Source organism: Manis pentadactyla, chromosome 4, assembly GCF_030020395.1.
Source record: "Manis pentadactyla isolate mManPen7 chromosome 4, mManPen7.hap1, whole genome shotgun sequence".
Classification (NCBI taxonomy): domain Eukaryota; kingdom Metazoa; phylum Chordata; class Mammalia; order Pholidota; family Manidae; genus Manis; species Manis pentadactyla.
The window spans coordinates 109,822,075-109,927,330 of record NC_080022.1 but is presented as its reverse complement, the minus strand read 5'-3'; the positions used below and the strand labels follow the sequence as shown (position 1 = coordinate 109,927,330).

The window sequence follows — 105,256 nt, the reverse complement described above, 5'->3', positions numbered from 1 at the left end:
TATCTGCCGGCTTTGGTGCATTTGCATATCCTCAGGGGTGGAGAGAAGTTCATCTACATATCTACAGGTAATTTTACCTGGGCAACGGAGGGTGTGTCTGAACCTGAGAGTTTAAAGGGAGGGGCTTGCTTGCTTGCTTGCTTGCTCGCTTGCTTCTTCAGGAGCAGGGGAGAGAGATAGCCCTGGACTTCAGTTTGTAAGCAATAAACAGGTTTTAAACTTTATTTCTCCCTTTACTGATTTCAGTTTTTAGAGGTATTTTGCCCCAGGATTAACTCTCCCCAGACTTTCAACCAGTTACAAAATTTTCTTTTAATGAAGTTGGAAAGATCTGACAAAGAAATGAGGTTCTGACAAGAAATGATTGGAGTAAACCTTAGCCTAGAGTTTATAATGATCTCAGGGAGGAAGGATTGAACCAAATATATACATACATATATATCTCCAGTCCAAACATCATACAGGTCTAAAGACAACAGATATTCTCAAACAAATGAAAGAATTCAGGAAATACAAAACCTTTTTGAATAACCTACTTGACACTAAAAAATGCAACTACTGATACAATGATTTCACAATTAAAATCTCAGAAATGATGGAACTGTACAACACCAAGGGTGAACCCTAATGTAAACTACGGACTTTAGTTAATAATAATGAATTAATATTGGCACAGCAATTGTAACAAGTGTACCACACCAATGCAAGATGTTAATAACAAGGGAAACAGTTGGGGTGGAGGAGAAAGACTGTATGGAAACTCTGTACTTTCTGTTCAATTTTCCTTTAAACCTAGTACTGCTCTAAGAAATAAAACCTAATAATTTTTTAAGAAAATTTCTTGAGAAAAAGACCATATTTGCTGGGTATTTTTTTGTCCCTCCAGATCCAGTCTCACCATTATAGACACTATTATATGCCCCAGAAATTTCACCTTTTGAACTGCACAAAAGGGCTCATTTGTCTACTGGCTTTGTGTTCGCTACAGCCTAGGGAATGCACTGATTGGAGATGGGAGAGTGGGAAGAATATGAGATCAGGGTAATTATTCACTGCAGGCTGGCAGTGATTGTGTTCTCCATCACTCCAAAATGCCACACCTATTGTTTCCTGGAACTCTACTACAGCTACAGCCTTAGCTAAAACTATTACTCTTCCAGGTTCCAGGAGCAGTTCTCACTCCCTTGCCCAATCAGGCCTAGTAATTAGTCTACACTGTTGCTAGTGCTGGGATACTATACCATCCTTTCAGTAGTTACATTTCCCTCTTACAGCCCAGGAATCCTGAGCTGGGAGGCCCCCTTAATCTTCAGTAGGTTTAGTCTCCAAAGACCCCCAAGGAATTTGCCACAAAATCATCTGGGAGCTCACTGTATCTCTATTCAGCTCATTGGCAGAAGAATAATTACACATTTTTTTCCTTCCAAAATACCCTTAATAAATTTTCTTAATTGAATTATGGCAGGAGCCACGCTACTCAAGCTGTATAGCAAAGCTCAGGCTAGAGGAAGACCCCCACAAAGTAGGGGCCTTCGCAACTGGCTCCCCCTATTACCCACCTTGATTTTGCTATTCTCCATTATACTGATGCCAGGGTTCTTGTTTACGAAGCCTAAGAATGAGCTTCACAAACAGTCAAGGTAGGAGAGCAAGGTACAGGCTTTTATTTAGAGATCAAGTGAAAGGACAGAGCTCCCGGCTCATGCCTGGAGGGGACAAGAGAGTCCATAGTGGTGCATTGTCTTGCGGGTTTTATAGGCAGTTGAGGATTTTTTGAGAACATGAAAAAAACTTAGGGGTGTGGACTTGCATCACCTGCCCTGTCCTCAAGGTGGGCTGGGTCAAAGTCTGATTGTTAGGGCTGGCAGCAGAGTCATGGGTTATGCTGACACCCTTGCAGAACACTCAAACATTCCAGGCAAAGTTGCTCCAGGCTTTTTGACCTTTAACTGCTCTCACTGAAGATGTCTATATCTTTACCCTAGAGAATTAGTGTGACCTTGACTTTGCATAACGCTTAACAGAGTTTCAGTGGGGACTTCTTTGCCCATTGTTACATTGCTCTCACTGTAAATATTCCACCCTGCTTTCTGCCCCCCCACCCAGGCCCTCACCCTACTCTGACTACACCCATGGTCCCTGTCTCAATACTATTGGCTTTGCTTTTGCTTGCATTTTTGCCAAGGGCTAAGCTAACCTTTGATAAGCAGCACGGAAAGGAGGAGAACATAAATTTCCCAGGAGCTTTTCAGAACAGTGCTCCTGAAGAATGGAACATGCAGGGTCCAGATGGCAGTCTTGGCATGGAATACCAAAACCTGCAGCTAGTTAGTCAAACACTGACTACCCCATCTCCACCCAAGTGGGAATGCCCCCCTTTTTTATAATGCTAGTGAAATTAGTGATGAAGAGTTTTATAGGAAACTTAGAGAAATAGAGTTATGGGGGAATACTGAATGGAATAACCCTGTCTGACACTTAATCAATCTTCTCATGTTTTCTTCCATCTGCTACTTCTATAGCTTTTCTTCTTCCTTCCTAATTTCAGCCCTTTACTAGAATTCATGCCTCATATGTGAAATTACCAAATACCATAATTCTTCCAAGTGGTAAAGATACCTCAAGACAAGTGCTGGGCATAGAAGCCACAGGGCATAAATCTGCAAAGAAGTGAAAAGCTAACCTTTTCAAAGAATATTACTTCTCTCTCACTTACCAGCTTTACATCTCCCTGTATGGCCCCAGAAGACGGCTGGTTAGCCAGAGACGGGTAAGATTCCTCAAGGGAGAAACAACCTAAGACAGGCACAGTCACAGGGGAGCCATCAGGTGAGAAAATGGGGATCAACAGAGGTGAGGCTTAGAACCTCACCCCCCCCCAGTTTTGAGAGAAACCTTCTACACCCGTGGATGTTTTGTTGCCCTTGTCTAGCTCGGGTTAATACCTAGTCTATAGGCACAGACCTGATCATCTACACTTGCCTTCTTACAGCACTAAATCATGCTTTCTATCTTTACCTTGCATCTACCTATGATAGAATAAATATTGAGGGGATAAAATGTACCCATTGCATTAGAAATATAGATGGTGATACCTGCCTAGCTAGCTGTAGCAGTGAGTGACCTGTATTTCACCCTGAGCTGATAGACTCCATAGTCACTATTACATGCTTCACGCTTCTGCGGTCACATGCCTTACTTAGAAACTGTGTTGCATAGATACGAGAGACACAATAGAGCACATGTTGCTAGGAAAAGTTTAGGTCAAGGAACAGAAAAAAAATCACCTGTCTAACACTTGACTAACCATGTATAGATTAGAAAGAAATAGAAAGAAAAAGCTTGCCTATGCTTGTTAATAAAAAGAACAAATAAAAAATAATCATACCCTTGTGCAAAATGGTATAAATAAAGTTGTCATCGGCACTTTGTCGAGAGACCTCCTCCAACTGACTCTGCATCCTGTCTCTCCGTGTGCCGACTCCCTCCTGCACCTTCAGGCATCCCACCCCTTGGCTGGAGCTGGACTCTGGCAGAAGTACCATTGAGATACAGTCTTATATTGTTTTCAATTATACAACACAGTGGTTCAACAGTTACCCATATTATTAAATCCTCACCATCACTATAGTGCAATTACTATCTGTCAACACAGAAAGATGTTACAGAATCATTGCCTATATTCTCCATGCTGTACTACCATTCCTGTGACCAACATATTATGATTGAGAATTTTTGTGCCCCTGTAGGTAAAATTGTAATATTTCCAGAATACCTCACCTGGCTTTAGTACATCTGCATATCAATAAGCATTCAGAGGTGGAAAGAAGTATGGCTTTAGTTCATTTGCATCATTCCTCAGGGGTGGAGAGAAGTTCTTCTCCATATCAGTGGTTAATTACCTGGGCAAGGAGGGCTTATCTGTACCTGAGAGGTGAGGGGGAGGGCCGGTTTTGCTTCTGCAGGAGAGAGAAGGGCCTGGACTACAATTTGTGAGCAATAAATGGATTTTAAACTTTATTTCTCCCTTTGACTGATTTTGGTTTTTAGAGGTATTTTGACCTGGGATTTCCCCTCCCTGGACTCACAGCCCCTTCATCTCCCTCCCCCTCCCCACCCTCTCACCAGTGACTGAGTCTACTGGTGTTTTGTTCCACAAATAAGTGAAACTATATGGAAAAATACCCTTAATAAATTTATTACAGTCTTGTAGGGGAAACCATTTCTAAGCATGACATAAAACTGAAAATCCCTAAGGGAAAAAGATGTGCATTTAACTACTAAAAAATTTAGGAATTTTTGTAACAAACAAAGCAAAAATTCCTAAAATAATTTATAATGATTTACATAGACAAAAGAAAGAAGAGGTGAAGGTACAAACTTCCTGGGTCCATATCCCACACATCAAAAGGGATGACATTGAAACAAAGGTGTTGGCAACTGCAATGCAAATTGTGGGATCTCTTACTGAGGAGCCAATTCTAGACCGCAGCTAAGTGGTTTTATCGGCTGCAACTCTACCCGGGGAAGGAGTGGTGAGGTGAGCAGAAAGCCTCATATGTCATCGGAACCTGGAAGGCAATGAGAAACTGTCATAGCATGACAGCCTCCCAGGGGAGATGGGGAGGTGGGAGCGAATGGAGATGGCGTGCTGGCATCTCTTCACAAGCCTCTCATCAGCTCTTGTTCTGGGACATTGTGGGTAAAATTGTAATATTTCCAGAATATCTCGCCTGGCTTTAATATATATATGCATATCAATAGGCGCTCAAGGGTGGAGAGAAGTATGGCTTTAGGGTATTTGCATCATTTCTCAGGGGTGGAGAGTTCATCTCCGTATCAGTGGGTAATTTTACCTGGACAACAAAGGGCGTGTCTGAACCTGAGAAGTTAAAGGGAAGGGGCTGGCTTGCTTCTTCAGGAGCAGAGGAGAAAGACGGCCCTGAACTGCAGCAATAAACGGGTTTTAAACTTTATTTCTCCCTTTGACTAATTTCGGTTTTTGAAAATATTTTGCCCCGGGATTTCTTTTCCCGGACTTACAGACATCATGAGGCACTCTGCCTTGTGGTAAGATGCAAAATAGTTTCAGTTCAAGCCTTTGCCTGTGTGGTGTGTGTAAATACACCCAAGGTCACGTGGGTGCCACAGCACAGCCATTCCCTTATGAAATTCAAAAGACAACTAACGGGTAAAATACTTCAAACACTACAACATACAAAAAGATAACTCGGGGCTGCTACTTCGCTTATTTTATTTAGTATTTTTTAATCAAGTTTATATATGCATGCAGTTTAGAGTCACACTCTTAACAAAGCTTGTAATGGAAACCAACAGTCCTCTGACGCCCTCCCTGACTTTGTTTCCTAGAAGTAACTACATTTGCGGTGGAGCCGACTTGGATCAGGACGGCGCGGAAGCCTCGCTGGTCCGGGACTCAGAACGCCGGTGAGTTAGGGACCTCTGGTCTCAACTACCTGCCACGATGCTAGAATCACTGGTCCGGATTCTTTTTTGGTGAATTTGGGGCGAAAGTGAGACGATTCCAGGACACTTCTACCAAAGTTTAAAAACAACAGTGGCTGCCTAGGAATCTTGAGAAGCCCGTGAGTTTTGGTTGCTGACAGAGAGGATTCGATGAAAACAGATCCCAAAGGAAGAAAAGCCCGCCCAACGTGGGGCTCGAACCCACGACCCTGAGATTAAGAGTCTCATGCTCTACCGACTGAGCTAGCCGGGCACTCTTGCTCGCATGTTGCCTGTTTATTTTTTTCAAGGCACAGAATGCATAGTCTAGTCACACATTAATTAGATGTCAGGGTCTAGGATTTCGTGAATACGCAAAAGCCCTTTAACACAAAGGAAACCCGAGGCTTCCAGAGACTTGATAGGAGCTGCTCAGGGATAGGCAGGGTCGAGTCCTGAAACCTCTGTTCCCGCAATTTCCTTCTGGTCCGGGTCACTTTGAGAACCCGGTTTCTGGGACCCATACTTCTGAGGAGGAGAAAGATCGCAAGGAACTGGATGAGAGGCGCAAAACAGGCGTGGGGAAAAGGAGGGGCGCGGGAACTTGTGCTCCCGGGACTTTGGCAATGCGGTCTCTGCTTCCTTCCTCTCAGTCCGAAACCCTTTTCTCCTTAAGTGACCAAGGGTCTGAGGTGGGAGTGGGGCTGAGAGACTTCTGACTGGAAAAATAGATCCTATTTACTATTCATTTGCAGCACGGATTTGTTTTTAAATATCAAAATTTTGTGTGGCCCTAATACGTCCCACTGAGATTTAAATTTGGCCCGAAAAAAAAGACTATATTCATTACATGTAAACGTCTCACTGAGATTTAAATTTGAATGGGATTCAGAGCCTCAGGCGTGAGCGCTCGCACGAAATTTCACTCCACTCTTTTAAGCGCTCATTTTCCAAACTTACGAAAGAGGTGCTGAGTTCCGGAGTCATCAGCGAAGGCTTGCTCAGCTCTGCTCAGGTAAAGGCCAGGGGAGCCTTCCTCTGCAGCTTGGATTTGCAGCTCCGAGGTTCTCCATACAGCCCTGCAGCATCTTTGTAACGGCTGGTAACGGTCGCCTCGGTCGGCGAGCCGAGGAGTGAGCTGAGTGGAAACAATCATTCACCCAATTCGTTGACTGCACTTCTGCGACGCTGCCTGGAGCAAAGGCAGAATTATGCTTTCACCTCTAAAGAATTTTTAAAAGATAAAACTGGCTGGCCAGAACGCTACCGTAGGACCTGGATTCGTGCCGAAGTTGCTGCGACCACCACGCAGAAACACTCCTGTACGATCGTTGCGGGCCGTAAGCAGGGAAACGAGCTCTTCCTGGATTTTATGCCTTTTAAAACAGAAATGGCCACCGTGTGTTAAGTGGGTGGGGGACAGCATCACGCCCTCAGTACCCCATCTCAGCTGGGCTGTAGAGCTCCCAGGTCCCGACTTGGGGACTGAAAATGGCGGTTGAAGTCCGGGGACTGCGTCCGGCTTGCCCCTTTTCATGCCACGTCTCTCTCCCACAAATAATCGAGCCTCCAGGCTAGGAGCCCGGATTTTCCTATTTACATCTCCAGCGTGTATCCTGGAATTGAGGTTTCTGTCGCCGTAATGGTGAACCCTGAAGAGAAGCGGAGCTGACGAGCTGCCTTCACCCCTCTATTTTTCCTTGCTTTCCCTCACCTCTAGAAGTAACCTGGCGCGATCTCTTACGAACTGCGGGCGCTTGGTCTGACTTCCTTATTCTGACTCCTCAGTCAATCAGAGCCGCTTTTGAGAATTTAGAGAAGCGATTCCGACTAGCCTCTAATTCAGACATTTCCCTTAAAGACCCTCAAAAAGATAATTACCGCGAAGTGGTGCGAAGCCAGCTGCCAAAATCAGCAGCCGGGCTTGGCTCAGGAGCCAAAATACAAAGAAAGCACCCCAAGGTTTGCTTTAGTGGGAGAATCCCCGAAAATTCAATCTTAGAAAATAGGTGAGATCTTTACCCTTCTCCTACTTCTCTGAGCTTAGTTATCTACTGTAACTTTTAAGAGGTGGAAAAGTTATGCTTGCGTTGGCCGGGAATCGAACCCGGGTCAACTGCTTGGAAGGCAGCTATGCTCACCACTATACCACCAACGCACTCATATAAAACACCCTATTTTCTTATTAGTAATAGCTTATTAAGTTTTGTTTCCATAGTTTTTATTTGACTTTGAGATTAGTGTTATAAAAGACATTTTCAACACAAAGCCAAAGGAGGAAGAAGAGAAGCTCCTTAGGATTACTCCTATGGTTATACCGAAAACTCTCTGATAGTTTCTTATCCTTTAACAGGTTTAAGAAAAGCCAACTCTAGTATTTCTATCCTCGTTTGAAGGGGGCGTTTAGACATACACTGAGAGTTAAGGCTCTATAGTGATTTCTGTACACGTGTCGTTACACATTTGAAAGTGTTTCCTTAGGGCAAATGCACAAAGGTGAAGTTGCAATTGAAAGATAGGCACATTTTAAAGTTTTGGATATATATTGCCAAATTGCTATGTGGAGAGTATCACCAATTTTCACTATTTACTGAGTATTACCAAATTACAACAGTCAACTAGATATTTTCATCTCTTTGAAAGTGCAGGATAAAAATTTGGAGTCATTTTAAGTTGCATTTATTCTATCACTATTGAGATTGATAGCTTTTCATGAATTCACTAACAATGTATATTAGTTTTGAGACTTATTAAGTCATATGATTCGTCTGTTTTTCTTTTGAGTATTTATATTAAATTGATATTACTGATTTATACCAGTTAGTCATTTGTCTTTTAATAGTACTTACAGGGTTTTTAGATGGGTTGAAGTTTTCAGTTTTTACATAGTCTGTTTTATTCTCTATGATTTCTGTCTTTGCTTTTATCTTGGAAAAGTCTTTTCCACTCAATATTAAGATAATTATCCACTATTTTTTCTAGCTTTTTAACGGTTTCAATTCTTGCATTTAATTCTTCAATTCATTTATTTAATATATGGTATAAGGTAGTAATTCCACTTCTATGAATTTGTCCTAAGGAAATATGTAGGGATATACACAAAAATGTATCTACACAAATGTTCATCAAAGTGTAATTTGTAAAGCCAAAATTTTAGGGGTGAAAAACCCCGAAAATTCCAGAAATACGATTGATCACTTAGATGAAAGCCCACATGAATTTTTTTTTTTTAATTACATATACACTGTACATTGCTGGTGGGAGCGTAAATTGGCACAATTTCTATGGAGGGCATATTGGCAATATATGTCCACAAATGCACATACCTTTTAAACCAACATTTCAATTGCTGGGCATTTACACACGTGCAAAATGACATACGTACAAGATTATTTATGGCAGCATTGTTTATAATAGCAAAACATTAGAAATAATCTAAGTGTCCATCAATAGGAAGCTGGTTCAATTAATTATGGAATGTCAATACAATGGAATACTATGTGCCATAAGAAAGAATGAGGACGTTTTTCATGTCTAATCCCGAACAATATTAGGTGAAAAGGGCAAAATGGAGAACAGCATGTACAGATTGCAATCGTTTGTGTAAGGCAGAGAGTATGTCTGCATGTGCTTCAATTTGCATAAAATACTTATAGAATTATAATTAAGAAATTCAAAATTGGTTGCTTTATCAGATGGAAACTAGATGGCAGAGGTGAAATTAGGTTTATCAGTTATGTCCTTTTGCATATCCTAACCATGTAAATATCCTAAACCATATTACCTTTTCAAAAACGAAGTAATTAAATTGAAAGAAAATACGTTGCTGGTGAATATTTATTTCCACTGATAAGTGTTGGAAATATAACTTTAAAAAAAGGCTGGTAATAGAATGAGTAATAACTGAAAACTGGATGTTAGCAGTTATCACTGTATGATAGATTTGTGAGCAGTGTTTTTCTTTGTAGTTATTTCCTGTATTTCAGCTTGCGGATGCGGGAAGTGACTAGCAGATACAATGATAACCTAGAAAGGATTCTTCTGGTTAGGAAAAAAGCATTTCCCTGACCGGGAATCGAACCCGGGCCGCGGCGGTGAGAGCGCCGAATCCTAACCACTAGACCACCAGGGAAGGTACTGCTAAGCTCTTCTGATCGAGAACACATGATTTCAACTAAATGAGTGTCTCTGCTTACCCTTTCTGATGTGTATGTGTCTTTAACTGTCTAGGTTTAGAATTTCTTGAATACCGGACCTTCTCCCTACAAACAAACTATTCCTTCCTCGTATTTCTTTTTTCATATAGAAAACTCATGAGAGAATTCCCACTCCTAGCTCCAGCGCTGAGGGAGGATCATATACACACATGGTCACAGACCCCAAGATCAGACTCAAGTTTGGAGAAAAGAGCGCGAGACCGAGACTAGGAACTGTCTAGATTCACGTGGTTTCCTGAATTGTGCTTAGCAGGAAAGTGAAGGTTTCCAGCTGGGCTTTGCCCAAACTGACCAGAACTTTTCCTTAAGGCATAGGACGTCGTGTGAGTAACGCTAGGAGATCCTGGTTCAACTGCAGCTTTTTCTCATCTCGTGTGAATTTAGACCAAAGTCGGCTGACTAAAAGGAGTATTACAGACAAGCGAAAGTCTCTCAGCGGACTGGTTTGGTCAGCAGAATCTGAGCTTAACTCGCGGGCGAGAGACTAATAAACGGACAGGGTTTGGGTGCTTAAAGTTTTTTAAATATGGAGAAGGAAGAAACGGAGTGAGAAGAAAGAAAAGGAAAATGGGGGGTATGCCTAGAATGAAGGAATTTTTAAGCCATACCCACCAATGTATGCAGATTAACTTTACATGAGAGGGAGAAAAGCAAGTATAGCAAAATGTTAACAATGAATCTAAGTGAAGGGCGACTGAGTATTCATTATTTTACTCTTTAAACTTTTATGTAGAATTTAAATTTTTTTAAATGAAAAGTTGAGAACAAATGCTGACGAGGGTGCGGAGAAACGGGAACACTCCTACACTGCTGGTGGGAATGTAAACTAGTCCAACCATTGTGGAAAGCAGTATGGAGGTTCCTCAAAAAACTAAAAATAGAAATGCCATTTGACCCAGGAATTCCACTCCTAGGAATTTACCCTAAGAATGCAGGAGTCGGTTTGAAAAAGACATATGCACCCCTATGTTTATCGCAGCGCTATTTACAATAGCCAAGAAATGGAAGCAACCTAAGTGTCCATCAGTAGATGAATGGATGAAGAAGAGGTGGTACACATACACAATGAAATATTATTCAGCCATAAGAAGAAAACAAATCCCACCATTTGCAACAACATGGCTGGAGCTAGAGGATATTTTGCTCAGTGAAATAAGCCAGGTGGAGAAAGACAAGTACCAAATGATTTCACTCATCTGTGGAGCATAAGAACAAAGCAAAAACTGAAGGAACAAAATAGCAGCAGACTCACAGAACCCAAGAATGGACTAATAGTTACCAAAGGGAAAGGGATTGGGGAGGATGCATGGGAAGGGAGGCATAAGGAGGGGAAAAGGGGCATTAAGATGAGCATGTATAATGTAGAGTGCAGGGGACACAGACAAGGTAGTATAACACAGAGAAAACAAGTATTGATTCTGTGGCATCTTACTACACTGATGGACAGTGACTGTAATGGGGTATGTGGTGGGGACGTAATAATAGGGGGGGGATCTAGTAACCATAATGTTGTTCATGTAATTGTACATTAAGATAGCAAAATACAAAAAAAATATCCATCAATGAATGAATGGATAGACACCTGCATTATATATATATAAACATTATATATATATATAAATATTTGGACATAAAAAATGAAGTACTGATACATGCTACAACTTGAATCAATCTCCAAAATATTATGCTAAAAGAAAGAAGCCTAGTAATGGGGTATGTGGTGGGGACTTGATGATGGGGGAAGTCTAGTAACTATAATGTTGCTCATGTAGTTGTAGAATAATGATACCAAAATTTAAAAAACTAAAAAAAAAAAGAAAGAAAGAAACCAGACACAAAAGTTCACACAGTGTAGTATTCCATTTATATGAAATGTCCAGAATATACAAATCCATAGAGACAGAAAGCAGACTGGTTGTTGCCAGAGGTTGAGGAGTGACTGCTTAATGAGTACAGGCTTTCCTTTTGCGGTGATGAAAAATGCTCTGAAGCTAGAAAGTGGTGATGGCTGTACAACATGTTTACTATACCATTGAATTGTATACTTTAAATGGTTAAAATTATGAACTTTATGTTATGTGCATTTTACCACAATTTAAAAAACAGTGAAGGGGAAATCCTAGCAAGACTTCTTTTTTTTAGATATAGATATAGACAAAATTATTCCAAGAGTTACATGGAAAGGCAAAGGGACTAGAATAGTTGAAACAAATATTGACAAAAATAATCAAGCAGGCAGAATCAACTTACCCATTTTCAAGACTTATTATAAGGCTACAGTAGTCAAGATGGTGTGATATTGGCAGAAGGATAAAAACACAGGTCAATGAAATAGAATAGAGAACATAGCAGTAGGCCCACACAGATATGCCTAAATTACTGCTAAGGTGCAAAAGCAATTCAATGAAGGGACAATACCTCTTTCAATATACATTGCCAAAGAAACTGGACATCCATAGGCAAAAAACAGAAAAAAACCTCAACCTAAGTCTCATACCTTATACAAAAACTAACTCAAAGTGGATCACCAACTTAAATGTGAAGCATAAAGCTTTCAGGGAAAAAAAATAGGAGAAGCTCTCATCACTAGGGCTATACAAACATTTGATGCCAAAAGCAAGATCAATCAAAGATAAAATTGATAAACTAGACTTCATCAAAATTAAATACTAAATTTGCTCTGCAAAAGACCCTGTGTTACAAGGATGAAAAGGCAAGCTACTGATTGGGAGAAAATTTTTGCCAACCACATAACCCAACAAAGGACCATTATCTGGAATAGAACTCTCAAACCCAACAGTAAAAAAAAAATCCAAAGAGAAAATGGTCAAAAGACGTGAAGGGACATTTCACCAAAGAGGATACACAAATATAGAAGAGATAACAATAAGCACATGAAAAGATGTTCAACATTATTAGCCATTAGGGAAATACAAATTAAAACCACAATTAAATATCACTGTATACCTGTCAGAATGGCTAACATTTTTTTAAATGACATCATCAAAAGCTGGTGAGAATACAGAGAAACTGGATCACTCATACATTGTTTTGGGGAATGTAAAATGGCATAGCCACTCTGGAAAACAATTTAGCAGCTTAGTCAAAATAATAATATGTAATTTTCATGTGACCCAGCATTTGCACTCCTAGGTATTTATCTCAGAGAAAAAAAAAACTAATGTTCACACAAAAACCTGTACACAAGTGTTATCCAATAATAATAGCCAAAAAACAGAAACAAGGCAGTTGTCCTTCAACAAGTGAATGATTAAACAAACTCCAGTACAGCTATAGCATGGAATACAATTTAGCAATAAAAAAGAACAAACTACTGATACATATACAACTTGGATGAATCTCCAGAGAATTACATTGAGTGAAAAAAGCCAATCTATATGATTTACATATAGCGTTACAAACTATATGATTCTGTTTATATAACATTCTTAAAATGACAAAATTATACAAATGGAGAACAGATTAGGTTTTGCTAGATGTTAAGGTTAGGAGGGAGGTGGGAGGGAAGTGGCTGTGGCAACATGAAGGCACCTTGTGATAGACATGTTCTGTATCTTGACTGTACTAGTGTCAATATCTTGGTTGTAATATGTGTTTCCTAAGATGTTACCACAGGGAGAAACTGGGTAAGTTATACGGTATCTCTGTACTATTTCTTACAACTGCATGTAAAGCTATAATTATCTCAAAATAAAAAGGTTAATTTATGTTTAGCGGATGTAGAGTTTCAGTTTTGCAAGATGAAAAGAGTTCTAGAAATTGGTTGCATAACAACATGGATGTGCTTCACACTACTGAACTGTGCACTTAAAAGTGATTAAGGTAGTAAATATTACAGGGTATGTGGGGGGAACTTGGTAATATGGGTGGATGAAGTAACCACAATGTTGCTCAGGTGAAAACTTCATTGGATTGTATATAAATGGTTCCTTAATAAATAAATATATATATATCAGACTCAAAAAAGATAGAACATATTACATCATGTGTATTTTACCACAATTGAAAAAGTTTTAAAGAAATTTAAAAGCTTAACTTAAAAAAAACAAAGTGGAAAGATTTTACAAACCAACAGACACTAGAAATTGAGTGGGAAAAAATGTGATTAATTCCACCAGAGGGAGTGAAGAAACATTAGAAACACTGCAGCACACCAGTAGCAAAGCCAGCATTAGAACTTACGTACCTCCTCTCCAAATATTTAAGATGTTTTCTTATTTTGGGCTTTAAGATCCAAGCGAGCCCCTAATCCTTTTTTACATTCGATTTTCCCACATAATACCAGATGACATCAATCTCAAGTCTCCCCGTGGTTCATAACATTTCCTGTCTGCATGGACATTCCTGTCTTCACCATCCTTAGGCTAGTGGTTCACAACCATAGCCACACATGAAATCACACAGGGAGTATTGACAACAACAAAAATCCTGGTGGTTGGGTTCCACACAACCCCCCTCCAGAGATTCTGATTTCATAGGTCCTGGGTGTAGTCTGAGCACAGAATTTTTTTTAAAGCTCCCCAGATGATTATAACATGCAGCCAAAGGTAAGAGCTGCTGGTTTAGGCACTAGATAGTGCATCTTTCCATTAAGCACTACATTACAGTTGTCTTGAATTAGACTGTTATTTTTCATTTGTGTATATTTTATCTCCATGGCAAGACTGTAATGTCCTAGAAGGCCTTAATTCTATCATATATTTCTAGCAAATTGTAAGTGCTGGATCAACGCTTGAAGAATTTAACTAAGCCAACTTGCTGAGAAGTTTCCTGGCTTGGCGCCAGGATCCAAATTAATTTTGGTTATTTAATATAGTCCAAATATAGATAGAACAGGGGAAAGACAAAGTCTAATCTTTGGTGAGAATGGCAGACATTATTCCTGACAGAGCAGTGGCTAAAGTCCAGGCCTAAATAACTGAGAAATCTTTGCCTGGTTAGCAGCAAAAGTCTGGGGACAAAAAAACACAAGACATTAATCACTATTCGTATCTCATGGTAAGCCCTTCTACCAATCTGGTTTGTTTTATCCACAATGTTATAATAAGCATGCCAAGAACACTCCAGAAGATGGAAAACCGTATATGTGATACAGCCTAGAAATCAATCAGAAATGCCCAAAGTCCTTCTGGGTAACAACCTAGGTGGACATGTCTACTGTATAAATAACAATCCAGCAAGCAGACCCAAATGGGTAGTAATTCATAGACTGAAGTTCACCTTGTAGTATTCCACAGACTTTGGTAATTTGGAGTAATCTATATCCAAGGAGCCTAAATTTCCTGATACATTCAGGAGAGATCCTGCTGTATAACATAACAGCACGAATGTCTCCTGTGCCCACCCAATTTCCAAGTTCTGCTCAATTGAGGGGACAGGAGAAGTGCTAGAATTATAAAGACTGGGCAAGCACCACAAGAGACACCTTAGATCAAACACATAATCTGTTGGTTTTTCAATCCATTTTAATAATAAAACCCTTTTTTTCTTATGAAATCATACCCCAAATCCCAAAGTTTAAAAGAGCTCAAAGCAGAGCTGCTCTGGTTTGGACTGTGTGTAGGGAATCCCTACAGCTCTGGGAGCATGGGTTTGTAATCCAAATTCTGCAGGTAATGGGGCTGAGGTTTACCTTTGTGTGGCCCTGTCCTTGGGAGGTTCCAATGGAAGTCAATTACATGAATTAAAAGGAATCAAACACCTCTCTTATATGAGAGTGCTAGGAAGATCATGTCCTTGACCTCCACAAAAATAAACTGTTTCTAAAGCAAGGATGATCCATACAGTGAAAAGACTTCATCTCCTAAACCAGTTGTGGTCATAGTAGTGTAACCACCTGGGATTGAGAATGTCAACCTTCCCCAGAGCGCCTCTGGAAATATGTAGGGGAACTTTAAACAAAGAATTGTCCCTCCCATAATGTCAATAGGGCACCACTGAGAAACCCTGAAAGCAACAGAAGCCTGAAAGATTTGGGTAACTTTTTACTCAAGGTCCCAATGACATACCTCAACATGTTCTGCCACAAGTGAATCCTAATCTCTCTCTCATTACTTCCACTGCCTCTGCTCTACTCCTACCAGTTATTCACATTATCAAGAAAATAATCCTTTTTTCAGATGTTAGAAGATCTGTAGCTTCCATGGAGGCCAGGAGCTCCTGGTGGTCTATCCATAGTAAAGAGGTAGCTCCTTGGTGGTCTAGTGGCTAGGATTCAGGCCTTTCACAGTAAAAAGGAGCCATCTGCAGAGCAGCTGCATTACAATTTTATTATGGAAATTTTCAAATTCTTACAAAAAGAGATAGCATTATGAATACCTGTGTATGCAATACTCAGTTTCAAAAATCATCTAATATCCTGTAGGCGTTCATCAGCATTCAAATATCCCCACTTGTCTCTTCATTTTGTTGTTTCCTTGAAAACGGATCCAATAAAGCCCATGCTCTGCAACTGCTTGATGTCTCTTGAGTCCTCCTCTAATTTATAGGTTCTCTCTCCATCTTCTTTTTAAAAAAATATATTTGTTTGTGGAGTATTTTTTCCTGTAGAATATTCCCATAGTCTGATGTATTTCCTGTAAACTAGTAGTTAGCTCTATACTAGAGGTTGATCAGATTCAGACTGAAGAGCTTTTTTCGCAAAGTTACTTCATAGGCAGAATTGTATACTTCACCTAGGACCAGGAAAGGCATGGTGTTTGTCTTTCCTTTTGCGATGGATAACAGCCATTGTTGATCATTGCCTAGATATACTAATTCATTAGGGATTACAAAATGGTGATATTCTGATTATGCTATTCCATTTTCACTCCTGTGCTGAAAAGCCTCTATAAAGAGAAAGTTTCCCCTCATTTTAAGTTCCCACAGGAAAAAACAGGGTAAATGCTCATTCTTTCCGATTACTAGCAGTTTTCAAAATGAGTTGATCCCTTAGCATTCTCCAACAATGACCAATGATTTTATATATATATTTTTTAATTTTTATCTTTATTTTAATATCATTAATGTACAATTACTTGAACAACATTATGGTTACTAGACTCCCCCTATTATCAAGTACCCCCCACATACCCCATTACAGTCACTGTCCATCAGTGTAGTAAGATGCTGTAGAATCATTACTTGTCTTCTCTGTATATACTGCCTTTCCCGTGTCACCCCCCACCCCTGCCTACATTATGTGTGCTAATCGTGATGCCCCTTTTCCCCCCTTATCCCTCCCTTCCCACCCATCCTCCAAAGTCCCTTTCCCTTTGGTAACTGTTAGTCCATTCTTGGGTTCTGTGAGTCTGCTGCTGTTTTGTTCCTTCAGTTTTTGCTTTGTTCTTACACTCCACAGATGAGTGAAATCATTTGATACTTGTCTTTCTCTACCTGGCTTATTTCACTGAGCGTAATATCCTCTAGCTCCAGCCATGTTGTTGCAAATGGTAGGATTTGTTTTCTTCTTGTGGTTGAATAATATTCCATTGTGTATATGTACTACATCTTCTTTATCCATTCATCTACTGATGGACACTTAGGTTGCTTCCATTTCTTGGCTATTGTAAATAGTGCTGCAATAAACATAGGGGTGCATATGTCTTTTTCAAACTGACTCCTGCATTCTTAGGGTAAATTCCTAGGAGTGGAATTCCTGGGTCAAATGGTATATCTATTTTTAATTTTTTGAGGAACCTCCATACTGCTTTCCACAATGGTTGGACTAGTTTACATTCCCACCAGCAGTGTAGGAGGGTTCCCCTTTCTCCACATCCTCACCAACATTTGTTGTTGTGTCTTTTGGATGTTGGCCACCCTAACTGGTGTGAGGTGATATCTCATTGTGGTTTTAATTTGCATTTCTCTGATGATTAGGGATGTGGAGCATCTTTTCATGTGCCTGTTGGCCATCTGAATTTCTTCTTTGGAGAACTGTCTATTCAGCTCCTCTGCCCATTTTTTTAATTGGCTTATTTGCTATTTGTTTGTTGAGGTGCATAAGCTTTTTATATAATTTGGATGTCAACCCCTTATCAGATATATAATTTATGAATCCCATACTAATGAGTTTATATTTTTAAGTGTCATTGTGAACTCATATTGTGATATCAAATATGTTTAAATCCATTGCTGATAGCATCCATTTTGATAGGCAGATTGTCCACTTTGGCCAGTGGGAACTATTCTAGATGCTTCTGAGCCCTTTGATACAATCCTAAGAGTACTTTGAAAGCTTCCTTGCTTATCCTGTACAATTCCTATCTTGTTTCCCATACCTGAAATCAGCCATTTCTCCAAGGAGTTCCTTTTAGTGGGAAATGGTAATTAGATAGCTCAGTTTGGACACGAGGGGAGTTCATTGCTCCCAGGATATTGTCTCTAGGCCTTTTCAGGATAAAGCTAGGAAATGTTTTAGGATAGAATGTACTACAAACTCACAGTTATGCTTCCAGTTTAAATTTAGAATTACAGAGATTTTATCTTACTTCATCAATAATAAATTTGTACCTCTTTATTCTACACCAAAAATCCTGATTCATGAAGACACTAACATTATTACTCATTTGTTTTATCCCACAACAATTTCAGAATAACAATTAACACTACCACAACCATAACTACTTTAAAATACTTTTGTGCTTCTTTTTGTTATTGGAGTGTATATTCCACTTGAAATGTCATAATCAGATTATTGTATTTTAAAATTACATAGATAGTTTGGTTGGGGGCATTTTACATTTTTGTAATAAAATCCCTTGTGATATGGGCTCACGTGGTTGAGAAAAAAACTAAATTTGTCAGCTATATATGTATAATAAAGAGAAGATACTGCGTGGTTCTCTAGATTCTGAATTAAATGTAAAGGAATTAATGCAGATGCCTTGGTAACACTATTTGGAATCAGCCTTTGTGTTAAGTTCATTTGACAAGTACTAAGAGATGATGTTATGGATGCCCATGGCTGCAAAAATATGACAAGGCTAAGTTTCTTGGTTGCAGTATCTTAAAAGGTGGCAAGATTATGTTAATCCACAAAAGTACCTTTCTGAATCTCTTCTTCTCAGTTTCTCTCTCCAAGTCTTCCTCCCCTGTGGATTAGTAACTTTCAGAAAATTGTATCCCCTTTCCTTCTTCACCTCTTTGCCTTTGCTAGTCTCCTTCCCTAGCAACTCAGGAGTTTACACTTTTCTGTGAATTGGTGAGAGGGAGAGAAAAGGAATTGCTGTGTAAACTAAGGGAATGAAAATGGAGGAGGTAGGGGTATGGACAGCTGCAAGGATCTGGACTGGTAGACTGAAACAAGCCCTCATCCTAAACAACTGAGAGCTCAGATTTCTTCTCTGGACAGCTGGCTTTTTTAGTCCTTCTGAAATACTAAGCAAAGGTGGGGGAGGGACTGTGAACTCCCTCTACCATGGATTTATTTAAAGTCAGCTATCTCCTAGATATGCTCTATAGAAACTAAATGCAATATTCAATATAGCAGGGATGAGGGTGGTGGACGAAAGGTATACAATTTCTCACTCTAATTTTTAAAGGCCAGGAGCTCATTATTGAGAATGCTGGAGGACTGCCTGGAGTAGGCAGTGACAAGAGTCATATAAACTGGAATTGGATATCTGACTTGCCTGTCATATAACTGCCTGTCCCCCCTCCCACCAACTTGCGCCCTATACTTCATATTCTTTCTAATCCAACCTATCCTTCCCACTGCCTCCCACTCTGACACCCTACCCCCACCAACGTTCCTGGAATTTTGGACTTAGCTATTTTTAAAACAGTCAACTCAGTAGCCACCTCCCTCCCCCGCTCAGCTGTCCAGTACTCTGGCCAGCTAGCTATACACTTCCCCTCCCCCCCACACCAAACCTTCTCTGGTTCCTTGACCTCAGTGAGACTGCAGCCGGCCTGGGGACCTGGGGGAAACATGGAGAGAGAAACAGGAGATACCCTGGCTGGAGCTGACCCACAGAGTAGGCAGTCATGACTGGAGACTTGGATATCAGAGTAATGTTTGGCCTCTGGAAACAGTAAGTCAAAATGAAATTGCAATTCCTTTAATAAGGTTTTGGACTGAATTTAGATTTTCATAAAATTATGACACCTACTTGGATGTCACTGGTCCAAAAGCTAGAATCTCTTCTATACCAAGGTGCTCCAATCCCCATTTCTCCTTCTGTCTTATTTCTGGTCTCTGGCCATTTGAAGTTTAATCCTCCATCTCTCCTCTGGCAGTCTTAGCTCTCTTCTTACCTTGTTATCTCAAGACTTCTGGTGAAGTTTTAGGATTTTTCCACATCCCCAATTCTGTGCTTTTTTCACCAAGGTCAAACTTAGCCTCAGATGATTAGTCACTGATACCCTTCTATGTTGCCCCTACTTAGCAGTACCCTTCACACTGGGCTTCCAAGGGTGGGGGCTGCTCCTTGTTGTAAATTATTCCTCCCCGAAGTTCTAGCCCCAACATCCTCTTTTCCCTCCTGCATGACTCTTCCCCCATCATATCCTCACCCCAAGAGAGGGGAGTTCAGCAGGAGCCCTTCCCCAATCCCTGTCCTCATCAAAAGACTGAGAATTTCTAAATTTGCAAAAGAAGTATAATGGAATGAGTGGTTCTTTCATCAGATTTGGAAAAATACAAGAACTATTGCCTCAGAACAAACAAATATTGATTTGCATGCTTGGTTTGCCTACCATTATTCCATGAGAGAAAGGGATTATAATGCAGCTCTTTAGAGTAGAAGAAATAAATGGGTTCCCTTTTTGTTTGAATACTGATGTTTTAGAGAGGGGATAGGTGTTCCACCCTTATTCCTTCTTGCTGAAAATTCTTACACAAAGAAGGAAAAGATATGAATGACCCCAGGAGTATGTTCCCTTCCGATGGGGAGGGGCAAATAAGAGGTATGTTTCTGAAGTATTTTCAGATCCTTATGCTATTGGGGAGCCCACTGGGATAACTGGGATATGATCTAGCCACATGATTCCTTTTTTGACATTTCTATTTGGCAGCTCAGGATGGGGCAATATAGTGGACTCTGCCCCCCATAATCTGCTCAACCTTCTTCCCACCCCCACCTAGGGGTATTGCCTAAGGGACCTGAAAGTGGCCACAAGAGCAGGGCACAGAAGCTGAGAAGCCACATTTACTATTTGGGGAGCCCTGTGATCCCCAAACTCCATTGTGTTCATCCTTTTCATGATCTCTCCAGATTCTTTTCACATCATCCTGAACAATCAACTCTCTTTCTCCCCATGCCCAGCCAAATTTCTTTTTTCAGTCCCTTACAGGACGTCCAGTCAAAATTCACTAGGTAGGAGGGTCATCAGCTGGAAAGAACCGGAGCCTGGGGGGACCTGGCTGGATAGGTATGGGGGATCCAGGCCAGTCCCCTAGTCCCTGGCCCCCCCGTGGCACTCCCCCAACTCTAAGCACTCTCACTCTCCTGCTGCTCCTCTGTGGACATGGTAAGGAAGGGCTAGGGAAGGGTTTGGGGAATCTAGAGGGTAGGCTGTCATACAGGGGTGGGCATGTGAGCATGTGTGAGTGGGAACAGGTGGATGCTGAGGAGTCCTAGTCACTCACCCCACTCAAATTGGTGTATTTTATTTCCTGTTCACCTTGGGGAAGGGCACTGGGAAAACCTTTGATCGGCAGTGAGAAGATATCTAGGGGTATACACACCTATTTAGCAAGTCTGAGTGAGGACAGGACTAGGGAGCTGGGGGTTGGGAACGGAGGAAGGCCCTCAGTTGAAACAGCTGGAATCCCCTCTTGAAATCTGGGAGTTACGAACGTACTCCGATAGAGCGCGGATCTGGAGACCCTCTCACGATCCTCTCCCTTCGTCCTCAGCTCATTCTCAGTGCAAGATCCTCCGCTGCAATGCTGAGTATGTATCGTCCACCCTGAGCCTTAGAGGTGGGGGCTCACCAGGAGCGCTTCGAGGAGGTGCAGAAGGTGGCGGCCGGGTCGGAAGGGTGGGCTCGGGAGGTCTCTGCCGAGCCCTCCGCTCCTACGCGCTCTGCACTCGGCGCACCGCCCGCACCTGCCGCGGGGACCTTGCCTTCCATTCAGCGGTGCACGGCATTGAAGACCTGATGATTCAGCACAACTGCTCCCGCCAGGGGCCCACCGCCCCTCCCTTGCCCCGGGGCCCCGCCCTTCCGGGCGCAGGACCGGTTCGCTCCTCCGGTCCCGCAGCCCCGGACCCCTGTGACTATGAAGGCCGGTTTTCCCGGCTGCACGGTCGACCCCCGGGCTTCTTGCACTGCGCCTCCTTTGGGGACCCCCATGTGCGCAGCTTCCACCACCACTTTCACACGTGCCGTGTCCAAGGAGCTTGGCCCCTGCTGGATAATGACTTCCTCTTTGTCCAGGCCACCAGCTCCCCCGTGGCATCGGGAGCCAACGCCACCACCACCCGGAAGGTCAGGGACTGGGTTGTTCCTGCAGATCTTCTCAAGGTCGCCCCAGGATATCACTCCCTCCCTGTTCCCACTATTTCACAGCACTTTTTCCTATTCCTTTTTTTCCTCAATCACTCCCACATCTTGAATCACTCCCTCCTACCAAACACTGGCTCCTGTAAATCACTTTCCCTTGGTGGGAATTTTACTCAAATGCAGAAAAAATGAAGAGAAAGCTGAGGTGAGGAGAGCTGAGGAACCCTGGGTTGAGGACATACAGAGGGAAACTTTTCCTTCTGTGGGAGTTGCTGAGATGGAGACTAAAAGGAGAGAGGGGCTGAGCAGGTATGAGGCAATACTGGGACATAAAGAGCAGGGAATCGAGGGAGAAGACCAGATCAGACGTGTAGCTCTGCTGGGATCATGTCCCTGACTGTGTGTGAGGACTGACTGGGGGGAGACAGGAGGATGCTCTGGGTCCAAAATGAACTGTTTCCCCTTTTGCCCTCACAGCTCACCATTATATTTAAGAACATGCAGGAATGCATTGATCAGAAGGTGTACCAGGCTGAGGTGGACAATCTTCCTGCAGCCTTTGAAGATGGTTCTATCAATGGAGGTGACCGACCTGGGGGCTCAAGTTTGTCCGTTCGAACTGCTAACCCTGGGAGCCATGTGGAGATCCGAGCTGCCTATATTGGCACAACCATAATCATTCGACAGACAGCTGGGCAGCTCTCCTTCTCCATTAAGGTAGCAGATGATGTGGCCACGGCCTTCTCAGCTGAGCAGGACCTGCAGCTCTGTGTCGAGGGATGCCCCCCAAGTCAGCGACTCTCTCGCTCAGATCGCAGTCGCCGAGGAGCTATAACCATTGATACTGCCAGACAGCTGTGCAAGGAAGGACTGCCAGTTGAAGACGCCTACTTCCATTCCTGTGTCTTTGATGTTTTAATCTCTGGCGACCCCAACTTTACTGTGGCAGCTCAGGCAGCTCTGGAGGATGCCCGAGCCTTCCTGCCAGACTTAGAAAACCTGCATCTCTTCCCCTCAGATGCTGCGGTTCCTCTTTTCTCAGCGACCCTCCTAGCCTGGTTCCTTTCTGGGTTCATTGTTCTGTGGCTTTGCATTCTAGGCCAGCAAACCCATGACAGGTTCGGAAATGATTTGGGGATAAAGACTGATGGGGAAGAACATAAAGAATCACTGAAAGAAACAGCAGGGACTAGGAGACATAATGAAACAATGACATTTATCCAGTCAGATCAGGTTGCAGTCCAGGGTTGAAATTACCACAGAATAAGAATTCTGGGCAAGGTTTCTGCATTCTAGACCTCTGCAGGGGCTCTTCACCAATTTCCTCAGTACCGTTTATAGTAAGTGAATTGTTCCAGTTCATCTACTCCTGAGATCACCCAACAAACTTAGAGGTTATAACGGTCCTGATTATCAGTAGAAAACTTAAGGATTGAGACTTTTAAGAGGAACTGAAAGAAGAAGACATGATCAGTACCCATATGAAACTCAAAATCTAATTTCTCTTGGAAAGTAGAAAAAGGAAGAAATGATTAAGGAAAGGAATCTAGTTGAATATATGTATATAAGATGTGTTCTGCTTTCTTGGTTCAGAAATGAAATGAGAATCTCTGCCTTTGGAGAACGGCACAGACAGGAAAGAAAGTGTCATCCCCATCCCTAACTGATCTGTTATTAAAGCTATAAATTCTTCACATCCTCTTCTCTTGCAAATGTTGAATCTCTTTTACAGACGCTTGAAATACAGTAAGGACAATGTGTTCACTTCACTGAAAGAGAGCTCAGAAGTATCAAATATTGTTTCTGTCCTCAGGAAATGTACAGGTTAATAGAGAGATAAAACTGATTCACATGAAGGAGTGATGAATGTGTAATTATTCACTAAATTCTATGGTACTGTGAATTAGATGAGAAGATGGTAATGAAAAATAAAGAAAAAATAATAGGAGATAATAAAGGAGATGGGATGTGAAGTGATCTTTGAAGATCAGTTAGGATTTAAATTGTTAAGGACCTTCTAGGGCAATAAAAACCATTTGGAGTTACGCATAGATGTATGATTCAGTGAGGAAACCAGCAAAACTCAAATGAAGTAGACAGGAAGTAATGGGATAGGAGAGTAGGTGGGCAGAGGCCAAATTATGAAGTGCCTTGAAAGGGCCAAGATGTTTAAATTCAATTAATAACTAACATCTATTGAGCTTAAAATCTGTCAGGCAATGTTCTAAAATTTCTTAAATATGAATTAATTTAACCTTTACAAATCTGCATGGAAGGTAATATTCATTTCTTCATTTTTAAATAAGGCAACCTGTTAAGCAACCTGTCCACAGTCATATAGCTAATAAATAGTAGAATCAGAAACTGAACCCAGGCAGTTTGGTTTCAGAGTCTTAACACTACATTTATGTTGTCAAGGAAATAGCCATTAAAATTTTTGGTTGTGGAGGGGAAACTGTGGCAGCGGCTGCATCAAAAAAACTACTTTCTTTTTTTGTTGAATGAAGCCCAAACAGGACAGTTGGGGCAGGGGAAACCCAAAGTTAAAGGAATCTAGTTTGTGAGAATAGAAGTTGTTCTTGTCCAGGATGTTCTAAAGTAACAGTGCTGCTGTGAACAAATCTGTGAAGATGGTAACTTTTATATTCAGTACTGTTCCCCTGTTTCAGGTCTTAGTCTCCCTCTTTAGGTACTCCATTATCTGGGGCTTGCCCTCCCTGATCTAATTATGTATTCACCCTTATCTTCCACCTCTTTCTGTTTCATCCACCTGACCGTACTCCCCCTGAACACACACACACTGGCAAGTGGCTACTCGATAGGGTGTCCTAGCTGGTCTGCCATTTCAAATTTCTTTTCCAATTCTTCATCCCCTATTCTCTCCTCTCTCTCTCCCCTAAGGACCACAACCACTCTACCATTCCCTCAATGTAGTCTCTATACTTTCTCAAATAACCTTTAGCTAATCTAGAAAACAACTTGTTCTAATGGAAGAAAATGGGGGAAAAAATATCCAGAGCTGTCCCTTCACTTACAGATAACATAGGCATTTTACCTCAAAACATCTTTTTAAAAAACTCTTTATATTGGTCTCTTAGGTCAAAAGAGCAACTTTATCCCTCGGGTATGGGAATTTCAAATCAATTGAGAAGAATTTCATAGCTAACTGGTGAATGAAATTCTTTTATGGTACCTGTCATGTAGCACTACTTCCTTTGCCCAAATTTAAGTTTAGCCCTATAATCAGTGGAGTATTTAAAAATGGGTAGCTCAAAATAAGCACATGAAAAGATATTTCAACATCATTAGTCATTAGGGAAATACAAATCAAATTAAAGCCACAGTGAGAACACATACTACACAACCACCAGAATGGCTAAAATTATAAAGATTGACCAATTCAAGGGTTGGCAAGATGTGGTGCTCTCACATGCTGCTGGTGGGAATGTAAAATGGTACCACCACATTGTAAAAGTCTGGCAGTTTCTTTAAGAGTTAAGCATATGCTTACCATACAATCTAAACATTTCATTCCTAAGCTTTGACCCAAGAGAAATGATAACATGTGTCTGTATGAAACTTGTGTACAATTGTTCATAACAATTTTGTCTATATGAACCAAAAATTGGAAACTGGAAACAACCCAAATGTCCATGAACAAATGAATGGCTATACCAATTGTGGTAAATCTATACCAACAGAATACCACTCAGTAATAAAATAAACTGATACAACAGCATGATAAATCTCCAGATACTAATACAAGTGAAAAAAGCCAAACAAAATAAAGAGTACCTACTGTTTGCTTCCATTTATATAACATTTTAGAAAATGCAAATTAATATATAGTGACAGAAAAGGAGGTCAATGGTTGTTTGGGGATGGATGGAGATAGGAAGGGATGATTTACAAAAGGGCATAAGTAAACTTATAGGACTAACATGTTCATTAACTTAATTGTGGTAACAATTTCATGACAATACATGTCAAAACCCATGAACGGATACACTTGAAGTATGTATAGTCTATCATACATAAAGTATTTCCAACTGTAAGTCTGCAGAGAGGAAATCCCGGGGCAAAATACCTCTAAAAACCGAAATCAGTCAAAGGGAGAAATAAAGTTTAAAATTCATTTATTGCTTACAAAAGTGCAGTCCTGCCCATCTCTCTCTCCAGTACAAGTAGCAGCAAAACTGGCCCTCCCCCTCACCTCTCAGGTACAGATAAGCCCTCCTTGCCGGGGTAATTACCCATTGATAGGGAGATGAACTTCTCTCCACCCCTTAGGAATGATGCAAAGGCACTAAAGCCACACTTCTTTCCACCTATGAACGCCTATTGATATGCAGATATACTAAAGCCAGGCGAGATATTCTGGAAATGTTACAGTTTTATCAACAGGCCACCCCTCCAAGTCTCGCCTTACAATTTACTCGTCCCCCCTCTTCTGACCAATCTAGTAACATACATAGCAATAGCAATAAAATCTTGATAATCCTCAAACCAGAGGATTCAGCCTATGCAGATTAAGTAAATGTACTTTACAGCACAATCTATCACTAAGAACAAAATGTTTCTACACTTGTTTACTCATTCGTAACAACCATGCTATATTGCTCACAAAACTTTTACCAAACATTAGACAAAGTCAAGCCTCTCTTTAAGCATTTTTTTCTTGACAAGAGCAACACAATCGTGATAATTCTCAAGCCAGAGGATTCAGCTAGGTTCAAGGTCGCATTCAGATTAAGTCCAAAGCTCGTCCATTCCAGCCATCACGCAGCAGCTGCAGCCAGAGGGCGCTTCCAGGACACAAGAACTGTAGGAGAAAGCAACCGTGATTGTGGGGGTCCAATTCGCTGTTATTCCAGGAATACACAGGAGGCCAGCTTTCCATGTCTTTTCCCTTAAGTGCCAGAAGAGCCAGCCATCGCCGGTCATGTGCCAAAATGTCAAGGGCCACATCCATTTTATTCTTAATAGCTGCACCCATCCTTTCAACCCATGTCCAAAAAAGAGGGTGCCTTGATCACTCTCAATCACCGGCGACCAGCCATAGTCTGCAAAGAGACGCTCTAGGCCCCTCTTGGTGGTTTGCTGATCTGCACAACGTGCAGGGCACTCCTTCTGGGCTCGGCTGACTTCTTCAAAGGTCAAAGGCAAGCCCCACCGACAGGCTACAGCTCACATTGCCTTTTGCCCCACGTGCAACAAACGCTGACGTAACCATTTGGCCACATCAGAGGCAGGCTTTTCTTCTAGCCAGCACACCTGGGCCAATGCGTCTGCTTTACCATCCCCTGGGGATGCCAAAGGCAAATGGCCAGTCACATGAATACAGTAGGTGTCTGTGCCACACCACCCATGGCCTTTGGGTCCAGTCTCTCACCCACCCCGCGGATGGAATAGGTGGTTATTACCTTGGTCGGAGCTGTTCCTGTGATGGGTTCCCTAGCCAGCAAGGTGTGGTACACAGCAGCCAGTTGCTTCTCTATCAAGGTGACCCGGACCTCTGCTCCTTTCCATGGTTGTGGCCAGGCTCCGGCCGGCAGCAGGAGCAGCAGCAGTAGCAGAACAGTAGCCTTAGGCTCGGGCCACGGGCTGGGTCGGCGTGGCCAGCAGCTGTGGTGGTACCTCCACAACCACATGAGTGTAGACAGATGTCCCTCAGCGCGAGCGCCACTTCTCCCCATCATTTCTTGGGGCGGCCTTCCCAAAGGTCGCACCCATTATAACAGATTTCAGGTTCAGAGGAATCCTACCGACTGCGCCAGGTGTTTGTCCAGGAAGAGGAAATCCCGGAGCAAAATACCTCTAAAAACCGAAATCAGTCAAAGGGAGAAATCAAGTTTAAAATCCGTTTACTGCTTACAAAACTGCAATCCGGCCTACCTCTCCCTCCTGCTCAAGTAACAGCATAACTGGCCCTCGCCCTCACCTTTCAGGTACAGGTAAGCCCTCCTTGCCCAGGCAATTACCCATTGATATGGAGATGAACTTCTCTCCACACCTGAGAAATGATACAAATGCACTAAAGCCATACCACCTATGAACGCCTATTGATATGCAGATGTACTAAAGCCAGGTGAGATATTCTGGAAATGTTACAATTTTACCCACACCAACAAAGCTGTCATTTAAAAAAAAAATGAGTAGCCCAGCTTTCCCTCTTCCTTTGGTGGATCAGACAAAAGCTAAGAGTGACCATAGCATGAGAAGGAAAATTAGAACAGATTTTCCTTCTACAAAAACAAGAAGAAGAGGATAACTGGCAAGAAAAGACAATACTTAATGATTTTACATTCTCTCTTCTACACCTACCATGGGGACCATATTCTTTCCTCCAAATTGTTATTCTCAAGGTCAGACCATAGAAAAGGACATTTTCTAGTTTAAAAACATCAAACCCTTACCTCATAATTCCTCTATTCCACCAACAGTCAGCAGGTGGCGATGGTGACTAAAAGAATTACTCAGTGGTGGTTGGAGCACCAGAATAAAGAAAATTTTTTAGATTTTCAGATACATTGACCATTTGAGAGAAAATATTAATAACCATTTGACAGAACTGGCATTTCAGAAATAAATTGAAGGTAAGTACATAAACATATTTAAATAAGTTGTTTAAATAATCATAACTTCATAATAAACAAAGTGTTCAAAACAATCAAAATATACATGGTTCCATAATGGATATTATTTACACCATGATAATAATGTAAACACTGACTACTGACATAGCCAAAATTGTGATATTACTCTACTGGGAGGACGAGGTAAGAGGGATGGGAAGGTAGGGATACTGTTATGTCAGAGTTAAAATTTCAATTACTATAACAAAAAAGATAAGTCTATATTTCTAAATTAAGAAATAAAAGAAGAAATAAGTCATTTAGAAATATGAAGTAAGTACCAGATGAAAAGCTGAAAGAATATTGGAAGAGACTCTACTGAATGTCTCACCATAGGAGCCTAAGGACTGCTGTTTTTTGTGTTAAGCACTAAATATTATGTGTTTTCTTGACTAAATTATGTTACATTATTTTGATTTTTAAAAAAAGAGGGCATTTCCACCTTGGCCAGTCCTGAACTTTACCCCTTCACTTCTCACACCTGTGGCCACCTCAACCACTTCGCAAGTCCACGCAGCACCTCCCTATTTATTTCACCCTTCCTTGTATACTTCTTGGCAAGTTTCTTCCAACATTTCTTCTCAATGAAACAATTTCCACAGTACAGTAATTACAATTCTCAAAATCAGTGCCAGGAAATTGCACCAGCGCTAAGGAAAGGGAAGAAGGCAGAACATTAGAAAATAAAAGGCTTTCCTCAATTTTTCTACTTACTCCCAAACCAAATTATTCACCATCCTTCCAACAATTAAAAGGAAGAAACAAATTATGTATGTTTCCTGAGAAATTTGTATGTGAATGGAAAGTGAAAGAGAAATTGGGAAGGATAATTAGATTCTGCCTCCACTACAGAGCTAATGATTTTGGAATGATTGCTTGCTATTGGTTCAAAGAACCAATTTTAATGTGAAGGTTTTGTGTAATCAGCCTGTGATACAGAATTTTTACTCTACTCCTACCTCTGAGAAACTAAGTCAGATTTTTAAAAAATTAATCAGCCTCTTCATCCTGTCTTCCCATCCTACTTACTGCAGCCAAGACTTGAAAGGTCCCTTGCTAAAACTACAGCATCTAAAATAGAAAATGTTCTGCTATGTTTTTGTCTTTATGAAGGTCACTGCCTTGCATCTACCACAACCAAGTATACAGCCTCAGAGGAATAACATCAGTATTGGAGAAGAAACCCAAACCAGAACGGTGAGCAACAGGGTAGGCTATATCTGCTACACATTAGCTGATCAGACTAAAATAATCCTATGGATTGGATTTGACCCTTTTTAGAATTCTCAGAGCACGTATTTATGCCAGGCCACAAGACAACATGGCTCCTACCTTTGGGAAGCTTGGTTTAGTGAGAAGAAACAGACAGATAAACAAATAATTACAAGATAAGTGATTACTATTCATAATATCTAAGAGTATGTCCAATATGCTGTAGGAATGCCAAAAAGGTGGCAATTACATCAGCTTGTAGAAACCAGAAAAATCTTTACAAAGGAGATGACCTTTTTTTTAAGGAGCAGAAATGCACTAGTGTAAAGATCTTTGAGCCAGAAATCTGATGAGTTTTATCCTAAGCTGTGTGACTGTAGATCAAGCACTTGAGCTCTCTGAACCACAATAGTCTCTTCAGCAAAATATCTGACTGCCTAGTGAGAATCAAATGTTCATGCAATTGCTTTATAATGCACATGCATAGATAGCTCTGTATACACTATAAAATGGAAATCTAACCCTTACTATAATCCTTGATACAAAAAAAAGTATTATTTAATGTCTGAATAAAAAAACAAATGTTTTAATATGTAGTTTCTTCCTCTCAGTCAGGAAAATCATATTCCTTCCTCTATTCCTTCTTCTCAAGATCAAAGAACTATCTTCACCACTCAGGGTAGTGGGTTGGGTCAAGTTTCAGGTTTCAAGACAAGCTTCTGAGCATTTCAGACAATTCTTGGACTAAGGAGCTCAACAGTGCATAAATCTACCCACTGGTGGCAGGGCTGAGTCAACTGGATTACTGAATTGTGAAAGAAAAAATTTCTCAGAAAAGGGGAAGTTGGGCTTGAGCACACAATGTCCCATCTCTCTCATGCGTATAAACATCAAAACAGTCCAATTTTCATGTCACAGAAAAACAAACCATCACCTCTCACCGCCTTACCACCCTCGCTCTGATACATAATTGGGCCATAGGCTTTGATGAAGGACTGGTTTTATATGATACAGTATAGTAGAAGGAAATGGAGTTGAAGTTTAAAATCTAACACTGATAAGGAATAATACTAGGTTCTGATTAATGGTATATTCTATTCTAGAGACATACCCAAATCTATCAATTCAACTTACATTTAATAATATATTTACTCTATGAAATGTGCTCTGCTAGATGCTATGAAAAATACAAAAATAAAGGACATGAGTTCCTGCTCTCTAGGAATTCATTTTCCAGAAGAGAAAAGGAAACTTACATTTAAGTTCTATATGAGAAATATAAACAACATTTGTGCTACGGAGTATCCAAATGAGAATGAAATCTTATTTGGTTGCAAGAGGAAAGATTAGGGGATTGGGAAGCAAGAAAGCTTTCACAGAGGAAAAGTCATTTGGCTATCTACTTAAGAGTGGGTAGGATTTCAAAAAGCAGAAATGTGGAAGAAGGTCAGGCATTCCAGGTAGAGAGAAAAGCATAGCAAAGACATAAACGCAGAGAAGGATATATTAGGGGAACACTGAGTACTCAAGTTTGGCTGAGGTATAAGGTACATACATGAGGAAGTAGTGGGAAATGAGACAGAAAACTTTGATTGAGGCCAATTTGTGAAGGCTTTAAATACCAGGTTTGGAAGTATTTGAATTTGATTCGGTAAACAATGGGTTTTGGAGCATCAAAGGAACAGACAAGAACTCAATTTTGTTAGATTGATCTAGTTGTGGTCTACAGATTGCAGCAGAAAGATCAATTAAAAGCTATTAAAATCTAGGCAAAAGTAATACTCTAGGACATAAACCTAAGGGTGGTGGCGGTGGAACAATAAGTGAGAGAGTCTAGGAACACCAGAAAGATGGCCTCCACAGAATCTGGCAGTTGTTTGGATGTGAGAACACATCAAAGGCAATTCTTGGATTTTAAGCCTTGATAATTGGGTTGTAAGTCCAGGGAGAGGAAATCCCGGGGCAAAATACCTCTAAAAACCAAGATCAGTCAAAGGGATTAAATAAATTTAAAATCCATTTCTTGCTCACAAACTGCAGTCCCAGGCCAGCTCTCTTTTCCTGCTCCAGCAGAAGCAAAACCCTCCCTCTCAGGTACAGATAAGCCTTCCCTTGCCCAGGTAATTACCCATTGATATGAAGATGAACTTCTCTTCATCCCTGAAGAATGATGCAAATGTACTAAAGCCATACTTCTTTCCATCTCTGAATGCCTATGCAGATGTACTAAAGCCAGGTGAGATATTCTGGAAATATTACAATTTTACCCACATGGGTCTATTGAGAAAATCAATGGGGGAAGAACTGAATGTGAGTGCAGGGGGAAGATAATGAGTTCCATATTGGACAAATTGAATCTGAGATGTCTACTGGAACTTTGGAGTCAGGTTAGAGGTATAGTAAAGCTTTTACATGATTTATGTACAGATGGGCAAACTGAAAAGCTAAGGTTAAAGAAAGAAAAGGAGAGGGCCAAGGATAAGTCCTTGAGAAAAGCTTTCAGGGGTCAGAGAAAAAAGGAATTGATAGCAAAGGAGAAATGGATAAAGCCTAAAAGCCAAGATGAATGTTTAAATTTTAAAAAGATGGGTAGTTTTCAAATTATACAGGAATCAAAGGGAAGAAGTCCTAAAAAACCACTCTGGTTTCCTCAGGAAACCCTGAAGGAAACTGTTTTAGTGGCCCCAGAAGCCAGACTACATAGGGAAAAGCATAGTTAACAGAAAAAGTTGGTATAAGTTATTCTCTTAAGAAATTTGGTAGTAAAGGAAAGCAAAGAGATGGCATGGTAGCATGAGAAGGGAAATTAATTTTTAATATAATAAGGCAACTTTAAGAAATATCTTAAATGAACTCCAAATAAATTAATTCACCTCTTCCCATCTGTGGATAAAATAAGAGTCCCTGTGGCCAGGATTCTCACCTGACCCTGGCTGACTAGCTCATAGCACACCTGTGGGCAATATGTGGCTGTTGACTCTCTATAAAGAGCTCTGCCCAGTGCTCTGGGCATGACATGGTAGTACAGGCGCAAGGCTGCAGGAGAGCAGAGCAGAGGCTGGAGTGGTGGCAGCACTGAGGACAGAGGCACAGAGGACAGCTGTGCGGGATGACTGTGCAGAGAGGCCCAGAGGACAGCTGTGCAGACAGAGGGGCCCAGAGGCAGAGACCAGTTTGCTGTGTGCAGACTTGCTCTGAATGAATGGGATTCTAGTGACTGACCTGCCACCTGGAAATAAAGTTGGACAAATTGAATCTGAGATGTCTACTGGAACTTTGGAGTCAGGTTAGAGGTATAGTAAAGCTTTTACATGAATTATGTACAGATGGGCAAACTGAAAAGCTAAGGTTAAAGAAAGAAAAGGAGAAGGCCAAGGATAAGTCCTTGAGAAAAGCCTTCACCCCAAGAACATTTTACTGTCATTTCTTTGGTCACATTTAATCCATAGTGAACTTCCCGGGGCTGAAACCCACTGGTAAAACACCATCTTTCTCTGAAGTTGGGTAATTCCTAGATTTCCATTCTTTCCTAAAGTAGTAGAAAAACAGACCCCAATAAACATGAAATGTGGCCTTCCGATATCGTTAACAATTAAAACTAAACGTGAAAAAAAAAAAAAAGGAACCCTGACTGTGCATCCTAGAGACAAGAACTCTAAGTACTAAGAATACTGGGTTTGGAAAGTGGCTTCACCCATTACTAGCTGTTTGTTCTAGAGCTTAACTAAAATAAGAAAGCTTTTTTTTTTTAAAGACTGCTAGAGGCCCCTTTAACTCTAAAATTTTATGAGTCTTGCCCTGAATCTTTTACAGTGAAGATCAAACAAAACACAATGTGTTAAAAACACTGAGAGGCAGGACAACACATTAGAAAGAGTAACTACTTTAGATGAGACAGACCTAGGTTCACCATCTTGCTCTGTTTTTAAAACCTGTGACCTCAGGCAAATTACTTAACCCTCTGAGCCTGACTTAATCAATCCTGACTCACGGGGTTATTGTGAGAATTAAATGAAATAATTTAACCTTAAATCCTTCCTGGGACAAGATGACAGATGAACTTATAAAAAAAATATCATTAAGATAACTGTATAAAGGACTTGGTTTATTATAGGTGCTTGATAAATAACAAAAAAGTCACTTTGAACTCCAAGATGCTATACAGTTATTAATATACTCTTATTTATCTATGACTTGGAGGCATACACACAGTTGAGCAGTCTTGAATTCCACACTCCCTTTCAACCTTTATTTGCCTCTAAACATTCCATCGGGAAAATCAGAAAGGGTGATGGCTAAGGGTAAAGGAAAGTTTACAGAATGTGATTAAAAGGAGTTTGTTTCGCATTAGAACTATGAGTCTTTAGAGTTCTAAATGTTCATCAGGCCATAGGTTAAGGAAAGGGAACCCAACCAGCTCCTTGACTCTGACTGGAGTGCTTCCCTCCCTGGAACTTTGGCTTTATTCCACCACGCGCTGGTAAAGCAAACAACAATCACCCCTGAGTTTCCTTTGGGCACTGAGATTGGAGAGGGTGGGGAAGGAACAGGTAAAAATGATGTGACTTGCAAAATTCCTGAATTTAGCCCTACTTTGCTGTTCCTCCTGTACCTGTCCATTCCCCACCATACCACACCAGTGTTTGTACCCCGTTTTCAGGACAGGAATTTACAAGTTTTTCTTCCTTTGACTCAGGAACTGAGAAAGAAGAATCGGGAGAAACTTTTATGAGAATACCGGGTTATAAGGTGAAAGGTCATACAGTGTGTCCAGGAGGGCTCCATTTCAGAACATGCCTTGGCCACAGGCCGGGTAGGCAGCTACTTGCTCCCAAAGCTAAATACTCTTTTGGCACTTAAGGGAACCCAGGCATAACACAAAGCAAGTAAATGGTCTGTACTGGGTTCTGCAAAATGGGAAAGAAAGAAGAAGCAGGAGCCAAAGAGAGGAACTTAGAGCAAGAGAGAATTGTATTAATATTTTTAAAAACTTAAAAATTCAGTACTTCATAGATGTGCTCAAATAAATACCAGCATTCCCTTTTCTCTAAGATGTCCCAAATTAACACCACCTTGATCTGTTACTACTCACCCTCTCTTCTCTTCCCCTCAAAACTTACTCAGTTACATATCACAATTTAAGAATATTGATTGATGTTATTTCTTTGTAAACATTTTGATGTTTCATATTTATGTGGACTTTCAAGCCCATCAAACTGAAAGTTCTCCCAGAAATCACAATTTTGAATTTTAAAAATTACTTCAGTGACAGTCCCACTTCTCTGCTCCCAGTAATTCAGTCAATATTGTTAATGACTGAAAACAACTCAGGCCTTGTCTGTTAACTTTCTGGCACAGGGTACTGCCTCAAACCTATATACCCTAAGGGTCAACATGTTCCCCTTTTTGGTCCTGAGGGTTCGTGCTGTGTGTTTGCGCATGTGTAGTACGTGTGTGGTATGTGTAGCACGCACGTGTGCTTTCCAAAGGAGTCTTGATGCCTGATCCTCAACTTGCTTAATACTGGGATTGAGTTGTAACTTTGTTAGGCTTAGGTCTCATCCCAGTTAGGGTGTATGAGGAAGAAAGAACCTTAACAGCAATGAATAGCCTGCACTTTTGCTGAGAGAGATTTCTGTATAATGCTTATTTACTTACCCATCTCAGTCCTGGAGGGGATTATCTTCCGTTTTCAGCACAAGAAATGAGGTAATAATCTTATTATCCCAACACAGACATGGAGCAGCCCAGGAATCAAAGAAAAGGGGGAAGAATCCATGTATTTCTGCATACGAGTTTTTCTTATTGCATTTATGAAGAATTTCTCAGGAGTCAGCTCCTAAATTGTCTTGTGGCCAGGTTGGGAAAAACCCATCTGAAAGAGAGCCAAATGACAACACAGAATGAGTCAAGGTCTCTTTTAAGCATATTGTGTTCTAGTGACCCTTTTGTCTTTTCTTTCCTTTCTTACTGATTTCTAAATGGCTTAGGAAAACACTTTTAAAAGATAGGGAAATTGTTCCTTTAAACAGGAATAACGCCATCTCTCCGGACGGTTATAAAAAAAGAACTTTTTAAACTTGAGGGCTGTGATGAGTATGGGCAACCGATTTAGGGGTGTACCTTTGGTTTAGTGAGTCAAGAGAGAATGAAGACAAGAGTGAAAGTAATTCAGGAAGAAAGTGAAGAAAGTGATGCATCCTTTTTTCCCTCCCTTTCCTAGAAAAGCAGGGAGGGAGGGAGAAATAATCAGAGACTAAAGAACACACCTTACTGAAGAGGTAATGAGGTAACTTGGTAACATAAGCAAAGTGTTCCCCAACTTTGCACGTAGAAACTGAAGAGATGAGGGGATAAGCAACAGGATACGAACACGCCCTTACTTTTTCCGTTCCAGAGAACAGAACGGAGGGTAACAGGGGTGAGAAAAGCACAGGCACACCGCCCTGGAATCCCGAGGGGCTACATAAGGCAGGGAGAAGGCCAATTAGTCCCACATACCCGCTTTTCAATGAGAACTGGAGAGGTTTAAGTTTTGTGACAAGTTTTTTCCCTCACATACAACAGTTTTTTGTTTTTAAATAGAGATGAGCAAGAGAAGGGCAAAGGGGATCTTCCTGAACAGTAACGCCAGCATTCCTTGACCTCCATCCCAGTCCTTAAGTAGTCTCGGGTCTATGAGATTGTTTTTCACCCAATTTGACTTGTGAGCCGGGAATAAACGGTCGTTTCTAAATTAATTGCTGTGACTAAGGCTAGACACGGAATTCTGTCATAAGCACATTTTCCTTTTTACCTCAAAACACCGCACCCAGCCCAGAAGCAGCCTCACCCGCCCTCCGACAGACACCAGCCCTGGATGAATTTTAGGGCCAGAGAGACCCTCCCTTTTTTGGGCCCAAGGGAAGCCGCTACGCGGCCCCTGAAGCCCCCACAACCGCTGCAACCCCCGCAACCCCTCCTCCCCGCGAAGCAGCGGCGAACGACAACCATTTACCCCGCCAGGAGCACACCGTGTCCACGCGCCGCAGCAGCCTCGCTGATTGGTCGGACTCGAGGTAAACAAGGAGCAGGCAGCCAATGGGAGGACTGTGCACGAGGGCAGCACGAGCCTCCAGGCCGGCGCTCGCGTGGGCTCGCCTGCCCGGGCTACTATATAGAGCAGTTTCCGGCTCTCGGTTGAATCTATTCTTTCGTCTATTTCCTTGGTGTCCAGTTAGTTACCTGGCTGGCGTTGGGAGCTCTCCTCTAGCTATTGGAGGAAAGAAAGAAAAGGAAGAGCTCATTTTTCTTTTGAACTTTATTAGAATAACCAGCAGCTTACCTTTCTCATTTTTTATTTTTGACCTCTTTTCAAAAATTTAGTAGAGAGTTGAAGAAATCTTAATTTTTATTGCAAAGGGTCCTTGGATTTGGGGTTTTGGTATTTTTACCCCTCGCGTTTCTAAGCCTTAAACCAGTTCAGCCCCAGCATGGTGATGTTTAAGAAGATGAAGTCTTTTGAGGTGGTCTTTAACGACCCTGAAAAGGTGTATGGCGGTGGAGACAAAGTGGCTGGCCGGGTGATGGTGGAGGTGTGTGAAGTCACTCGAGTCAAAACTGTCAGGATCCTGGCGTGCGGAGTGGCCAAAGTTCTCTGGATACAGGGATCCCAGCAGTGCAAACAGACCTTGGAGTATCTGCGTTACGAAGACACGCTTCTTCTGGAAGACCACCCAACAGGTGAGTGGTCTGGTTTTTAACCTTCCAGAGGGTGGAAAAACTGATACGAGCAGAGAATTGAAACGAATAAATGGAGCCTGTATTAAATATTATAAGTTGCTCAGGTTGAGTGCTTTGAATTTTGTGTTGCTTCCTTATCCTTAAAAAAGTTTTATTTTACAATCTGCCCCCCAAAGAAAGGGATAATTTGTTATACTATTTTACCGTGCTGTGCTTTGAAGGTGATCCTGAGGGATGTTGCCTTTTTTACTTAAAGATTTTCAGTATGCCTAAATTAATTATTTTGCTTCCTGTTTGAGGTGACTACTTTTAACTGCCCTAGTTGAGCCTTTCAGCATTGCAGGACTTGCAAGTTTTTGCCCATTAATATACATCAGAATATATCATTTAAGAACATAAGGGATGAAAAAGGGGAGTACTGCAATTTGCACAGATGCATTTTAATATAACAAGAAACCTAATGTCTCCTCACTTTTCTCTCCCTTCAGGAGAAAATGAAATGGTGATCATGAGACCTGGAAACAAATATGAGTACAAATTTGGCTTTGAGCTTCCTCAGGGGTAGGTATCAGCTAGATGCATCTTTGGACTTTTTTCTGTCTGAAAACCTTCTCCGCCTTTGATCACTTAACTGTTCTTGGAAAGAGTGTTTTAATTGTTTCCTTTTTCTTGACACAGGCCTCTGGGAACATCCTTCAAGGGAAAATACGGGTGTGTAGACTACTGGGTAAAGGCTTTTCTTGATCGCCCAAGCCAGCCAACGCAAGAGACTAAGAAACATTTTGAAGTGATGGATTTAGTGGATGTCAATACCCCTGATTTAATGGTAAGGTTCTTTTTAAGATTGTGTTCTCCTAGGTCTCAGGGATAGTGTCTTGGTAGCAATATATTGATTGCCTTGAAGCAATATATTAAAGGAGTCAAGTCCTAAATTACCAAGGTGAGAGGGAAAGCTGCCTACCCTAGGTAAGGAGTGGAAAGGAAAGAGAAGCAGAGGAGTTCTAGACATTCTCAAAACACGTTTTTCTTTCCCCTTCTACGTAGGTACCTGTGTCTGCTAAAAAGGATCAGAAAGTTTCCTGCATGTTCATTCCTGATGGTCGGGTGTCTGTCTCTGCCCGAATTGACAGAAAAGGATTTTGTGAAGGTAAATTACTACCTAGTGCTTAATGATAGACTAATAAAACAGGAACTATGGGTTTGGGAGAGAGGACAGAGACAAGTCATTAACTGTACTGACCATCAGTTAATAACTTTTCATCTTTCTCATTGCTAGGTGATGAGATTTCCATCCATGCTGATTTTGAGAATACATGCTCACGCATCGTGGTCCCCAAAGCTGCCATTATAGCCCGCCACACTTACCTTGCCAATGGCCAAACCAAGGTGCTGACACAGAAGTTGTCATCAGTCAGAGGCAATCATATTATCTCAGGAACCTGTGCATCATGGCGTGGCAAGAGCCTCCGGGTACAGAAGATCAGGCCTTCTATCCTGGGCTGCAACATCCTTCGAGTTGAATACTTCTTACTGGTGAGTGGGTGGGGTTGGAGAAAGCGTTCCTGTCAAAACAACAGTGGTGGTTTCTCCAGACCTCTAGTCTAACAATCTTGTCGTCTTCCTTTCTAGATCTATGTTAGTGTCCCTGGCTCCAAGAAAGTCATTCTTGACTTGCCCCTGGTAATTGGCAGCAGGTCAGGTCTGAGCAGCCGGACATCCAGCATGGCCAGCAGAACCAGCTCTGAAGTGAGTTGGGTAGATCTAAACATCCCTGATACCCCAGAAGGTGAGCCAGACCTCTTGTATTTTCTTGCCCTTCTGGCCTACTTGAGTTTGTAAAATTGTGATGGTCAGGCATTTCTTGGCAAGGCTTCTTATCTCTCTGTATTTTATCTCTAGCTCCTCCTTGCTATATGGATATCATTCCTGAAGATCACCGATTGGAGAGCCCTACCACACCTCTGCTGGATGACACAGATGTTTCTCAAGACAGCCCTATTTTTATGTATGCTCCTGAATTCAAGTTCATGCCACCACCTACTTATACTGAGGTGAGAACTGTCATTTTACCATTAAACTTTGTTCTGTGGCTTTTGTAGGAAGTTGACTTGAAGTTGAAGGGATTGCTAAACTGGGTTGTTCTTTCAATTCTTACTCCAAAATGGTCTCTTCTTTCTTCCTCCCAGGTGGATCCCTGCATCCTCAACAACAATGTGCAGTGAGCACGTGGAAGCAAAGAAACAGTTGTACCTACCCACTTGTTTCTTTCTGCCTCTCTTCCTGGACTTTTACTTTTTCAGAGACTCAATAGTCTCTACAGTGGGGTATGGGTCCACCCCAGCCTCTTGACACCTCCTGTAGGAGGTATCAGCAAGGCAGTCTCTTGGGCCTTTAAAGAGTGCACACTCATCCTCACAGCCTTTGAGATGTGATATGGGGATGTTTGTTGGATGGGTTTAAAAACACTAGAAAAACTCAAGCCCATCCGATTTTCTCAGATCTTGAAAATTGAGGCATTTTCAGTAGTTCTGGGTAAGGGACAGAAATGGCCTCCTGGCATGGTCTTTCCCAAGGATTTTTGGATTGCTAACAACATTAGATCTTGAACTTCATGCCATGTGGAGCAGACCCAACTTAGCAAACCAGGAAAATGAAAAAATTCATGGCCAAAAATTTGGGAAAAAAACATTCTTAAAATCAGTGTTGCCCTTTGTACATTTACAAGAAAAACTCTACAGAGCTCTTCTTGAGAGAGCTTCCTATGTGAATTAAAGGGAAAAAGCTCTAAGGTTGTCTATGCTTAGAATATAATCTGGCTCACAGCAGTAGTAACTGCCGCGCCAAAAGTCTTAAAAGCCATTCTTAGAGCCTATTGCACTGTGTTCGCCTGTTGCAGACATTTTCATGTGGGAGAATGTTTCTCTTTTCATGTGACTACTTGGAATTGATTCTGAGGTGATATTCTTAGCACTTTAGTTCCTGTCAAATTTTGGGGGTTTCTTTTGTATCTCAAAAGTAAGCTAAAACTGATCTACTTTGCTTTAGGGATAAGCACAATGACAAAAAAAAGTGTTACTCATTACTTTTGAGACTGTTCCAGTGTACAGAATTCTGTAATTCTTACACTCTAATTATATGAGGAGGGTTGCTGCTATCAGCCTTGCCCACTGTGACTTCTCCACACTCCAGGAGGAACTCTAGATCAGGATGCCCCAACACTGAGATCTAGAGGGCAGGTCTTCATGAAAGTCCCGTGGGCTGTCTTCCTGCCCAATGTTAGGACATAGGATGTCAACAGCCCTCTCACTGCAGCCCCTATCACTTGGTCAGTCACTTTCAGCCTTAGCACTTTGTTCACTGTCCTGTGGCAGAGCACTGAGCCTCTACCCTTTTCTAAGAAGGTATGTTGGCTGAAGGTTGTTTCATTTTTTTGTTTTTTAATTGTGTATCTTTTTGTATTATAAAAAAACTATATTTTGTACCTAACCAGATATATTTTCACCCCATGTGGAGATACTCTTTGTAAAAAAGATAAAATAAAATAAAAAAATTTAAATGTAAAAACGTGTGAGATGGTGTTGAAGTTAGTAGAAAGTGTGCGTGAAAGAACTTTGGCTCTACTTCAGATTCACATTCTTGAAAACCCTGTAGAGAGAGAATATTCCCTATTGACCCTAACGAATATAGTCAGAGTAAAGGTGGGAATGGTGGAGAGGGAAGGAATGTGAGCTACATTTAGTGTTTTTTCCAGTTCACTAAATACCTACAGTGGGATCTTCTGGTGGTGTAAGTTGATTTTCTACATCGATAGTTAAATTATTAAATTGCTTCAGTTTAGGAGTGCATGAACCTTTTTTTAAATGAATACTTAACGTTGAAATACAGGGAAATAGGGTTTGAGCAGATATGGAAGGAATGGGTTACAGTTCCCTATTTTATAGTTTGGTTTCATCACAGAGTTTCTTCCCAGTGTTAACCTGGTTTATTTGCAATAAATAATTATTCATGACTTAAGCATTTAGTTAACAAGTGTTCTTTGAAGGCAGCTACCATTTTGTTACCTCTGCAATTCCTAGCACTTACTATCCAGGCACATAATACAACTCAGAAAATGCTGAATATTCAACCCCACCTTCTTCCATTAAGGCTTTGCCAGTTTCTAATTCCTTGTAGGGTAACAACAGATTGATAACAATTCCGCATCTAATCGAAATGGTTTTATTATTCCTAAAAGAGTGACTACCTTTCAGAGTGAAAAACCTTGAGATGGCAGAGGTTAACACTTTCTGGTTTCTGGCTTATTACAGCTTTGGCAGACTGATCAAGTGCTGGCTCTTGGGGGTTGGCTTTTCTGTGGACCTCCACATACTAATTCCAGTCTCCTGGAAAGTTCATAAAATCAATGTGAATTGAATAGAAAGTGAAATTTGAGAAGATTATTTTCCACCGCAATCTTTGTTGAATTGACAGTGGCTCTTTTGCTCTTTCCTGGCTTTTGTTTTTTTTCCTTTTTTTACCACGGTGTCAGTCTCTAGCTCTACTGCCATGGTGACTCTCACCTTCATTCTTACCTTTTCAGCTGCCTTTTCTTACCTGTTCTAGAATTTAATGGCTCCACCCTTTATCAAATAACAAGGAAACTAGGTCAAAGTTAATGGAAAAGTTTTTTCTGCAGCTTGTTTTCCAGGGACTGGAGGGGTGGAGCAAGGACAAGAGCTAGCCAGAGGGCAGGATAAAGGGGTGAAGAGATTATGGAGCAAAGAGTCTGATTTTTGTGTACACAGCCTGCTTACTGATACTTGATATGAGAAGGGGATAAAGGGGAGAGGGTAGATAACTTATACCCAAGATCTGTTTAGAGATTTGATCCTCAAAGGGCCCGAGCACATACATCCTTTTCTGATACCCTAATACCTCAAATCCAGCCCTGTCCAATAGGACTTTCTGTGATGGTGGAAGTGTTTTATATTTGTGCTAATACAGTAGCCATTAATCACATGTGGCTATAGAGCTCTGAAATGTGGCTACTGTGACTGGAGAACTGAATTTTTATTCATTAAACTAGCTCCAATGTACTAGTGACTACCGTATTGAAGAGTACAGCAAAATATGAGGAAGGAAGGAAGAACTATAGCTGTTCTCTCAGAGGAGGTTCATTCTCCCCTTGGAGCACAAAAGTCTCCACTCAAATTCCTTTTGCCTTCTACATGCAACTCTACCTCACCCCAGGACATTTTCGGCATGTAGGCTTGCTTAAGTACACTTCACTGGGTATGGGCCCAGCTGTTTCTCCACTTACGTGGGTGGATTCTAGATCTTCCCTCCCATGCTCTTCTCATATGCCCTTTAATTTTTTAAAAGTCGTAATCTTCATGTACAGCCATTAGAAGGGATCTAGTTCTTAGAATCATTTGTTAGATTCAATCAGGTATAAGAAGATCTGAGAGAAGAGAGAATATCTAAAAGAGGGAGAAGAGCAAGAGAAAGTGAAATTAACAAGAAAACGGCAGATACTTCCACAGCCAGGGTCATTGTCTGCCTTGATGCATCTGAACATACGGGAAACACAAGGGTGCTACTTCAGTTGAGGCATTGCGAGGGAAAAGTGTGGAGAAAAGAGCTGACCAAGCACCTGGTCAACAAAAAACAATCACTCCAGGCTGTAAAGGAATGATTTTGGTCTAGTTCTTTCAATAGCCTATAGACCCCCTTCCTAGAGTTCTCCAGGTGATGGAATGAATAAGGTGGATAAGGAAAATACTTTACTAACCTTCCAATGTCTGTAGCCCCTGTCACAAGCATCCTGACCTCAGCAGCCATTCTCTGTTCTGACCCCACATACACCTCCATTTCCTAAGCTGAAAAACTTCCTCTCAGAGTGGCTGCAGATCAAGGGCTCCAGGTCTTTGCCCAATAGGTGAGTCTATAGCCTATAAAAAATTCAGGAATCTGACATATCTGATAAGGGGTTGACATCCAAATTATATAAAGAGCTCACGCACCTCAACAAACAAAAAGCAAATAAGCCAATTAAAAAATGGGCAGAGGAGCTGAACAGACACTTCTCCAAAGAAGAAATTCAGGTGGCCAACAGGCACATGAAAAGATGCTCCACATCCCTAATCATCAGAGAAATGCAAATTAAAACCACAATGAGACATCACCTCACACCAGTTAGGATGGCCAACATCCAAAAGACAAACAACAACAAATGTTGGCAAGGATGTGGAGAAAGGGGAACCCTCCTACACTGCTGGTGGGAATGTAAACTAGTCCAGCCATTGTGGAAAGCAGTATGGAGGTTCCTCAAAAAACTAAAAATAGAAATACCATTTGACCCAGGAATTCCACTCCTAGGAATTTACCCTAAGAATGCAGCAGCCCAGTTTGAAAAAGACATATGCTCTCCTATGTTTATAGCAGCACTATTTACAATAGCCAAGAAATGGAAGCAACCTAAGTGTCCATCAGTAGATGAATGGATAAAGAAGATGTGGTACATACACACAATGGAGTATTATTCAGGCATAAGAAGAAAACAAATCCTACCATTTGCATCAACATGGATGGAGCTAGAGGGTATTATGCTCAATGAAATAAGCCAGGTAGAGAAAGACAACAATCAAATGATTTCACTCATCTGTGGAATATAAGAACAAAGGAAAAGCTGAAGGAACAGAACAGCAGCAAACCCACAGAACCCAAAAATGGACTAACAGTTACCAAGGGGAAAGGGACTGGGGAGGGTGGGTGGGAAGGGAGGGATAAGGGGGAAAATGGGGCATTATGATTAGCACACATAATGTAGTGGGGGGGACATGGGAAAGGCAGTATGTACAGAGAAGACAAGTTATGATTCTGCAGCATCTTACTATGCTGATGGACAGTGACTGTAATAGGGTATGTGGGGGGAACTTGATAATGGTGCCTAGTAACCATAATGTTGTTCAAGTAATTGTACATTAATGATATAAAAAAAAACATTCAGAAATCTGCCTTCCTATACTATTGAGGAGAAATAGTATAGTGTGGTAGTTAAGCACATGGGCCTTGGAGCCAGACTGTCTAAATTCAAATCCTACTTCCACCACTTAATGAACTATACAACCTTGGGCAACTTTTTAAAATCTCTGTGCTACAGTTTGTTCATCTGTAAAATGAGAGGGAGTAATAATACCTAGCTCAGAAAATTGTTATGAGGATTTATTGATTTTTTATTGAAGTGTAGTTGATACACAATATTACATGGATTTCAGGTGTACAACATATGATTCAACATAATAATTCAGCATATAATTATCTACATTACTCAATAGCATGATAAATATAGTTACCATCTGTCAACATACAAAGATATTACAATATTATTGACTACAGTCCCTATGCTGTACTTTCATCACCATGACTAATTTATTTTGTAATTGGAATTTTGTACCTCTTTATTTCCTCTATTTCACTCCTCCCACCCATGGCAACCACCAATGTCTTATGTGTATGTAAGTCTATTTCTGTTTTGTTTATTTTGGTTTTAGATTCCACAGTAACTGAAATTATTTGATATTTGTTTTTCTCTGCCTGGCTTAGTTCACTTAGTATAATACAATATGCTCTAGGTCCATCCATGTTGTCACAAACAGCAAGATTTCATTCTTTTTCATGGCCGAGTAGTATTCCACTGTGTATATGAACATCTTCTTTATCCATTCATCTATCAATGGACACTTAGGTTATTTCCATATCATGGCTATTGTAAACCTAATGTTGCAAAAAACAGAGGAGTGCATATATCTTTTTGAATTAGTGATATGGGTTTTTTAAAGGTAAATTCCTGGAAGTGGAATTAGTGGGTCATATATATAGTGGAATTAGTGGGTCATATGGTATTTCTATTTTAATTTTTTAAGTAATCAATTTACATTCCCACGGTCAGTATGTGAGGGTTCCCATTTCTCCACATTCTCGTCAACACTTGTTACTCATTTTTTGGAGAGTACCCATTCTAACTAGTGTGAGGTGACATCTCATCTAGGTTTTGATTTGCATTTCCCTGAAGACTAAGATGTGGAGCGTCTTTTCATTCACCTGTTGACCATCTGTATATCTTCTTTGAAAAATGTCTATTCAGACAGCCTTTGCCCAAAGTGTTGCTGCGTTTTCCTGCTTCAACAGTGCTTGGACGAACTGGCACTTGTCCTGCACCCCGCAGGCAGCTCAGAGCCAGCCCTGTGCCGCTTCCTCACCGTGCCCTCCAGCCATCCAAGACCCCCACTGCGGCTCCAGCGCTGCGCAGCCTTGGCCTCTCCTCAGCCACCCGCCAGGACGGCGGCGTCCCCCTTGCAGGTGCTCTTGAACTACCACCAGATCTCGGAGGCCGTGGTCAACTGCCAGGTCAACCTGGAGCACTATGCCCCCTATGTCTACCTGTCCGTGTTTTACTACTTTGACCACAATGATGTGGCTTTGAAGAACTTTGCCAAATATTTTCTTCAACAATCTCATGAGGAGAGGGAACGTGCTGAGAAACTGATGAAGCTGCAGAACCAGCCAGATGGTGGAACCTTCCTTCAGGATATCAAGAAACCAGACTGTGATGACTGGAAGAATGGGCTGAACACAATGGAGTGTGCATTACACTTGGAAAATAGCGTGAATCAGTCACTCCTGGAACTGCACAAACTGGCCGATGACAAAAATGACCCTCATTTGAGTGACTTCACTGAGGCTCATTACCTGAATGAGCAGGTGAAATTCATCAAAGACTTGGGTGACTATGCAGCCTACTTGCACAGATGGAGACTCTGGAACCTGGTATGGCAGAGTATCTCTTTGCTAAGCACACCCTGGAAGACAGTGATAACCAGAGCTAAGCCTTAGGATAGCTTCCCAGAGCCACGAGGGTGACTTCTCTGGCCTCTATCGTAGTGCACGCATGTTGGGGTTACTTTGACCTTTCCTACAAGTTGTACCAAAACATCTGCTTAAGTCCTTTCATTTGTACCATTCCTTCAAATAAAGAAATTTAGTGCCCGCCCCCCCAAAAAAGGGAAAGAAAAATGTCTATTCAAGTCTTCTGCCAATTTTTAAGAATCAGATTATTATTATTATTATTTGGTGTTGAGTTGTGTGAGTTCTTTATTTTTTATATCAACTTCTTGTCAGATATATCATTTGCAAATACATTCTCCCATCCAGTAGGTTGCCTTTTCGTTTTGTTGATGGTTTCCTTTGCTGTGCAGAAGCTCTTTAGTTTGATGTAGCCCAATTTTTTTTTTTTTTTGCTTTTGTTTCCCTTGCCTGGGGAGACATATCTAGAAAAAAAAATTACCAATGCTGATGTTCAAGAGTTTACTACTTATGATTTCTTCTAGGAGTTTTATAGTTTCAGGTCTTATACTTAGGTCTTTAATCTATTCAGAATTAATTTTGGGTTATGGTGTAAGACAGCAATCCAGTTTCATTCCTTTCTATGTATGTTGTGAGGACTTTTAAAAATATATGTGAAATGTTATAACAATAGCAAGTAAGTGCTTGTTATCTAAAATAAAAAAAGGAAGCATGCCTACACTTGACTGGTTCACTCCCAGACATGTCCCCAAAATTGTTCTTCCTCTCTGATTTCTTTCCTGTGTTAGTGGAACAAAACAGTCTGAGAAGAGGTCAATATACAGAAGCTGACTCAGCTTGGAGTTAATTGTGGTGGGGAAAGGTAGCCTACTATTGGCACTCTGATCCCCAGGCTAAGATGCACCCTCTGCATACCCCCAGATTTCATGGTATAGCCCTGGGAGCACTAGAGTTTTCTCTCATATTACCAGTGTGCCTCACAGGCCTCTGGATTAACTCTATCACCTTAAAATTAATTGAGTTTTCTTAATTTTTCAGTATACAACTCCAGGGGAAAGCTGCCTACCATTTGGAATGAAAAACTGAGGAACAGAGTGCTGGTTATACAGTGCGACAAAGAATTCTCAGACTGTTTTCAAAGGTATTGAATCTCTTTTGCTTTTTTCCCCCTGAGATAGACTAGACTGAGCAGCACAAAATCCAGTGGAGGCAAGCTCACTGTTGAGGCCCAGTTTAGCCTTGTTAGGCTATTCCTGTCCTGTCCTGAGCCTTCCCTTGGCTTAGCCTGCTGTATTCCATCTTAGGCCTGTTATGTAAGGAAAAAAAGAATGAACAGACTCTAAAGGTTGAGGTTTTTTTGACTACCAATTGATTGGTCATCTCTAGGTAATGGAGTGATGGGAAGAGGAGGAGTACAGGGAGAACTCAGGGACTTGATTGTGAATCTCACATGCCTTGAGTCCTGGGATGTCAAACAAGATCCATTCTCATTCCTTTTTGGGTGATGGAGCTGCTGACTACCTCTCCAAGTCAATTAAATGGTTGGTAAACAGGTTCTTGGAAATGTCTGATTAGGTGCCCAACTTGGATATTTTTAACCTTCTGGACACATGGACAGAGGAAGGATTTCAGTCGCTGGCAGGGGAGATGGTATTCAGGGGCGTGAGAACTGTGTTTCCCTTATATGGTTCTGCGGCTAAAGACCCTTCTCCCTCCATTTCACCTGTCTAAATTCTGACTTCCTCCTTCATCTGTCCAGACTCACAGCTAATCCTTCTTTTGTCATGTTATCTGATTTCTCTCCATTCCTGTTCTTTCATACTTGTCTCTTTCATACTTGTTTCCAACTCTGAGGAAACTTTGGTTTCCATTCCAGACCCCAAGATGTTTTTATCTCCATATCCCTCTAGATCAGGGAAAGCATAGCTGGGTAGTGACCACTGGTTCCTCTACTTCTCCTGGAGAAAAGTGTAGCTTGCCAGTGGTACCTAAAGGCTTCTCTTCAGTTCTGCCTCCCTAAGCTCTCCTGCAGGAGAGCTCAAGCTCTCCTGCAACTCATGCACCGTCCTGTCCCCAAGTATTGGGAACAGAATGTGAGACCTTGAAAGCCCATATCTGAGCCTTATACATCTTTGGAAAGTAGAAAAAATGTTGGTGGAGGTCAGAGGCAGCAAATGGGAGGCGCAAAGGCAGAATCAGCTTGCCAATGATTAAAAACCTGTATGGTTTCTTCCTAAAAATTTGAATTAGTTGCAAACATTTAAAAACTAGGTTTCACTAAAATTACTGTCCTGGCTTCTCTTAAACAGCAATTATATTTGGTAACACTGAGCACACATTCCTTCATGGCATCAACCTTTTGGAGCTAATGGGACCAAGCAGGCTCTTATTTGCCAACTCTCACTACTCTCTATTAAATTACACTCACCTGCTTCACTCCTTTATACCTGCCTGATTCTGTCAGGCATTCAAATTTGTCGTAGGTTGGTACCTCTGCTCTAAATAGAGCTTTTCATATTTCCTCTGAAGGACCCCTAAGATGAGGAAGAGCAAATCATTTTCTCCAGGGCTTCTGGAGCAGTCCAAAGTAGACTGTCACAAGTCAGAAATGTTTTTGAAATACCTACTTTATGTTTAAAAAGTACAAATTCTGATTTGTACTGCATAATCTATTTGTGTACTTTTAGTATAAATATAGTTTATTTTCTCCCACCAAATCATAAAAGTAAAATGGACACTTTGAAGGTGTTCTGTGTATATTCTCTGGCTCCAAATATTATTCACCACATCACCCATGAATAACCCTATTTAAGTAGCACAATGCTAAAGACATGAGGCAAAGAGAGACACTAAAAGACAGACATGGAGAGAGAGTCAAGAAGAGGAAAAGAATATGAAAGTAAGAATTAGCCTGAGTGATAAGCTCTTTTTTTGGTTCTAAGACCATCCTGACCTGGCCCGGTCCATCTCCTGAGAAGTTTGTAGCCATCTCTGATATCTGTGGACAGGTGTTACTGTGGTGGCTCGGGGTGAAGAGCAAGTCTCAAAACAGAAGCTAGGCCAAGTAAGGGAGAGTTGAGGGGCCAAGAGCAGCTAAGTATGGTCAGACAGGAAAGACTGTGCAGGAGCCAGGAGAGAGGGCTGGAAACAGGAAGCAGAGGGCCAAGAAATGGGCTGGTCAGCATTTGCCTTTTCTCCCACTGTGCCCATCTTTGTTTCACTTCCTTTTACTACCCTACCTGAGAAAAATTAGGTAAAAGAGTTACCTTGCCTCCTTAGATGAGGGAATTTCCTCTCCAGAATGACTTCATCTATGGCCATAGCAGAACATAGGGAGGATGAGTACCAGGGCTTACTTATTTCACTGCAAAAATGGGATTTAATCTATTCTCTCCAAAATAGGAAGTACTTCAGATCTCTGTCCCCAACTTAACATGAGTTTGTTCTCTCTGCTCCTTTTGGTAAGGCAAAGACAGGTCTAACTAATCTCCCTCCTGTTCTAGTACCATCAGTGCTGCCTGGAGTATGACAAAGAATGTTAGAGACAGGATTTGGATATTCCCCCCTTTGTCTATTGTATACCAAAAGAAAATCACAAGATGCAGAAGATTCAGGGAGAGGCAGGGGTCCAAATTTTGGAAAGCCCAGCCCACAAGTGAGGATCCTGGGAGGAGAGGAGTTTGAGAATGAAGAAGAGTCTCAGACTCAAAGGTCCTAGGGACAGTTGCTCCCTGCATTGGTCACAACTGGGTCTGAGGAATCCCTGGATTCCTTCCCCCAAAGTCCTGGGCTCCCACGGTGATTGCGCTTAGCTTCTCAGGTCCTGCAGTTAGGGTTGGATTATCAATTTTCCACTGACTCCCATTAGGGTGGCAGGAGGGACCTCCCTTCCCTCCAGGATACAAAATGACAAATTAAGTTCTGTTGGGGTTAAGGCAAAGGCCTTTTTAGGTGATACTAGGAAACTAAAACTTATTTCCAGCTTTCTGGTCCCAAATGATCTTGCTGGGAGAGTGAGCTCAGTAGGGGAAAGGTCAATGGAAAAGGATCAACACTGGTCTAGTCAGATTAGCTGAGCTATTCTTGTCTAGCTCACTTCTCTTCTCTGTCCTCTGGCCAGAAATGATACAAGAGAAGAGGCCATGCCCCACTGGCCCCTTCCTCAGTCAGAAATTTCTTGGTGCCTTTTTTTAATTAGAGTCCTGGCTTGCAGATTGTGACCTTGAACTCTGATTCAGGGCTTGTCTCCTTCCTTGCTAGCTGATGGACTTGCTGATTCGCCTGCCACTTGGGCTGAAGCAGTTTCTTGGAAAGGATTGGCTGTATGCCTGTGGTATCTTTAGTTTGCTCAAGCTGCAAATAGGTGGGAAAGTCCAGTGGATGGAATGAATTCAGCAAAAGCTGGACATGCCCTGACCTTTGATCTCAGAACCTTTTGGAAACACAGGAGTATCAACATCAGCTTAAAGGATTCCTAATGGACACCTAATCCAAATTCTGTTTTGTACATGAGGAAATTGAGGCTTGGAAACTTGACATGACTTCCCCAAGGGCACAAAGCTATGGAGTGGTGAAATTAGCACTGTGAACTAGTGCTTTGCTCATTGGAGATAGCAGCTCTTCCCCTCTTCCCCTTGTTTTCAACCAGCTTACTCCTACAAACCACGTTTTTTTCCTTTCAAACAAAAATGAATTGAGGAAAATAATTGTCTTTTCATAACATCTGACCCCCTAATTTTCTTTGGTCTCCAATCCCAGTTTTCTAAACTGCATGTTGCATCCATGTCTCCCATTCAGCCCTGCCTCAACACAGTTAAATTCCTGTGCTAAGGTTTGCAGAGCCCACTTTCAAGCTTCTTGCCCAAGGTGACAGAGAACTAGGAGGCTAGGGATTGGGTAGGAATAGGATAGCATTCTTGCCAGAGAACCTACCCTGCTGGGGCCAGGGCAGCCCAGGCTGTGGGCGTGGGAGTAGTATGTTTTCACCATAAGCAGGCCCCAGCAGGCAGATAGCACAGGACTGAACAAACACTACATGGGTCCTCTTTAAATGCTTGCAAGCAAGGCCCTAACCTCCAACTGCTTGGGTGGTCCTCCAGAGAAATAGTAGCCCTGTTCACTGGACATATTAGGCTTCAGCCTCAGCCTGCCTAATATGACCTATGGAAAGTGGAGGAGAGGTCAATGAGAACAGTCTAACTCATGCTTGGAACTGTTCTGGAATCTGAGGAAGCTGCTGGATCCCATGTCTCTGGCTTTGTTCAGCAAGGTCACCTGCCAGGGGAGGCAGGGAGCCAGACAGGAAAGAGTCCAAGAATGGTCTGATCTTTCTGATACTTGGTCTTTGAGGCAGTACAACCGATCCCAAATGGTCTCTCCCACCTTTGTCCTTTCTACCATTTCATGGAAAAAGATGTGTGCATATAGAAGTGGAGGCAGGGATGTGTCCTAATCCTTGTCTACTGTCTCTTGCTTAGAATCTCCTTATTCCCCACTCTTTTAAAAGTTCTCAGGCTAGCATTAGTTGAGATTTATGCAGTTGGCTGTGCCCCCAAAATAGACACAGATATAGTTGACCACATTAGGACTGGTGGGTATGTGTAGGAAAGGATGGTAAAAGATTTTCAGTGTCTTTTACATTTATTTCTTGCTGGTTTCTCCCTAGCCACAATCACAAGCTAAAGTGTGACTATGGGAAACCCCAGCGACAGGTCCCCCGGCCCCTCCCCCACTCCACCCACACCACACCTCAGAGCTACAAAAGGAAACACCAATCATCACAAATTGCTCAACAACTCTGGAATGTTCTGTTTCTATTCCAGCTTCCTTCTCTGTTCTTTTGGCTGCTTCTACCTAACACCCACTACCACACCCAAACCAGGCTTTCAAGGTGCTTTCCCTCAATGGAGTAACAGCCCCTATTCATTCTTTACAGTGGGGTCAGAAATGGCTAACATTAGATTGCTGGTCTTTATCTATCAGTTGATGTTGTAAGGAATTCAGTCTGCCTGCCCAAATAGGATTGTGGAATTTCTCGAAGGTTCTTCTTGTATCCCATTTTTATGGTTTTCAAATGTTTAGTAGGGTTGTTAAGTCAGTATCCTAGCTATCTGCATCTGCCTTCTCATTCAGTCCCTATTTTGGACACACAGCTAGCCCGTGACTGTTGCATGTCAAGTGGCTGGAACCAGTCAGTTCATCCAGAGCTTCCTCAGAAGCCAATCAGAGCCCAGGGAAGTGACTCACTCAAGGGAGAGCTGTGTGGGTGAGGAAGCATCCCTCAGAGCTGTGAGTATCCCTAAGTCACTCCCCTCCTCTCCACCCTCCTTACTTCCTGTAATGCAAAACCCCATCTCCCTTCCCACAAGAAGGAAGTGAGAAAGGCTAAATTCCACAAAGGAAGAACCAGAAAAGAAACTGCAACTCAGCAACTCAGCCACACAGCAGCGTCTGTCTGGTAGTGGAGAAGAGGATGTTTAGGAGGCTTCCTCTGCACAGACATACTTTACAAGTGGGGTCTCCAGGGCTTGGAAGAGGGTGAGTGCACAGAAGAAGAATCAGCACCTCCTCTCTATACCCTCTGCACCTGGCTTTCTTGACTCTCCCACAAAAATAGCTGTAATCATTCCTTGTAAACAAGGACAAGATCAAGGTCAAGTGTGGGAAAGAGAGGGCCTGTGTCCCTGTGAACACATATGATCAGGGACAATCGTGTCCCTGTGGCTTGAGGACCAGAGGCTCAGAGCCAGCTGGTCTTCTGGGAGTGGGCTGCTCTGCAGATGATTTGCTGGCAGGTCTAGAATGAGACGATGTGTCCCACTGTGGGGTTGGGAGGGAAAGGGCAAAAGACAGGAAGGCTGTAACCCCCAGGGGTCACACTAGACTGACAGTGAAGGAGAGAAGAATGGTTCAGTTAGGCATCCCCTTCATTCCTCCATTTCTCTCCCACCAGGCCTCACCTTGGATACAGAGACAGATAAAAACATTTTATTTAAAAATATAAAACTGGCCTCACCCTTCCTAACTGCTCCTATCCCAGTTATCTCCACAAAGAACTATAATAAATGGGCAGGGACATGCGTACAGCTGTTGCAGCTCTAACAACTCCAGTTCTTCTTCTGACCCTTCTTCCTCCCTTTTATACAATTAAGATATCAGTTCTTTGCCCTTTTCCCAAGATATCGGAGTTGATACAGGGTAGAGAAAAGGGAAGGGTAGAAAAGCTTATCATCTTCCATTACTGTCTCCAAGGACCAAACAGGTTAGCTGGCCTCTGAGCAAATGATTTGCTTGTCCACAAAACCAAAGAATAGGGACAGTTACTCTCTCTATCCTAAATCAAGAAAGACCTGAAGGTCTGGGGTATTGTTTAGGGTCCTTCCTCAATATATAGCCTCATCCATATTGTCATCACTGTCACCCCCAAAGTCCTCTCCATTGTCAAAATATGACATGATGTAGTCAGTTTCCTGAAATAGAGAAAAGAAAAAACAAAGTTAGGCATGCTTTCAGCATTCTCCTTCGTCCCTATGTATCAGGCCCCTTCCCTTCCAATCCAAGGTTTAGAAGTCCCTTCCAGCTGCAATTCACTCTTGAGAGGGGCCCAGGACAAAGTGGGGGGCACTATCCTTTGGAGATACTATCTCCTTTGGCCCTCCAGCCCTCTGAAGTGCATACCCCTGGTGCACAGAGTCGAGATGCCCAGAGCTCATGAGAGGAAGAGAGGAGGGCTGAGGGTGGAAGGAGGTCCCCCTCACCTCTTCATGTTCTTCTTCATCATACTCTTCCTCTTCTTCCTCTCCCTTCTCTTCTTCTTCTTCTTTCTCCTCATCTTCCTCTGAACTCACTTCTTCCTCCTTCTTTTCCAGGGTCTTATGTGAAGATGAATAGGAAGAAAAACTCAGGCTTGGCTCACAGAAGGGAAAAATGGAGGCACACATAGGCCAAAGGGGAGAGAATGGATCTGGGACTGCGGTGGTCTCTGTGCACATATCCTCCTTACCTCTAGTTTCTGTATTGTTTCTTCCTTATCTTCTGTGGTCTTAGGAGGCCTTTTGGGGAGCAGAATGGTAGTCCCTGGATACGAGATAAGGTGCACCATCAGAGAGCAAACTTCCTTGTTAACTTTCTACCCCACCCTCCTGCAGAGACCATGTCACTGTGCCGCCCTCATGTGGCCACCGTGGCATCCAGCAACAATACTGGATGTAATGGATAGGAATTCGGAGGCGGGGGGCGCCTCCACCATGCCTCCAGCAGCCTTGACCCTCCAGCTGATGAAGGACATCTCTCTTCTCCCTCCTTCTTCCAAATACTCACGCTCCTTTTGTAGCTTCCGCACTCGGATCTTTAGCTCCCGGGGTAAACGTCGCCAATCTGGGAATAGTGGGAACATAAAAGTCAGTAAGACCCTGCCTGGAGCCTCCTATAACTGATGACCGATTTTAAAGGAGAGGTAAGGGTTGGGGTAAGGGTCAGGAAAAAAGGAGCTGGGTAAAAGTTGCTTGGAACAAAATTGTGGCCCAGATGTCTCCCAAGCAGTGGGGCTATTTAACAGGTTTTCGGGTAGAGTCTAAGAGTGTTTGGGAGCACATCTAAGGCTCCAGAATAGGAGAAGGGACAGAGGAGGGTGGATTAGGTGGTGGCTTGTGGCTTGAGATATCTCAAATATTTGAAAGAAGGGCAGTCAATGAAAGGGCCCATCACTTACCAGGGTTCCAGTCGATGGCATTGTCAATCGGCCCTGACATCTGATATTTGTCTGAGTAACGCTCTACATCTGAGGGGTTAGAGGTCAAGGGTCAAAGTTATATCTTTTCAGAGCTCTAGAACAGGGTTGTTCCTGAGGGTCCAGCCCTCTCAATACTCAGAAATTGTCTATTCCCTCACCCCAAACTCATGGAGTGCAGGGTATCAGCTTAATTTAGGACCTTCCACACTCTTCTAACCTGTACCTTTGCCACCCAAAACTACAATGTTTTTGTTACCTCCCTTAACCCAAAGGCATGGCTATATTGAGATGTACAGTGGAAAGTACAGTAGAGAACAAAAAAACAGGGTCTCTTTCTTCCCTTTACTCCTTGCTAATGGTGCTCACTTAGGCAAGTCTTAATTTCTCTGAGCTTCAGCTTCTAAGGCTTCCACAGGAAAGCACTGTATGTCAATATACTGAAATTCTGTCCTTCCGTATCAGTGGGTAAATATCCACTATCCCAAGCCTCCCAAGTGTACCCCCTTCTCCATCCTTCCTGATCTCACAATCCACTAACCACAGGGGTAATACTTCATTTACAGGGCTTTTCAGAGACCCAGCATCAGCCTCCCCTCTGAGGTTGGTGTCTGTAATATCCAAATTGTTAAAAATTTTAATAGGTCTCCCCACTTATACCTGTGAAATGGGCATCTTAGTACTTGACCTCCTACTGTCCCAAGACTATTGTGAATATCAAAAATAACCCCCAAAAAACAAAAACCATGGATACTGTAATGTATTTCAAATGCATGGGTAATTATTATGATTTCGCCAGCTAGACAGTGAGCTTCCTGTGCCTCTCCTGGCCTCTCTAGCCCCCAATGGTGCTGAGTACAGAGTGCTACTCATGAAAGGCACTCAGAATATGATGCTAACATCCCAACTGACCTCTCTTGGGGACAGCTGGCCGAATGAAGTAGGGGAGCTGTCTCATGGCCCCTCGTAGCTCCTGCTTCAGTGCCAGGACATATTCCCCTTCCTCTCCTGAGGGCAGAGGCACTGGATGGAACTCCAAGGGCTAAGGAGGCATGGGCAGTGGTTAGTTCAGGGAGAAAATGCTGGAGTACAAATATGGGAGGGCCTTCCCCCAGTTCAATTCAGTGGCTCCCATTGGAGCCAAGAGCCAAAAGAAAATTGGTGGATCACCAATAACTTTAAAAGTCGGGGAGCTGGGAGTACGAGAGGTAAGGGCACACACTTCCTTGCCTGGAAAACATCCCATTTGAGTTGGGAGTATAGAGGCAGAAGGGCAAGACAAAGATGGTTTTATGATGGCCTAGGAGAAATCCAGGATCATATACAGTCAGACAGAGGCACACAGGAGTCTTGGGAAGGGAGGGCAGACACTTACAGGGAAGAGTGGAGAAGGCTGCAGGGTGGGTGGAGGAAGAGTATCCCCCTTCCCAATGCCCACAGCTTCCATGTTGAAGGTCAACTGGCCCCGGCCACGACCCCGGCCCCCACCCCAGCTGGCCATGGTGGAGGGGGCCTGGGTATTCAGAGATCCAAGGGAAAAACCTGATAAAAATAAAAACAGAAAAGGTACAGTAGAATGGATAGGAGGGCAGGTAAGTACAAGACACTTAATCTCTTCTACTTGGGACCTGAAAAGCCAGTGTAATTCAACAAATTTTGACTGAGAAGTCATAGTGTCAGGCAGGGTATTTCTGGAATTATAAGCATGGATGAGATATGGTCCCAGCAGAACAGATAACTGCAATTAATTGAAACCGTAGCACAAAGGGGAAAGTGAATTAGATCTGTGGATAAAACTTCCCTACATCCCTAAGTTAATTTTGATGTTTATCACCATCAGTATATCTACATATGACCTTTGAATTCTTTTTCTCACTGGCTTTCCAAACACATCCAGGCCCCAATTCAATCCAGTGCAATACATTTCAGCAAAACATTTATTAAACATCTACCATAAAAAAGGTAGTGTGACAAGCATTGTGGAGGCACAGAGATAAGTCAGCAGTATCACTGTCAGTGGCAGGGTAGGGTGGAGAGAATCATTACAGTCAAATTGATCTTTTCAAACACCACTTGGAAGCAGAGAATCTTAAAAGTGGAAGGGCCCATAGAAACTAGTCCAAACCCACTAAATGCAGGACTCCACTAAGTTGTTAGTCATTCAACTTCTGGCAGCATTTTCCTAAAGAGAGGGTGTCCATTCTCCCCCAAGACAGCCAATTCATCAACTCTGATGAATCGGAAGTTCCTCCTGCTAATGACCTCTTGTCATCAGTCTGGAGGGGCCAGTCAGAGGCAGACAGGATGGGGGATGAAGTCACCAAATGAAAATGAAAGTTGAAAGAACTGACACCCCAGTAGCAAGGAGTACATCTTGGTTTCTAATAACATTTTCCAATTAAAGGAATCAGGGCTTCTTGGAGAAATGGCTGATTCTAGGACTGGGGCTGGAAATATACAAGATGAGCCTAAAGAACCTTGTAGTTCCAGAAAGCAAGGAAGTACTCAAAACAAACACACACACGCATTGAGGGGTATGTCATAGGGGCATAAAAGTCATCTAAAGGAGCTCCCAATGATCGAAACTGGAACAATTTTAGCAATAAAAATGTAGTATTGGATTATAACTCCCAAGTATAAAATAAATATCCATGAATTCATACTGATATAAATAAATTACTGAATAAATTAATACATGGGGAAAAAAGACAAATCTCTCATACTGAATCCCAAATAAATTATGTATTCGACCCTAAAGAATAGGCATGCTTAGGGAATTTTGTCCAATACAATTTTGGAAAGGAGGGAAGTAACTTAAAGTGCAGATACTGGACAAACACTGCTTCACTCAGATGACCAAGATCAACATCAACAATATTAAATTATGGGTGGGGAGGGTGAGGGGCATAAGGGGGCACAAAAGTTCTCAATCATAATATAAGTTGATCACGGGGACAGTAGTACAGCATGGAGAATAAAGTCATTCTGTATCATTGTTCTATCTTGACAGATAGTAACTGCACTTGTAGGGGTGAGGATTTAATAATATGAGTAACTGTTGAACCACTGTGTTGTATACTTGAAACCAATATACGATTGTGTATCAACAACGATACTTCAATTTAAAAAAATCAGCATCAGGAAAAAATTTTTTAAATTATTTTCTTAGTATGTACCCTTAATATCATGTGATAAAACTAAACTGGACCTTTATCTCTGTGATCCTCTTCCCATAAACCTACAACCCCAGTCTAAACAGTAGAAAAACATCAGACAAATTCCAACAGAGGAGATTCCTATAATATACCTGGCCAATACTCTTTGAAACTATCAAGGTCATCAAAAACAAGGAAGGTCCATATTTTCATTGTAAAAGGGAGAGCTGCCCTAGTGGCAGCAATCTTAAAAATAAAGAAAACCTTTCCGTTTGTTTTCTGATTATAGCAGTGATATGCATTTATTCTGGAAAAGTTGGAAACACAGAAGGTGTAAGAAAGGTATAAAGAAATACCTATTTTTTCATAACTACAATGTAGTAATGATCATTAATATTTTAAATGTATCCTTTTGATTTCATTTCTGCATATACACACATATACACACATGCACATACACATAACAGAGCCATGACATCCAGTATCCCAGATGGGATCCTGAAACAGAAAAAGAACACGAAGTAAAACTGAGGAAATGTGAATCAAATTTGGACCTTAAATAATTATAATGTATCAATATTGATTCATTATTTGCAACAAATATACCATACTAAGATATGATGTTGACAACAGGGAAAACTGTGTGTCCAGACATATGGAAACTTCTGGTACAATCTGCTCAGTTTTTCTGTAAATCTAAAACTGTTTTTAAAAAAATCTAATAAAAAACAAACTTGAGAAGCAATTCAAAATTCATTTTCTCAGATCTTCCTTATTTTTTATGACCTTGACAGTTTAAAGAGTACCAGTCAAATACATTACAGAATGCTCCTCTGTTGGGATTTGATGTTTTCACCTAATTAGATTGGGGTTATAGGTTTGGGGAAGAAGGATCACAGAAGTAAAGTGACATTTTTATCATTATATTAAGCGTACACACTAACAATCTGTTAGCTAGGGAGCAATAAGAGACAACACAATATATGATTAAGATCTCTTAAATTAGTAGCTCAAAATATAACTGTTAACACAACTCAGAGAAGGGAGAAAGCTAGGAGGAACTGGCATGCTCAGGGGAGGCTTTATGAATCACAAAGTCTCAAGTTTGGAAGAGCCCTTAGAAACCATGTTTTCATTCATTCATTCAACAAATATTTATTGAGCCTCTATTATATGCTAGACACAATGCTAGACAATGGGGATCATAGTGAATCTTCTTCTCTAGAAGAAGACATGCATTCTTCCTCTGTTAAACCATATTTAGTAAATTGCTGTCCAGCTTCTATTTAAACATCTTTAGTAAGAGAACTCCTTATCTCACTTTACAGATAATTCCATTTTTGGATATTTGTTCTTCAATCAATATCCAACAAGTACTCTCAACAAGAAGTATATAGCTCAACAACATGCATTCCACAAAAAATTAGTTGGTAAGAAAAACATTTAAGAATATGTATAAGGTAATCTGTTTTGTCAAACATACACACACATAAATAAAAACATGTTCTTGAAGGATATACACCAAAAATTAATGTTGGTTAGTGTGAGGTGATGCAATTGATTTTTTTGTTTTTTGTTTTGGTTTTGTGTATTTTTTCTATATTGTTGAGGTACTGCTTTTATAATAAGAGAAAAATATCAATTAAAAAATTTTAAATATAGTAACTGAATAGTAGATGAGATTAAGAATATGTAGTAGGAAGGGAGGGTAGAAAAATGTCTGTCTGAGGAATTTGTAAAGTTTTAAGTCCAACAAAAAATGTGAGGAAAATGGCTCTTAGTTAATAGACTAAACTGTGATGTGACTGAAAGGACATATTAAAGGAGAGAGGATGTCTCATAGACACTTGAGAAGAAGTAAGAATTTGTCACCATGTCTTTAGGCCCTTACAAAGGGAAAGGACACTCTAACCAGCTGGCTTAGGTATCTTTCCACTGGAGAGAGACAGTTCTAGCAGCGGAGAAGGGAGCTGTTTTGAGGAGTCAAGGAAAGACTGTGTGCTTTGAGGTTGGACAAATTTAACTCCATTTCCATATACTAACCAATGACCCCCAAAGTAAAAAGAAGACAAAATTTTATTTAATTAAGGTAATAAACTGGTGGTTAGGAACGGTAAACCATTCATCACTACCTGACTCAGTTCAGAAATCTACAATGAGCCTCTTCAACTTAAGATTGTGATGGAGTCTAAATTCTTGAAGATATTTAAGGTCTCCCATAATCTGGACCCAGACTGTTCCTCCTTAACACCAACCTTCCCATGTCCACTCCTGTACTCTCCTTCTCCCAAAACAACATCTCATATGCACTGTACTTATTCTCAATTATGCATAACTGTGTATTGTGGTAAAAGCTACTAAGAAGAAGGTTTCAACAAAACATACAAAAAATGTTTTATCAAATTTAAGAAAGGCAGTACATGTAATGGTTGAGAACATGAATTTGAACCCCAGTTCTGTTATTTCCTAGCTACACAAACTCCAGCAGTTTATTTAATATTTCTAAGCCTGTTTACTCATCTGTGAAATGGGAATAATAATAAAAGCATCTTAATTCATTCAACAACTATTTACTGAGTGCTTACCATGTGCCAGGCACTGTTCCAAGTGCTAAGGATACAGCACTGAGCAAAATGGACAAAAAACTGCTGCATCCATGGAGTTTAAATGGAGCTTACCTTTTGGTGGTGTTATCAGTATACATACATTCCAAGCCATGAGACTGGGTGAGATCCCTAAAGGAATGAATGTGAATGGGGAGAAAAAAAGATCCAGGGACTGAGGCCTTCCTGGAGCACTCTAGTTTGCTACATTTTAATAATTAAAATAAGGAGGCATCACTCTTTTTGTAATAGAACTCATGGAAATCCAAATGAAAAAAAAATCATCCCAAAAGAATAAATGTGCAAAGGACACGAAAGGCAATTGAAAAAGAATGCCCAGAAAGAATATCAAGAGTGGTTTTCACTTTTTATCTATCCAGTTGACAAAGTTTTAAAAAAGTAATCAGATTCTCATAATTTTGTTTGAGATGGTCACTCTCATACTCACTGGAACGACTATTAAACACAATCTTTTGGGGGTGCAATTTGACCACTTGAATCCAACAGCCTTTATTTATTTATTTATATTTTGGTATGTACAATTACATGAGCAACATTATGGTTACTAGACTCCCCCTATTATCAAGTCCTCACCACATACCCCATTACAGTCACTGTCCATCAGCATAGTAAGATGCTATAGAATCACTACTTGTCTTCTCTGAAACAGCCTTTTTTAAAAATTAAGGTATCATTGATATAAACTCTTAAGAAGGTTTCACAAGAAAAACTACGTGGTTATTACATTCACCCTTATTATCGAGTCCCCCCCCATACCCCATTGTAGTCACTGTCCATCAGTGTAGTAAGATGCCACAGAGTCCCTATTTATCTTCTCTGAGCTACACTGTCTTCTCCATGACCCCACATACACTGTGTGCATCAATCATGATACCCCACAATCCCCTTCTCCCTCTCTCCCCACCTGCCCTCCCCCACCTCTCCTCTTTCGTAACCACTAGTCCCTTCTTGGAGTTTGTGAGTCTGCTGCTATTTTGTTCCTTCAGTTTTGCAATCAAACAACCTTTTAAATGTTCATGTCCTTAATCCAGTAATCCTACTTTAAAAATCTATCCTAAAGAAATCATCTGATACATAGTCACAATATAAGTGCAAGAATTTTCATCAAGGAACAATCTAACGTATCAAAAATTGTGAAATAAACTAATGGTCCAACAAAAAAAATGGTTTAAAAAATCAAATATCTATTTTAGACTATTATGTAGACATAAAAGTGACTTCAAATAGTATTTGAAGGCTGAAAAATGTTCACAGTATAATGTCAAGTGGGGGTACATATGATATAAAATTGTATTTGTTGTATGGACTAATTTGTATATGCATACATATTGTGTATATATACATATGCAAACACACATACAGGCACACACACAGTCAAGCCCTGAACAATGCAGGGTATAGGGACACTCACACCTCCCCTACAATGGAGTGGAAAATCGAGGAATAACCTTTGACTCCCCAAAAACTTAACTACTAATAGCCCACGTTGACTGGAAGCCATAGCAATAACATAAACAGTCAATTAACACATATTTTGTATGTTATACACTATATTCTTACAATAAAACTAGAGAAAAAATTATTTTCAAATTGTCACAAATCTCCAAATAATTTTCCAATATATTTATTGAAAAAAACCCCACATACAGGTGGGCCCACACAGTTCAAACCTGAGTTGTTCAAGAGTCAACCATACACACACACACACACACACATATATATATCTATACATGGAGAAAAGAAATAGAAAGGATAGATTTAATAAAATAATGATTATGGTTATCACTACATAATGGTCATGAAATACTAGACATTTTTATTTATAACTTTATGTGTTTCCAATTTTTCTAGAATAAATCTATATTTCTTGTATAATAAAAAAACAAAAGGGGTGGTTTTCTTTATTCTTAAGAATGCTACCACTAGGAAGCTCTCTCTTTTACAATGGAAATGTGGGATAAATTTCATTGAGCTATATATTTGTTTAGTGTATTTGTTGGATATTGATTGAAGAACAAATAGCCCAAAATAGAATAACCTGCAAAGTGAGATAAGGAGTTCTCTTATTAAAGATATTTAAATAGAAGCTGGATAACAATTTACTAAATATGGTTTAACAGAGGAAGGATACATGTCTTCTTCTGGAGAAGATTCACTATGATCCCCATTGTCTAGCATTGTGTCTAGCATATAATAAATGCTCAATAAATATTGAATGAATGAGTGAATGAATGAAAACATGGTTTCTGACGGCTCTTCCAAACTTGAGACTTTGTGATTCATAAAGCCTCCCCTCATCATGCCAGTTCCTCCTAGCTTTCTCCTTTCTCTGAGCTGTGGGAACAATTATATTACGAACCACTAATTTAATAACTCTTAATTATAACTGTATTGTATTTTATTTTGTCTATTATTAATTGTTCCCTAAGTCTATTAGTTTAAATTCTCCCTCCCCAATCAATTCCATTCAATTAACCTTTATTGTGTACTATGTATTAAGCACTAGACCTGCCCTACAAAATCTTATATTCTAAGAATAGAAACATTAAAGAGAGAGCGCGCACTAAGTGCTCTAATAGAGGTATGCATAAAATGCTATCGTCAGGCTGGGGCAGAATAAATCCTGCAAAAAAGGTATTCCAGGAAAGCTACTGGTAAGAAATATTTCACCTGAGTCTTGATAGATAACAGGAGTTTGCCAGTCTCATAGGGGAATAATATTAATAGATTTGGGGGGAGCTCATGCCATAGCAAAATTAGAGTACAAGAGAGAGTGTTGCTCACTTTCTACTTTAATACCTTTCTCCTGTGCAAGAAAGAAAACTATGGGTCTCTGGCATACAATCGATAGAGCAATGGAAGCCCAGAGGAGAAAGGGTAGGGAACCAGGAAGGGCTGGATCCAAAAGGCTGTCGGGAAGCGTGTCTATCTATCTAACAACTTAGCCTGATTAACTAGTTCAGGAAGTGTGGGACCGAACAAGGTCAGAGCCACCAGGTCGGAGCCTTACCTGCAGCTCCTCCCCCATGCGGAGCCCACGCCGCGGCCAACTTGAAATTTGCTCTTCCTCCTCTAGCTGGTGGCGTTCTAGATCCGCCTCCCAGAGCTCCCCATTGGTGAATTCTCCTGGCCAATCTAGGAGCCAACTAGAAGAAGCGGAGGAGGGAGGCCCGCCCACTCGAGGCTGCAGGGGGAGAAAGAGAGCGAAGGAGTCCTCCCGAGCCGAGTTGGAGAGCCAGTCACGGAGAGAGATGGGCCGGCAGAATCAACCAGGGTCGATTATTTCCTACCCCATCTCAGACTATCCAGAGTTACCAGAGGGAACATGACGCTCAGATCTCACTTTTGAGGGAACTCCCACAGAGAAATGAACCCCTATGACCTGCTGGTGAGGGATCAGCCTTTCTGTGACTGACTTCATAGGTTAGCCTCGCCTTCATTATCAAAGCTCCCCTCAAATCCTACACTGCTTCCCTCCAGCACCACCAATGAATACTTCTCTAATTTTTTCTCCTCCTGTTGGCTTGCTGCCCTCTCTGTGAGAAATACGAAGAGGTTTTGGGGAAGGAAACTCAGAGAACAAGAGTTGGGGAGGCAGAGCAGTAGCCCAGTGTTTGGGGCATTTTCCAGCTCCTAGCCCTTGGTGGTTGTGGTGGTGGTGGGGACACCATGGGAGGGAGAGTCCTACTTTCACCAAAAAACAATAATACAATAAAGAGTTCAGAGTGGAGATAGAATCTAGGAGTTAATCATGAAGAATATCCCAGATGTCAGAGACAATGGTTCTGAGAGTGAAGCCTGTGAACTTGGAAGGCTGTAAGTTGTAGCAAGTGCCCAGTCTTTGGGATAGGACATAAACAGAACTCTGAGGCTTTGGAGAACTTGCTTAACTTGTCTCAGTTTCTTCATGTATAACAAGAAGCTAATTCCTACCTTATTGTGAGGACTGGAGATAATGTATGTAAAGTACTCGGCACATATTTGCTGTCCAATTAATGGTAGCTAGTAAAAAATGAGTAGCTTCCCTGCAAATATCTCTCTCTCTCTCCTCCAAGAACATTATTTCTAGCATTTTGTGTCTGGTGGCTGGCAGCCTCTGCATTATCTGAGGTGAGCTTTCCAAATCCTTAGGATTTTTTTCCTTGTCCCTCACTTCCCCGGATGCCTTACAGCTGGCACAAACTTATTCCTAAAATATGCAGATGGAAGCTATGGTAACCATGGAGACAGGGCCCGTGGCAAAACTAGGCAGAGACAGTAGAGCGACCAATTTCAACAGAAACAGAGAGAGAAGACTTGAGCCATTTGGCAAGCAAGATGGAAAAATTGTGAGTCTAAGCAAGACTGAGAGCAAAGAGAAGCAATGAAAAAGGGTGTGTTACAAGGGTCGCTCTTTGCATGGCCCCTTTTCTATATCCCTACCCCTATCCCAAGAATATGGCGAGGAGGCATCTGGGAATGCCCCCTTGCTGTATCTAAAAATGACCCCAGATATCCACTCTCTTCATACTTATCTAAGAGGTCTGTACAGGGGAGCTGAGGTCCAAGTTTATCTATGCTATGTGTTCCATTTTGGGGGAGGTGGAGTGAGGATGTACTGCTGTGTCGGACTCCAGCTCTCCCTGACATTTAGACTAGGAGAAAACAGCCAGATCTCTTGCCTCTGTCTACACATTATGGACTCCAGCTGTGGATCCCAATCGCCATTCTCCACCCCTCTGCACAGTGTGCCACGTGCCCTGTGCGGTAGGTCAGGTCTGGCGCACAAGGCTTGCATAAACACACCAAGCGCAGAGAATGGGAATCTGCTGGAGCTCAACGAAAACTGGGATGGTCCCAGTCGCGGTGGTGGAGGAGTCTCCTAAGGAAGTCTTAGGTTTCGGAGGCTGAGGGGAGGTCGGCTAAGCGTGGTAAATCAGGATTGGAGCCTCTAGGTTTTGAGCGTTTCTTTCTGCACGGGTGGGGGAACGGTTTGGTGCACGACGCCCCCACCCGCTGAGACTAGGCTATAAATAGCAAGGCAGAGCTCCGCCTCCCCCCCCCTCAGCTTCTCTCCTCCCGAGCCGGCGCCGTGCCCGGGGCGCACCGGGAGGAGGGACAAGGACCCAGAGCCCGGGCGCAGATATTGACACCAAGGGAATCCGGGTGCCCCCCCCGTCCGCCGCCATGGGGGCCCCGGGGAACCCGGCTCCGCCACCCTGGCTGCCCCGCAGCCCTGGCCTCAGTCTTGGCCAGGCGGAGATCCTGCGGACATTCAGGTATCTATTTGGGCACACAGCCTGGGAGGGGAAAGAGCAAGGAGTGATGGGGAACATAGCAGGGGCAAAAGAAACCCCCAATTCCACCCCCCAACCCGTTTTAGGTCCCAAAAGCAAGCTGCTTCCCTCCCCCCACTCAATTTATGGGGCTGTGGCAACCTAAAAGATGTTAGGATTAGGAATATGTGTGTGAATGTATGAGTGCATGTGTGTGGGTGGGTGGCGTTCAGCCCTACACAGAGAGGGGGATTCCAAGTGCGGGTAAGAAAAGGGTGATGCTGGAAAGGTCTGATAAACCTTGGGGTGAGGGTGGGGTGCGAATATCCACGCGCATGCACGTAGGCATTTGCACGCGCGCTCGTCCTTCAATGCGGGTGCATCCTTCCCACCTCCTCAGGCATGCATGCGCTAGGAGGAAGGGGCGGCTCAGAGGCACGAGTTAGAAGAAGGGCTGTGTGCGGTGCGGTGGAGATCGCCATCCCACGCCAGATCTTTTTACCGGTGCCTCAGTTTCCCTGCCTGAATCCGTCAATAAGATCTCTTTCTGGCAGGGATTGGCTTCGTCACTGAGTCCTCAGGCCTCTGCCAGCCACCATCCCCACACCTCTAGCCATCCTCGGCAAGTCCCAGTCTCAGCTCCACCGGTGCTCTCGCCCCCGCCGCAACTATGCTGCACACCGAGGGCCACGCTCTTCTCCGGGCCGTGGGTCAGGGTAAGCTACGCTTGGCCCGTTTGCTTCTCGAGGGGGGCGCCTACGTGAATGAGGGTGATGCCCAGGGGGAGACTGCGCTAATGGCAGCCTGTCGAGCCCGCTATGACGACCCTCAGAACAAGGCTCGCATGGTACGCTACCTTCTGGAGCAAGGCGCGGACCCCAACATCGCAGACCGCCTAGGGCGCACCGCTCTCATGCACGCCTGCGCCGGGGGTGGGGGCGCCGCCGTGGCCTCGCTGCTCCTTGCCCACGGCGCAGACCCCTCAGTCCGAGATCACGCGGGCGCCTCGGCGCTTGTCCACGCCCTGGACCGCGGGGACCGCGAGACCCTTGCCACGCTGCTGGACGCCTGTAAGGCCAAGGGCACGGAGGTCATCATCATCACCACTGATACCTCGCCCTCGGGAACCAAGAAGACCCGGCAGTATCTCAATTCCCCACCGTCCCCAGGGGTGGAGGATCCCGCTCCCACTTCTCCTAGCCCAGGGGTCTGCACGTCGCCTTCGGAAATCCAACTGCAGACTGCAGGAATAGGAGGACGAGGGTTGTTATCCCCTCGCGCCCAGGAAGAAGAAGAGAAGCGGGATGTATTTGAATTCCCTCTTCCTAAGCTCCCTGATGATCCCTCCCCTCCTGAGCCGCTCCCCAAACCACCCCGTCACCCTCCAAAACCACTCAAAAGGCTCAACTCAGAGCCCTGGGGCCTAGTGGCCCCTCCTCAACCGGTCCCGCCCGCGGAAGGGAGGCCGGGGATCGAGCGTCTGGCTGTGGAATTCAACGGCCTGACCCTGACCGGTCGACCCCGTCTTTCCAGACGTCACAGCACTGAAGGCCCAGAGGACCCGCCCCCGTGGGCGGAGAAAGTGACGGGTGGGGGTCCTCTCTCTCGCCGAAACACAGCGCCGGAAGCTCAGGAGGCTTGTCCTCCTTCAGGGCTGAGGCAGAAACTGAGCCGTATTGAGCCAGTGGAGCTAGACAGCCCCGGGAATATTTGCCCTGACTCCCCGGAGTGCAGTCGCCTGTCCTCGGAGCGCCGTCGGTACAGCGCCTCCCCGCTGACCCTCCCTCCAGCCGGCTCGGCTCCCTCCCCGCGCCAGTCTCAGGAGAGTCTCCCTGGTGCTGTGTCTCCGCTGAGTGGACGGAGGCGTAGTCCGGGACTGCTGGAGCGTAGGGGCTCCGGGACGTTGCTCCTGGACCACATCGCGCAAACGCGGCCTGGTTTCCTGCCCCCTCTTAACGTCAGCCCCCACCTCCCCATCCCCGACATTCGTCCTCAACCTGGATGTCGGGCGCCTTCGTTGCCCGCTCCTCCCCAAGCCGGGGCGCCAGGCTCTCCTAGGACCAAGCGCAAGTTGGTGAGGCGCCACTCCATGCAGACTGAGCAAATCCGCCTGCTAGGGGGCTTCCAGAGTTTAGGCGGGCCAGGGGAGCCAGGGCGCTGAGAGGAGTGAAAGGAGTCAAGAAGGAGGGTGGGGATGAGGAACTTGACGGGACAGGTGGGAGAATCAGCTCACACACAAACCACAGACACTGGGTGACTTGCATGTGTTCATGGACACTGCGCATGCGCACACGGGTAAACGTGTCCACAAGCACAGTGCTTTTACTTGCACGGAAGGGTAAGTGTTTATTTACGGGGCATATAGACACATGCATTCATGTCCTAGTCACTTCACATGCATAGGGGAGTTACTCGTGTACCCACAGGCAAGGCACACACAGGACCACTTGTGTGAGGGCCCCAAGTGGGTCCCAAACTCATTCGCATTTGTCCAGAAGCAGTAGGTAGCCCTTACTTAGGGATAGTCTCCAATCTCTTTGGGCTTTTGCAGAAGCAATCCCTTGCTTCCCATGTATGCCCTGCAACACAGCCCGCTTATAATTTTGCACATTCTAACGTCTTTATGAATATCCCACACCCTGCAGGTCTTGCTTCTCTCACATGCCTGGCTCCTTGTTCACACACTGCTTCCAGCCCTAACCACTGTTCAGGAAATCTTGTTCACTCTCCTTGGGGGTTTCTTGTAGCAATCCCCAGCCTCACTTATGCTGTTGCCTTTCATGGTCTGAGCTTTACTTCTCAGCTTCCTGCTTTTTATTCCCACTCTATTTCCCCAACCAATACAATGGGTTGTCTAATTTTCCAGGGGGTGGGTCATGGGCTCTAAACTGCTCTTCTGTCTGTTTGAGCTTATGAACACCCCCACAGGTAGGAGTGGGGAGTAACAATAAATACTCTTGTCTCTACTTACCAAATAAATGTGTTGGAAGTCTCTGTTTTGTCACTTTTGCCTGGGGATGTGGGGAATGAGTAATGGGGAGGGAGGATCATGCTAATTATAGCCATAATAATCTAGGGGATAGTTCCAGGAGCCCAAGTGACCAACTGTGGTTGAAGAAGAAAAGGAAGCGTCCTGTGTCCTGAAGGTTTTACGTATTTGCCAGGGTTTCATTTCCCCAATCTCCTCTATGTCCACCTTCAAATTCTTTACCTTAAGATTTCTACATAGTCCTTCCCTCCACCATCAGCAGATATATCCCAATAAATTAACTGTCCTTTTTTTCAAGCTTCGTATTGATCAATCACAGTTTTCCCCCTGGATGTGTGTGTGTGTTTGTGTCTAACTTTCATGTTGCCAGGTGCACTTCATGAATTTCCTTCTATTTCTGACTTTTTGTTCACCCCATTCTTGATTTCTGAGCCACTACAGGGTGGGTAGAGAAATTTGGGAAAAGAGAGAATAATAGTTACTATAACCTCACCTAGGTAAAAAATGGCATGATGGTCAACCAACAAGGCTGTGAAGTGCATGTGTATGTGTGTAAGAGTAATCAGAGGAACCCAGCCTGACAGGTTCTATAAACAAGAGTATCTGTCTTAATCTTCTCTCTGGACTTCAGTTTGCTGATTTTCTGCATATATTCTAAATCTTCCTCATTTGAATGGGAGGTAAGGGAACAGCCCATTCTACTCTTACTCCCTCACCCAATTTAGAATAGATTAAATGAGAAAATTACCCGACAATGTAGTATAATGAAAAGATAAAAATACTGGGAATCAGAAGACCTATGTATGAAACCCTCCACCCCGCTTTGCCATCTACTAGTTATTTAATTTGGGGCAGTTTAGCTGTCTGTGTCAGTTTCCTTATCTGTAAAATAATAAAATATAGTAATTGTGATTACTAAATAAGACAGTGCACTAAAGTACACTGCACGTGTCTAACACATAGTAGGCATATGCTCATTAAATGTCGGTTTCTTCCTTTGCTTTGGTTCCACCACCAACTGCATGTGACCTTGGAGAATCTCATAACTTCTCTGCGCCACTTCCTTCCTCATCTACATTTATAAAATGAAGTAGTCATGCAAATGATCTCTAAGAATCCTTTCACTCTGTCTACAATCTTCCCCAGCTTTGATCTAGACCTCCTCTTCCCCACCCCCAAGTCTCGCCCCAGGGATCTGGCCCGCTTTCTAGCACTCCCCATCACGGGACTCCCAAACACTCGTCCTAGCTAAGCTGCTTCTCCCTCACAGAGGGTAACGTTTTTTCTCTTCTCAATTGGTTGCTCAGAACCTCCGCCCTCCTCAATTTGTGTATGGCAGAGCTGGAGCTTGCCAGCTCCCGCCCCTTCTCTGGTGATTGGCATAAGTCCTACTTGTCCCCGCCCCCGCTTGACTGACAGCTGGGCTCCGGCAACGCCTTCTGTCCCTGAGAGCTAGCAGACGACGGTGGCTGGGACCGTTAGCAGGCTGGCAGGCATCGTGCTGCTACTTCACTGGCGGCCAGGATGGAGACCATGCGAGCGCAGCGGCTGCAGCCTGGAGTGGGCACCAGCGGGAGGGGCACTCTGCGAGCGCTTCGGCCCGGAGTTACTGGGGCCGCGGCTGCCACCGCCACACCCCCAGCGGGGCCCCCGCCGGCCCTGCCGCCACCCGCACCACCCCCGCCGCCCCTGCTCCTGTCAGGGGCCCCAGGGCTGCCGCTGCCCCCTGGCGCCACCGGCAGCCCCGCGGTGCTTCGGGAGGCCGTGGAGGCCGTAGTGAGGAGCTTCGCCAAGCACACGCAGGGCTATGGCCGAGGTGAGTCTGCGGGGTCTGGCCTCCTGCGGGACACGCTCTGTAAGGGAGCCTTCTCCCACAGTCCTCTGGATCTCTTTTCCTGGCGCAGAGCCCTCACATGCATTTCCTTTTGGGGAGTTTCGTTCTGGGCTACACACACATGAACAGATGCACACGCAGACACACGTTTAAGCCTTACCCCTCCCCTTACTGAGTTACTACTATATTCTTCAGGGACCTCTTTTTACAGAAAGAGCCTTCCTTTCTTCCCAACGTTTTCTCCTTCAGAAATGCAATTCCTCCTGTAGCTTAATGCCTAAACATCTCGCTGGCTTTGAGAGCCAGTCCCCATTGTGTGGGATCCTATCCTTTATCTCAGATCAAGACATTTCTCACTCATACCCTCTCAGTCATTCTAATGTGATCTCAGCAATTCCTGGGCTCCCCGGGTAATTTACTCCATCTCCTTAACCTTGGCTTTTTAGTTCTTTTCTTATCCTCACTTTGAAATTTCCAATGCAACTTCAGATTTGCTGGGGAATCAAGTAAGTGCCTTTACAAGTCACTTACAATAATAATTGTGCTTTTAAATCTGGACCCATACCATTGAGTCCATACCACTTTCCTGTTACTGGGTACCAAACTTTGGTGTCTTTTTTAGTATGGAGCCTCACAACTGTGGCCTGTCTATCTGGCTCTGTTTTCCTGGCCCTTGCCCAGGAACTGAGGATAAATCCCGGCCTTGGCTTTCTCATTGTAAATTCTGTGGAAATGAGCCAGGCAGAAACCCTATTTCCATTAGAAATCTTCATCTTAAAGACACCTAATTTCTAGGGTTTCTGAGGAGGGGTGTGTGGATTTTCTTTGGTTTTGTTTAACCAATGCAGAATTTCCTGAGTTTGAGTTTCAGATTTATAGTGCAACATGGAATATGTAGTGAGGGGTATAGGATACAGAATTTATGCCTGGAATTTCTGAGACATCACCTCTCTCTGCTTGGCTAGGTCCTGCCTGACCTGAAAGTGACTATCTTTAATTTTGTAGCTTAGCAGTAATACAGAGAAAGGTTGCAGGAGTTGCTCTATAGACAGTAATGACTTTTTCACCCCCCTTGAGAAAGTATAGTGAAGAGCAAACACAGGCTTTAGAGTCAGACAAGTCTGGATTAAATCCCAGATTAAATCTCTGTCACATGCCAGCTATGTCTCTATGGAAGTGACTTAACCTCACCAAGCTTCAGTTTTCTCAAAGGTTATGATGTGGATTAAAGAAGATATAACACCTGACACTTAATGAGTACTTTAAAAATGAGAAGTACTATCCCCAATTTATTTGCTTCACATTTCCTTGGAAAGAATATGTCTCATTTTTGTCCCACTCTTAAATCCTGACAATGTAGACCTAGAGATTACTATGAAAACAGATTTTTAGATTCATTTTGCTATAAGTGCCTAATGATACATTTACTATTAGTTTCCCTTTCAACATTTGGAACTCCTACCATGGGGCAGGCACACTGCCTGGTGTGGGGAAACAAGTTCATATGATTCTGAATTCATCATGAAGTAATATAGTTGCTTTTCTAGTTTAATTCCTAGATTTAACAGGGTTATATGCTGGAACTGACATCAGCTGTTGTCCTGCTGCTTCAGATCTCTTTGAGTTGACACCAAGGGAAGGTCTTTGTCCCTAGGTAAACATAGGAGTAGTCAGGAATAGTCACCCTAAACCCGAATCCTTCCTCTTGGAAACTTACAGGCACTTACTGAAATCATAGAGGTGTATACCCTTTTTTTTGTCCATGGTACCTGGAGAGCCTCTGGTTTGGTGTCTAAACTGAGTGTTCTGTAAAAACTTTTTCATTTCCTTAGAAAGGATGAGGGAACAAGGGGACTGTACTGACAAAGGGCAATCAGTCAGGCTTCAGACTGCATGAGTCTTTCCTCTAACCTCCCCACCTCCTACCACAGTCCTTCTCATTATTCTTCAGTTTCTCATTTCCAGTTTGGGTGTCCAGCCAGTACTTTTGGAGAGTTTGGCAGATAGTTCAGCTTCAGGCAGGCAGAATGTCTGCTGATTTGGCTTAGAAATCCTTCACCACATGGAATCATTTATTCTGCTTTGATTAACAAGCAAAGTTGCCATTGGCATATACCCACATGCCCTTGTGACTGATGGCATGGTGTTTGGGGGCTGGCACTATTCCCCTGATTATAATTTACTTTGATCTTTGTCTAGACCTTTCCCGATCTAGCAATGATTTACTGAATCATCTTCAATTCACATCCTTCTTCTTCCTGACTGCTCCAAATTCACCTTTTCCAGTCATGGTCTTTAGATTTTTCACTTTCTCGGCATTTATATAAGAAAATTCTTCTGTTCTTTCACCTGTTTGTCCTTTACCTTCTCCCAACCCCCTTAATCCTCATTCAAGATACACATAGCTCAGCATGCCATAGGATTTTATATAGTGCATAGGATTTGGAATTAGAGAACTTGGCTCTGTCAAATAGTGCCTGTGTGATTTTGGATAGATTGCTTAATTTCTCTAGGCCTCATCTGTCCCATTTATTCATTTAACAAATATTTATTGATCACCACATACAGTGGTGATTAAGACACTCAAGAGACTACCGTCATCGAGCTCATGGTCCACTTTACAGAGCATGTATGAGGATTTAATGGTACAATAAAGCAGGATAGTACAATAGAAATTCAGTTGGTTTTGGAGGCAAACAGTTTCTATATCCTGGTTCTGCACTGTGACCTGTTCCTTAATTTGTTCATTTTTTGTAAAGTGGGTATTATAATACTCATCTTGATGGTTTTGTGTGGATTAAATGAGATAATGAATGTAAAGCATGCAGCACATAGTACTCAATGAGTGGTTGCTATTACTATGCATTTGAAAATGATTTGAAAATTACATGTGATAGATATTGTTAGCATTACCATTTCTTTTGTCCCCTTTTTTCCATATGGCACATAATCTCCTTTTTTCTAATGCTTGACAGCTGGCAATCCCTAAACTGGCATGACTAACTAAATGACCAAGTCACTTTCTTTGCTCTGTAACTTCTGCATTGCCCTTTTAAAACTGATTTTTTAAAATTATTGCTCCCCCTTTATATCACAATATGGTTGCATGATTGGTGTAGCCTGGCTACAGCACTAGGTTGAACAAATAAATCTTGTATGGTATTTTTTGTTTATTTGTTCCTTTTCACCAGAACCACAGAAAGCTTCTTTGCCCATAAATGATTGTGGAGTTAAAGTGCTTGGTCTTAATATTTCCAATTTTTGGAATGTTGGATTTGACTCTACATTAATTTCCTATGGCTGCTTTAACAAATTACCACAAATTTGATGGCTTTAAACAAACAGAAATTTATTATGTCATAGTTCTGGAGGCCAGAAGTCCAAAATCAGTATCACTGGGCCCAAATCAAGGTATCAGCAGATCTGTGCTCCTTTAGGAGGGTTTAGGGGAGAATCTGTTCCCTTGCTCTTCCAGCTTCTGGTGACTTGCCAGCACCCCTTGACTTGTGGCTACATCACTCTAATCTCTACTTCCATTGTCACACTGCCTTCTCCTCTTCTATGTTTTATCAAATCTTCTTCCCTAAGGACACTTATGATTGCATTTATGGTCTACCCAATAATTCAAGATTATCTCCCCATCTCAAAATCCTTAACTTGACCACATCTGCAAAGTCTTTGCCACATAAGGTAATATTCACAAATTCCAAGTATTAGGACATTTTGGCAGGGACATTATTCAGCCTACCCTAGTCCTCTCCCAAAGTCACTGTCACTTTGCAATTCCTCCCTTCCAGAGAGTCTATGCACTGTGGGCTATTCACGGGTACCTTCTACAAATTGAAGTAGGAAATGTCAGATGAAATTGTTAACCAACTTCCTTACCTTCATAATAATGTGAATAAAGCTGGGCCAGCCTACTCTTGATTCTATCCGTTCAAGGAGAAGCTTCTCACTCCCCTCTCAATCACCTCATCTATTTATTACTTACTTATCCATGCTCTTCCACCACAAAATTACATTTATTTTTCTGATATAAAAATTTTACTCTAGTGTCGTGTGGTTTTAATGCTATACTCTGGTGGATATACAATGTACCTCTCATCCCACTTAGACATTCATCTAATATTTTATCTCCTAAGGGAAAAATCAAAATTATTCTTTTTTATCATTGTACAGGCACTTAAACAGTCCTCCCTATGTTGTTCTTGTCCCTTTCATCCCAGTATCCATCAGCAACTTCCAAAAAGCAGTTGTAGTTGTCAGATGTCTTAGTCATTGCTACCCTCCCACCTCATTGTTCTTTAATCGTCCTTATGTAAACTACTATATCCATAGTTCCCAATGAAAATCTGATAAACACACATATGCACATACACACATAACTTTGCTTAGAGTTTTAGGGAATTGTGAGCCCCCATGCAATTCCACCATGGACTGACCTTAGACCCTGGGTTATGATTACCAAATTGGAAAGAATACTGGCATCAGGATATCTACGTTCATGCCCCAGCTCTGCAATACCTGTGTGACCACAAGCAAGCCATTTACCCTTCCTTACCCTTAGTTGAACTAGGTGATTTCTAAAGTCCCTTTCAGCCCTAAAAATGAGTGTATGAGTATTTTCAAATGCAAATCACAATTAATTGCTTTTTTTCTGACCACTTTGCCCAATTTCCCATTATTAGAAAAAAGTTTGTGCTGCTTTTCAAATTCTGGCTGGCACATGGAGTGCAGAGCAGGTAGGATAACAGTTATTACTGGCTACTGGATTTTGAACACCTCGCTGTCAGGGGACATATGTTACTCATCTTTGCATCCCTAGCCTAGAATAGAGCTGTGAACCTGTTGGATGCTCAAATTTTTGCTTAATGTGTGTATGGCAGCCATGAAAACATGCTGTTCATATCTCCTGCTGCAAGGGCATAACTGACTGACAGCCTTAAATTGCTGTCCCTTCTGGGTCAATCAGCACATTTGCACTGAGGCCACATATCCAGCAGGCTTCTCTTAGCCAGTGACTAAGCATACAGGGTATTACTAACTCAGGCACATCTTGGTGAGGTGTGGGATTCCACTGTCCTGGCCAAACCTTTCTTGGAACTGCACTGCAGTCTGAGACTCTCATATCCTAACCTCCTTCTTTCCCTCTCTCCTTCCACAGGTGCCTGACTTTCAACATGGTCTCAAGGCTCTCCCTTCTCCCACTTCCTCCCCAATAAATCTCCGGCATTTCTATTACATCTTGGTGTCTTCTCCTTGGCAGACCTAAACTAAGACAATATAAAAGAATGTTTCCTTGTTGTAACTAAGAGTGGTCATGTTAGAAGATATTGGAGAATGTGTGTGATAATTTATTATTACGAGACTTTAGTAAAGCCTTCTGAAATGTTTGGAATCCTAAAATCAAAAGGATCCTTTCCAAAAGCAAACTGATCTCATCCCTCCTTCCATTTAAAGCCTTCCAATATCTTCCCATTGCTCTTAGGTTAAAGCCAATATTCTAATATGGCATACAAGGTCCTACTTGGTCTGGTCCCTGCTTCCTTTTTCAACCACATCTTGCATTACACATCCCCTCACTCTTTTCTAGCCATACTAGTCCCTTTATTCATCATATTTCCAGCTGCTACAGAGCCTTTGTACATGTTGTTTCTGCTGAGAGCACTATTCTCTTACTTTTTTGCCTAGTGAATTTAAACCCGTATCTGAGCTTAAGTATCACCTCATCAGGGTAGCTTTCTTTGACCTTCTTAACTAAGTCAGATGCTACTACATCTCCCATTATCTACCACTCCTTTATAGCATTTATCACAGCTGTAATTTATGTTTAAGATTATTTGGTTAATATCTTCCTCCCTCTTTAGATTGTAAGCTATATAAGGAACAGGAACAGTTTTGCTCACTATTGTGACCTAGCATCTAGCACACAGTCTAGCAGAGAGTAGGTACTCAATAATTATTGGTGGAATGATTGAGCCCAAGTGTTGCAGGATTAGAGGAACTGTTCTGCAATACAGAACATTCCTGGGGTTTGATTTTAGCCTACTTACAACTAACAAGTTAGCCGGTTACTATTTCATGGATGCTGGCAGAAGTCAAGAGACTTCTGGGTTAGAGACAAAGGACTTTATTACTCAAGGCACAGCAAGTAGCATAAGCATCATGTTTGTTTGCATCAGTTCCCCTTGCCTTCTAAGTCCAAGGTGGAGGCTCAGGGAGCTGATTGCAGAGCAATAGGTTGCATTAGAGGAGAGGAGCACTGAGCTTGGGAAACTTGCCATTTTATAGTAAACAGTAAGCAAGCTTGTTCTTTGTCCCAGAGGGAAACATTACCTCATCCAGCAACGTTTCTTGCTGCAAACACAATCCTGAGAAATGGCCCAAGAACAGAGCAGTCAAGACCTTGAAATCTTGGATACTCAGCCAGACAGAAAGGAGCACAAAAGACCTGTAAAGGAGTGTTTTCCAGTATATAGTTCCTCCAAAAATCATTTTTGCCTAGTGAAAGCCTCAGAAGAGAAGTTTATTCCCTCTCTCTCTCACTTTCTCTCTCTCTCTCTCTCTCTCTCTCTCTCACACACACACACACACACACACACACACATACAGTACACACATACTATTCCAGAATGGGAAAGGAATTGCCATGAGTTTACTCAACAGAATAATAGGCTTGAGAATGGCTAATAGGGCCTTATTTCATTGAGTGGCAGTATTGCATAATGGTTAAGAACAGTGACTGGAACCAAGACTTCTTAGGTTTGAATTCAGCTACTTTCTAATTGCTAAATCCTTGGTTAAGTTATTTAACTTCTCTATGCCTCATTTCCCTCATCTGTAAAATGGGGGTAATAAAAGTACCTGCCTCATGTGGTTGTGATTAAATGGGTAAAGCACTTAGAGAAATACATGACATACAGTAAGTGTTCAGTAAGTATTAGTATTTATTATTGCCATGGTTATTATTCTTCTAGGCCAGCTGAACAATTGTGGGATAATCTACTTGTATTCATCAGGCAGTAATGATGAATAATGATCTGCTGACCTTGGAAACTCTGCCTCCAATATTTAAGTTATTGATTGTCCTTTGTTGTCTAGGACTAATCAAAACGTGAACTGGAGAGATGGGGACGGAGGGCAGGCATATTCTATGCAAATGAGCTTAATCACAATCTAAGTTTATTAACTGAAGTGCTTTTAAATAGTGATAGGTAGGGAGCTAAAGAGGGTACACTGTTAATATAGGTATGGGTTACAGATGCTGTATTGCAGCACAGAATGACTGGGAGGTGTTTTCATTGCTGAACTTAACTACTCTTTTTGTAGTGAATGTGGTGGAAGCACTTCAGGAATTCTGGCAGATGAAGCAGTCCCGTGGGGCTGACTTGAAGAATGGGGCTCTAGTGGTTTATGAAATGGTTCCCTCCAACAGCCCTCCCTATGTCTGCTATGTCACCCTGCCTGGAGGAAGTTGCTTTGGAAGTTTCCAGGTAAGACTTACAAGGGGGCAGTTGCAAAGATAAATGCTTAGCTGCTAGTAATCACTTTGACCATTAAAACTCTGTCTGAAATCATGTATTTGTGGACCCAAACCAATTCTAAGTAAATCATTCTGGCAGGCCTCTATCTGAGGTTCATTTGACCACAAAAGAACCTCAACAGCATGCTTTTCTCTCAGCGTGCAAAAACACAAATCCACCTTAAATTTGAGTAGTTATGCATTTGCTCTTACACAGTTTATCTATCAGCACCTAAACCATGTTCTGATCTGGCTTTCCAACTTCCTGCCGTCACTTTTTGAGGACACAGAATAATATTCTCTGCCCCCAGTACTTTTTCACAGGCAATTACTAAAGAAAGCAATGTTTGAGTAATCTAAAAGATCAAAGTGGAGGACTATGGACGGTGGAAATAGTAGTCATCTAAGAGTTAGGAGATCCAAATTCTTATTCCCCTGACTGCCAGTAGGGCAAGTCAAGTAACTTCTCTGGGCCTTAGTTTCTCCATCTGTAACATAAAGGAGCAAGGTCATTTCTAAAGTCTTTCTAGTACTAACATTCTACAATTACATGAAAGACCTGTAATATATGATGATGAAAAGAATGGTTGCTATTATAAGGGAATGAGAAATTTGACTAGAATGAATATTATCATCAAAGATAGATTTTTACATTGTAGATAGAAAGGTAGCCTTCTGAAATGTCAACTTAAGAGTCTGAGTAGGAATTTAGAGAAGATAATAGACAATTTTCTCTGTTTTCCATATGGTTTGTATAATCCTTAGACAGTTGTAAGCCCTGCTGTGTGCTCCATAGCACCCTGAAATTCCCCTATCATATCACTGATCACAACATATTGTAAATTACTATTTATCTCATCTAGTGGATTATGCTCCATGGAGGCAGAGGTAGCATCTTTCTTCTTTCTTGTTTGGTTTGAAATTCCTATCACCAAGCTCAGCACCCAGCACCGAGTAAGCGCTTAATAAAATCTGTTACATGAATGAGTGCCATTGCAGTTCAGTTCCTGCTTCCAACGGAAACAATCCTAAAGAAGCTTCTTTTCAAATCAGGTAATGAAAGTTTTTCCCTCAGAACTGCAGCCATTTCAGAGAAATAAATATATGCTCACGATGAGTAATGTTTAGACTTTCTCTTCTAGAGGTTAAGATTTTTCCTTCCATCTCCCACTGCACCGTTACTGAATAAGAATTTGATAATTTTATGGTGATGTTCATAACTGGACAATTAAAGTAATTTGATTTTAGTTATTCTCTGAAAGAGTAGATATATCTGTCTCAGCTTCTTTTAGCTTATACCTTTCTTCTCTTTTAAATTTTATTTATTTATTTACTTACTTATTTTGGTATCATTAATATACACGAGCAACATTGTGGTTACTAGATTCCCACATCCCATTACAGTCACTGTCCATCAGCATAGTAAGATGCTATAGAATCACTACTTGTCTTCTCTGTGCTATACTGCCTTCCCTGTGCCCCACCCCCCTACATTATGTGTGCTAATCGTGAGGCCCCTTTTTCCTTTATCCCTCCCTTCCCACCCATCCTCCCCAGTCCCTTTCCCTTTGGTAACTGTTAGTCCATTCTTGGGTTCTATGAGTCTGCTGCTGTTTCATTCCTTCAGTTTTTTTCTTTGTTCATATACCCAACAGATGAGTGAAATCATTTGATACTTGTTTTTTTCTGCCTGGCTTATTTCACTGAGCATAATACCCTCTAGCTCCATCCATGTTGTTGCAAACAGTAGGATTTGTTTTCTTCTTATGGCTGAATAATATTCCATTGTGTATATGTACCACATCTTCTTTATCCATTCATCTAATGATGGACACTAAGGTTGCTTCCATTTCTTGGCTATTTGTAAATAGTGCTGTGATAAACATAGGGGTACATATGTCATTTTCAAACTGGCTTCTGCATTCTTAGGGTAAATTCCTAGAAGTGAAATTCCTGGGTCAAATGGTATTTCTATTTTGAGCTTTTTAAATTTTTTATGTTGGTATCATTAATCTACAATTACATGAAGAACATTCTATTTTGATCTTTTTGAGGAACCTCCATATTGCTTTCCACAATAGTTGAACTAATTTACATTCCCACCAGCAGTGTAGGAGGGTTCCCCTTTCTCAACAACCTTGCCAATATTTGTTGTTGTTTGTCTTTTGGATGGTGGCAATCATTACTGATGTGAGGTGATATCTCATTGTGGTTTTCATTTGCATTTCTCTGATGACTAGCAATGTGGAGCATCTTTTCATGTGTCTGTTGGCCATCTGAATTTCTTCTTTGGAGAACTGTCTGTTCAGCTCCTCTGCCCATTTTTTAATTGGATTATTTGCTTTTTGTTTGTTGAGGTGCCTGAGCTCTTTATATATTTTGGATGTCAACCCTTTATCAGATCTTTCATTTATGAATATATTCTCCCATACTGTAGGATACCTTTTTGTTCTACTGATGGTGTCCTTTGCTGTACAGAAGCCTTTCAGCTTAATATAGTCCCACTTGTTCATTTTTGCTTTTGATTCCCTTGCCTGGGGAGTTATGTTCATGAAGAAGTCACTCATGTTTATGTCCAAGAGATTTTTGCCTATGTTTTTTTCTAAGAGTTTTATGGTTTCTTGACTTACATTCAGGTCTTTGACCCATTTCAAATTTTTGTGTATGGGGTTAGACAATGATCCAGTTTCATTCTCTTACATGTAGCTGTCCAGTTTTGCCAACACCAACTGTTGAAAAGGCTGTCATTTCCCCATTGTATGTCCATGGTTCCTTTATCATATATTAATTGACCATATATGTTTGGGTTAATGTCTGGAGTCTCTATTCTGTTCCACTCGTCGGTCGGTCTATTCTTGTGCCAGTACCAAATTGTCTTGATTAGTGTGGCTTTGTAGTGGAGCTTGAAGTTAGGCAGCAAGATTTCCCCCCACACTTTATTCTTCTTTGTCAGGATTGCTTTGGCTATTTGGGGTCTTTGGTGGTTCCATATGAATTTTTGAACTATTTGTTCCAGTTCGTTGAAGAGTGCTCTTGGTAGTTTGATAGGGATTGCATTGAATCTGTATATTGCTTTGGGCAGGATGGCCATTTTGATGATATTAATTCTTCCTAGCCAAGAGCATGGGATGAGTTTCCATTTGTTAGTGTCCTCTTTAATTTCTCTTAAGAGTGTCTTGTAGTTTTCAGGGTATAGGTCTTTCACTTCCTTGGTTTTTTATTCTTTTTATTCTTTTTGATGCGATTGTGAATGGAATTGTTTTCCTGATTTCTCTTTCTGTTAGTTCATTGTTAGTGTATAGAAAAGCCACAGATTTCTGTGTGTTAATTTTGTATCCTGCAACTTTGCTGAATTCATATATTTCTTCTAGTAGTTTTGGAGTGGAGCCTTTAGGGTTTTTTACGAACAATATCATGTCATCAGCAAATAGTGACAGTTTGACTTCTTCTTTACCAATCTGGATGCCTTGTATTTCTTTGTTTTGTCTGATTGCTGTGGCTAGGACCTCCAGAACTATGTTGAATAACAGTGGGGAGAGTGGGCTTCCTTGTCTTGTTCCCAATCTTAGAGGAAAGGCTTTCATCTTCTTGCTGTTAAGTATGATGTTGGCTGTGGGTTTGTGATATATGGCCTTTATTATGTTGAGGTACTTGCCCTCTATACCAATTTTGTTGAGAGTTTTCATCATGAATGGATGTTGAAATTTGTCAAATGCTTTTTCAGCATCTATGGAGATGATCATGTGGTTTTTGTCCTTCTTTTTGTTGATGTGGTGGATGATGTTGATGGATTTTTTAATGTTGTAGCATCCTTGCATCCCTGAGATGAATCCCACCTGACCATGGTGTATGATCTTCTTGATGTATTTTTGAATTCGGGTTGCTAATATTTTGTTGAGTATTTTTGCATCTATGTTCATCAGGGATATTGGTCTGGTATTTTCTTTTTTGGTGGGGTCTTTTCCTGATTTTGGTATTAGACTGATGCTGGATTCAGAGAATGACTTTGGAAGTATTCCCTCCTCTTCTATTTTTTGGAAAACTTTAAGGAGAATGGGTATTATGTCTTCTCTATTTGTCTGATAAAATTCAGCAGTATATCCTTCTGGCCCAGGGGTTTTGTTCTTGGGTAGTTTTTTGATTACCGATTCAATTTCGTTGCTGGTCATTGGTCTGTTTAGATTTTCTGTTTCTTCCTTGGTCAGTCTTGGAAGGTTGTATTTTTCTAGGAAGTTGTCCATTTCTTCTAGGTTCTCCAGTTTGTTTGCATATAGATTATCATAGTATTCTCTAATAATTCCTTGTATTTCTGTGGGGTCCATCATGATTTTTCCTTTCTCATTTCTGATCCTGTTTATGTGTGTAGATTCTCTTTTTCTCTTAATAAGTCTGGCAAGGGGCTTATCTATTTGGTTTATTTTCTCAAGGAACCAGCTCTTGGTTTCATTGATTTTTTCTATTGTTTTATTCTTTTCAATTTTATTTATTTCTTCTCTGATTTTTTTTATGTCCCTCCTTCTGTTGACTTTGGGACTCATTTGTTATTCTTTTTCCGATCTCAATAATTGTAACTTTAGACTGTTCATTTAGAGTTGTTCTTCCTTCTTTAAATACACCTGGATTGCTATATACTTTCCTCTTAGAACTGCCTTCACTGCATCCCACTGAAGTTGGGGGTTTGTGCCATTGTTGTCATTGTCTGCATATATGCTCGATCTCTATTTTAATTTGTTCATTGTTCCATTGATTATTTAGGCGCATGTTGTTAAGCCTCCATGTGTTTGTGAGCCTTTTCATTTTCTTTGTACAATTTATTTCTAGTTTTATACCTTTGTGGTCTGAGAAGTTGGTTGGTAGAATTTCAATCTTTTTGAATTTACTATGGCTCTTTTTGTGGCCTAGTATGTGGTCTATTCCGGAAAATGTTCCATGTGCACTTGAGAAGAATGTGTATCCTGCTGCTTTTGGATGTAGAATTCTGTAGATGTCTATTAGGTCCATCTGTTCTAGTGTGTTGTTCAGTGCCTCTGTGTCCTTACTTATTTTCTGTCTGGTGGATCTGTCCTTTGAAGTGAGTGGTGTGTTGAAGTCTCCTAGAATGAATGCATTGCATTCTATTTCCTCCTTTAATTCTGTTAATATTTGTTTCACATATGTTGGTGCTCCTGTATTGGGTGCATATATATTTATAATGGTTATATCCTCTTGTTGGACTGAGCCCTTTATTATTACGTAATGTTCTTCTTTATCTCTTGTTACTTTCTTTGTTTTGAAGTCTATTTTGTCTGATACAAGTACTGCAACACCTGCTTTTTTCTCCCTATTGTTTGCATGAAATATATTTTTCCATCCCTTGACTGTTAGTCTGTGTGTGTCTTAAGGTTTGAGGTGAGTCTCTTGTAAGCAGCATATAGATGAGTCTTGCTTTTTTATCCATTCTATTACTCTTTGTCTTTTGATTGGTGCATTCAGTCCATTTACATTTAGGGTGATTATTGGAAGATATGTACTGATTGCCATTGCAGGCTTTAGATTCGTGGTTACCAAAGGTTCAAGGGTAGCTTCTTTACTATCTAACCATCTAACTTATCTTTCTTACTAAGCTATTATAAACATACTCTGATGATTCTTTATTTCTCTCCCTTCTTATTCCTCCTCCTCCATTCTTTATATGTTAGGTGTTTTATTCTGTACCCTTTTGTGTTTCCTTTGACTGCTTTTGTGGGTAGTTGATTTTATTTTTTGCCTTTATTTAGTATTTGGTTGGTCTGTTTTCTTTTGTGTGATTTTATTTTCTCTGTTGACATCTATTTAGCCTTAGGAGTGCTTCCATCTAGAGCAGTCCCTTTAAAATACCCCATAGAGGTGGTTTATGGGGGGCAAATTCCCTCAACTTTTGCTTGTCTGAGAATTGTTTAATCCCTCCTTCATATTTAAATGATAATCGTGCTGGATATAGTATTCTTGGTTCAAGGCCCTTCTGTTTCATTGCATTAAATATATCATGCCATTCTCTTCTGGCCTGTAAGGTTTCTGTTGAGAAGTCTGATGATAGCCTGATGGGTTTTCCTTTGTAGGTGACCTTTTTTCTCTCTCTGGCTGCTTTTAATATTCTGTCCTTATCTCTGATCTTTGCCATTTTAATTATTATGTCTTGGTGTTGTCTTCCTTTGGTCCCTTGTGTTGGGAGTTCTTTGGGCTTCCATGGTCTGAGAGACTATTTCCTCCCCCAGTTTGGGGGAGTTTTCAGCAATTATTTCTTCAAAGACACTTTCTATCCCTTTTCCTCTCTCTTCTTCTTCTGGTACCCCTATAATGCAAATATTGTTGCATTTGGTTTGGTCATACAGTTCTCTTAATATTCCTTCATTCCTGGAGATCCTTTTATCTCTCTCTGCCTCAGCTTCTCTGTATTCCTGTTCTCTTATTTCTGTTCCATTAACGGCCTCTTGCATGTCATCCAGTCTGCTCTTAAGTCCTTCCATAGATTGTTTTATTTCTGTATTCTCCCTCTCAACTTGATCCTTTAGCTCTTGCATATTTCTCTGCAGGTCTGCCAGCATGGTTATGACCTTTATTTTGAATTCTTTTTCAGGAATATTGGTTAAATATATCTCTCTTGGTCCTCTATCAGGGGTTGTCTGGGTGATTCTGGACTGCATCAAATACTTCTGCCTTTTCATGGCGATAGGGATAGTCGTAGGCAGGTAGCACGTGTGTCAGCTGGGAGAACAAAGTCCCTTCCTGCTTGCTGGTCACCTTGCCCTTCTCTGCTGCCTGTGCTGGTTACCCGCACACTGGGAGCAGGCTTTGGGTTAATTTTCTGAGACATGGCAGGCGGGGCAGCCCAGAGCCCTGCAGGGAGAAGCAGATGTGCCGGGTGTGTTCTCCTGTGAGAATGGCACCCCTTCATGCCTTTGCCTGCCCAGGGTAGCTGTTTGCTGCTGGTGGCCCTGGGTCTGGCCCGGGTGGCTCTGCACTGGGAGGAGGCTCTCGGCAGCTTCCGTGGGTGTGGTTGCTCCCAGGCTGCTCTGCCGGGGCCGTGCTATGGGAGGGGGAATGAACGGCAGGCTGCTTATCTCCATGAGGGGCTTCAGAGCTGCATTGCCACCCAGGGGGTTAGGGTGCCTGAAGTTCCCCAGGGTTCCCAGCTGCTGGGCTGAGTGTACCCAGATGATTCCGTCCAACTGTGAAGCCCCTGTCCCTTTAAGACTTTCAAAAAGCACTCGCTTTTCTTTTGTCCTGTGGGAGCTAGCTGTGGAGACTCGCTCGCAGATTTTACTTTTCCGTTTCCCTAATATCCAGCACACCATGCAATGTGTGTCCATGCTCCCAGTGCAGATTACTAGGGCTGGGTATTTAGCAGTCCTGGGCTCCCACTCCCTCTCTGCTACAACTCCTCTCCTCCCGCCGGTGGGCTGGGGTTGGGGGAGCACTTGGGTCCTGTCAGGCCGTGGCTTATATCTTACCCCCTTCCTGAGGTGCTGAGTTCTCGCGGGTGTAGTGTAGCCTGGCTGTTGTACCGTATCCTCTGGTCTCTCTGTTAGGCGTAGTTTTATTTGTTGTATTTTCAAAAATATATGTGATTTTGGGAGGAGATTTCCACTGCCCTACTGATGCCACCATCTTCTACTGAATTCTACTCTGTGTCTTTTGATTGGTGCATTCAGTCCATTTACATTTAGGGTAATTATCGATAGTTATATACTTATTGCCATTGCAGGCTTTGGATTTGTGCTTACCAAAAGTTCAAGGGCAGCTTCTTTTCTATGTAACCGTCTACCTTAACTCACTTATTGCACTATTATAAACACAGTCTGATGATTATCTCTCTCCCTTATTTTTCTTCCTCCTCCACTCTTCATATGTTAGGTGTTTTATTCTGTACTCTTTGTATTTCCCTTGACTGATTTTGTGGATAGCTGATTTTATTTTGCCTTTAGTTAGTATTTGGTTAGTCTAATGTCTTTGCTGTGGTTTTATTTTCTCTGGTGACAGCTATTTAGCGTTAGGCATATTTCTATCTAGAGCAGTCCCTTTAAGTAGAGATGTTTTGTGGGAGGTAAATTCCTTCAACTTTTGCTTATCTGGGAATTGTTTAATCCCTCCTTCAAATTTAAATGATAGTCTTGCTGGATACAGTATTCTTGGTTTGAGGTCCTTCTGTTTCATTTCATTGAACATATCTTCTGGCCTGTAAGGTTTCTGCTGAGAAGTCTGATGATAGCCTGATGGGTTTTCCTTTGTAGGTGACCTTTTTTCTCTCTCTGGCTGCTTTTAATACCCTGTCCTTGTCTTTGATCTTTGCCATTTTAATTATTATATGTCTTGGTGTTGTCCTCCTTGGGTCCCTTGTGTTGGGAGATCTGTGGACTTCCATGGTCTGAGAGGCTATTTACTTCTCCAGATTGGGGAAGTTTTCAGAAATTATTTCTTCAAAGATACTTTCTATATCTTCTTCTCTGTCTTCTTCTATAATGTGAATATTGTTCTGTTTGGATTGGTCACACAGTTCTCTTAGTATTCTTTCATTCCTAGAGATCCTTTTATCTTTCTCTGCCTCAGCTTCTCTGTATTCCTGTTCTCTGATTTTTATTCCATTAACAGTCTCTTCCACCTCATCCAGTCTGCTCTTAAATCCTTCCACTGTTTGTGATTTCAGTCTCACCAAGCCCTCTCCCTGATGCTTGAGGGATTTCAGACTGAACAAAGTTCTTCTTCCTTTTTGTGGTGATGGGAGTGGTCGCCGGCAAGTGGCGCGTGCATCAGCTGGGAGAACAAAGTCCCTTCCTGCTTGCTGTTCATCTTGCCTGTCTCTGCTGTCTGTGCCGGTCAACCATGCACAGGGAACAGCCTCTGGGTTAATCCCCTGAGCTACCGTGGGTTGGGTGGCCTTGGCATGGCCTAGGGCACTGGCAGGGGTTGCAAGCGAGTGGCATGTGTTCTGCCACAAGAATGGAACCCCTTCATGCTTCTGGACTCTGCTCCCATTTCTGCTGTCTGTGCCGGTCAACCACACACAGGGAGCAGCCTCTGGGTTAATCCCCTGAGATGCATGGGTGGGGCAGCCCTCAGAATGGCCTAGGGCACTGGTGGGGGCTGCAGGTGAGTGGCGCGTGCTCTTCCGCAAGAACAAAGCCCCTTTGTACCTTCCAGACTGTGCACCTGTCTCCGCTGTCTGTGCCAGCCAACTGCACACAGACAGTAGCCTCTGGGTATGGGCTGGTTAGCCGCATGGGGAGAAGCCTCTGTTCTAAGCTGTGTGGTTGCTGCAGGCAGGGCTGCTCCCTGGCTGTTCTGCAGCAATGGCAGGTCAGCCAGTTTGCTTGCAGTGCTGTCAGGGGGGAAGGACCGGCAGGCTGCCTATTGCCTTGAGGAGATTTGGAGCTGCATTGCCACCTAGGGAGTTAGGGTGTCTGAAGTTCCATAAAGTTCCCAGCCTGCTGGGCTGAGTGTGCCAGGATGATTTTGTCCACCCGTTAAACCCTATTCCCTTTAAGACTTTTAAAGCACCTGCTTTTCTTTTGGCCCAGGGCAACCAGCTGTGGGAACCTGTTCACAGGCTCAATCTCGGACCTTGCTTTTCTGCTCCTCCAGTATCCAGTGCACCATGCAATGTCTGTCTCTGCTCCTGGGGCAGACCACCAGGGCTGGTTATTTAGCAGTCCTGTGCTTCCACTCCCTCCCCACTCTGATTCCCTTCCTCCCGCTGGTGAGCTGGGGTCAGGGGCATGCTCAGGTTCTGCCAGGTCACAGCTTTGTATCCTACCCTTTTCTGTGAGATGTTGGGCTCTCGCAGATGTAGCCTGGCTCATGTACTGTATCTTCTGGTCACTCTTTTAGTAATAGTTGTATTCGCTGTATTTTCAAAATATATATGGTTTTGGGAGAAGATTTCTGCCACCCTACTCACACCACCATCTTGAGAAAATCAGCTTATATCTTTTATTTCTACTTTGGCGGGTGACATTTCTCCTGGCAGTTTTCTTCATAGATGACTTTTCAGAAATAGCACTATATAGTAGAATGGTCAGAAGGCTAGTAAACAGAGAGTGAAGTAGAAAAAGAGAAACTGAAGAAGCAAGAAGATTTAGGGTTAGTGTATATGCTGTCTCAGAGAGACCTGTCAGCTAAAGTAAATTGGTAGTTACTGATATTAAGGGCGGTAAAGTAGCAAACATATCCTGGTCTACTTTTTAAAATTATAACATCACGTTCTTCCTTTTCTCTAATGTTAATTGTAAATGACAAAGGCTACAAAAGGCCTTTGAGGCAGCCAGTGAAAATGAATTATAAAGGAATACTATGGTACCTATGGATCTGAAGTTGAGTGATTTAAGACTTCTGAAAATCAGACTTGTTCTATGATACCTATGTTGGATACAATGTAAAAATATGAGTTTGCAACTCTTTCCTCCTTTTCTTAGGTCAACTTTCTTTCTTCTAACCTAGCCACTTTTCTCCTCCTTGCTTCCACTGGGAGGCAAAAAGACTATAAATTCCTTCTTCAGACCTTAGACACTGTTCAGAGATAGCTCCTAGGCTCACTACATTATTAGGCAAACTGCCTGCTCACAACTAAAAGTGAAGTCCAAGAATCCCAGACAGGTGCTCTGCCAAAGCAGCATAGATCAGCTTTGTTCTAATCTCAAGTTACCTGGAAGGATAAGAAAAACTTTCCTGTCCACAGAAAAAGAGAACAAGATACAAATTTCTAACAGGATGGCCAGAATCTGGCTTTTGAGTAATTAATTCTTGTTGAAAGTTTAAACAGTGGTATTTTTCATATCCAGTGATTATATGCTGACTTCAGCAGCTGTCTTCATTCTGCAGTCAATTTGGTATGAACTACAGCCATCTTCAGTTCCTTAATGACTTAAGGATGTTGAATCAAAGTTATGTTTCCAAATGTCCCGACCATTTTACATTTAAAACTTGGAGGGTGTGTTGAACAAAATGATTTATCTAAAGCATGTCCAAGTGTCTTCTATCCCAAGTGTTTCCCTCCTATTGTAGCTTCCTCTCTCCGACATACATACACATGTATTTTCTCTCTGTCCTGCCTAGTTTTGTCCCACAAAAGCTGAGGCCCGGCGGAGTGCTGCAAAGATTGCACTGATGAACTCTGTGTTTAATGAACATCCTTCCCGAAGAATCACTGATGAGTTCATTGAGAAGAGTGTCTCTGAGGCTCTGGCATCTTTCAATGTAAGTTACTTGGAGTTGGAAGAAAGGAGAGTGGGGAATGGAAGAACTGGCTGGTTGGGAAACAGCAGGACTACTTGGGGAACAGCAAGAATTCTTGCCTTCCTTCTAATCTACATCTCTATTCTTTCTGTTTATTCTCTGTCAATCTTTTGTATTACATGCTCCATATGTCTTAGTCTTTAATTCTATGTATGTGTGTTTTATGTTTTTGTTAGTATTTTGTCTCTTTCCTTGTGTCCCTTTGGTATCTAGAAACATTTAATTCAAGAATTATGGAATTTTATAGATACTCCAAAATAAAAATTGAGTTTCATTTTGCTTTTCCCAATTTTGGTTTAAGACCTTAGTCCTTTCTTCCTTCACTGTTCTTTTTTTTATATGACTTTTTTTATTGTCACTTGTTTCCTGCCTCAATTACTTCATCTTATTAATAAAAAATACTTTATAATACGTGTCTTGTCTTTTTTCCTTTCTATGAATGGGGAGGATAGTTTATTTACTCTCTTTAAAAATAACATCTGTTCTTTCAAGTGATGATGATGATGATAATAACCATAGCTAATCCTAATTGCATATTTACTTTGTGCTCGGGATTATTCTAGGGAATTTATATGTATTTTATCTCATTTGATCTTCACAACAAGGCTATGAGATATAAGTACCATTATTACCCCTATTTTTACAGATGAGGACAGTAAAACCCAGGAATGAAGTTTTGTCTAAAGTGATATAGCTGGTTAGCAAGTGGCAGAGCCAAGACTGGAACGCAAGCTCACCTGTATACTTTTCTAGCTTAGAAGTATATCTTGGAAATTAACACTGCCTTCTTCCTTCCCCCCACAAGTTCATTGGTAGGGTGATAAAGTCAGATCAATTTTGTTTCTTTTCACTTTGCATTTACGATGTAATTATATGTATTAAACTGCTTCAGTTATCTGTTGTGTGGATTAGTGTTGAACATTTTCAGTCATAAATTGGCTTCCCTCAGTTATCTAGGATGTATCTGTTTTTCTCCCATTACTCTTTGCCCCAGTCAGCAGCATCTGCAGGGGATAAAAACATTTTTATGTGACTCAAAGCCAATTAAAATTAAGAAAGTACATTTATCACTGTTAATTCATCTAATGTACTATAAAACAAAACAGTTTGGATTGTAGAAGGTGGTGGTTATGAGTATGGACTCGGAATTAGTTGTTTTGAAATTATGGTTCTACTAAGCTATGTGACTTTGAGCAAGTTACTTAATCTAAGTCTCAGTTTTCTCATCTATAAAACAGGATAACAATTGTACCCATCGTATAGGATTATTGGATAAAAGTATATTCACGCACTTAGAACATGTTACCTGTTTAGAGGCCTTTGAATGCAAGTAATAGAAAATCTCATTTCAAACTGATTTGAAGGAATAAATAAAGGAAGGAAATTTATTATCTAATGTAACAGGAAGCCCAAAAATAGGGAAAAATTCAGGGCTGGTTGATTTCATGGATCCAAAATATCTACTGGCCTAAATCCTTTCCATCTTTCCACTTATCCATCCTTTAGATTCTAGCTTTGTCCTTGAGCTAGCTCCTCGCAGGATGCAAGATAGCTACAGAATTCCATATATTAAATACAGACATAACTATATTCAGAGACAGAGGAAATCATCTTTTCTAGTGTCTTTTTAGTAGTAAGGAATCTTTCCCCAGAAGCCCTCCAGCAGACTTCATTCCTACCTCCAAATGGCCAGAATTGCTGTCTTAAAACCAATTATAGGTGAAAGGGACTAGGCTTTATCCACCGGAATTAGAATAAAATTACTCTTTCCTGAGACACACAAGAGATGAGTACATACTAGAAAAAGATTAATGTTCTATAGTAAGGAAGAAAGAAATAGATATTGGGTGGGTCACCAGCAGTGTCTACTACAAAGTGTTTTAAGAAATGTAAACTATTATTATTCTCATGCCACTATTCCTCTCTGATTAACCCTCAAAGTTAAACATTTAATAGATTCCTCATTAATTTCCCAATGAAATCCTTGTTCTCCAGAATAACAGTTTTCATTTGGTCATAGCCATGGGTAAAGAGTAATGTCCACATTCTTTGCTTTTAGCTTTTGTTCTTTAAAAGTTCAGAATTGGACACTATATTATACTATAGCTTTGAAAAATCACTTTGCCTCTATGAGTCTGCATTCCTTACTTGTAAAGAAGTAGGCTGAATTAAATTAACTCTAATTCCAATTATATTCTAATGTTTCCACCATTTATCAAACTATTCTGTGATTAAATGCTTATTGAATAAATGGAATTTGTTTATAACCATGTTCGGTGTGGAAGTGTCATATGAGGTAGAAGGCACCAGCTGGTCGGTCGGGCCACTCTAGTGTACTCCCCATACGTTACAGATGTGCCATGATTATTGATCCCCTCAGCTCTCAGACAGCTGAGCAAGGCCTGGGGCAGATGGACTCCTCTGCCCAACAGCCTCTACTGACAGGCTGCTCTGTTAGCAGCCTCCTCTGTATATCCCACTTGGCTATAGAGATATGATCATCATTTTCTATGTGCCATATTATGGAAAAGTTTGGAGGTACTGAATAAGGTATTGTATTGAAAAAGTAGAGTAAAAAATGAAAACAATTGCTTGCTTCAGAGCCCTAAATCCTAACGGTGAAGATGACCTTTTTCCTTCCTCCCTCTAGCTTTTCACCTTTAAATCCGAACTTTGTGATCTTTGCACCACAAAGATTAACTACATGTGGCATTGTTGTTTTTCATGAGCCACAAAACAATATGGGTTGATCTTGAGTAGTTCTGACTTTTTATTGATTCTAGCAAGCACAGTGAAAACAAATAATAATAGTAAGATAGCATTTATGGTATACTTACTAAGTGCATGGAATTGTTTTAGGTGTGATATATATACAGTAAAACCCCATGATAAAGTGCCCCACAATAAAGTGAATTTGATTGGCTCCTGACCTCTGCCCAGTCCCCTCTCTCAAAGAGAGCAGGATAGAATTCTTATCTTGGCATATGGGGTTTGTGTGGAACTAGCTAGGAAGTATAAGCAGCTTCTCAGGAAGCAGGAAGAGAAATTTTGGTCCCTGTGTTCCCAGTGGTATGGCTTTATTTTCCTAGATCAGATTGACAAAAGGGTCACCAATAAACCAGGAGATGCCCTATTTTGGAAGTCCCAGATAGCCTCAGGATCTGGAATTATAATACTACTAAACCACCACCAAAGAGCACCAAATCAGAGCCAGTAGCAGAATGGAATTGGACTGTGTAACAGTACTAAGCCCAGTACAGTAATACACCCACATTTTATATGATTGGAGTTTTTAGATCACATTTATCCATTTTTAACTTAAAAGAAATCTTTATTTTTAATTTCCAAAACAATCTTATATGGCAGATCTATGATTATTACCAATGAGGAGACTGAAGAACAGAGAGGTTAAATGATTTCACCAAGGCCACAAGACTAGTAGGAGCTCCAGTCCATGCTCTTAACTTCTATACTATATAGATTTTTGCATAAACTAGGCTTGCAGGTCATCAATGTATCTTAGTTTTACCCCTGCAGGGTCATGTCACCAGTAGAAGACATATGAGGCAAATGTTCAGGAGGCCAAATTGCTATCCAGAATTAGCCATGCTGTCTCCCTTTAAAACACATTTGCTCAACTGTCCTCTAGACTAGTTCAATCCTGTATGCTGAACTCACTCTGTTATTTTGGCTAAACCAGGGCTCTTCTCTATGTTTCAGCATTCCCCCTTTGTAGATAGGGAAAGTCAGATTGATCTCTATCACCCAAATTAAAATGTGTGATGACTTTGGAATCCTCTAGGTCTGTGCTGACCAGAAGAATAGCCACTAGTCATATACAGTTATTGAGTACTTGAACTGTGTGGCTAGTATGAACTGAGATGTGCTGTAAGCATGGATGAGACACCAGATTTTGACAACTTAGTATAAGAAACAGAATGTAAAATATTTTGTTCATAATTTGTGTACTAATTACAGTTGAAAAAATATTTTGATTTGGTTAAATAAAATATGCTATTAAATTTAATTTTACCTGTTTATTTTTACTTGAATGGGGCAGCTAGGAAATTTTTAATATGTGGCTTGCATTATATATCTACTAGATGGCACTGCTTCAGGTAATAATCCTAATTGAAAATCGATTTGTCTTTTCCTTTCCTCTGTTACCAGGGCAACAGGGAGGAAGCTGACAACCCAAATACAGGAATCGGTGCTTTCCGATTCATGTTGGAATCCAACAAGGGCAAGTCAATGTTGGAATTCCAGGTACTATTCCATCCCTGGCTCTAATAATATGGGTCAGCCTGCATAAAAATATATGCCTCCTACTAATATATATATTTTTATATATGACTCCTACTAATTCCTCATTGATACTCATTTGGAAAGGAAGGGAGAGAAGGTTGTTAGAATATTTTTCAAAATATAAATACCTTACTTCCCCCAAGGACATTATCAGAGTTGATATGAGATGCTTCCATAAATAAATTTTCCAAGAGGCTCCCTATGTAATTCTGATGCAAAGTCCCAGTAGAAAGTCACTGTCCTGCTACTTTGTATCTTCTTCTCTCAGGAGCTAATGACAGTTTTTCAACTGCTTCACTGGAATGGCAGCCTTAAGGCCATGAGAGAAAGACAGTGCTCTCGGCAGGTAAGAGATCCTATGGGTAGAAGAGGTCTTGCAGAGGTTCTATGGGTGAAGTGTCTGTTTTTTTTTTAGAAATAAGCAGGCCTATGGTTTATAAGTTGTGAATACTGAAAGCTTTAAAGTACCCTCTTCACTTCTATAATTTTTCCTATTTAAATCTTAACTGTGATTGTTTTGCCTGCCTTTCTTCCCCCACCAGGAAGTTTCCCTTAAGAATCTCCTTAGAGAACTTAAGTGCTGACTTCAATTAGGGCTCCAAGGCTGGGTTCTTAGCTAGTCCCAGTTGAGTCAATATGGCATGAACCTCCACCTTGTCAGTGACCTTCACATTCTTATTCCCCTCCAGGAAGTACTGGCTCATTATTCACACCGAGCCCTGGATGATGATATTCGCCACCAAATGGCATTGGACTGGGTGAGCCGGGAGCAGAGTGTACCAGGGGCACTGTCTAGAGAGCTGGCCTCTACTGAGCGGGAGCTGGATGAAGCCCGGCTGGCAGGCAAGGAGCTGCGCTTCCACAAAGAGAAGAAAGATATTCTCATGCTGGCTGCTGGGCAGTTGGGCAATATGCATTCTTCCAACTGCTAGTCATCCACCTACCTGCTCCTCATTCTCTCTGGGCCCTTTTTTATATATCCTTTCTAAGACTTAGCATGATTTTTGTACATACTTTCTCAATTTTATACTTAAAAAATATATATATATGTATAAATTCTACCCCTGGATTCCTATTTGCTAAAAGATCCCTTTTCTTACTTCTAGTTTTTGGATGTAGTTTCATTTGAAACATCTCCACTCCGCTTTACAAGAAGAGTAGGTTGTCTTTAAAGCATCGTTGGTTCTTATACTCCCAATAACTGTGTAGTCATTTCAGTAGCACAAAGTAATTGACAAAGTGTTCGTATCTCTTTCCTTTGAAATAACAGGGAGCTTGAATAGGGATTGTGCACCCCACCACCACTTTGCCCAATTCCCACCACATACACACACATATATTCACCCTCATTCTTGCTTTCTTTTGGACTCAGAGAGTGTATGAGTATGAAGCCTTTGGCTCTGGTTTACCTTGAGCTGGGCCTGTTGGTACTGAGTCATTCCTCTGGTAACTAGATATTTCCTAGCCTATACTAGCTCCCCACTACCACTACCTTACTCCTGCTCTGCCTCCATATGGTACTTCATTTTGAGGCTTCCCTGCATTATTATTTAGTAGGAAGTGGAGGTCTGGTTTCTTATTTTTAAAAGCATTCCTGCAAAACTGCCTCTCTTGAAAGAACAAGAGAGGAATTATAAATATAATTCATAGGGGCTTATCACCTGAGTTGCTTCTGGGGCATAGATGCCATACCATACTGGTAGTCCAAGATTTCCAGATGTACTCTATACTACAGAAGGGGTCAGGATTAAAGATGTGTATCTTTCAATATTTCCTTTTCATTCTGCTTACTTAGCTTAGCTAAGCCCTGTATTTAGATCTTCCTGCCTACCGACATTGGTAGAAAGTAAAACATTTCCCTTTACTCTCTCCTCCCATCATTTTGCTCTTTGGTAACATTATCTATACTATTTGGTGAGGGCCATGTTCCTCTCACTCCCACAAAGTTGCTGCTGTTTATTACCTTAGATACACTTACCTTAGATTCACATTTATTTTCTCCCTTTTCTTTCCTCTTCTTCCTCATTGATTATCAGAGCATGAGTTGATCAGGAAAATTAGATAAGACTTTGGCATTATGGCACTTCTTAATCTTCAGGAGATTGCAGGAGGGAAAAGAGAGCTGATAATCAGCTATTTGTGTTTTTAATGCTGTTCTCTTCCCCCACCTCCCTCCTGGGTGAACTAGGAGAGAAGTAATTTGGAGTACAACTAAAGCATTCCCTTTGGGAGGTATATATTTTCCCCTTGTTTCTGTAATCTCCTTTGTACCATATTATAGCTCAGCACACTTTCTAAACTGAGGTTGGGAAGTTTAATGTTTCTGCAATTGGACTTTACATTTAATGATTATACACTTTGCTTTTAGAAATGTTAGGAAACAGGCCACGATCTGCTCTTTTGGATCTGACAGGAACAAGATGAAAGTGAGCTATTTTCCTTTTCAAATCCTCTTCATGACCAGTACATATAGGATCAGAGGTAAGGAATCTAGCAACTGTTGTGTTAGTGCTTGAAAGGGACCTCCTTGAGTTCTCCAAGCCCCATCTCTGTATTTCATGAAGCACATGCAGAGCTAGAGGCGCCTACATTAAATAATAGGTGTGTCTGTTTAGTTTTGAATTGATATTTATAATTCAGAAATCATAAATCCTTATTTCTTCTATGCTCCTTTTTCTGGGAAGTGTTAAGGGGTAGGAATTGTGGGAAGAACTTGTCCTTGCACCTCCTAGATTTATTATTTTTCTCAAATACCACCCAGTAAGATCCCAAAGAGTTTGAGAAAATTATTCCCTGATCTGTCCTTAAAGATTTTACTAATCATTTTAGTACTATGTATTTTATATATATAATTTTATACAATTAAAAATAGATTTTTGTCTAGTGAGCCAGATTGTTTCTTGAGATCTGTGTATCAGAGGAGCGCTAAAATGACCCTTTCTCTTACACACACACACACACACACACACACACACACACACACACATAAATAATTTTTATTAGAATCTTTTAGGTAGTAGAAGTAAGATTGTATTGCTGAGGAACCCGGATTTTGTCTTTGGCCCTTTCTCCCAAGCTCTACCCATTTCCACTGTCAATCTCACCATTATAGTAGCTTAAATTCTATCATACACACAATTCTCAAGCTATTTCTTCTATCCCAACCAGTTCTGTGCTTTTATACCTACATTTCATATTATTGCATATCACCACTTGACTATGACACAAGCTCTTTGAACTCACATATCCAAAATAAAACCCATTCCTCCATACAGGCTCCTCTTTGACTTTCTAGATCTGTTATTGGAATTATTATATACCCGTTATCTAAATTAGAACCTTCAGACCCATCCTTAACTCTTTCCTACCATCACTTCACCTACTTACTGTTGAATTTATCTTCCATATAAACTTCTTTTCTGTTTTGTTCACATCTACTACCGCCTCAGTTGAATCCTTTATCACCTCTGGGCTGGACCACTGCAATAGCTTTCTAATAATCGCTGCATTCATTCTTAACATTTTCTACACAACTGTCAGACTGCCTTCTAAAATACTTAAACCTGTACGACTCCCTTGCTTAAACCATTACATAGCTATCTTTACCTTTAGCAGCATTCCCCAAACTTTTATATATGAACCCTTGGGTGTTACCTGAAATGATGTTAGGTGTTAGATGGGCAAACATTTTTTTACTAGTTATCTATATTTGTAGTAGAAAAATACGGGTTTTCCATTTATGGCAGTGGTAGACTTGTTTAAAAAGTCAGTCTATTTAAGGAAAAATATGAATAAAAATAGTATGGGGATTATTTGCAAATGTTAAAAGTCATGAATACTCAAATACTTAAAGCAGATACATTTCTTGCCTATAGGATAAGTTTCAAAAATCTTTAGCATGGCATATAATTTGGCCCTAAACTGCATTTCCATCTTTATTTCCTAGTCACACAGCATTAGGCATACAGAATTTCTTGCCATTCTGATTTTCATTCATTCAGTATTGTAAGATAAATTCTAACCGAAATAAGCAGGCAACTAGAGGCAACAAAGGGCCAGGCAGTTTATTTGAGCACAATCCCGGAGAATGTTCCCAGGTCTGGCTAGTTACAGGCCGGGGAAGTCTTGCGCAGCTAGACGGGCAGGGAGTTTTTAAAGAAGGTAGGGGGAGGCAGAGCATAGATTTACAGCGGTGGGAGGATTGGCTAGCCTAAGGCACATTTTTCAGGTTGGGAGAGGGCAGCAGCCGGGGATTTTGGCACGTCATCGGTGTCCTATGTGCTCACCCCTCCCTCCGGTGCCTCCAACCTTACAAGTATTTACCAATGTTTACTCTGAGCCAGGCACTGGTCTAAACTCCGGATATCGTTGACTTAGAAAGCTTACATTCTAGTGGGAAAAGCAGACAATAAGGTAGTTAAAGATTCAGATTTAAATGCTGTGAAGGAAATAAGAGTGAAGGATAGTAGGGTAGAGAAGACCACTTTGGGTGAGGTAGTATTTTAGGGAGATCAAAAAGATGTGGTTGAACTAGCTATGTGAAGGGCTGGAGGAAGAGTATCAGAACAGAAAATTACAAAAGTCCTGAGAACGTAGGATAGAACATCGTTGAGGAAAAATGTAGGGAGAACTTGATGGGTGAGAGGAGAAAATGGTGGTGGAAGAAGTTGGGAGACATAGGCAGAGAAGACCGTGTGAGTTTGAATTTTATTCTAAGTGCAAAAATTAGTCAAAGGAGTTTTTTATAGGGATATACTAACTTATTTTTTAAAAGATCACACTAAGTACTGTGGAGAATGGACTAGAGTCTCCTAGTGTCCATACAACTGCTTTGCCTGTAAAACCATCCAGCCTTAAAGGGCCAGTTAAAATGGAAGCCCTCATTTACATAGACTCTCCTTGCTCCCAGTCCTATTGGAAATATTCTTTGTACTCTCATAGCACTCTGTGATGTTAATTATCATTTTCATAATGTAATTATAAAGTGATTGTTGAAAATGCAACTCTTTTTGCTTGTATTGCCAGCACCTCCTCACACATATAAGCATTATAACTGTTTGATTAAAAAATTAACAAATAAGTGAATCTGCAGTCCACTATTATTGAAGGCCTACATTGGGATTCCAGACTTTGGGGGCACGGAGTTTTGCCTCAACCCCTAGATTTTTAAATGTGAAATACCTGCACACCATTTCAAAGAGGCTAAAGCAGGTTTTGTTTAAAACCATGTATGGGTAAAATTGTAATATTTACAGAATATCTCTCCTGGCTTTATTTAGTACATCTGCATATCAACAGGTACTCAAGGGTGGAGAGAAGTATGGCTTTAGGGCATTTGCATCGTTTCTCAGGGGTGGAGAGAAGTTCATTTACATATCAATGGGTAATTACCTGGGCAACCAAGGGCGTGTCTGAACCTGAGAGGTTAAGGGGAGGGGACTGGCTTGCTTGCTGGCTTGCTTCTTCAGGAGCAGAAGAGAGAGCCAGCCTTGGACTGCAGTTTGTAAGCAAAAAACTGGTTTTACATTTTATTTCTCTCTGACTGATTTCGGTTTTTAGAGGTATTTTCCTCAGGGATTTCCTTTTCCCAGACTTACACCATGACTTCTTTTTTTTTTTTAATTGCCAGAGGTGGTGGGAGTTTACCTTTAAAAAAAGCAAAGAAAATAAGTTGGACTTGGTGATGGGGGAGTCTAGTAAACATAATGTTCCTCATGTCATTGTAGATTAATGATACCAAAAAAAAAAATAAGTTGGCATCTGTCTCTTAAATCGTATTTCACAGACAACCAGGTCTGTTAGTTTCCTTAAAAATTCTAGAAGCAGTTTTTTTAGCCAGCATTGCTGACGAAATTATTTTTAAAAAGGGCTTCTATCACAGATCTGGCTGCTCCTTAGAACAGGGTACAGGCCTGTAAGCTGTGAGAGGAAAAACTTTCCTCAACTTCCATTTCCCAGTAAGGAGTGAAACCGGACGGGAAGCAACCCTCTACAAAGATATTAGGTTGGGCTTTGCTGTCAGTATTTGTCGTCGACTGCCCTAGTTAAAAGTGGAAGCCAGTGACCCCGCCTACCCACTAACTTCTCCATCAGAGCGTGGCCGTTTCCATTTCCCGACCTGCTCAAGATGGCTGCAGAAACACTTCCGGCGCCTTCCCAAAGTAGGCCCGCCTACATTTGCGTATATTCACCGCGACAAGGGCGGGACTTAGAGTGAGCTTCTGACTGGTCAATTTAACTGGCGACCTTTCCCCTCCGCGACCGTTTCTCGAGGTGCCTAGTGCCTTAGCGGCACGGACGAGAGTTAGAAAGAAAGCAAGATGGCGGACGTGCTGGATCTTCATGAGGCCGGGGGCGAGGATTTCGCCATGGATGAGGATGGGGACGGTAAGGATAGTGGAGACGGCTGCGGGAGGCGGGGAAGGTGTGAGGGAAGGAAAACATAATCTTTCTTCTTGGCAGTGTCCTCCTGCTTGGGAACCGGGAGCCACCGAACCGGGTTTTGGATTAGAGACCGCCCACTTTGGGAAGAATGAGGGTGGGACCAGGAAGGGAATGGGAGGTGGTGGGGTCCACTTTCAGATTTGTCTTGCCAAAGAGACTATTGCTTCTGAACAACTGTTATCTTTATTCCTTGTCCTTTTTCTTCTGGGGCTCCAGAGAGCATCCACAAACTGAAAGAAAAGGCGAAGAAACGGAAGGGCCGCGGCTTCGGCTCCGGTGGGTGTTTGTGGGGAAAATGGGGTCTAGAATGGTGACAGCTGCGAATTTGAATTCCCCATTCAGAGTTATGGGGAACAGTAGGAGAAGGCGGCTTTCCGGTGATCTCGTGTCTGTTCTTTATAGAAGAGGGTTCTCGAGCTCGGATGCGTGAGGATTATGACAGCGTAGAGCAGGATGGCGATGAACCTGGACCACAACGCTGTAAGTAAGGTGGAGTCTGGTAGGGATCTGTATCTATAGAGCATTAGGGACCAGTAAAGTAAAACCCAGTAGGAATGGGGTAAAAAATAGCCTAACAGATCACTGGAGTCCACACTCACTGTACTCTAGTCATCTTCCTGTTTCTCTCATGTGCTTAACCTTCATCGTTTCTCCCAACAGCTGTTGAAGGCTGGATTCTCTTTGTCACTGGAGTCCATGAGGAAGCCACTGAAGAAGACATTCACGATAAATTTGCAGAGTATGGGGAAATAAAAAACATCCATCTCAACCTGGACAGGCGTACAGGATACCTGAAGGTATCCTAAGTGACACTCCATAGCCTCTCTACCCCTATAACGCTTGGACAGCATTGGTAGTTCGTTCAAGTTTGCTGTGGTTGGCTAGGAGCAAAGTTGGAAGTAAAATGACATTGGAAATTGATTTTGAAAACAGCAAAGAGACAGACACATTTTGTATATATGATAGGGATCTGTAATGTACATTAATTGCTTAATGTCTACAGATTCTTCTGTTTAAGTTTAGATTTGAGGAAGGTGATACACAGTGATGCTTGCTGGGATAGGAGGGTTTTGATAGTTGTCTTTTGACTTGTCTCAGGGGTATACTCTAGTTGAGTATGAAACATACAAGGAGGCCCAGGCTGCTATGGAAGGACTCAATGGCCAGGATTTGATGGGACAGCCGATCAGTGTGGACTGGTGTTTTGTTCGGGGTCCACCCAAGGGCAAGAGGAGGTAAAGTGAAGAGGGCAAACACTACACTATCTTGGTGAAGGGACTATAAGTGAAACAGAATAAGGACATTGTATTATGTCTCTGATGGACCCCTCCCCTTTCTTTTCCCTAGAGGTGGCCGAAGACGCAGCAGGAGTCCAGACCGGAGGCGGCGCTGACAGTCCATTTGTTGTCCAGGTGTTCTCTCCAGAGATTCCATCTAACAATGCAGCCTTGGAGAAACAGGGCTGAGGTGGAACTCCCTTTGTTTATATTTAATTTCTTAACCTACCTGGTTTATGTTTCTTTTGAGTTATGAATAAATGTCCCGTTTTGTTTTCTACATTTAAAGTTACTTTCCTGTTCTAACATTGGAAGCTCTGATGCACTATTTAAAAAGTAAGCCAGTATGGGTCACTGAAAATACTTCTCCCAGAGACTGACTTCTGTGTGAGTTTCTACATTAGTCATAGTCTAGGGTCATAGTAGAGACTAGGGTCAAAGTAGAGACACTGCTCAGTCTTTTTTTTTTTGGAAGCTATCAGAGCAGAGGTAGAAATGAGGTGTTGTCATGATAGTTAGTAAAGAATAATTGCTCTGTATGTACTCTCTCCTGGGCAAATGGATGTTACAGGAATGTTTCTCTTGTTTTTCCAGCCCTTCTTGCCGTCACATTTGTTTGTACTTCCAGCTGTCTGAGGTCTTGAATCTTTTGTTGGGGTGTTCTTTCTTCTTTGCTGGAGAAGTCCATACTAAGTTCTTGGTAGCTGAGGGTGAAGGTTCCCATAGAGATGATCCAGAGGAGCATTGAGGAAGCCAAAGAGGCAAAGCATGTGGCTGAGGCTGGGAGAGACTTCAGTTAGCATGGTGGGATAAAACCAGTACCACAGACCCAGCAGGTAATAATGGTATCCAGCAGAGAATGAAGGTCAGCAGGACAAGCAGGGCCAGTCACCTGGCTCGCAGATGAACACAGGGGCAATTGTCTAAGGAGCAGTGGAGGGTAAATTCACCAGCAGGGGCTAGGCATTTAGAAAATACACTCAAATTCATAACCCCTCAGCTTCTGCACTGAGTATAGTATAAATTGATGGGTGGGCAGAGATAATGAGGATTCCTACAGGGAAGAGAATGCTGCAAACAAGGTAATGCTGCAAGCCCTCTCCACCCTTCCCAGTCTAGGGTGGACTGTATGTTCCCCTCCCTCAAGGGATTATGATAGACATGCTGGATAAAAGGTTTTGATTGAGGTACTCTGTTATATGAAGCTACTAAGTCTACTTAAAGACTCATGTCTAAGAGTAAAGAGAATACTGATAACATTTCTTCTTAGTCCTTGCCCCAGCTAACTCAACTTCAGAGAATGGCTAGAGCTGGCTGGAATTGAAGGCATTCAATAAAATTATGTACCGCATCAGGTCCTAGGGATATGGTTAGGATCTCACTTTTGGCTTGACAGAGTTGTCAGATAAATAAGGCTAGAAGCAATAGTTTAGAATATGGATTAGCACCTGGGGATTGGAGTCTCACCATGGTTCTCCTTCCTTGTCCAGGGACCAGACACATTGAGGACAATGTGGCTATAGCAGATGGTCATGGCAGTCAATGGCAGCAGAAAGTGAAGAGGTTATAGGTGGTCTTATGCCATTGAGCCTTGAAGCTGCCTTAGCTGACACACTGAGTGAAGGGTACTGGGCCAGCTCTGCAGACAGTATGGAACAGGAACAGCTGGAGTGGACTTGAAGACTATTAAAATGGGTCTCCTCCCACCCTCCCAACTTACCCACTGTTGTCTCACTATACCCTCCCAATCCTTTCTTAATTCTCTGAAGAACAGTACTGTCCTGAATAGTGGTTCATCCATGGTGTGGCATATGAAAGACTAGATACATCTTGAAAGTCCCTATCTTCCCCCTTAAGCTATGGAGCTGATCATTAAGTTTTTTAAATCCTTGGATTTACCTTCTCAAGTACTAGTCTAACATTGCATTTTTTAAAGGACATCTCTACCACCTCATCATTTTTTGCTGAAATGATTTTCTGGTGTGTCTGGTTAATTCTGTGGGGAAAAGATCTTGTACAAAATGGGTGCTGCTAAAATTTCAGGCCATTTGGAAGCCACTGTGAAGTGGCCATTAAGCGCTAGTCTTGTGTACAATAACAAAAATGGTGAAATAATGTTTAATAAAGTTTAACATTTTTCCAAATACTGTTGGCTGTCCCTCCCCCTTTTGATAAATTGGTGTGTTTAAGTTTGAATCAGTAAAGAGCACTTTTCAGTTTAAGAGCTTCAGGGTTAGTTCCTTGGTTCAGATAAGGTAGATTGAGTCACCAGTTTGGTAAAAGGCAACCGAAGTAGGTATCACATTACTAGACTTAAGGCATTTGGGAAAATGATTTCAGCAGGTATAAGAAACCTCTTGGGAAGTCCACATCAGCCATAGACATAACTGTTATGAATTGCTTGGAGTTAGGATCAGGCCACTGAGCTAGTTGGAGAGTGGTCTGTCCTTTGTCCCTATATTGAGTCCATAGATTTATGGGGGCTTTTTTTTTTTTTTTGGTATTGTGCCTAGAAATAATTGACAAATTGTGAGAAGGGGTTTAAAAATAGGCAAGGCTCCTAGACTTACACAGTTTGGCCTATAGCCTGACTTCTCTGCCTCCCCTTTAACCCTATTTATATGCAATTTGTTACCTACTATAGAAATCTTCCTTTCAACTACTGATAACTTGGAAATGTAAACCTACAAAAATAATTTTTAACTAGCCCACTACTTCCTCACCATACTAATACCACACTTAAAAAAAAAATTTAATTGATGTATTAGTCCTTGAAGGCAGGACTAATATTTTAAATAGGATATATGGGCAATGCAGAATTTATACAAGAGCATGCTAATTTGAAAAAAAAAAATCACCTTTTGCACTGTAGCATGATGTTACCATCACTTTGCCACTGAAGAAAATGAATATTGTAATTGTGAAATTGTCAGGTTGTAAGAAAGGACAAATTCATCTGTTTCATCATCTTGTGGCCCATGGGTGCCCAGTGATTTACCCAGTCATATAACTGGTTAGTGGTAGAGCCTGGACTCAGAAAAAAATAAAGAATAACAAGCAAACTGCAACACAAGCTTCTAACTCCTGTTCCACATCTAAAATTTGGTTCATATAAACAATTACAATAACAATTCCTTTTGTACTGAGGCAACAGGCTGCTTTTGAAAGTTTGGGTGGCAGAGCAGCATATTGTTGGAAGCAGTATTTTTTGTCCTAGAGCTAAGTTATGGTAGTTGTATTTCTAGTATTTGAGGATTTAAGGATCAAATCTTAAATTTGATTCTATTGCGTTACCATTCCAGAGACAAATTCTAGCCCCTTGACAATCCT

General features: G+C 41.8%; 6 protein-coding genes, 2 long non-coding RNA genes, 3 other non-coding genes and 1 pseudogene across 21 annotated transcripts; 6 read left to right on the top strand and 6 right to left on the bottom strand.

Annotated features, from left to right (window-relative positions):
• Positions 1-5,237: 5,237 nt before the first annotated feature.
• On the bottom strand, positions 5,238-9,594 carry LOC130683413 (uncharacterized). Its single transcript, XR_008997113.1, has 2 exons — positions 6,427-9,594; positions 5,238-5,994 (listed from the first exon to the last, which is right to left on the bottom strand). It is a non-coding gene; the product is annotated as an uncharacterized LOC130683413 (long non-coding RNA).
• Positions 5,668-5,740, bottom strand: TRNAK-CUU (transfer RNA lysine (anticodon CUU)). Its single transcript has one exon. It is a non-coding gene; the product is annotated as a tRNA-Lys (tRNA).
• TRNAG-UCC (transfer RNA glycine (anticodon UCC)) lies at positions 7,553-7,624 on the bottom strand. The gene has a single exon. It is a non-coding gene; the product is annotated as a tRNA-Gly (tRNA).
• Positions 9,527-9,598, bottom strand: TRNAE-CUC (transfer RNA glutamic acid (anticodon CUC)). The gene has a single exon. It is a non-coding gene; the product is annotated as a tRNA-Glu (tRNA).
• A 9,962-nt stretch (positions 9,599-19,560) lies between these two features.
• HJV (hemojuvelin BMP co-receptor) lies at positions 19,561-23,829 on the top strand. 4 transcript variants are annotated; one of them, XM_036924363.2, is made up of 4 exons: positions 19,561-19,717; positions 20,969-21,155; positions 21,544-22,118; positions 22,611-23,829. In XM_036924363.2, exons 2-4 carry the CDS (start codon positions 21,059-21,061, stop codon positions 23,382-23,384), a joined length of 1,446 nt encoding a protein of 481 aa, XP_036780258.2. In that variant the 5' UTR covers positions 19,561-19,717; positions 20,969-21,058; the 3' UTR covers positions 23,385-23,829. The 4 variants fall into 4 exon arrangements, with proteins under 4 accessions (XP_036780258.2, XP_036780259.2, XP_036780261.2 ...); XM_036924364.2 differs by having other exon boundaries at positions 19,562-19,717; positions 20,951-21,155; XM_036924366.2 differs by lacking the exon at positions 20,969-21,155 and having other exon boundaries at positions 19,569-19,717.
• Positions 23,830-25,918: 2,089 nt separating this feature from the next.
• Positions 25,919-37,024, bottom strand: LOC130683412 (uncharacterized). Of its 3 annotated transcripts, XR_008997111.1 has the most exons (4): positions 36,777-36,967; positions 35,639-35,855; positions 27,557-27,950; positions 25,919-26,955 (listed from the first exon to the last, which is right to left on the bottom strand). It is a non-coding gene; the product is annotated as an uncharacterized LOC130683412 (long non-coding RNA). The 3 variants fall into 3 exon arrangements; XR_008997112.1 differs by lacking the exon at positions 36,777-36,967 and adding an exon at positions 36,978-37,024 and having other exon boundaries at positions 25,919-27,950; XR_008997110.1 differs by having other exon boundaries at positions 25,919-27,950.
• Positions 37,025-37,195: 171 nt separating this feature from the next.
• TXNIP (thioredoxin interacting protein) lies at positions 37,196-41,266 on the top strand. The gene is made up of 8 exons (XM_036924368.2): positions 37,196-37,702; positions 38,191-38,263; positions 38,381-38,528; positions 38,747-38,849; positions 38,979-39,235; positions 39,332-39,488; positions 39,602-39,753; positions 39,889-41,266. Exons 1-8 carry the CDS (start codon positions 37,453-37,455, stop codon positions 39,922-39,924), a joined length of 1,176 nt encoding a protein of 391 aa, XP_036780263.1. The 5' UTR covers positions 37,196-37,452; the 3' UTR covers positions 39,925-41,266.
• Positions 41,267-45,170: 3,904 nt separating this feature from the next.
• On the top strand, positions 45,171-46,751 carry LOC118931661 (ferritin heavy chain-like; annotated as a pseudogene).
• Positions 46,752-53,506: 6,755 nt separating this feature from the next.
• On the bottom strand, positions 53,507-67,607 carry POLR3GL (RNA polymerase III subunit GL). 4 transcript variants are annotated; one of them, XM_036924371.2, is made up of 10 exons: positions 67,469-67,607; positions 67,165-67,376; positions 64,064-64,237; positions 56,650-56,816; positions 56,187-56,316; positions 55,257-55,325; positions 54,866-54,922; positions 54,549-54,622; positions 54,304-54,417; positions 53,507-54,015 (listed from the first exon to the last, which is right to left on the bottom strand). In XM_036924371.2, the coding sequence occupies exons 4-10, from the start codon at positions 56,773-56,775 to the stop codon at positions 53,929-53,931; spliced, it is 657 nt and encodes a 218-aa protein (XP_036780266.1). In that variant the 5' UTR covers positions 56,776-56,816; positions 64,064-64,237; positions 67,165-67,376; positions 67,469-67,607; the 3' UTR covers positions 53,507-53,928. The 4 variants fall into 4 exon arrangements, with proteins under 4 accessions (XP_036780266.1, XP_036780267.1, XP_057356636.1 ...); XM_036924372.2 differs by lacking the exon at positions 64,064-64,237; XM_057500653.1 differs by lacking the exons at positions 64,064-64,237; positions 67,165-67,376; positions 67,469-67,607 and adding an exon at positions 58,888-58,927.
• ANKRD34A (ankyrin repeat domain 34A) lies at positions 65,050-69,313 on the top strand. 2 transcript variants are annotated; one of them, XM_036924369.2, is made up of 2 exons: positions 65,050-66,311; positions 66,863-69,313. In XM_036924369.2, exon 2 carries the CDS (start codon positions 66,979-66,981, stop codon positions 68,467-68,469), a length of 1,491 nt encoding a protein of 496 aa, XP_036780264.1. In that variant the 5' UTR covers positions 65,050-66,311; positions 66,863-66,978; the 3' UTR covers positions 68,470-69,313. The 2 variants fall into 2 exon arrangements, with proteins under 2 accessions (XP_036780264.1, XP_057356635.1); XM_057500652.1 differs by having other exon boundaries at positions 66,709-69,313.
• A 1,414-nt stretch (positions 69,314-70,727) lies between these two features.
• On the top strand, positions 70,728-99,264 carry LIX1L (limb and CNS expressed 1 like). The gene is made up of 6 exons (XM_036924374.2): positions 70,728-71,113; positions 78,461-78,624; positions 89,721-89,861; positions 94,071-94,166; positions 94,474-94,551; positions 94,895-99,264. The coding sequence occupies exons 1-6, from the start codon at positions 70,822-70,824 to the stop codon at positions 95,135-95,137; spliced, it is 1,014 nt and encodes a 337-aa protein (XP_036780269.1). The 5' UTR covers positions 70,728-70,821; the 3' UTR covers positions 95,138-99,264.
• Positions 99,265-100,437: 1,173 nt separating this feature from the next.
• Positions 100,438-103,824, top strand: RBM8A (RNA binding motif protein 8A). 2 transcript variants are annotated; one of them, XM_036924376.2, is made up of 6 exons: positions 100,438-100,592; positions 100,866-100,925; positions 101,055-101,129; positions 101,310-101,446; positions 101,748-101,884; positions 101,997-103,824. In XM_036924376.2, the coding sequence occupies exons 1-6, from the start codon at positions 100,526-100,528 to the stop codon at positions 102,040-102,042; spliced, it is 522 nt and encodes a 173-aa protein (XP_036780271.1). In that variant the 5' UTR covers positions 100,438-100,525; the 3' UTR covers positions 102,043-103,824. The 2 variants fall into 2 exon arrangements, with proteins under 2 accessions (XP_036780271.1, XP_036780270.1); XM_036924375.2 differs by having other exon boundaries at positions 100,445-100,592; positions 101,052-101,129.
• Positions 103,825-105,256: the final 1,432 nt, after the last annotated feature.

Coding starts and splice junctions, on each gene's coding strand:
- HJV (XM_036924363.2), top strand. CDS start 21,059: ATGGGGGATCCAGGCCAGTCCCCTAGTCCCTGGCCCCCCCGTGGCACT. Junction 21,156..21,543: donor GCTGCTCCTCTGTGGACATG/GTAAGGAAGGGC, acceptor CTTCGTCCTCAG/CTCATTCTCAGTGCAAGATC. Junction 22,119..22,610: donor ACGCCACCACCACCCGGAAG/GTCAGGGACTGG, acceptor TTGCCCTCACAG/CTCACCATTATATTTAAGAA.
- TXNIP (XM_036924368.2), top strand. CDS start 37,453: ATGGTGATGTTTAAGAAGATGAAGTCTTTTGAGGTGGTCTTTAACGAC. Junction 37,703..38,190: donor TCTGGAAGACCACCCAACAG/GTGAGTGGTCTG, acceptor CTCTCCCTTCAG/GAGAAAATGAAATGGTGATC. Junction 38,264..38,380: donor GGCTTTGAGCTTCCTCAGGG/GTAGGTATCAGC, acceptor TTCTTGACACAG/GCCTCTGGGAACATCCTTCA.
- POLR3GL (XM_057500653.1), bottom strand. Junction 54,623..54,865: donor GCGGAAGCTACAAAAGGAGC/GTGAGTATTTGG, acceptor TCTCGTATCCAG/GGACTACCATTCTGCTCCCC. Junction 54,016..54,303: donor ATGAAGAAGAACATGAAGAG/GTGAGGGGGACC, acceptor TCTCTATTTCAG/GAAACTGACTACATCATGTC.
- ANKRD34A (XM_036924369.2), top strand. CDS start 66,979: ATGCTGCACACCGAGGGCCACGCTCTTCTCCGGGCCGTGGGTCAGGGT.
- LIX1L (XM_036924374.2), top strand. CDS start 70,822: ATGGAGACCATGCGAGCGCAGCGGCTGCAGCCTGGAGTGGGCACCAGC. Junction 89,862..94,070: donor AGGCTCTGGCATCTTTCAAT/GTAAGTTACTTG, acceptor CTCTGTTACCAG/GGCAACAGGGAGGAAGCTGA. Junction 94,552..94,894: donor AAAGACAGTGCTCTCGGCAG/GTAAGAGATCCT, acceptor ATTCCCCTCCAG/GAAGTACTGGCTCATTATTC.
- RBM8A (XM_036924375.2), top strand. CDS start 100,526: ATGGCGGACGTGCTGGATCTTCATGAGGCCGGGGGCGAGGATTTCGCC. Junction 100,593..100,865: donor CATGGATGAGGATGGGGACG/GTAAGGATAGTG, acceptor CTGGGGCTCCAG/AGAGCATCCACAAACTGAAA. Junction 101,130..101,309: donor TGAACCTGGACCACAACGCT/GTAAGTAAGGTG, acceptor TTCTCCCAACAG/CTGTTGAAGGCTGGATTCTC.